Source organism: Cynocephalus volans, chromosome 8, assembly GCF_027409185.1.
Source record: "Cynocephalus volans isolate mCynVol1 chromosome 8, mCynVol1.pri, whole genome shotgun sequence".
Taxonomy (NCBI): Eukaryota; Metazoa; Chordata; class Mammalia; order Dermoptera; family Cynocephalidae; genus Cynocephalus; species Cynocephalus volans.
Window position 1 is genome coordinate 20,979,729 of NC_084467.1, and position 143,818 is coordinate 21,123,546.

A 143,818-nucleotide genomic window follows, 5' to 3' on the forward strand; every position below is an offset into this window, starting at 1 on the left:
GTAGAGGCTTTAGGCTGTTCGATATATAGGACCATGTCATCTGCAAACAGGGACAGTTTGACTTCATATTTTCCAATCTGGATTCCCTTTTTTTCCTTCTCTTCTCTGATTGCTCTGGCTAGTACTTCCAACACTATGTTGAATAGGAGTGGTGAGAGTGGGCATCCTTGTCTAGTTCCTGTTCTTAAAGGAAAAGCTTTCAGCTTTTCCCCATTCAGGATGATATTGGCAGTGGGTTTATCATATATGGCTTTAATTATGTTGAGATACTTTCCATCTATACCTAACTTAGAGAGGGTCTTTGTCATGAATGAGTGTTGAGTTTTATCAAATGCTTTTTCATCATCTATAGAGATGATCATATGGTGCTTGTGTTTGATTTTATTAATATGGTGTATCACATTTATTGATTTGCATATGTTGAACCAACCTTGCATCCCTGGGATGAATCCCACTTGATCGTGGTGAATAATTTTATGTATGTGTTGCTGTACTCTGTTTGCTAGTATTTTAGTGAGGATTTTTGCATCTATATTCATCAAGGATATCGGCCTGTAGTTTTCTTTTTGGTTATATCTTTACCTGGTTTTGGTATCAGGATGATGTTTGCTTCATAGAATGAGTTTGGGAGATTTGCATCTGTTTCAATCTTTTGGAATAGTTTGTAAAGAATCAGTGTAAATTCCTCTTTGAATGTTTAGTAAAATTCTGCTGTGAATCCATCTGGTCCTGGGCTTTTCTTTGTTGGGAGCCTTCTGATAACAGCTTCAATCTCCTTTATTGTTATTGGTCTGTTCAGATTTTCTACATCTTCATGGCTCAGTTTTGGGAACTTGTGTGTGTCCAGAAATTTATTCATTTCCTCCAGATTTTCAAATTTGTTGGCGTATAGTTGTTTATAGTAGTCTCGCATGATTCCTTGTATTTCAGATGAATCAGTTGTAGTATCACCTTTTCATTTCTAATTTTTGTTATTTGAATCTTCTCTCTTCTTTTTTTTGTTAGCCATGCTAATGGTTTGTCAATTTTATTTAGGATTTGGCAATGATTTCTTAGATATGACACCAAAAGCACAAGCAACAAAATAAAAAAATAGATAAATTAGACTTTATAAAAGTTGAAAACTTTGGGGCATCAAAGGACACTATTAACAGAGTAAAAAGGAAACCCACAGAATGGGAGAAAATATTTGTAAATCGTGTATCTGATAAGGGATTAATATTCAAAATATATAAAGAACTCCTACAACTCAATGACAAAAAAAACCAAAACAACCCAATTAAAAAATTTGCAAAGGACTTCAACTGATTTTTCTCCAAAGAAGATATACAGATGGCCAATAAGATACATGAAAGATGCTCAACATCACTAATTATTAGGGAGGTGCAAATGGAAACCACAATGAAATATCATTTCACATCCACTAGGATGGCTATAATAAAAAAGACAGGTAATAAGTGTTGGTCAGGTTATAGAGAATTGGAACCTTAATATAGTGCTACTGGGAATGTAAAATGATGTGGTGTTTCACTTACTTTTATTTATTTATTTATTTGGCAGCTGGCTGGTACAGGGAACCAAACCCTTGACCTTGGTGTTACAAGGTTGTGTGCTCTAGCCAACTGAGATAACCAGCCAGCCCAATGCAGTGTTTTATTTTTATTTTTTTGTCTTTTTCGTGACCGGCACTCAGCCAGTGAGTGCACTGGCCATTCCTATATAGGATCCGAACCCGCGGCGGGAGCATCGCCGCGCTCCCAGCGCCACACTCTCCCGAGTGCACCACGGGCTCGGCCCCAATGCAGTGTTTTAGAAAACTGTTTGGTGGTTCCTCAAAAACTGAACATAGAATTGTCATATGATCCAGCAATTCCACTTCTGGATATATTGCACCCAAAATAATTGAAAGCAGAGCCTTGAGATATTTGTGTACAATTTCATATCAGTATTATTCATGACAGCCAAAAGGTGGAAGCAACTCGTGTCCATCAACAGATGGATGGATAAACAAAATTTGTATATACATAACATGAAATATCATTCAGTCTTAAAAAGGAATGCAATTCTGATATATGTTACAATGTGATGAACCTTGAAAGCATTATGCTAAGTGAAATAAGCCATATGCAAAAGTTCAAATATTATATGATTCCACTTATATGAGGTACCTAGAATACTCAAATTCATAGAGACAAAAGGCAGAATAGTGGTTACCAGGGACTGGGAGTAAGGGGGGTGGGGAGTTATTGTTTAATAGGCATGGAGTTTCACTTTGGGATGAAAAAAAAGTTCTGGAGATGGGTAGTGGTGATGGTTACACAACAATGTGAATGTATTTTAATGCCACTGAACTGTGCATTTAAAATGATTAAAATGTGTGGTGCTGATAACATCAAGGTCAAGGATTCAGATCCTTGTATTGGCCAGCCACAAACAAACAAACAAATAAATAAATAAAGTAATAAAGTAATATGGTGGCAGGTGGGGAAAGCAATTCCCAGAAAATAGAATGCTGGACAGAAAACCTGAAGGGTGACTACTGTATGATATTTTGTTTGTTGTTTTTTTTAAAAAGGTGACTGGTAAGGGGATCTTAACCCCTGACCTGGTGTTGTCAGCCCCACATTCTCCCAAGTGAGCTAACCGGCCATCCCTATATAGGGATCCGAACCCGTGGCCTTGGTGTTATTAGCACCACACTCCCCCAAGTGAGCCATGGGCCGGCCCCTGTATGATATTTTGTAAAGATGCTGCCTTTCCAGCAAAGAACTGCAAGGAAATGTCAGGAGACACTGGATATGGGTGCTATTAGCTACCTTAAGTCATGGTGTACTTGTCACCATTATTCCTTCAATCATTTATTTATTCAATCAACATTTATTAGGCAACTGTAACATATGAAGCACTGTATTATAACAGAATACAAAGACAAATAGGATATGGGTCCTGCATTTGAGAGGCTCATGGTATATTTGGGGAGGTAGAAATATTAAATTACCAATAATAGTAAAAAGATTACTACCACACTAGAAAGATGATGGTGTTTTAAGCTAGGAAGTTGTAGACATAAGAAGTGGATGGATTTCGGCTATATTTTAAAAGTAAAACTGAAAGAACTTGCTGATGGCTGGATATAGGTATCAGAGAAGAGACATCAAAGATGACTCCTAAGTTTTGGACTTAAGCAACTGAATTTTCAGAAGAGCCTTTTACTAAGCTAGAGAAGACTGAGGTAGACAGAAGTTCAAGGGAAAAAAATCAAGAGTTCTATGTTAGATATGTTATGTTTGAGATGCCTAGTAGACATCCCAGTGGATTTGTCATGTGTTTAACATAAGAGTCTGGGAGCTTAGGGAAGAGAGGTGAGATTATAAACTAGGCACTCAACAGCAGATAGCTGATATTTAAAGCTATGGGGCTGGATGGGATCACCTAGAACGAAGTGTGGGTAGAGTAGAACACAGCCAGAGGCAGAGCCAATCTTTGGAAGTTAAGTAGAGGAAGAGCAGATTCAACTAAGATGATTGAGAGTATCCAAAGAGACAAGAGGAAAACTGGAAAAATGAAGGGTTCCAAAAGCTGAAAAAGATTATTTCAAGAAGGGAGTAGTCAACAGTGTTGAATACTGTTGACAGGTTAACAAGTAGATAGAGATATGGCCATTGGATTTGAAAAGATAGAAGTTATAATGACCTGGACAAAGCAGTTTCAGTAGGATGGTGAGGGTGATAACTCAGTTTGAATAGGTTGAAGAGAAAATGGAGATGAGAAGGTAAAGACAGTGAATATAGACAAACTCTTTGAATAGTTTTGTAAGGAAATAGGATAATAATTGGGGGTGCAGATAGGCGGTGGTTCAGGAAAGACTTTATAAATATATTTTTTAATAAAAACAAATTTTTGAATAGATTATATTACAAGGTACAATTTTTTCCTTTTATTTTTTTGGAAGCCAGCCGGTACAGGGATCGAACTCTGAACCTTGGTGTTATCAGCACCACACTTTAACCAACTGAGTTAATGGGCTAGTCCATGGTAAAAAAATTTTAAAGGTAGAAAGGGTATAGTGAAAGTCTCACTCCCACACCTTTCCCCCAACCGCAGTGTTTTCCTCCCTAACTTCAATGTTTCCAGGTTCTTATGAATCCTTTTGTAAATATTTTCTGGATATGCAAACAAATTCTGGCGTGCATGTATATACAAGTGCATATATATGTGTGAGTATATATATTCTTCCATCTTCCCTCCTTTTAAACAAACATATAAATAAATGGCAGCTCACTGTACACAGTTTCTGGCCCTTGCTTTTCTACTTATCAACATGTCTTGGAGATTGTTCCAAGTATGTATACAAAAAGGTCTTCTGATTTCTTTATTTATGGCTGCAATTGTGTTGTTAGATCATAATTTATTTATTCAATCCCCTCCTGATCCCTAATGATGAATATTTAGGTTGTTTTCAATCTTTTGCTATTACAAACAAAGCTGCAATGAATAATTTTGTACATAGGTATTTCATGCATGTGGCAATCTATCTGTAGGATAAAATTACATAGAAGAATTTCCTGAGTCAAAGGGTAAGTACATTTGTGAATTTGATAGATATGGTACCAAAATGCTTCTATATAATTTGTATCAATATCTCTTCCTCTTATAAACTAGGTAGTCAATGACAGATAGATGGTACTAAAGTTATGGGGCTGGGCTGGCCAGTTGGCTTAGTTGATTAGAATGCTGCCTTATAATACCGAATTCAAGGGTTGGGATCCCTGTCCAGGCCAGCTGCCAAAAAAAAAATAAAAGAAAAGTACACCAAGAGGCTGTTTCTTACCTATCAGATTGGCAAAGATAAAAAATCTGATAACATGCTATATGTAGGAACAGATATTCTCGTCATATCCAGACCAATAGCTTTATTTTATTTTTTGTACCCTTGTACTAACTGGCCAGCCTTATTTGCCTTTTGTAAGGTTATGTCTTTATTTTTAGCATCTTGGTGTACTTTTAATTTTCATTTCTTTTAGTTGAGTAAGATTGAATATATTCTCAAAAGTTTTTTTTTTTTTTTAAAGATGACCGGTAAGGGGATCTTAACCCTTGATTTGGTGTTGTCAGCACCACGCTCAGCCAGTGAGCGAACCGACCATCCCTATATGGGACCCGAACCCGTGGCCTTGGTGTTATCAGCACCACACTCTCCTGAGTGAGCCACGGGCCGGCCCCAATTCTCAAAAGTTTTAAAGTTGTTTTTATTTCTTTTTTCTTTTCTTTTTTTTTGCAGCTAGCTGGTATGGGGATGAGATTATTTCTCTTTTTTTTTTTAATTGTCCCTTTGTTCATTTTTCTAATGGGTTGTTGGCCATTTCCTTATTGTTTTAGGAGCTCTTTTTTTTTTTTTTTTGTAGGAGCTCTTAATATATTAAGCACATTATACCTCCATGATAATGAGTTACAAATATGCCTTTTCACTTCCTTAATGATGATTTTTTCCTGCAGAAAATTTTAATTTTTATGTAGTTGAGTTCATACAAGTTTTCTGTCATACTTAAAAAACTATCTCCACTCCAGAGTTGTTTTTTTTTTTTTTTTTTTTTTTAAATTTCCCAGAAGGGTTTTTTAAATATAGTGAAGGAGAAACTAGAGCATGCTTGCATGTTTTCAATAGAAAGGGAGAGGGACTGACCGGTTAGCTCATTTGGTTACAGTGCCAACCTTGTAACACCAAGGTCAAGGGTTTGGAACCCCATATGGGCCAGCCACCAAAAAAAAAAAAAAAAAAAAATAGAAAGGAGGAAGTTGATGCTGAGAGAGTCAGGAAATTTTTAGGAGCAAAGTCCATGATTAGGCTAGAGGGGATGGGAAAGTAGATTGGTAGAACTGGTGGTGAGAGGATGAGAAAGTTTCTATCTGATTGCCTATATTTGCACACATGGCCATTTATGAGTATTACTGTAATAATGTACAGTCAAGGAATTTTGCTCTTGGCTTTACTCTTCCATGTATCACAAATCATCCAAATCATGTGTTATCACTTGGACTCTCTGTGCACTTTGAATGGCATTCTCTCTCAAGAGAACCCTTCTACTTGCAGAATCGGTACCTAGAATCTTTGGACTTGCTAGTTCAGTATAAATGGGGATTGGAATCTATGGATCTGCATATCTTCTGGAATGTGTATTTCCTGTGTTCTCCACCCGCCAAAATGGAGCAAGAGTTGGACCAGAAGATGCTACTTTCCTTCCTCTGATTTATTGTCTCCCTTGTTAGGGCCTCTATTTCAATTTGGTTTGGTCAAGAGGCATTATTAATGGGCTTTATTTTATTTATTTATTTATTTATTTAATTATTATTATTATTTTTTAAAGATGACTGGTAAGGGGATCTTAACCCTTAACTTGGTGTTGTCAGCACCACGCTCACCCAGTGAGCAACCGGCCATCCCTATATGGAATCCGAACCTGTGGCCTTGGTGTTATCAGCACCACACTCTCCCGAGTGAGCCACGGGGCCGGCCCAATGGGCTTTATTTTAAATTCAAGTATAACTGTTGATACCATGACAAAGCAAAGAATCCCCCAAAAAGTAATATTTAGTGAGATGGAATAACTGTTTTTTTTCTTGACATAGCATAACTTTAAAACTTGAATTAGTGCTATAGGAAGTCCATCTTTAGTCATTCCACTAATTGATCACCTCTCTTAATTTATCACTCAGTAAGCATCTATTGATCACCCTTTGTCATGGGAACTTGCAAATATTGGAATACAAAGGTGTTAAGAGAAGGTCTTGCCCTCAAGAAGCTCACAGACTGCCAGGTATTATTTGGTGTGATAAATACTACAATGAAGGCACATAAATGTATTAATCCTATGCGAGAGATGATTTGAGAAAAGACACCATTATACATTTTAGGGATACAAAATGTTGGTAGCAAATCACTCTTGGGTATAAGATTCTTTATTTTGTCTACTAGATATTTACTAAAATATATTTGAATGCCTCCTGACTATTGGGAGTTGTGCTTGATGAAAAATTAGGTGTGGACTCTGTCCCAATGAAAGGGATAGACAGACATTTAAAAATAAGAAATAGATATTTTAAATGCTAAGAAGAAAATAACAAGGTGTTCTGAAAGACTACAAAGAATTTAGATGAAGGAAAGCCACTTAGCATGTTGTATTCTATATAACAAATTACTTCCAAAGTGTAGCAGCTTACAGCAATACTAAACATTCATTATCTCTTATAAGTTTCTGTGCGTCAAGAGTTCAGGGGTGTTCAAATAGTGTGGCTTAGAGCCTCTAATGAGTTTATAGTCAGACTGTTGATTGGTACTGCAGTAATCTAAAAGCTTAACTGAGGAAAGAAGATCCAGTTCTAGGATAAGTCACTCACAAGCCTGTTGGCAGGAGGACTCACTTCTTTGCACCATGGATCTTTCCATAGGTTTGCTTGATATAGGTTTTCAAGACATAGCAGCTAGTTTCCCCTAGACAGAGTGGTCCAAGAAAGAGCAAGACAGAAACCACAATGTCTTTTATGATGCCTGTGAACGTTAATTCTAGGTGTCAGCTTGGTTAGATGAAGGAATGCTGATAAACCTGGTAAAGCTATCTTTTTAGGTGTGTCTGCGAGGGTGTTTCCAGCAGAGATTATTATGAGAGTCTGAGTGCCCTGGGTGGGAAAGACCCACCCTCAGTGCGAGTGGGAACCATCCAATCCTCTGGGGGTCTGGAGAGAACAAAAGACAGAGGAAAGAGGTGAAGTTCTCTCTTGATCTGCTGGAGCTGTGATACACTCTTCTGTCCTGTCCGTGGACATAAAAGCTTGAGACTCTTCAGCTTTTGGGTTCCAGAACTTACACCAAGGACACCATCAGCTTCCCTGGTTTTCAGACCTTTGGACTTGAACTGAGCCACGCTACCGGCATCCAGTTTATAGACGGCCTATCGTGTGACTTTTCTTCATAGTCACGTGAGCTAATTCCCCTAATAAATCCCTCTCATATAATTATAACGTATCCTATTGATTCTGTCTCTCTGGAGAACCCTGACTAATACAATGCCTCAGATGTCATATGCCATTATTTCCACAATATCCTATCAGTTACATAGATTATCCCCACTCGTTGTGGGAAGGGACATGAATACCAGGAGGTAAAGACCATTAGGGACCATCTTGGAGGCTGGTTACCACACGGTATATGAATCTTCAAAAACAAGCTTGCTGAAGTCAAACTTTTCAAAAGAGCCCAAAGCAGCCATTTTATAAACAGCATCTGATTGTGTTACTAGAGGAAGTTCATTTTCAATTGCCTATTAGTGGAGGATTTGTATAATTCTGTTTTCTGCTTAAATAGGACCCCTGTCGCTTCCTACCTTTCTTCCCCACTTCCAGAAATGATTATAGAGTAGTTATTAGAATCTCAGCTTTGCTCATTTCAGAGAGATGTAAAAACAGAATACCTGCCCTCAAAGTGCTCACAGTCTGGAGAAGGTAAACTTGCAGAACAAATATGATATTAGGGGCTAAATAATAAGGTTAGAGAAGAAATATCTAAGTAGAGCAGGGGTCAGCAAGCCATGAGTCATGGGGGAAATTTAGCCTATTGCCTATTTTGTAAATACAGCTTGGTTGCAGTACAGCCACTCCTGTTTGTCTGTTGTCTATGGTTGTTTTTGCACAACAGTGGAGTTCAATCATTGGGACAGAGACCGTATATAGCACTCTCATCGCTCTTGGCTGTAAAGTCTGAAATAGTTACTCTCTGGTTCTTTACAGAAAATATTTGCTGACCCAGGTTTAAAGGAATTAGAGACTGCTTCCCAAAGAGATGATATTTGAGATAAGACATGGAGGAGCCATAGGAACATTTCTGGTAGAGGGAGCAGCATAAGAAAAGGTATGAAAGGGGACCGGACTGTGGCTCACTTGGGAGAGTGTAGTGCTGATAACACCAAGGCCACAGGTTCGGATCCCTATATAGGGATGGCTGGTTAGCTCACTTGGGAGAGTGTGGTGCTGACAACACCAAGGGTTAAGATCCCCTTGCTGGTCATCTTTAAAAAAAAAAAAAGAAAAAGAAAAGGTATGAAGGGATGTCAGTAACATCCTAGAGAGGAGTCATTTATTGGAGCAAAAACTACACTAGGTTAACCCAGTCTCAATCATTGCAGCTTACAACTACAGGAAGTGAAGCAACAAGACACCAACAGGAAAACACAAGACACAACATCAAGATGGCACCACAGCTCACTGCCCACATCTCCACTTCCCCCTCTCACACAAAGACCCAAAGCAAATCTTTGAATGGTGAATTGCTGCCCTTTGTAAACTTTCAATTAACTGAGTTTTGACCACAACTGAGTTTGGCTCTAACTTTGAAGGGGTGGAGGGTCTGAAGAAAGGAGAACCCCTCAAATCCCAACCCTGTGTATCACGAGGAAGATGAGCTGTTTTACATCTTCTAGGTAAAAAGGTAACAAGTGTATAGAAGTCCAAGTAACAGATAAAACTGCAAATCTGAAAATCTGAGAGAAGGAAAAAAAGTGATTTAAAAATAACCCAGGATAGACTTAGCCAGAGAATCATGGAATAGTATAGCTAACCAGGTAGAAGCAGTTTGGGCAATAGCTATTGACATATACATATAATTAATTAGAGCATAAAACCAACCTATGACAGAACCAGAAAATGGAAGAAAGAATATGAATTGAGACAAACCAGAATTGGTGTTTGTCTTGATTAAAGGGAAAAAGGAAGAAAACCCAAAGAATTAAAGACTTTAAAAAGCTGCCATAAATATTAAATAAGAACTCAGAAAAGTGCGATTCTCACTTTCATTTTCTCCTTAGGGACTATGTTACTGACTAACAGAATTTGTGATGGCTCCTCTGATTCAAGCCATCTCATACAAAAGACCCTTGTACCTTTTAAGCCAGGTAGACCCATCTACGTATCTTCCAACATAGATGTTTGAGAGAACTGTCTAAGACTTCTTCTTATTGAACTATTCACGTCCTTGTTCTCACCGAAGTCTCAGCTCCATATTCCATCAACCCAGTATTTGCCTTTGTACTTTGGATGGGAGTGTTCATATATTTGATGGCCTAATATTTGGCCATTTGGCTTTCATCAAGTGACCTTAGATCTGCTCTTATGGAACCCAACCCTGGCCTTTAAACCATCTGGCCTTTGGCCCCCGCTGGGCTAATCCAAGTCATTCCCACCCCCTTGCTTGGGGGGACATTCTAGCAGCTGGGAAGAATCACTTCCACTTTGTCTTCTAATGATATTGCTGATTACAGACACAGCTGGTTGGTTACATTTATTACAACTACATCCATGGTCAAGTTGACTACAATTACCAGAATACATGTTGAATACCCTCTTATTACATCGCAGCAATACTATAATGAAGGCAACTTGACTTAATGATAAGAATACAGACTTTGACAATAGCTCTCTAGGTCTGGGTACCAGAAGGAGGGAGGTGGGCAGAAGTGGGGAGATGAGCATCCCCTCTTCTATACTCCTCATTTGTCCAGGGGCACCCAGATCTGCTATTCCTCCTTTCCTTCAACATGCAGGCACTCTCAGGGCCTCCTGCCCATTCCTGTCTGGCTGCCACCACTTCAGAGCAACCTGGGTCAGATTTACCTGAGACTAAGCTTTGACCATGCAATTGAAGCGAAATCCCTAACAGAGAGCAAAGCAACCCCATAAAAGGAACTTAAGTCCCTGATTGGGTGAACAGAGCTACCTGCTGTCCAGGACTGCTCCCTTCCAGATTGTTATGTGAGAAATAAACTTGTGTTTTCTATTTTAAAAAGTTAAAATCAGGCTGGCCAGTAAGCTCAGTTGGTTAGGCGTGGTGTTATAACACAAAGGTCAAGGGTTTGGATCCCTGTACTGGCCAGCCACCAAAAAAAAAAAGAAATCCAGATTTTGGATTCAGAGTATGATTTGAATCTCAGCTCCCGTACCTAATATTCCCGTGTCTCTGGTTAAGTTATTTAATGTCTATTAGTCTGAGTTTTCCACAACTCTAAAGTAGGGTTGTTACATACTTTGTAGCACTATTGTATGTATAGGAAAGAAAATATGTACACCTGGCATACAATGAACATTCAAGTTTTATTTGTAGTTGTTACATTTTTAAAAATTGGATACATTGATTTTAACTTAAAACTCCAACTCCACTGGCCTTTTTCCCATCAGAAAAACGAAAGTGAACGAAAACATTGCATTTGGAAGGCTGTCTATAATCTATAAAACCTTTCAATCTTACCAGGTTTCTAAATTATTTAGGTTTTCTTTATGCCGTATTGGAAGGACTAATGGTTTGAAATTGGAAATCAGGAAGAACTAAAAAGAATAGTTTAGAAACAAAAGAGAACTTTGACGGGAAAGAATCATATCTGGCTGAATTGTGTTAGCAGAAAAGTACTATGGTAACCTTAGTTTTTTACAGAAGGTAATTTATCCCGCAATGTAGGGCATCAGTAGGGGAATTGAGAATACTGGAGCAAGTGAAAAGGACCATTGAACTGCCTTTGAAAAGCTAATACTATTTACTTCTAGTAAAGACCGTCAGATTCAAAATCTATTAGCTCCTACTTTACACACAATGCTAATAAATTTGGTTATCTGGTTTCCTAGGACCAGATTAGGAAGAGGACTGCTAAAGACAGGCACCTGGCCTAACAAAGTAAAGGAAAAAACAGAAAGAAAATTACTAGAGGACACAAAAGAACTCAAAACCACACCAGCCTTGGATCATTTTGGGTAGAGCAAGAAGCCTAGCATATTTTAATATTTCCCCAAGAAGCATTATTTTGCAGTCTAGTTCTGAATGCTAATAATGACCCAGAAAACAAGAAGAGGTTAAAGTATATTTGTTACACATTTCGAGAAGGCAGGGATCTGTTTTATTTAAAATAATATTTCAGGGGAGGGGTGGGGGTGGAGAGGAACGGGTAAAGGGACATGAAAATCAACTACAATGTATTTTGAGAAGTAAAATTTAAAAATAATAAAATAAAATAAAATAATATTTCATTAAAGGAATATTTTTAAAATATTTTGTATTTAAAGGGGCTAGTTTCAGTTATTTAGAAAATGAATTCAGGCTTTTTCCCCAAAGGTGTTAGGTAAATGAAACTTTACTAAATTGTAATAGCAAAGTCAGAGTAAATACACACCTGTTTTCATTGACACGTCTTCTAAATGTGTCTTTAGATCTGGTTGGTTGCTTTGACCCCCAAGCAAGAGAGAATAAATAATGCATTTCTCTACAAGCTGACTAACAGTAAAAGTTTAACAAGCTCCCATTGGTATGCCCAGCCCTGTGGAAGACAAAGGAGTAGAAAATAGGAAAGGCATGTAACACTTTGTTCTGAGTTCCCAGAGATTAAGGAATGGTCATACAAAGAAACCCACAATGCAAATTGTTTATTCTGCTAACTAATATTAAACTATATAAATTAACAAAGATTATATATAAAGACAATTTCTAAGCAATGCTTAACATATATAAGCTATAGTTTAAGAATTCAGTAATGTCCTGAAGTCCACTAATGGTATGGTTCTCAGCCTTCATGATACTTCTGTGGCTCTCAAGGAATCATTCAAGGGTGAAAGTAAGATGAAAACAGAAGTTTGTGCAAGGCTACTAGCCAGAACCACCTGAGTATGTCTGCTTTTCTTCCTTGCTATCTTGGATAGCAAGGTATTTCTTGCCTCTTTTACTCAAGGATAGCAGGACTCATCAAGACACGCTGAAGGAATGAGTCAAACACATCACAGGTCTGTTAGGGCTGCAGTCTACCATTATATTCCTTGCCCAGAAGCTAAACCCATGGGTGCTGGAACTCTGCCTGCCTTGTGTACAGCACAGGGCTGGCATGTGGTAGTATTCAAACCTTTTGAATGAATATAATAGAGTGGCAATGAGAGTTTGAGGTGGAATAGATACCTAGAGTGTTAATTTGGAAGGCCCTTACCAGGAATAATGGCATGATGTAGAGTATATGGGCTACTCAGGGAGTACAGGTAGTTAGTACACAATAATCCATAATAGAACTATGTGTCCCAAAATGAATTCACACAAGGTCCCAAACCCAGGCATGAGCATTTATGGAAAGTGTTTTTTGTTACTATGCTAGCTTTTCTTTGGGACGGATGATTTAATTATGTTTCACAATAAAAATTTGGCTTTGAGTTGCTTCATTTATTAAGAAAGAACATCTTGATTTTGGAGGATAGAAAATCTTTTCTTTATTTTGCTATTCAGTAGGGCAGGATGTTTAGACTGACTGTTTTTTACAGAATTAATTTAAGCAAATCCAAATGTCTAAGGACACAACCGTTGTGCCCCCTGGAAGTGGCAAGAGAAAATACGGGTAGAAATGAACAGGGATGGCTGCTTAGGTTCCCTATTCTGTGAAGAATAACATAGGGAAATGAAAGTGAACTTAGGAGAAGAAAAGAAAAGGGAGCTGAAGAAACAGCCAAGAGAATCAGGAAGAGAGATTGTAAAAGCATGCTCTTTAGCTCCATGAGCATTTGCACTTTCTTCTTTCTCTGCCTCTTGGTTGTTTGAGGTACCAGCCATGAGTTCCCACACAGCACACCCTCGACCTCTCCTGGTCACACTCTGTCATGAGTCACAATCTTGATTGCTCTGAAAACAGCAAAGAACAGAGTTCTCAGGGAGGGAGACAGTGACTGATCCAGTGTCCACTACTTCAAGAAATGGGCATAAGGTGGCAGCACTAGTAGTTCCTGCAGGTGTCTTGGAGAGGAAGCTTGGCCAAGGGCCAGCTGCACTTGAGCTGCTAAGTCCCAGGGAGAAGATGAAAAAAGAGAACTCTATTAAAGGCCTTCTTATTAGAGCAGTTAGTAATGGGAGGAGAAAGACTCCTCCTAGGTGGGTAATGGCACTCAGGAGCCCCACTGGGAGGAGTGGGTGATGGGGTCACATTGCTGTCTGGCACCCACACATCTGTTGAAAGAATACTGCCACTTATGCTGTACCAGCCAACCGCTGCCCCCTCCTCCCCTCAAAAAAGAATGCTGCCGCTTGTGAAGGTTAATCCTTCATAGTCTTAATGACTAGTGAACAACACAGATGAACCTTAGAAAGAGTATATGCTAAGTGAAAGAAGCCGATCACATAAGACCATATATTGTGTGATTCCATTTGTATGAAATGTCCAAAATAGGTAAATCTATACAGACAGAAAGTAGATTAATGGTGTCCAGGGCTTGGGGCTGGGGAGAAAGGGGGATGACTGCCTAAGGGTATGGGATTTCTTTTTAGAGTGATGAAATATTTTATAGTTGTGGTGATGGTTGCAGAACTCTGAATATGCTTAAAACCATTGAATTATACACTTTAACGAGTGAATTGTAATTACCTTATATCTCAAAGTTATTATTATTATTATTATTATTTATTATTTTTTTTTTTTAAAGATGCCCGGTAAGGGGATCTCAACCCTTGGCTTGGTGTTGTCAGCACCACGCTCAGCCAGTGAGCAAACCGGCCATCCCTATATAGGATCCGAACCCGTGGCCTCGGTGTTATCAGCACCGCACTCTACCGAGTGAGCCACGGGCCGGCCCTCAAAGTTATTATTTTTAAAAAATGATTGATGAACATTTAGTTAAAAAACAGAGAGGAGAGGTTATAATGTGAGTGCATTCTTACTATACCCTTCCTCCCTGGTCCTATGAATGTGGATGGCTTCAATAGGGGTAAGAAGAGTCCCTCTTCCTGGAATTACCCATCTCTTAAGACCGTGCCTCTCAAACTTTAATTTGCATACATATCACCTGTGGATCTTGTCAAAATGCAGGTTTTGTTTCAAAAGGTCTGAGGTGGGGCCTGAGACTGTGCATTTCTAAGAAGCTCCTAGGTGATGTCTGCGCTGCTAGTCCTGGGATCACACTTTGAAATGAGAGGCTCTAGGAGACCCAAGAATTATATTATTTGATTGGGATCAGTACTATATCAGCCCTGTGATAAAGTTAAATACCTCTTAAACATTTTTATTTTGACCTTCCCATGCTTGCCAGTAGCATAATATATATATATGATGCTTCTAATACTTAATAGTCATATATTTTAAAAATATATTACTTACATTATGGGATTTGTTGTTCATTTTTATTGAAAGCCTCAGGATTTAGAATTTGTAAGAGAGTTGGGTTTGGGTTTTGTTTTGTTTTTTAAATGATGACTGGGAAGGGGATCTTAACCCTTGACTTGGTGTTGTCAGCACCACACTCACTCAGTGAGCTAACCAGCCATCATCCCTATATGGGATCCGAACCCATGGCCTTGGTATTATCAGCACCACACTCTCCCAAGTGAGCCATGGGCTGGACCGAGAGTTAGGTTTGAATACTGTCTCTATTGTTTACCAGTGTTGTGACCTCAGATTACTTAATCTCTCTGAGCCTCAGTTTCTTTACTTATAGAATAGAGATAATACCTATCTTTAAAAAAATAATAACTATCTTAGTGGATTTTTGTGAGTATTGGAGAGTATATGGTACACACATCACAGTTACTTGTCAGATAGCTGCTATTACTGTTGTCAAATTTGTGTGAGATGGGAGATCTACCCCTTTCCTTTTCATGTCTGCATCACTCCATATTTTCTTCTAAATCTCCAAAATCTTTGTTTTGCTTGTATAAGAAATGTTTCCCTAAGATTTTTTCTTCATCCATTAGAGGAAAGCATTGTTGTTTAGAGCTCTAGTAAAATCCATATGGAATATAATTTTTAATACATAGGTGTGTGCTTTCTTTTATTTGGATTGGTTCTGGTATTAAGGGATTCAAAGTAAAAGTTCAGGATATTCAGTAAGGAATTTTAGTCTTCCTGATTTTTAACAGTGAAGCTGAAATAATTTAACAAAAGTGAGCTTTATTTTTGTTGAAAATTCTTTCACACTGAGTTACTTCATGTTGTTTTGGGCCTCCGTTATTTTCCTTTTCCTTTACAGGTACAACAGGCAAGTTCTCCTAAAGCCTGGCCCTCAGGGAAGCCTACAGAGTAAGGCAGTTTGTAAAATCCTGCTTTGGAACTGGTTGCTCCTCAATAACTCCCTATGGAAGAGGGATTCCTTGTAATGTGCTGCTGTACTAACATGACATCACGGGCACAAAGCGTCTTAGGCTGGAGTGAGAACTGCTGCTTCTTTCTTGAGGCACTCTGACCTGGGAGGTTCACAGACTACAGCACTAAGTGAGCCCCCAGGCACCTTGTCCTCTCACATAATACTTGGGCTCTTCTCTTCTGAGTGTTATAGATGCTACCCAGCCTTTTCTTTTCTTTTTGTTTTTATATTCTTTCAAATTTAAGGCTGACTTTATTTCCTTGGTTTTCCTGGTCTCTGGAAGAAAATGTGGCAAATACTAATTGTCACTGGCAAGTTTCTAGCATGCAGCATTAGTGAAACTCCTTTCTTCCTTTTCTTAACCATTTTTTAAAAATACTTTTATAGGGCCAGCCCGTGGCTCACTTGGGAGAGTGTGGTACTGACAACATCAAGTCAAGGGTTAAGATCCCTTTACTGGTCATCTTTAAAAAAAAAAAAAACTTTTATAGATTTAACTTCTTGACAACACCTTTTTATCACTGTGTATTCTGCATTACCCATATGAAGGCCTAAGCAGTATGGTGACTTAAGAGTTTGTTTCTTTAATTGTTTTTTAAATTATAGAAGAGTCTAATGCTGTCAACTGGTAAATATTCAGAATTTAAGATAAATATAACTCTAAGTTTTATAGATACTGTAATCGAAAACTGGCTTTGGAAGTGCCATTTTTAAAAAAACCTCTTTAATAGAGAATTCTGCAGAACACATTTTCAAATTTGAAAAAGAAAATAAGGGGTTTTACATATTCACGCAGCTTTGAATATTTAGGATTTCTTCAGTTCACTCTTCTGCTTTGTATCACCGAGAGCTTAGGTGCTCTAAAAGGCCAAACCTGAGAAATCAACTGCCTGAAAGGGATAGCCACATGGAGTGAGAAAGTTCTGGCTGTTGGTCTGGGACTTCTCAGGCCACTAATTTTGAAACCCACTGATCTAAAGATCAAATTCTAGTCTTTCAGAAGCTAAGATCAAAAGGTTGGAAGACTATATTCTGTTTCCTCATCTAGCACCAGGATTCTGTTGGAGGGTTGCAGTGAAATGGACTCTAAGTCAGGCTTGCTCTTTCCTTTCTCATCTGTCTAGTTAAGGACATTATTTGATTTGATGCATCTTAGCCATTCACTTTGGTGGACAGTTGTTTCTCTTGTTACAAAGATCAAAGACCATTCTAAACCCAGTGAGCTACATAGGTAGAACAAATATCTCATAATTCCACATAGCTGCCTTAGGAGCACTGAGTTTCAAATCATGCAGGAATCCCTGGCATGAGCACTGTTATGTACAGGAGCCTGAGCTTTGAGAGCAGACAGTGTGGCATAAATTGTACATTGTGGACATTTTTATGCCATTTGGTCCGAGTACAATCACTCAATGTGAGAGCAAGCACTAACTGACTCTGATACAAAAAAAAAAAAAAAAAAGAGAGAGAGAAGAAAGAAAGAGGAGAGGGAAGAGCAGGTGGAGAGGAGGCGGAGGAGAACTCTTCTAGCGGAAAAAAAAAGAATAAACTATAAAACTGAGTATAAGAGCAGTGATAATATTAATAATACCTTTGATAATTATGCCAGTGTATTAGTCCATCTTGTGTTGCTATAACAGAAATACCTGAGACTGGGTAATTTATAAAGAAGAGAGGTTTATTTGGCTTACGATTCTGGGACAGCTGCATCTGGCACGGGCCTCAGGCTGTTTCTACTCATGGTGGGGAGTGGCAGGCAGCCGGCGGGTACAAGCAGATTGGTGACGAGAGAAGCAAGAGAGATAGAGAAGGTGCCAGGGTCTTTTAAACAACCAGCTCTCACGGGAACTAATAGAGCAAGAACTCACTCATTAATCCATTCATGAGGGAGAGCATTAATCCATTCATGAGGGATCCGTCTTCATGACTCAATCAGTTTCCAACACTGCCACACTGGGGATCAGATTTCCACATGAGTTTTGGTGGGGACAACACATCCGAACTCTATCAGCCAGTGATCTTAAAGTACTAAAAAAACCCAAAATCCATTATTTTTCTTTGTACTCACCAAAATCTCTTTAAGTTCCCATAGAATGGGAATTGCCATGTCTTCAGTTTTTCCTTATTTTTCTTTTCTCTTTGTTCTTCAGTTTTCTTGGAAAAGAGGGATCTTGATCTAAATGCTAGGAATGTATAAGTAAATTTTGAATGCAAAAGGCCTAAACTGTTTTGGAGGTATGTTTTTCCTTTTAAGTAGACATCAGCCTATAATGTACTTTATTGGAGGTATGAAGGTAGTGTATATGTTTTCAAAACATCACGTTTAAGAGACGAGATGGCCGTTTGACTCATGGGGAACCTCTGCTCTGATACTTCTGAGCATACATAATCCATATGATTAGATTTTGTGAGTCTATTTGAAATCTTGGTCATTACAGTTTATGCATGGATACAGCCATTTGGAAACCTGACTTAGAATGAAAATCTAGGTATTTGTCTCAAATGTTGAGCTAGCTCTCAAACTGTAGGTGTCTTGCTTTGAATATTACATAGGCCATACTCCTTTAACTCTTGTCTTTCCTTTCCTTAGCCCTACTCACCTCCAAGAACACCTCTATAGAGTTTTTATCTCTTTGCAATATTCCATTCCTGTAAATTCCTTCTCCATGTTTTTGCTTTGTTTCATTGAGTTTGGAAAATGGCAGTGTAGAGTATGTTTGGTATAACCTTAATCCTGGCCAGCATCTGTCATCTCTTAAAAAAAAAAGTGTGTGTGTGTGTGTGTGTGTGTGTGTGTGTGAATATTTATATGTGTTATCCGGGTTAAAAATACTGAAGTAAAAATCTTAAATAAAATAGAAAGCAAATGTCCCTTGTTATCTAGGTCCCCTCCATATTTTTATTTATTTATTTTATTATTATTATTTTTGGCTACTGTCCGGTAGAGAGATCAAACCCTGGACCTTGATGTTATCAACACCACACTCTAACCAACTGAGCTAACTGGCCAGCCCCCCTCCATATTTTTAGTTGTTTCAAAAATGCTTCTCCTGTTGTTCCTGTTAAATATTTCTAATATTTTGGTATCACACATCCAAACATGGTGTCAGAGATATGTGTATGCTCATGCATGCGTGTGGTAGAGGTGAAGGGGAGACTCAGTCAGATAGCATAGTGTGCTGTAGTGAGGAACTACTAAATTAATTAGTCTTCAATTAGCAGATCACTGAGGATATGAATCACTACAGGCAGTCAAAAAGTGATGTCAGTGAATGGTTGTGGCTCAGCATGACTGCTCTTGTTTGCTATTGCATTTAGTCTTAGCACTACTGCTATTGCAGGGCTCTCCTATGAATTTTATTGTGGAACTTTGGAAATTTCTACTGCCAAGTAATAGCAATAAATGCAGTTTCTATAGCATTAATAAGAATTTTAGGAGATAGTTAAAGCAAGGAACAATGTACTTAATGAAGTTTATAAATATGGCTTTGCAAAGATCTTTTTATTAGCAATAGTCATACTATTAATTTCTAGTTGAAAGAATAACATGCTCACAAGATTTCTGAGCCTCAGTAGAAGACTGATTTTGGTGGAAATTGGGTCAGAACAACACATCCAACTCAAGAATTGCTAAAGATGATCAGGTGCATAGGGTAATGTTGTTTCATTACAAAAGGTAAAAGTATTCAGGGTAGAGACTGCATGCCCTTGGTCTACAGCATACCTGGTTAAACTCATAAAATGGTTTCTGTCTAACCTCTCTACAATCAGTGACAAATTGTGCTGATAGGTTACCAAAAATCCTCAGTAGCTAATCAGGTCACAGCCTCCTTATCTCTAAGCTTCTTCCTAGAGAATATCTTCTTTTCGAAAGTTTCTTTTTGAGAGTTGGTACCTCAACTCTCCTATGATTCCATCTTGGAAACACTGGCTGCTACTTTATAAGAAACCAGAGGGTAGATGTAGAGTCAACTAGAATCCCTCTTTTTTAGAACAACTTTAGCTGGGCCAAAGGGGCAAACACATTAGCCGTGAACTCCATTTTTTCCTGGACAGAGTGTCCATATTTTTAGGTAGCTGTGATTGATTGGGGAGATAATACTTAAATGAGCTCTTGGACTTTTTTCTGAGGTCAAAATAGACTATTAAAAATGTGTGATCTAAGGGGCCGGCCTGTGGCTCACTCGGGAGAGTGTGGTGCTGATAACACCAAGGTCACTGGTTCGGATCCTGAATAGGGATGGCTGGTTGGCTCACTGGTTGAGTGTGGTGCTGACCACACCAAGTCAAGGGTTGAGATACCCTTACCAATCATCTTAAAAAAAAAAAAAAAAATGTGTGATCTAGTTGGCTGATTAGCTCAGTTGGTTAGAGCACAGTGTTATAACACCAAGGTCAAGGGTTCGGATTCCTGTGCCAGCCGCGCACACACACACAAAAAAACCCCCCACATAAACAAACAAAAATAAATAAATAATTGTAATTTATATCCTGGTCTTGGTGTTTAGGGTAAAAATATTGCCCAATGTTGCATGGTATTGTGTGCTCTTTTCTTTAAGAGTGTAGTTTATGGATGTGCTGTATTAATGAAAACATATTGTAGTGGAGAGGAGTGTGTGTGGGGGGGAGGGTGTTCAGGGCTGTTTTTAAACGGCCTGTTGGATAGGCTTGATGAAGTGTGTTGCGTTATTTACTCTTTTGTCTCCTATTCTCTGTCTCCCACTGCAAGACTAGAAGAGCAACAACAGACTTCTATGCAGGCCTCCAGAAGTCTCTGTGGAGGGGTAGGCCAATAGGAACCAACCTGCTGACCTCTACCCCACAACCCCACTGGTGACTTCTGAATCCCGTTTCAATGTTGTTGAATTTCAGGAAAGAAAGTGATAATATGGAAAAGTGCCAAAACTTGCTGTAATTTTTCCTGGCAGCTTTCCCTTGGTGTCACTGGTAAGTTCTGCATTTCACTGGACTGGAGTACCACACCACTACTACTTCTACAGTAGTCAGTTCCATGCTTGACTTTTAAGTTTGGTCTACTTTTTAAAAAATCTTTGGAAGAAGTCATTTTCTGTAGGGAGACATGGGTTCAAACCCTATTAAATCTAGTCAATATGCTTTCCATTAGGGGCCATTTACTTCCTGTCTTACACCTAATAGATAGATTCCTTTGGATTTTCTTTGCTTCTTCTTTTTTTTTTTTTTTTTTTGTCTTTTTGTGACCGGCCGTACCGCGCTCAGCCAGTGAGCGACCGGCCATTCTTATATAGGATCCGAACCCGCTGCGGGAGCACTGCTGTGCTCCCAGCGCCGCACTCTCCCGAGTGCACCACAGGGTTCGCCCGGATTTTCTTTGATTCTTACATGAAATCAGCCTGGGATGATCATGCTTGAGGGTTCTCTTTTTTTCCCCCTCTTCTTTTTTCTTTTGGAGGATTCTCTTGAGGTGGCTTTGTTGTAGAGAACAGGCAGCACATCTGATTTTTTAGCCACCTATCCTGTTTCACAGGACTGCATGCCTGCCTCCCTCCATTTTGTCTGTGCCTGCCCTGTGTTTTTTCTTCTCTTTACAACTCTCCTCTATAGAACTTATGTTGGAATAAAAGATTCCATTCCAGATCCATTCTAGCACTGCTGTGAGAAACCTACCCATTCTAACTCTTTCCTGTCTCAGTAATATGGCAGTGTAAGAATGCTTTATGCAAGCAACAGCTGAAACTCCACTGAGAATATTTGATTTTCCTTCTCATTTTCTTCTCCATCCTCAACTTTCAAAATTTTTCCTTACAATTGTATTATAGGTGTGAAATTTTCCTAAGTTGGTTTTAAAAAACGAAACAAAAGCAGCTCACATTGGTTTAAAATGGGAAGTCAAGGGCCGGCCTGTGGCTCACTTGGGAGAGTGCGGTGCTGATAACAAGGCCACGGGTTCAGATCCCTATATATAGGGATGGCCAGTTAGTTCATTTGGGAGAGCGTGGTGCTGACAACACCAAGTCAAGGGTTAAGATCCCCTTACCGGTCATCTTTTTTTTTTTTTTTTTTTAAAAGGGAAGTCAAAGATAACAGAGTTTTCCTGTTCCTGGGCAATAGCCTTCTATATTAAGATTGGTGACCTACCTTTCCTTGGTAATATTGTTGGTGCTTATCCTTCCAAATTTAAAGACAACTTAGTGTAATAGGTACCAAGTACAAAATTCTTAAGTTTTTTTTTTTTAATGGACTATGAAGTGGCTATCAAGCTTCTTAGCCAGTAGATTTTTCATATGCTGTTTTTGTATCTGTTGGTGTATACAGATCGTCAGTGAGACTCAGCAGAAATGAGAAATACAAATTCCTGATCTGCCCAATGGTTTTTATAAAACTCCAGTCCTGTTTTTTGTTTGTTTGTTTGTTTCACTTTTTAAATATTAGTAGCTGTTTTCCTCAGTCTTCTCCAAAAAATCGTCAGCAAGCTCACCAGAGAGATTGATGAATGAGGAAGATGTATATATTACAGTGTGAGAGGCTTGGTACCTTTTTCCTCGTGTTAGATTGACCCTGCGTGTTATGTTTTGCTTGAAACCTGCCACAAACTAGACCAGCCTGGACCTTTATTTTATTTTTGATTTTAGTTTTGGGGGAGGTGGTGGTGAGGACAATTCTTATTTCATATTGATACAAAATAAGCTAGCTGACTTATGCCTAAGGCTATTTTTTCATAGCTACTCTTGTGAAAAAAAGTCTTGTTCAAAATCAACATTTCTCAAAATGTGTTCCTTATCATTTTTCTGAAATGTAAGTTCCCTCCAAATTGTTTATTTTAAGACCTTGAGATGAGTGGGAAAAGGATGTAGAAAAGCAGCTGTTGAGCGCCCACCAAGCTTGATGCCTCCTGGTTTGTTACTTTGGGATTCTAGGTCCTTGGCAGGCACAATTTTATCGTGAAGAGCTGTTGAGTGCCATTTAGACTCCATTCCATTTTTTCCATGTCGATCCAGTTCGTATTTTACAGCTCCCGCGTGGGAGCCGGTAACATAATGAATTGCCTTGACTCTCGCTTCAATCCACTTTCCTCGCTTAATATGCAGCCCAAAGTTTTGCAGCTCGCTGTCAGATGGTAGTGCTAGACTTTCACACTGATCCCGAAGCCTCCGCTGGGGCTGTTTCTTAACACGGAGTTACAAACTTTAAGGAACAGACAGTTCCAGACGGAAATCCACGCCAGGCTTTGAACTCTGCTTCTGGCTTCCGTCAACTGACATAGTTGCCCTTTTGCTCAAACTCGCAGCTCCAGTTCGCACTCGAAAGCTCCGCTGGGTGTCTGCTGCTTTGCCGCGGCGGGAATGCGTGGAGGCAGCCACGCGGCGCTCCACCGAGTCTCTGAGCCTTAGTTCAGAACCTAACCAAGCTCTCATTAGCGTCCCTGGGCTGAAAAACCTCTTCCTCCAGAAGGTGTGGGGAAAGGAAGGAGTCCTGAGAAATCAAGCCCGATCTTTTGTTTGTTATTGAGTTTTGCATTTCAGACATTTAGGGGAAGCAAATTGCGAGAGAGGAAGGGCTTTTCCTGCTGCAACGTTTCATTCTCCTAGCAAACCCTCCTAGGCCTCGGTTCCACATTTTGCAGTTGACTGTGTGGATTTTAATAGGTTGTTCCCTTATTCTCGGGCCCAATCCATGCACACTGTGCAGCCGGATAATACGAGAGCACATCCTCTGCCATTTTCAGCCGGTTTGTCCCGGCAGCCTCCCCACCCCCCAAACCCTCTTTGGCTGCCGCAGCTGCTGGGGTTACTGCGCCCCAAAACTCCTCCTGATCCTCCGGGCTCGGAGATCCAGTCCGCGTTTGCTAAGTGCCGTACGGTCGGGAACGGTGATAAGAACTCTCTTGTGAGGGAAGAGAAAGCGAGACTTTAGTCCGGTTTCCATGTCAACGATTCAGTCCATATTTGCCATCAGGCTGTTGGTGGCAGGGGCTCTTTCGAGATGGTAGCGCTGTCCTAGTCCTAGTTCTCTAATCTGCGCCGGGATTCCTGAGCTGCCTGGGTGTGGGGTTAAAACACAGGGGCCGTGGGGTAGAAAACTCCACCGAGGGGAGGACCCACAGCCCCGAGCCGGGGTCTCGTAGCTCGGGCCAGCCACGTGCCCAGCTCCTCCCCTCCCCCCTTCCCGTTCCCATTGCCCCTAGGGAAAGCTGATGGGCCAGTTTCTAAGAAAGTTCCTTCAGCCCTTCAGTCCCTGCCATAGTGGTGTGGGTCTCTAAAGGTAGGAGAGGAAGAGAACCCTAAAAGATTTGAGATTTAAAAAAAAACTGCGAAAGGAAAAATTCCACATTACCTTCTCCAACCCAGGTGGATAGATTTTTGTGCACTTTACCTTATTGCTAGATAAAAAATGGTGACTTTTGAAACAGAATGTGTACCTGTAGAGACAGATTTTGGCACTTTTCGTATTTCCCAGCCATTGAATAAAGGGAATGAGGGCTTTCTTTAGAGACAAATGCAATCAGTCTTTCAGATTTTCACTGGGCTCCAGATTTCTCATTACATCCCAGCTCTGAGGAAATTGGCAGGGTAATTGCATGTAAAAAATTCCTCATTTGTGTGCAGGACTCAGGACTGTTTGCCAGCTCAGAGGCAGTTGATTAAATAGCCAAGCTCCATTTATGAGGCAGCCTATAATTTGGTTCCTAGGACCTAATGCACAGGGAGAATTGTTGCCCCTGAGGACTGTGAGTGAAAAGAGGGCATTAGCCTATACCAGTCAGTTGGATCTTGTCCGTAGGTTCATTTGATTCTTGGGGGGAAGGGGAATAAAGCAGTATTTATTTACTTATTTTTTTAAATCTCACCACTCTTAGATTTAACAAAGATTTTGCTTTTCTAGTGTTGGCTGCTCTAAGTTTTCTAGTGGGTAAAAATGAGTTCAGGCTTTTGGAATTATTCAGTCACCAGTGATATGGCCAGAACTGCAGGGGCCTGCAGAATCTAGAAGTTCTGAGATAATGATTCTGTGGCCATAAGTCTCCACTTATAAAATCTGAGGGGGAAAGAGGCTCTGGTGTCTAGGGACACTGGCCTGGGCCTTTCCCAAGGCAGCTTTGAGCTTGGTGAGGAGCAGGAATCCCCTCTGGCTTTTGTAGCCTGTCATGTCACAGCATTCCAAGTCAGCCTGAGGAAGAAAAGACTGCTCCTGGGATTTGGTGAGGCCTGCAGATGAGGGCAACACTGGAGTTTTCTATGTATTCCTTGATTTTCAGGTGAACCTGGCCTTATACCCAACTTCAGCACATTTGGGGTCTCTTAGAATGTAATGGTAAACTTTAAAGAATCTTTACACTGCAGACAGAAAATCTGAGTAGCATCCATTTTCTAAATGACCTGTTAGAATGTGCCTTTCTCTCCCTTTAAAGAGAAAATGGTTTCCATTTTCTGCATCCCTCTTCTGCAGTAGTTTGTTTGAACGCTCAGGTTCCTCCAGTCTCTGGAGTCTCTTCTGTGGGCTGTTTACAGTCTTATAAGGTACTGTCGTTGAACACAGGGACCATTGGTCATTGTGAGCTAAGTTATCTTAGGAAATGATAATGGGGCTTGGGTTCTCCTGCTAGAAGACTGTCTATGCCCCCAGCTTCAGTGGCCAACATTTTAAGTCAGTGGTGAGATGATCAGCTTTGACTTCAACCCCATTCTGGTATTCGGATTCCAATGTTGGATTTTCTCATAACTTGCCCCGCCCACCCCCCTTTTAAGGATAAGTAGCAGAAGGCAGCTTTGGGGATTCCACTCATTGTAAAGCCACCTTCCTCTGCCCTCTGACTTTAAGTGACCGGGACAGTCTCCCCCCCTTTCAATTCTGTGAAATGGGTATAATCCCGACGTCATGCCCCCCAGGGCCTTGTCAGGACCGGCTAATGAGGGCAGGGGAGTGGGAAAACGGATAGTCTGAACAATGATCAGTCATCCTTTGGGCTTGCAAAGGGGCTTAAAAGCAGGGCTCACTCAGCTGGGTCTGTAGGGCAGGTTTGCAGAAAGCTTTGAAGAAGAAAAGTACTGTAGAGGTGCTAAGTAGCAGCCAAGATACCAGGCCTGCTGCCAGGGGGTTAGGCCTGGGTCGAGGCGGCCGCGGTCTCGGGCTCAAGCCAATTTTGCAGCCGCGGGTAAAGATCACGCTGCCCGCTCCCCCCGGTGCGGCCGGGAGGGGACAGACCGGGATAGGAACGCCGGGATAGGAACGCGGGGAGAGAGGCGGCAAAGACTCCAGACAGGCGCGAGCTCCAGGCCGGGTTTTCCCCGAAGCCTTCGGCGGCGGCGCTGCCGAGCGAAAGCGGCTGAGGGCCTGCCACCGCCGCGGCGCGTTTTCTCCCCTCCTCCTTTGTGAGGGGAAGGGAGCGAGTCCGTTCCACGGCCTGCGCCCGCTCCGTGCTCCACTCCGGGTTTGCCAGGCGACCGCGACGGCGCTGGGTAAAATGGCAGTGCTGAGCCTCGTGTCGGAGTGAGGGGGACTCGGAGGAGAGTGGGGTGCTCTCGCCGCTCAGTCCGGCCGTCCGCTTACTCGCCCGCCCGCTGCCGCGCAGCAGCCTCGGCCCGAGCCGCGGCCGGGGAGGGGAGGGAGGGCGTCGGACCCGCGCTCTGACTCTGCCTCCCGACGCCCCGGCTGCTGCCGCGCGCCCTCCAGCCCGCCCGTCCCGGGTCCCCCTCCCCCAGCTCCCTCCCTCTCTCCCTCCCCGCCCCCTCCCCCTCGCCTCCCTCCCTCCCTCCCTCCTCCTTTCTCCGGCAGCAGAAAGCGGAGAGTCACAGCGGGGCCAGGCCCTGGGGAGCGAAGCCTCCACCGCCCCCCTCATTCCCAGGCAAGGGCTTGGGGGGAATGAGCCGGGAGAGCCAGGTCCCGAGCCTACAGAGCCGGGAGCAGCTGAGCCGCCGGCGCCTCGGCCGCCGCCGCCTCCTCCTCCTCCGCCGCCGCCAGCCCGGAGCCTGAGCCGGCGGGGCGGGGGGGAGAGGAGCAAGCGAGCGAGCGCAGCAGCGGAGCCCCGCGAGGCCCGCCCGGGCGGGTGGGGAGGGCAGCCCGGGGGACTCGGCCCCGGGGCGGGGTGGGAGGGGGGGAGAAGACGAAGACAGGGCCGGGTCTCTCCGCGGACGAGACTGCGGGGATCATGGCCGCGCAGGTCGCCCCCGCCGCCGCCAGCAGCCTGGGCAATCCGCCGCCGCCGCCCTCGGAGCTGAAGAAAGCCGAGCAGCAGCAGCGGGAGGAGGCGGGGGGCGAGGCGGCGGCGGTAGCGGCCGAGCGCGGGGAAATGAAGGCAGCCGCCGGGCAGGAAAGCGACGGTCCCGCTGTGGGGCCGCCGCAGCCGCTGGGAAAGGAGCTGCAGGATGGGGCCGAGAGCAATGGGGGTGGCGGCGGCGGCGGAGCCGGCGGCGGGCCCGGCGCGGAGCCGGACCTGAAGAACTCGAACGGGAACGCGGGCCCTAGGCCCGCCCTGAACAATAACCTCACGGAGCCGCCCGGCGGCGGCGGTGGCGGCAGCAGCGATGGGGTGGGGGCGCCTCCTCACTCAGCCGCGGCCGCCTTGCCGCCCCCCGCCTACGGTTTCGGGCAACCCTACGGCCGGAGCCCGTCTGCCGTCGCCGCGGCGGCGGCCGCCGTCTTCCACCAACAACATGGCGGACAACAAAGCCCTGGCCTGGCAGCGCTGCAGAGCGGCGGCGGCGGGGGCCTGGAGCCCTACACGGGGCCCCAGCAGAACTCGCACGACCACGGCTTCCCCAACCACCAGTACAACTCCTACTACCCCAACCGCAGCGCCTACCCCCCTCCCCCCCAGGCCTACGCGCTGAGCTCCCCGAGAGGTGGCACTCCGGGCTCCGGCGCGGCGGTGGCCGCCGGCTCCAAGCCGCCTCCCTCCTCCAGCGCCTCCGCCTCCTCGTCGTCTTCGTCCTTCGCTCAGCAGCGCTTCGGGGCCATGGGGGGAGGCGGCCCCTCAGCGGCCGGCGGGGGAACCCCCCAGCCTACCGCCACCCCCACCCTCAACCAACTGCTCACGTCGCCCAGCTCGGCCCGGGGCTACCAGGGCTACCCCGGGGGCGACTACGGCGGCGGGCCCCAGGACGGCGGTGCCGGCAAGGGCCCGGCGGACATGGCCTCACAGTGTTGGGGGGCTGCGGCGGCGGCAGCGGCGGCAGCGGCCGCCTCGGGAGGGGCCCAACAAAGGAGCCACCACGCGCCCATGAGCCCCGGGAGCAGCGGCGGCGGGGGGCAGCCTCTCGCCCGGACCCCTCAGGTACACAGCTAAGTGGGGAGGGGGCTGGGGCGAGCGTGGTCTGGGGGGTGGCGGCGGCTGCGGGGAGCAGTCCATAGCCATGGGCTCCCCTTGGTCCCGGGCCCCCGTTGCTGGGGAGCTGCCATTGTCTGACTCTTCTCTCTTAAAATGGCTGCCTGTCTGCCTTCTTCTCCTTCCCTCCTTCACCCTTTGTGTGGGGCTTTCCCAGAGGTGTCTACTTCTCTTCTCCCTCTCCTCTGGCCCCTTCGAACTTTGGGAGTCTTCAGGGGGGTGTGGGGCAGAGTGTGCGGGGAAGGGCCTGGCCTCGGATGAAGGGGTACTGGGGGCTCAGATTAGGGGTGTAGGCAATGGTAGGAGCCCGGGAGTTGAGTGATCATTTCTTTGCTCACCTGCCGCTCCTCTCTGTCCCTCCTGCCCTCCTCTAGGCTGTTCCTCCATTAGGGCTTTCAAGGAGGGGCCCCTCGGGCTCGGGGGGACCTCGAGGGAGGGCAGGGGCCTGCTTGGGGCCAGCTAGAGGCCGGTTGCGGTCCACCTAGAGCGGCCCGGGCCATCTTCTGTCTAAGTCTCCGCCGGCCCGGTGGCCTGGGCTTCTCCCTGGAAGTGCTGGTAAACAGCTGAGTGATTGGAGTAGTAAGTGCAGATTGCTTTGGTTTGGGATTTGAATTATGGAGGTAAAATCCTTCTGTCAAAGCCAGGAGACAGTTGGTCTTAGGTTGACATCCTATCTGTGATCTGATTGGCTCCTCATCTCCTGCTCTTGGCCATTTATAATTGCCTCTGATGTAATGGTACAACAATCCTGATGAGCTCATAAACTTTTACACTCTGCTTTTCTGCCAGTGATAACCCAAACCATCGCTGCCACTATCTGCTTTTTATTCCAGAGCTGAAATTGGCTGTGACCTTGAGGAGGGAGATTTAAGCAGCAGTACTGTATCAGCAGGAGCAGGGCCCCAGACAGGCTGCACTTGTTACATTGTACCCGAAACAAAAGAAGAGGCAATGGCATTTTGCTTGTACCTTGGATTTATTTTGCTTGTTATGTTTTATGCAGACTGAAATAGATTCTGTGTTGTCAGAACAGTAGCTGAGTTTTTCTCTACAATGGGTTTGCTGTTGTTTTGGTTTTGTGACTTTCCTGATGGTATAAATGACTTCTTTGATTGCTCTGAAGATACATTTGTCTTGAGTAATTTTGATACTGTTTGCTTTGCAGAATTGAAATTATTTTACTGGGCTTTTTATTGAGTGGCAAAAGTGGGATCTTGGTGGGGGGGGGAAGAAAACTTTATTTTTTTCCACTGACAACTTTCTGAGAGAATTTCATATAGGTTAAAGTTTTCTGTTTTAAGGAAGGCTGGCCTTATTTATTTTTTGTTTACATGTTGAATCTTGTTAACACTCCTTTTGTTAATTCAGCTTTGGTATAGCAGCTCAATTTAAAGGGAAGTTGATGTCCTTCATGATCTTGAGAGGGACTTTCCCTTTTCTCTTCAAGGCTGGGTTTGTTGAAATTTATCCTTGTTCCTGGAATATCAAGAAGGCTAGTTTATTTCATTATCAATCATTGTGGAGCTTTGAAATAGACATTGGCTAGTTTTTTTCTTTGCATTTTAAGGTGTGTTCCTTTTTTTTTTCTGTCTACCCAGATATGACCTACAGTTACGCTTAAGATTTGTTTAGAAATTACAACTTATAGGTACCTTTTTATACATTCTGTTTTATTTTTATTTTGCTTTTCTTCCCTCTTTATTCTGCTCTGTCTTCAAAGCTTTGGTCAGTAATATTGGGTATTCGATGGAGTCATTTATCTTTTCAAAGAGGGGGACGCTCCCTTCGTACCCTCGCCCCTCCAGCAGTTGTACCTTTGTGCTAGGAGATTTTGTACACAGTGATGGACTAATTAGCTATAATCCCTCCCCATCCTAGAACACTTTTCTGCTCTTGCATTGAGCTGGGAATTTTGAAAATAGCTTTGTTAGGTGGTGGGCTTAGAGCTCTGTGCCTTGATTCCACATCTGCCATGATGTTCTTTCTACATCTGGGCAAGAAATAGGGGGATGTTGAATTGTTTTTTTAGGTTTGGAGGATAAGTCTTGTCTTAGAAGACAGAGCATCCTCCTGTCTCTGGGGCATTCTGTAATCTCTACCTTTTCCCCCTCATTCCCTTAGTTTTGTTTTGTTTAGTTTTGTTTTGGTTGAAAAATTTACTTTTCTTGAACAACTGTTAGAGGAAATAATTTGGGGTAAGTCAAGGCTTATTTAAAAGCAAAATTGATTTGACTTCTGCTAACTTGGGGATATTTAGGCAAACTTTTTTTTTTTAAATTAACTTTTGCACTACTGTGCTATTTTTTAGTTATTCAGTAATTGGGCACTTTCTGTGTGCTAGGTACTATTATGCTCTGTTCTTGGGTGAATGATAGGAAAATAGATACAGTCCCTGTTCAGAAGCCTGTCTGTGCTGCCTTTGGATGAATTTTCTGATCTCTTTTACTATCACCAGACCCAGCACTCTACAAAACAGATTCCTATTCAATTTCAGTTCTGTTGCTTACTTCCCGGAGACCCAGGGAGTGGGCTGGTGACATTCACTTGTGGAAAGGACAGTGCAACTTCCAGTTTTGTGGGCTGCTTCAGGTATGTGGCAGTTGTCTAGATCAGGGTTGTAGGTGGATAGACTTTGTTCTGAATTCATCTTTACTACTTGAGGATAAACCTCTTGTCAGACCATGGTGCCTACTCTTAGCATTTTCCAATAATAGGGTCTTGCTCTGCCGCTTTCTTTCCCTAACCTAGTCTTAAATGAAGAGTATTTTGTGGAGACTAAGATGGGAATGTTCTCATTTGACTTTGCTTTTATGAAATATTAGGTAAATGTGAGTATTATGGCTGTGTATTTTCACAGGAGCTAGAAAGATCCCAACAGACAAACTTTTCCTTTATCTCTTTACATTTATTTTTTATTTTTTTGTTTTTATTTTTTTAAGCATGACCGGTAAGGGGAATCTTAACCCTTGACTTGGTGTTGTCAGCACCACGCTCAGCCAGTGAGCGAACGCCATCCCTATATAGGATCCGAACCTGTGGCCTTGGTGTTAGCAGTACCGCACTTTCCTGAGTGAGCCAAGGGCCAGCCCCTCCTTTATCTCTTTTCAGAAGTAGTATTGTGTTTCTAGGTGTTGAATCCTGGTACTGATGAAATAGTTTTAGGTTACCTATGCACTTGAACTAGACATAAGGCTTTATTTTTTATTTATTTATTTTTTAAAAGATGACCGGTAAGGGGATCTTAACCCTTGACTTGGTGTTGTCAGCACCATGCTCACCCAGTGAGCTAACCGGCCATCCCTATATGGGATCCGAACCCATGGCCTTGGTGTTATCAGCACCACACTCTCCTGAGTGAGCCACGGGCCGGCCCAGACGTAAGGCTTTTTACTTGGGATGTTTTTAGCAGTAATACCTTGAGAGTACTATCAGTTTATCAGTGTAAAAAGTGAACACAATAAGTAGTCCAGGATCAAGTTGGATTTGATTATAGAAGTTTGGCTGTTAGTTTTTGCTATGGAAAGATCAAGTTATATTTCTGACTCCTGGGAAATAGATACAGGAGTCCTGGATTTATTATGGGAATGCGTACTGGGAGAAATTCTGGGCTGGCTGAAATACAGGACTCTTGGAGCTTTCTCAAGTAGGAGGGACCAGGAAAACCACACTGAAATGGCACTTTGGTTGTAGGGGCTTTTCAGTTGTTTAGGTCATGGGAATTGGGATAGTGGTGTGAAAAGAAAGAAAGTAGCCAGAACCAAGGTTGCCTTCTTGTGTATTGGACCCTGTGAGGACTTTTAGGTTCCTTCCTTTGTGTGTAGTACAGAGTAACCATGACAAGCAGCACTTGCTGTAAACAAGATGTCTTGTATTTTGCATTAAACATTCGTATGTTGGATTGACTCCTTAGGGTGTGATGTCTACAGTAGGCCTTTCGCAAAGGTTAGTGAACTTTTAAAAAATGTGGGAATAGGCTAACAAAGTAATGTGCAGGGCTCTTTCCTATTCCCACTCCCCAAAAGGTTGCATTGACTGTCTTCAAATCTCAGAATTCTAGAAGCAACTGAAGCATGCAAGCACAGTTAAAATATGGTATTCAAAATAAATTGGCACTGAATATTTCTTTATTGCCAGTGAGCTGTGATACCTGGGGCTCTGAAATGGAATCCTGATTCCCCTGGCTTTTATCTCTGGGTTTTTCCTTGTTTATATTGGTTATTATCATAACTGATGCATTTCCACATGCAGCTCTGTAGTAAGCTGTGTGACTTTGGGCAAGTCATTTGCTTTCTGTTTTTCATTTTCTCATCAGTAAAATGAAGTTCGTGGACTGCATGACCTTCTCACTCTGATGCCACACATCTGTCTGTGTTTCCATAGCTGGCTTGTTATGAGAGCAGCTTCTTCCTGTACATTTATCAGTAGGGGTCTTGGGACCATTTTTCCTCCCCTGGGCTTACGGAACTTGAGGCTGTTTTCTGTTGAGGATTCACAGAAACATGCTCTGAACAGTTGGGTGCCATGGTGGTCTTTGGACCTCTATAGAAAAAGCTCTACCAGACTGTTGCCTTGAAACTGTTAATCTGTTTGTCATTAGTCATTCTACCTGGCTGGGGGTTTTAAAACACTAAACAGTAATTGAAAAATTAGGCAGACATCATTAAAGCAAGATTTGAAAAATATTGCTTCAAGATCCCTCAGAGGCTTTATACTCAGGTGGGATGGGGAGTGGATATTCCTAAATTCAATGTCAGGGCTGGCCAGTTAGCCTAGTTGGTTAGAGCACAGTGTTACAATGCCAAAGTCAAGGGTTCTGATCCCCCTACTGGCCAGCTGCCAGAAAAAACACAAAACAAAAAATAAATTCAACATTAACTCTCTACTACTTTTGGGGGTGGGGTAGGGAGGTGGGGAGAGGTAGCATTAAGCTCTCCGGACTCCTCTGATGTTTGGGTAGGGATAGGTCTGGTTTGGCCAATTGGTTGTAATTCGAGTGGCTGGACTTGCCCTTTAAGTTTTGCAGAGAGAGGAGCAAAAGTTCCTGAGAGTGGAACAGGAAAAGCTAAGTATTTCAGGGTCAATTTCATAGGCGTATTTGTCTTTTCATGCCGTGGTTTTAAAAACTATATGGTGTGGTTTGCACATGGTCCTGGAAATGCTGTTCTTTTTCTTCTCCATCACACCTGAATTTCTATTCTTTCTCCTCCCTGGCTTAGTATTTAAGTGTAATTTAAGCATATTAGAGATGTGCTAGAAGAAAGCTTCCCTTTATAAAAGAGGAGAAAAGGTAGAGGGAAAGGTGTTTGGTAATTCTCTGCTTGACACAGCATCATCTTGGTCTCTGAAGGAACCAAATGTTTCAGAGCTTTGTGTAAATACTTGCTGAGCTGTCAATATGTACCCAGGAGGTTTCTGTAGTAAGATGTAAACAGCTCTATAGAATGTTTGACAGGCAAATTAATAAACAATTTTCAAGCAAAGATAATGTTAGTCCCCTCATGTGGTAGAATAAAATAACATTGGTGAAAAAGACCCGGGATATGGAAGATGTTATTGCTAGGGGGCAGGGAGTATGGAGACAAGGAGAGGTATCCTAAAGATTTGAAGTGGGAAGATGCTGCTCTGGCAAGGAAGACTCCTTGGCCCTGGCTCTGTGCTAAGTTCAGGGCACAGTAGAGCCCTGTTAAAAATCAATTGCAGTTTCATAGTGAAAATAAACAAGTTTGGAAAGAAGGTCCTAAGTTTCATTAGTAAGGTAAGTGTGCTCCAAAAGCTTGGCTTATGAGACTGAATTTTAAAGCCTTGTTCCTTCAGAAAGGTTTTATAGTTTGGTTAGATATTTTTTTGGGTTGGGTTTGCATTTTTGGAATACCAGAAAGGAAAAAAGGTACTGCAACTTCAGTGTCATCCTCAGCCTCTATTCTTCTGTGACTGTCAGGATTATAAACCCACTATGCAAGGACTAGGGGTTTTTTTTTTGTTTTTTTTAAGAGATGACCGGTAAGGGGATCTTAACCCTTGGCTTGGTGTTGTCAGCACCACGCTCAACCAGTGAGCTAACCGGCCATCCCTATATAGGATCCAAACCTGTGGCCTTGGTGTTATCAGTACCGCACTCTCTCGAGTGAGCCATGGGCCGGCCCAGGACTAGGTTTTTTTTAATGTACTTTTTACTGGACTTGTTGCGTGCATCACTTACATATATTAAAATTAATGCCCCCTGATTTCTTAGGTCAGTACAAAGTCCAAATGTTTGGGGACTCACTAAATCCTGTGAAGGGTTACGTGGATAGATTTCAGTCTTTATTTTTGAAATTGCCATTTTAGGATTAAGGACATTTCTAGGTTCCTTCAGTGAAATATTCTTTTTATGGAAGAAGAAGAATCTGTGAATATTTTAGCTCTCTGCCTGTGGTACTTTACTTTGGTAGCCTTGTGAAATGACCTTCTCAAAATCACTTTTTAAACTAAATCCACTGATTCTAATGCCAGTTTTTTCACAAGCAGTGTTTAGACAAGAGTCCTGGAAATGCCTTTATGACTTAACTGCTTATGTAGTAGCAGGGAATATGAGTGTAATTATGGCCCTGACCATAATTTTTAGGTTCAGTCAGCTTAAAAAGGCTATCAGCTTGTTTTAAGACAAAATACAAGAACTTGGGTTGATACTGACTTTGATTGCCCAGTATTAACTATCCAGGCCTTTCCCAGTGTGGTGGTGGTGGTGAGGACACTAGAACTTCAGACTTGTTACTGAGAGCATCATTTCTATGTCAGGAAGATCTGGAGATTTCACTGGGGATGGGAAATAGCCCTATGTAATCATACCAACTGGGTACTAGGAAAGGATTTAAAAGGTTGAGGCAATATCTGCTTCAGAGGAGTTTAGTTTTCTGGGGAAGCATGCTTATGTGCAAACATCCGGAGAAGTTGCAAAGCAAGGTTTCATAAATGGATATAGATCAAGTTGAATATATGGGCTGAAGGAATTTGAGAATAAGGAGCAATCAGAGTTGGGCAAGGTTAACCTGGGACAGCTTTTCAGAGGCAGTGATTTATGAAGCTAAATGTTCAAGAAGGGGAAAGTTAAAATATTAATTTGCCTTTTAAAATGCTACTATTCTGAATTCCATGGGATTTATAGAATCCAAATTACACATCTATCCTCAGACCTATAGTTAATCTAGTGACTGAAAATTTGGACTCTAACCATAAAGTTCCCTGAAAAAGAGTGGTTCCAGTAGTTAGGTAGGGCCTTTGGTACAACCTAAGTTTCTGGCCAGTTCAGGAGCTCTTTTGTGGTAATTTTGGGTTTGGAATGTCGTATCACCTTCAGAGTTGTGTGCCCTGAACAGCTCTGCAGTGACAGTGGCTTAACTTTGGTTGGTGGCCTGGACTTTTTCTTTCTTGGCAGAGTTAGTTGACCTTTCTTAGACAAAGCAAGAGTCATGAAGTACCTGTCGGAACTCTTATGCTGGTGTTATTTTAAAAGAGCTGAGCAGTGTGCTCAAGCTGAGTTGCTTGGATTTGACCTTATGTTGAGGGTTGATAGGTTGGGTTAAGTCTGCACATATGAAGTTTGCACATCTGTTCACAGAAATGGCCTTTAATATTGTTTTTGGTTAGGTTGGCTGTGGCCAAGAAGCTTATAGATGCTACAAACACATGTTTATTCCTTATGGAGCCTCTGAAATAGAGTGATTTTGGTTTCTCTTTACTTGCTAGTCCATGTTTGGTTGGGTCTGGCACTTGTCAAGGGCCATCAGTGGATTCTTAACAGCTGAAGATACATGGGGCATCCAGTGCTAGGCTATTTACAGTGCTAACACCTGGAAGAGAAGGATGGGTTACACTGCTCCTGTATAGAAGTATGAAGTCTTGAATATAGATTCTAGTTTAAAAATAGCTCTTCCAAGTTGTTTTTTTACCTTGCCATTTTGGCATTTTGCAAAAATAAATTTTCGATAACTCAGAATTGGGCACAGTAGTTCATCTGCCATGGACAGCAGGTGTTAAGGGCCCTGAAATGAACTCCTTACTCAATCCCAGGTTTTTGAGGAATCCAAGTTAGGGTGAACATTGACTTAACCACCTTGAGTGGTGTTCACTGAAATTGCCCACCCCCATTAAAATGGATCAAATTAGTTTTTTACTTTTTTGTTTTTTTTGAAATTAGTTTTTATTGAACGTGAAGGGACATCTGAGTGAACTTCTGTTATTGTTAGTCACTTGTGCATAACTGGAAGATTGTCTTGGTACAGGCTGAGTCTTTATTTCTCAGTGGCTTCTGCATTTTCTAAGGGTGGACTGGAATGGGAAGAAGTTTAATGCCAAGAATGCATTCCAGCATGCTGCAGAGTAGGAAATTTGATCCCTAAAATGTTGACTTAGTGTTCGTTATGGTACATATTAGAAATCACCCAGTAATCCAGGACAGATTTTTGTCGCCCTCCAGGAAGTTATGTTGATATTAAATACTAAGGGGTTTTGGGTACCAGGCTATGTGATCTGCAGTCCCAGAGTGCTGCTTGAATTGCCACCCATATAAAGAGGAAATGTGTCATGTGCCTTTTTTCTCTCTCTTTTGCATTTGGGATTCCTTATGGCTTTGTTGCTTCTGTGTTCCTAAGTCTGCACTGTTGGATATTAGACTTCCTCCTCCCTTGGCACTGGCACATTGATGATTTTCCATGGCTCATCACTAGCAGCCAAGATTTTTGTATGCTTTTCCCTCTTAAACTTGTTAGCTTTTAGCTTGCTTGTTTATAGGCATCTCTTAAAAAGAAACTCCCCTTTCTCACAAGATCTAGCACCAGTATGACAGCAGCAGGGGAGTTTAGGGGTCGGCGTAATATCTATCATTTTAAAACCTATTTGCTGCGTGCTTGGTGTTTTTATTTTGCTTCCTATTTTCCTTAAGGTCACAGCTTGCTTGCTGGGCATGAGTGCCTTTGGGCCCAGCTGTTTACTTTCATCTGACTCAAGCCTGGTGTACTTTGACTTTAAGAAGAGTGCGACCCACGTGGTAGAGGATTAAAGGCTACATCATGCTGGGTGCTTCCTTTTGGAGGAAACAGATGTGTCTTCAGGCTCTTCTTGTCCAGTGATTACCCCTCTTTCTGGGGTAGACATTATGGCTTTCTGTTGTCTTTAGAGAACAAGTCACCTGTGCAGAAATGCTGGGAATTAGTTGTGGTGTATTACTGTGTCTTCTCTGGCAAATACAGATGGTTTCTCTCTTGCCCTTTGAATAATATTCTGTTTGAGTTCTAAAGCAGTGGAGTTCACAGGTTGGTCCAGCATCAGTTCAAGAATGTGAAACTTGGTAATTCAGGTTTGGATAACCTCCTTTTTATTTCCAGATTTCTAACTTTTTACTTGTTTAAGCATCTGGGCTGCCAAAGACAACTATATTATAAAGGATTTGAAGAACAATTCTGTAGGTAGTCTGTCCACAATGTTGTCCAGGGCCAGGGTTCCTCACAAGGGTCCTGACTTTAAAATGATGGCATGCTGGGGGTGAATATTAATGATATGCATTTGAGCACTTACTACGTGCTAAGCACTATACTTGGTCCTCTCCTCGAATTTCCTCATTTAATCTTCAAAACTATGAGGTAGGTTCTGGTATTACTTCTGCTGCTTTATGTATAAGGACATAGAATAAGAATAAGAAATTTGCCCTATGGAAAATAGCTAGTAAAAGGTAGAGCTGGGATTTGAATCAAGGTTGACTCAAATACCAGCTCTACCTTTTACTAGCTATTTAAGCCTTTAGTTACAATTTCACATTGTGCCTAGATCTTGGTCCTCTTTAACCCTTCCATTTAGGGTCTCATAATTCTGGGTTTCTGATGTATGGCCATGGCAGTTGGTTTATAGCAGCCTTGTGATCCCAATGGTGAGAACTGGCAGTATTTGGTCTTCAGGCCCCCTCCTGCTCTAGAGGAGGGTTGGAGGTGGGATTCAGACTCTAATATAGAGTTCCTTCACTTTGAGCTAAGGGAGAGAAATTTTTATGAAAGTATTATTATAGAAATTATTATGGGGCCGGTCTGTGGCTCACTTGGGAGAGTGTGGTGCTGATAACACCAAGGCCATGTGTTCGAATCCCTATATATAGGGATGGCCAGTTAGCTCAGTTGGGAGAGTGTCGTGCTGACAACACCAAGTCAAGGATTAAGATCCCCTTGCCAGTCATCTTTTTCTTAAAAAAAAAAAAAAAAAAGAAAGAAAGAAAGAAATTATTATGAAAGTGTTTGCAGAGTAATTTTACTTTCCAGAAACTTGGAGCACTGGCTGGAGAGGCAGGGATTATTGTCTTAATTTGCCACTAGGGGAAAGTGGACACGTAAGGTTAAGTGCCATATACAAAATTTCATAGCAGAGTCAACTCTAAAACCTAGGTTTAAAGTTCCCTTAGGCTGTGTGACTTTAGGCAAGTTCCTTAACTCCTCTGAATTTATATCCTTAATTATATAGTGAGGAAAAATATTTACCTCGCAACCTATAGTAAATATCAAATAAGATATGTGAAAGTGCTATTAGCTTATCAAATAAAATTACAACATGATTCCTGGTTGGTAGAGGCCCCTCTTGAGAGGGGGATAGAATTGGATAGTTAACAACGTGTTGGTCTTTAGAATTAAAAACTGTCCCATAGTTCTTAGCTACGTCTGAGTCATATTAATGCTTTTTCTTTAAGAACACACACACACACACACACACACACACACACACACACACACACACACACACACACTCTCTCTCTCTCTCTCTCTCTCTCTCTCTCTCTCTCTCTCACTCTCTCTCTCTCAGAAAAACCCCCAATTTTATTAAACACCCATTCTAGTTTGAAAGCGTATTAGTGCAGTGCGTCTCAGTGTGGTCCCAGCCACCAGCATCAACATTACCTGGGCCTTTTTTGGAAATGAAAATCCTTGGCCCAGACCTACTGAATCCAAAGCTCTGGCAATATGTTTTAACAAGTCCTCCAGCCATTCTGATGCATGCCCAAGTTTGAGAACTACTAAATTTCTGCATTTATGCTAACTGGGCTGCAAAGTATATCCGAATTACCTGAGGGGCTTCTAAATTAAACCGTAAATTGATGTTTTAGATATTATGTGACTCTTCTATGATGACAGTGTTACTGCTTGGAGAAAAGTTTAAATATGCTTGGTGTTGAGGGATATATTAATCTGCTTGGGGTGCTGTAACAAAATACCATAGACTGGGTGGCTTAAACAACAGATATTTATTTCTCACAATTCTGGAAGATGAGAAGTCCAAGATCAAGGTGCCGGGCAGATTTGGTTCTTGGTGAGGGCCCTCTTCCTGGCTTGTAGACAGTGGTCTTCTGTCTTATTGTGTGCTCACACGCCAACGCCCCACCCCTCTTATAAGAAGAGCAAGAGACAAGAGGGCTGTCTCTTGCTCTTCTTTTAAGGGCACTAATCCCATCATGGGGGCCCACCCTCATGACCTAATCTAAACCTAATTACCTCTCAGAGGTCTTACTTCCTGATACCATCCCATCTGGGGTTTTCATTTCAACATATGAATTTTGGGGGTATACAGACATTCAGCCTGTAACAGGGGAGAAGAAAGAAAATACTTTTGAGGTAGCTCTTCTACTGTGCAATGATGATAAATTCTAGTGACCAAATAATCTGTTTATTTAAAGGACTTGGGGCTCCTTGCCTTCCATTTCTTTTTCTCTTAATTCTTTGGTGAGATGGCATAAGGATAGACTTGGGAGTTTGACAAAGGTGGGGATGATTATCTTAGGATGGTGACTACGGTGATCTCTGAAACATGACCAATTCAGTAAACTTTGCCTGAGAAAGTAATTCCTGAAAATGTCAGTTTAAGGCCAGTCTTGGAGCACTAATTAAATGCCATGATTTCCCTTCTGTGTCTGATGGCCAACTTATCTGTGAACAGGGCCTTTGGTCATCTGGTGATCTCTCAGTAGGCCATCCTTAATGATCTATCTCCCTCCCTCATCTCCTTCTCCCTGGTGGCCAGCCTGAGTTTTGCTGTAAATTATTTTCCTTGTGTCTCTTTTGATGGTCTAGCAAGTAAACTCTAAGTAGATTCTTGACAAATCACCCCGTCTCTGGAGTGGATGAGGCCTTTCTGAGGAGTGGATATTAGAGCCAAGACGTGTTTCCAGTTGTATGACTTTGTAAAGATTGTGCTTGACACAGAAATGGAAGTTACGGAAATGGTCACGTAATAAACATTAATAGTTCAAAGACCAAATGGAGAATCAGTTTCTGAAAATCTGATGTGGTTTCTCTATCCTTCCCATTAAAAACAAGTATCTGACTACCAGGCCTCTTCCCTCCTGCCTGAGAACTGTAGCTGTGATCACTGTGACATGGCTGCAATGAAGGCAGTAGTTTCCAAGAGGCAGTGTGCTTGACAGTTTGATCTGTGGTTTAATATTTGTACGAAGAGATGAATACTATAGTAGGGAGTCATGAGTGTGTGTGTGTTAAACTTACTACCATTCCTCTGCCTTTTAGGTTTATTTTCTCTGTTGTATTTTCCCCCTTTTCTATTCTTTCCTTTGGTATCAAACTGTGCTAACGGAATGCAAAGCACATGGACACCCCAGTAACTTTACCACACTGGAGCTGGTAAAATGTCTTTAAAAGGATTAGAGATGCAGTTTATACCGCTTTCAGATCAATATCATTTCAGTGAAAATTCCTAGTATCTGTTGGAAAGGCCTGGCTAACTAGAGCCAGGAAGTGCCTATGTCTATTTAACTAATAAACAGAACTTCCTAAATGGTCTCTACCTCTTCTTGTTTCCCACTTTATTGCCTTTGGTTTGAGGCAGATTCTTAGCCTTCCTTAATCTGGTTTTGGGGTTCTTTTGGCCCAGGACAGATTTGTAACATTTTTATTTTTCTTTCCAGTTTGTGATTTGAGTCCTCTGCTTTCCTAGTGCAGCTTTGAATTGGCTTCTTTAAAGCCCCAACATAAAACCTCAAGTGACCAATATGTGGTCTCATTATGGTATTTTGGGTTAAAATAAAATAAAATTGAGATAGCTGTGCTTACCCACCCAGACATATTTACCAAAGGGAAGTTCTATGTGCCTTGAATGAGACAATCGCAAAAGAGTCTGTGAGCCAGAGTAGACTGGGGAGGGGGGTGAAGAAAAAGAGGACGGTTAATTGTTGGTTACATTTGCATAGCTTAGTATGCCAAGTATCCACTCCAATTTGGTTATACTGGCCAGAGATAGTAAGTAAGCTATCTGAAAAGACAGCTGATAACTTTAGTCTGGTCCCATGTATTTTGATATAAATCATGAAGCCAGGGTCTCCTGTATACATTTATCTGGACAATGGTGCAGAAGAGGTTGGTAGCAAAATACTTTTGGAACCTCGAAAAGAGCTGTAGAATTTACAGGACTCTGGTTTTCCATTCAAGGAATTGCTGAGGATTAAAACAAGGATTTGGAAGCACTGATAATAAGGTTGGCTGTGCTGTGAGCCATTCTTTAACTTATTTAATTGTGCCAGTTATAGTGCAGAGTGGATTTAGGGAGACCTAATGGAAGATTGGTATTTTGAGGAAGTAGTCCAAGACAGCTGTAGGAATTAATGAAATACAGTGGCGTTGTTGCTGCCTCTTGGTGTCTGTCAAAGTACAGTACTTGATTAAATTAATGTAGAAGCATGATGACAAACCAAATTGTTGACTGCATGTAAATTAAGTTCTTACAGCTCAGTGATGTGTCACAGATATCTTTTTTAGTGTAGAAGGAAAGACTTTGGCAAGATGTAGAACTGTTTATTAGAGAAATTTAGGCTCTTTTTGTATAACCCATGCAAAATTAGACCGTGTTTGGAGTTACAGATAAAAAAACTATGGAAATGAGAGCTTTTGAAAGAGAAAGCAAATGAGGCCTTGAAGTTTTGTGGCTAGGGACAGTTTTTGTCTTTACTTTTTTCATTTGTTTTCATTATTATTGTTTTATTTTACTTTTGGTATAGGGATCTGAACCCAGGACCTTGGGGTTATCAGAACCATGTTCTTTTTTTTTTTTTTTTTTTTGCTGTTTTTTTGTGACCGGCACTCAGCCAGTGAGTGCACTGGTCATTCCTATATAGGATCTGAACCCGCGGCGGGAGCGTCGCTACGCTCCCAGCGCAGCACTCTACCGAGTGCGCCACGGGCTCGGCCCTTCAGAACCATGTTCTAATCAAGTAAACTAACCGTAGCCTTTTTGTTTGTTTTTGAGCACTTATCTGCTAATCAGTTTAATATGGAAGAGGGAGGGGAATTTTAGAAACTAGATCAGAGGAGCTAGGTGTGCAATTCAGAACCGTGTTGTCTTTACTGAAAAGTTGGAATGTACGCTCCTGGGTGAAGCTGTGTTTGTAAGGGTACATGATGCTATGTATTCCTTAAAGTGTCACTTAATGATAAGTAATGACAAGTAGGGCAGAAAACATCAAAAGAACTGCCCCACTGAGGCTTGTGGTCCATCCGTGTGGAAACCCTAGTAACTTTACCACACCTGAGGTGGTAAAAATGTCTTTTAGAGGACTGGAGATGCAGTTTATACCACTTCTAGATCAATATCATTTCAACATCATCCATGCCAAGATCCTTTCCCTAGTAGAAGCACCAGAGGATGGTTTGTGGGAGGAAGTACCTTCTTCTGGTGTCACCTCACGTGGGTAACAAGATCTGTACACTATTAAGTTTTTAATTTTTGAGCATGTACTGCGATGCAGTACACCAACCTGTCGTCTTTGCTTGCATATCATCAAGATTTCCTAGACTTTGATCATATTCTCTGTTTCTCAAGGATTTTCAGGATAAAACTTTTTTTAAGCTCACATGGTTGTCCAGTCCTGTTGCTGAAATGTCTAATTTGAAGCATAAAATAGCTGGGGACTTGCCAATGTAAGAAGTTTTATGGCAAAACCTATTTTGAAAAACCTGTAACTACCATATGCTAGTTGCTTACATTAATGCGACAAATAGCATATTGAGCTTCTACAATGTATCAGGTAGTGTGTTGTGACCATAGGATTCATAATTCTTGCCTCCATGGAGTACTTTCTAGTGGGGAAGAAATGTGTAAGCAGATAATCACAAATAACTATATAATCACAATTGTGATAAATGCATTGAAGGAAAAGTGCCACTTTTGGTAAATTATCTTCTATTTGGTGAGGAGAGGGAGTGACTGGCCTGTAGGGGGCTATGTAAAAATGTTTTTCATTTATGCTCACCTTGGCTAGTGGGTTGCTTTGTACTGCTCTGCTCTTAGGATGGATACTGGTCTGTTCTGATTCCCTTTTCCTTTGATGCTTGGGGGTCAAGTTTTACAGGAAATTATCTATCTTAGGTGTAATGGGCTAGAATCCATTCTTTCTCAGCAAGGCTTCTCTTTGTGTGGAGCTGCATTGCAGGACATTTGGCATCCTGCTCCCCAGGTAATAAATACTAGTAGCAGTTACAGAGTCTCTGTGACAACTAAAAAAGGCACTTTTATACATTTATATCCAAACATTTATCAGTGGTTGGTATTGCTGTGGTTGAAAACTGTTGACTGTACTGGTCAGGATTCTTGGAAGAAGCTATTGAGCAAATTTCTCAGGGAGAACAGACTGAAATTAGGTGGTGCTTGTGACTTGGTCTGGCCAACTCTTTTGGTGTCTGACTTCTGTGTTCATGTTTTTTAAGTAGGTGTTTTGAAACTGCTTTCAACCCTATTCTGCTTTTTCTCCAATTGAAAGCGGAGAGAGGAAAGTAATGTTCTGTTGTGTGTGTACTTTACCGGTTGGCACTTTGACAAGCATTTTATACTTACTATTTGAACCATCTCTTATCCTTTTTAAAGTTTTTAATCCCTGTTTTGCAGATGGTTCTGGTGCCAAGGGATGAAGTGACTTGCTCAAAGTGGTGTCAAACCTGTACTTTTTCTTTTTTAAAAAGTATAACCTTAATTTATTTGATTACTAGTTAACCTCTAGTTGATCACTTCAGACTTTTGGTCTTCAGTGTATAGAACTCAACTTTAATTGTTCTGGTTTCTAAGCTTTACTGCCAGAAATTTGGGACTTGAGTAGGATGATAGCTAACATTCTGGGTGCTAGGGAATACAGCAATGAATTATATTCACCCCCTAGAGATTATATTCTAGTCTAGGATACAGAGATTAAATAAGATACAAGTAAGATATAAGTAAAGGATATAGAAATTAAACAAGGTGTAAGTAAGATATAAGTAAACTGTACTGTATGCTAGTGATGTGTGCTCAGAAGAAAAAGTTAATCAGGGACCAAGTATAGAAGTGTGCAGGATTAAAATTTTAGATGGGTTCACCCGAAAGGCTACGGTGAAGTGATATTTAACATGAAAGAGTGACTTATTCTAATATCTGGGAGAAGACATAGTATTCCAGGTAGAAGAATAGATGAACACAAAGGCTCTGAGGGTGGAGAATGTCTAGCTGATTTGAGGAACAAGTAGTTTGTTGAACATATTAATTCATTTCATTCAACCCTGAGGGTGCTGCTACTGTTATCTCTATTTTGTTGATGAGGAAACAAAGAAGTTGAAGGCACTGCAGGGACGGAACTCTTAAACCACTGCCTAGGCCTCGCCATGTATATCCAAAGCATTTCCTCTCAGTATGGATGGAGGTAGGAATTGGAAGGCCTCTAGAGTTTTACCATCTCTATTACAGTCCCCTTTCCTTTTGTTACTTTAAAGTAGGAAAATTCATTTTGCACACAAATCTCGATCTTCCTGGAACTTATATATAGGGAAGGATACACACAGTAAATGAGAGAAATAAGTAAAGCATATTGTATGTTAGAGATACATGCTCAGGTGAACAAGAAAATTAGGGACTGGGGGCCGGCCCGTGGCTCACTCGGGAGAGTGCGGTGCTGATAACACCAAGGCCCCGGGTTCGGATCCCATATACGGATGGCCGGTTCGCTCACTGTCTGAGCGTGGTGCTCACAACACCAAGTCAAGGGTTAAGATCCCCTTACCAGTCATCTTTAAAAAAAAAAAAAAAAAAAGAAAATTAGGGACTGGGTATAGGAATTTGGGAAAGCTTGGCTTTGAAATTGCTGCTTATTTGGCAATCTGGGAATCTGAGGCACATTCCTGGTTTTCCTCTATTGGCCAGGCACTACCTTCTTCAGACCATTTTCTGGCTAAGGAAATGGAATGTGCGTCTGAGTTCTAGAGTCACTCTGTGCCAGAGATGCCAGGAGTTTTGGAGGGAGGCCATATAGTCCAAATTCTCCCACACTGGACATGAGAATCTCCTGAGATTAAAAATACAGATTCCTGGCCCCATCCCAGATCAGCTGATGCAGAATCTGGTGGGCAGGATTGGACTGAGTAGCTGAGGAGGCTGAGGTATAACCTGGTTAATTGCATTGCCTGCTCCCCATGGCAGTGTGTGCGAGAACTGGGATTGGAACCCAGGTATTCTGCCTCTCAGTTTAGTACTCTTTCCAGAAGGTTTTACTTCTACCTTACTGTTGAAATAAAAAGTTGTAAAGAAGGGAATGTTTAATTTTATCAGATGGCATTTCGGTTCCTGTTTAATCATCTTCCTGGGGCCTTACTATTTTTATAATCCTGAGTTTTAAGCAGTGTCCGAAGAGGAATTCTGTCCAAAGAAATTGCTTGGTTTCCTTGGAGGCTTTTGTAATTAGCTGAAAATAGGGAGTAATTGATTAGCTAAGTTTGGTCTTACAAAAAAGTAATCTTTATCATTTTAGGAAGAGCATTTTCTCTGAAAAAAAAATGGCTAATGAAAGCACTGTGGATGAAGAGGGCTTTATCATTTGTTGGGGAATTCATTAGTTTGGTGCTCTAGCTGCTTTATTTGAAGGGCTCTTTTTGGAGCCAAAGAAGAAACAAAGAAATACCAGCCACCTGGTTGTGGTTTTTCTGGCATACCTCTTTTAGGTGGACAGCTGTGAGGTAGTTATTAAGGTTGGCTCTCATAATCTCTTTGAGTTTTGCTGGATGATTCAATGACTTTTGGTCTCCTTTTTCTAACCTTAATGAGTTTTCTCTGATCTTCTGGTCTGGAAGGCTAGAGCATGATATAGCCTAAATATCTTTGAACCAGAGAGAGCAAGCAAGTCCTTTTGTCTTGTTCTGTGTCACTTTTGAGATACACAGTATAGGTTGGAAAGTCCTGAGTCTCATGTCTGGTTGCAGCCTCTTCTGGGGGTTTGATCATGCTGGTGCTTCAGGTGATATCTTTGAAATGGGCTCTTAGTCTGTTAAGGGGAAAATGCCCTGATCTTCTAGAGTGGGTGAACAGAACTTTTCATTAACCTTGGGAAATTTTTATTCAACTTGGAAACTTATGGAAGAATTTTGTAAAGACTTTTTTTGGGTGGTAGTTGCAAACCTAGTTGTTGGTGATTTCCCTGTCACCAAAGGTAGATGACCAGTTTGTTTAGAATTTGAATGAACTAGAACTAGAATGAAGTAGTTGTTTTCTATCTCTTATGAAGTAGAAAACCGGGGTGTGTTTCCGTTCCCAGGTTATGAATGAAGAAGAATCCTAGGCTGAGTAGGTTTGATTGGGTGGAGGGTTGGGTGTTGCTATAATCTGATCAGATATTTATTTTCTTTTCATCAATTTAGCTTCAGGAAATCTTTAATGATGTCTCTGGTGAACCCAAATAGGTTAGGACTCTCTTATCGGCCTAAGTCACACAAGCAGTCATGTTTTCCCACTATTTGAAAGTAAAAACAAAGGTAATCTCCTTATTTTAGAATGCAGAGTCTGGGGGTAGAACTAAAACAAGTACGTTTCTAGACAGTTTCTCCTCAGTTGGGGGAGGGTCCTTGCAGTCTTCAGGCCATGAAGTGCTGGAGGAGTGAAAAAAGACAGGATAAGGGGGCATTAGATAGGAGGGAACAATGAGAATGATTTATGCTGGTCAACTCATGTGTACCAGGGTACAAAGGGTGGTTCTTTTTGTAGAAGTCTACTCTGTGTTAAGATCTTAACCCTAAGATCTAAGTGAGCCACGTGGAGCTGGCAGGAAGCCGAAAGCTTGTTGTTTGGGAGAGGCCTTAACTTTTATACTTGTCCCTGCCTGGAATGCTTCTTAACAGGGGAGGGTCCCATACAGGAACTGGATCAACAGCTGCCGCCTGTCCCTGGCATTACAGGAAGCGGAGGCCGGGTGCCTTTGTATAGGAGCTCTGCAGCCAGACAATAGTTTGTGCTGGCGGGGCCATGTGGTGAGTCACGTGACCTGGGGCTGTTTTCTGCCGGGGTCCTTACCCATCTGTTCTCTCCGCTCTTTCTGGGTTATCAGGCGCCAGTCCAAGTCCTCCCAGGCAGCCAGCTTCATGGCCAGAGATTACGAGCACTAACCTTCCTGGCAGGGGCGGTGTGGCTTCGAGTTTATGCAGATTAGCCATGTGTTTCTCACTTCAAGGCGTTCCACAGGAAAAGCCTTTTCCTGTGTTTGGCTCTCAGTGGGCGGTTCCCAGCTTACTGTACTGGGACTCAGCAAGCAGCAGGCATGCACGAGAGGGATCACAGTACACTGGCCCCCCTCTCCCATTCCACCTCCAATGCTACGTCACCACAACACAACCACTTGCGCTCTCATACTGTTGGTGTCATTCATTCGGTGCCAAGATTGCTTTAAAAAATTCCCTTGGCCCCAGTTCAAACAGGAGTACAGCTGGGATGTGTTAGATTTTAGGCAGTCTGCCCTCAATTTGAGATGAGTTATAAATAGCAGTGCCGACTTCCTTAACTACCGCTCTCTGAGGTAAAATGCAGGTTAATTACTGTGGGAATCAATTAGGGGGGTTCTTTTGGTTAAAGAGCCAGAGATGCATTTTTTTATTGTTATTATTAAAAGTCATACAACAAATCTGGCCAGGAATAAATTGAAAGCACAAAGAGTAAGAAATTATATTTAAATGTCCAGAATCCAAGGTTATGGCTCTAGGTTTATACTGGCCCCAACTAGTTGGCATTTAGGGTGACAGAACAAGTGGTGGTCAAGATTTTTTCTGATGGATGCTTTTTCAGCAGCCCCTGGCCCATCCCTCTCTACCCTTATTCTTGCTAGTCCTTGGCACTGTTGGGCACTGAATCTGGCTCCTTTAGGGTTGCTGCCTGGTCACTTCCTTTCTGTATTGGGACTGGGGCTTTCCTCAGTTAGACTTTCAAGAAAATTATGAAGTTTCTCTTTTCTGGTGCCACGACCATGTGGTGTGGTGCATTTTGGTGAATGGTGTCTCTCTCTGCTTGGATGTTTTGAATCCTTGGCCCCATCTTCTCTGTTCTCTTCTCAACCAGTCATGGTCAGATGGAGAATTTGCAGCTATGTTTAATCTGGGAGTTGCAGCACGCTGGTTACTTTTGGTTATGTGACACTTAGCCCAGGTCCATCTTAAAGTTCAGTCTGTTATATCTCAGCAACCTCTGGGGGTCACTTTGGCTTTCTTTGGTGCAATAAGAAGATGTAGGGCCAGCCCGTGGCTCACTCGGGAGAGTGCGGTGCTGATAACATCAAGGCCATGGGTTTGGATCCCATATAGGGATGGCCTGTTAGCTCACTGGGTGAGCGTGGTGCTGACAACACCAAGTCAAGGGTTAAGATCCCCTTACCGGTCATTTAAAAAAAATTTTTTTTTTTTAAAGTTGTAAGGGATTATAATAGCTGACTGGTTTGGAGGGGCTTGTAATTCCATTTTCTTGGAGCAGGGAAACTATGCAAGTGGTTTGTCTGCAAGCTGTTCTGAATATAGAAGTGTACTTCAAAAAGTTTGTGGAAAAATGGAATTGAACGATAGTACAAATCTTTCCATGAACCTTTTGAAGTACCCTCATATTCAGAAGGATAAGCCTGCTAGGCATCCTTTTTTTTTTTTTTAAGATGACTGGTAAGGGTATCTTAACCCTTGACTTGGTGTTGTCAGCACCACGCTCAGCCAGTGAGCGAACCGGCCATCTGTATATGGGATCCGAACCTGGGGCCTTGGTGTTATCAGCACCGCACTCTCCCGAGTGAGCCACAGGCCGGCCCTGCTAGGCATCCTTGCCTTTGCCCCTAAACTGCATCTTTTAATGCATTTCATTTGGCAAGCAGTTTATAACATGGCCAATGATCTGGAAGGAGATAAGTGGTGGATAGAGATGAGGAGTTTTCTTATGGCTCTTTTCCCCTTTTTTATTTTTATTTTTTATGAACGTGGGAGTGTATACCAGCAGGCCTGACTTCCCTGATCAAGGGGCAGCATTTTTCTCTCAATTATGTGTCTCTCTATGGCAGAGCCTCTGCTTTTGAAGTGTAATCACAGTAATCTACTCCTGTGGTTTCCCATTGAAAGGATTTCCTCTCTCTTTCCCAGAGTGGAATCTCTGGCTCTTTGCAGCTAGAGTTTGGTGTTTCCCATCCCGTGCCTTGTGCCTGCAGACTGCTGATACTGGCTTTTTTATCTTGCATGTAGTAGGGATTTTTCTGGCCTGAAATTGCTACTTTCCAATAAAATTGATTAATGAAGATTTAAGGTAGCTTCTCTGTTATGAGAGATTGGAAGATGGCATTTCATCTATAACTGCAAATCACAAATCTTTCACAATGCCTTTAAATGTCAGGAGTCCCTACCCACCTCTCCTGATATGAGCAGATGTTTAATTTTGACATGAGACCAGAGTAATCTGATTGTTTGAACTGAATATATATTAGTTTGCTAAATAAGCTGCATATTTTGTTATAAGCCTTTGGTGAGGTGAAGGAGTCAAAAATCCGGTGATCAGAAAAAGGAAGTATCTTAATTTTATTTTTAGAATAAGAATTTATTTGACTGGCATTTATTTTTGGTCTGCAAAGATTTCCTAAAGTTGAGATGGGAGATTCCTTGAACCCTGTATAGCCTCCATGTAAATAGAGCACAGGCCCCCTGGTGTGAGAGAGGAGAATATGATTTGCCTTTAGCCTTTTGTTTTTAAGCAGTGTGTTTGGGGATACCTTTGCAGTTTTGAAATCTCCCTGGTATGGGGTGGCACGTATGGATATTCTCAAAGTGTGCTTGTTCTCCCTTGGCTGTTCTAATCCTCCCCTCTTCTCTTTTAGTTCAATCCTAATTTTTTCTGCCCTCAGAATCATAATCTATCTTAGGGTGTCTTAGGTTTAGGGTGTGCCCCTGGCCTTACATCTGGATGGTTTGATTTGGGCTTCCTCTCCATAGAATTCCCCACCCACTTCTTGCAGTTGGGCAGCATTGTACATTGAACAGTTACTGAGCCCTAGCTCTGTACTTGGGTATTTGGGAGTATTTTGAAGATAAAATACCTGATCTCTGGCTTCCCAGAACTCAGTCTTGAGAGATGCAATCAGTTAGTTGAAATAGTTAGCTACAACGAAGTGTTAAGCCTTATGATGCTGACTGAATTTATAGTAGGACACTTAGAAATGTGAGAGATCAAAGTGTGCTGAACATGTGGGAAGTGGCTTCACGTTGAAAGGTTGAGTTTCTGCAGAAGCTATTGTGGACAGGAGGGCAGAGCAGGGTGCCATTGCATAGAGCTGGGCATGTATAATTGTAGGGAACCTTGGAGTAAGACTGAAAAAATGTGGAGAATGGATCATACACACTGCAGAGGGCTTTAGAGCCACGTGGAAATACTATTTCTGTATTGATAATTACTACCATTTATTGGGCATTTAAATACCACTGAGTTTAGTGTTATGTGCATTTCAGATGAAGAACTGATATGTTCAAAGTCAGGCAGTGAGAAGCTTAGGATTTAAACCCAAGTCTATCAAATTACTACACTTTATGTTCTTTCCATGTGATAATACTTTACAGGATTTAGTAGGTAGGACATTTAGAGCTATTATTGAGCAGGGAATGATGAAAGTGATTTGGGAACATTGTTCTAGAACTGCGCCATCCAGTATGATAGCCACTAGCCACATGTGGTTATGTGAATTTAAATTAATTAAAAGTAAATAAAAATAAAAATTCAGTTCCTCAGTCATATTTCAAGCACTTAATAGTCACATATCACAGAAAATTTTATTGGACATTGTTTTTCTAGGTCACTGGTTCTTAGCTAATAGTATACATCTGAATCATTCAAGGATCTTGAGGAGGCGGGGGGCCCACGGGGAGGAGCCCAAGCCCTTTCAGACCCACTAAATTAGAATCTCTAGGAAAAGGCTCAGGCAGTTGTGAAGCTTTGCAGAAAATCCCAATCTGCAATCCCTGGTTAATGGCTTCTGCTCTAGAAGCTCCGTAGTAACCATGGTAATCCCCCAGTGTTGTGGGGAGACCTAGGCTGACAGAGATACCCAGAGCAGGCTGGTCTCTCTGTTTAGCAAATGGAGTCTCTTTACTTGGGGGCCACATGGATAGCAGCTGCAGTCTGGGATGAGATGAGGATCCTCAGTGTGATATGTGGCATAATGTGGCCATGTAAACCCCTAAAGTCTTTACAAGAGATAATGGTGATATTTTGGCTCCATTGCCAGGTATACTGGGGAAGACTTCATGACATTTATGACTCACTAGTCCAATTGTTGTTACATTTGAACTTCCTAAATAGTCCTGAAAGAATCCATCTAGCTCTACAATTATGATTGGGAACATTTTTGGAACTTCTGTTATAGATGCAGGACTTGGGGAGAAGTTTGTTTAGATAGAATTGCTGGAAACAGCCTTTTAATAACATTGACATGTTGTGGTGGTTTGGGACACAGTTTTACTGTGATTCTCTCCGATTTAGAAACTTGGGAGAATATTCTTCTCACTATTACTCTGTTAGCTGAGATTTCAGCTGTAGCCTAAGAAAGAACTCTACTGCTGTTTTTTTTTTTTTTTTTCTTGACATTTAGAACAACAGCTTCTGTGGCTTATTGCCTTATCTCTTTTCCTTCATGACAGCTCTTTTAGAAAAAAAAAAAAAGGGACATATACAGAGAACCAGTTGTTTGGATGCCCTCTCCCTTACTTTGAAGGTTTTGTTGTTATTGTTTAAGGTCTTACACAGCTTAAATTATAGAATAATTTATTAATTCTAGAATAACAAAACTGGAAGAGACCCTAGGGATAACCTAGACCAGTGATTCTTAAAGTGTGGTCCCTGGACCATTAGCATCAGCATCACCTGGGAACTTGTACAAATGGATATCCTAGGCCCCACCCTGAACCTACTGAATCAGAAACTCAGTGGGTCCTAAAAAGTGATTTTGATGCATGCTAAAATTTGAGAACCACTAAATTCCTTCATTTGAGAGTTAATGATATTCAAGCCCAGAGTATTGATATTTATCCCACCTCCAATTTAAGTAAGATTCAGTTTTCAAGTTTTATATCAGGCCCAACTTCGGTATATCTAAGAGGTGCCTAGAAGAACTCTCCCCTCCCTTCTAAACCACCGGTAGATATAGGTAGGTTATCTCCGGCAAGGGAAGGTGTGCTGGCATTCTGTCCTATGTAGTTCCAGTAGAATAAAGGCATGTCAAAAAGTGAATGAGGTGTTTGAGCCTGTTGCTCCACAAAGAGCTGGAAGGAAAACTGTGAAGAGGGAAAAGTTCTATTTTCCTTATATTCTCAAACTCCTGAATATTAAAGGAGATGAACTTTTTAGGTGAGATGCACAGGCTCTGAATTCAAAGTTACTGTTTCCCCAACGACTATAACTTAGCCTCATTGCTCATTTGGAAGAAAGCATAAAATTAACTGCTTGTGCCCTAGTGCAAACAAGCTACAGATGTGCATAAAAAAGTTTCACTGTTGGAAGATTAGAAACATCTGGATTCTTATATATTTGAATTCCCAGCTATAGTATTGAAGCATTAGTTTTGGTGTTATTGAACAAGGTCAATAGCAGTGCATTGCAACACCATCCTCTCCCAACTGAAGGGCCTGTATTAATTGTCCCACACCTGGCCTGATCCTTGGATCTCAAATAGTACCACATGTACAAAGTAGTTTTTAGCTTACAAGATGCCTTCACAAATAGGTGGTATTTTCATTTTATGTATGACAAAAGCAAGATGTTCTAAGGAGGATTAAATGACTTACTCAAGGGTTACTAGATTTGCCCCATTACTTTTTCATAGTAACTGGTATCCTATGTGGTGTACAGACTCAAAAGACCTGTATACTTAGGTTGTGTGTTCATATTGGCCAGAGGCCATCAAAGCTTCAGGTTAATGAAATGCTCTTTATTTTTTAGCCATCCAGTCCAATGGATCAGATGGGCAAGATGAGACCTCAGCCATATGGCGGGACTAACCCATACTCGCAACAACAGGGACCTCCATCAGGACCACAGCAAGGACATGGGTACCCAGGGCAGCCATATGGGTCCCAGACCCCACAGCGGTACCCGATGACCATGCAGGGCCGGACGCAGAGTGCTATGGGCAGCCTCTCTTATGCACAGCAGGTAGATGGTGACTCTGATTACCTTGGCCCTCATAGCTGTTCAGGATTTGGTCTTTGAGCTATAGATTCAGAACGTATCCTTGGCTTCCAAGCCTCTTGACAAGAGCATAGGCTAGCTGGCTCAGTTAGTTACAATGTGCTACTTTCAAGTCCAAGGTTGTGGTTACCATCCCATGTGCCACAGGCTATACATGTCTGTCTTTTTCTCTTGACCTGGCTGGCCTGCTTGTACCCACTGAGTGGTGATCTCTGAAGGAACGGGCATGAAGGAAGGTAGTGGCTGAACACCTTTCTACTGCTGCTACTAAGAAAACCATTCATACCATGTGCCCTTCATGTTCCTGAAGGCCTTCAGCATGTCAGCTGTCTGGTTCAAAATGAATGTTTAGGAGGGACTGGGGTAGAAGATAAAGAGAAGATTGAACAGTAAAGATGCTAATAATGCTGTTACAAATGTTGATTTCCCCTCATTTCCTTTTGTCTGGCCATCCAGACCTTTTTTTTTTTTTTTTTTTTTTTTAATGCATTTGGCCAGTATAGGGATCCAAATTCTTGACCTTGGTGTTACCAGGACCACACTCTAACTGAGCTAAATGGCCAGCCCTCGAAACCATTATCCTTTTATTGTTATTTTTTTGTATCGACAAATTATTCTACCATTTATATTTGAGTGCTGCTCATACTGAAAATGATGAGAGATAGAATATAAAATCCAACTCTACTTTTTTATGATTTTAAAGCAGAGTATGCCCTTAAATATAGAAAATAGGATACTGTCACTTTTCTTTTTCAATGTGAAAATAGGGAGAGATGGAGCAGGTTTTTCTTTTTTTTGTCTACTTACTGTATATATCCCCACTGCCTAAAATAGTGCCTGGTGCAAGTAAGCCCTCAAATATTTTTTGAATGAAGACTAAATGAAAGAGACAACCAAAGTAGCTCAGCGATTTGCACACTATCTGGATTAGACACACTGTCTGGATTAGACTCTAGGTTTTCAGTTGCCTAAGCTAGGCAGCTAGCTATTGACTATTTGTTGTGATTAGGGTACAGATTCCTAACACTTACAAAAACAGTCTAAGCCATGATAAAAGGAGTAGACTCATTGGTGGAAACAGCTGCTCTTGAACTCATGTAAATTTCCCTAAATATTAAATAGTATAAATTTTCAGTGGATGAATGCAATCCATATGTAAACAAACCAACTAATAACCCAGCTTGGCCATCCTTCTTGTGTTAGTTTAAACAGGGATGGTAGAAAAGCCCTGAGCCTTCTAAGTGTGAGGCTTGACTGGCCTGCGTTCTATACCCAACCTCAGGGCATAGCTTCTGACAGAATATCTCACCTTTCTTCATACAGGAGAGTCAGTGCTAAAAGTGTCTTTTCCTTTCCTGCAGATTCCTCCTTATGGACAACAAGGCCCCAGTGGGTATGGTCAGCAGGGCCAGACTCCGTATTACAACCAGCAAAGTCCTCATCCCCAGCAGCAGCAGCCACCCTACTCCCAGCAACCTCCCTCCCAGACCCCTCATGCCCAACCATCATATCAGCAGCAGCCACAGTCTCAGCCACCACAGCTCCAGTCCTCTCAGCCTCCATACTCCCAGCAGCCATCTCAGCCTCCACATCAGCAGTCCCCAACTCCATACCCCTCCCAGCAATCCACGACACAGCAGCATCCCCAGAGCCAGCCCCCCTACTCACAGCCACAGGCACAGTCTCCCTACCAGCAGCAGCAACCTCAGCAGCCAGCATCCTCGACGCTCTCCCAGCAGGCTGCGTATCCTCAGCCCCAGTCTCAGCAGTCCCAGCAAACTGCCTATTCCCAGCAGCGCTTCCCTCCACCACAGGTAAGATGCCCCTGCCTCTTACCCTTCCCTGTGTACGACTGCAGACAGCTGAGGGTTGGTGTCTGAGAACTTTGCCATACAAATTGGTTCTCTAATATGCACTTAAAAACCAATTAAACTCTGGGTAAACATGCTAACTGGATTGATTGAACTAATAAAGGCATAACCTTCTTAAATGTGTAAGGACCTGTAGCTCTCCTTACTGATGAAGAAATAGGGCAATGGAAAGTTGCATAGATAAGAAATTAAAGATAATAGGTCTGATTTTTTTTTTAAATCAACATATTAGAACTTGAGCATCCAAGTGAGTTTGGTCATTTTTCAAAACAGTCACTTTGGGAGACTGTACTGTACATTCATTCCAAGTGCCATTCCGTTCTGCTGTTGCTCAAAATATTTTGGATCCCTTCATTTGAAATTTCCATCAGAACTGATGTCACATTCTTTATGGTGTTTGGTGAACAAGATGTAGGTAATGAAGCCTAAAAATAACAATTTGGGCTTCATTCTTTATTTTAGAGCCAAAAGAGGAGAAGTGACTGAGTGATGACAGGTCCACTAAAGGTTTTGTGCATTGATGGCATTATTGGAGTAAATAACTCATCCCAAAGCAATGTCTTTGAAGGAAGCGATACTCATTTTAATGCAGAGGTTCTGGCATGAGTTCTTTGTTGTTTTTCTTTTCTTTTTTTTGGTCGCTGGCAGGTACGGGGATCTGAACCTGTGATCTTGGTATTATAAGGCTTTGCTGTAAAACTGGCTGGCCTGTTGTTTTTAAAATTAATTGGTCTCATTCCTTGATAGGTATAACTTGTAGTTAGCCAAACCTTAGCATTTAACTCCAAGAAACAGCTCTCTGTGGGTGGTGATAAAAGGGCGACAGTTCCATCAGAAAGGGTCAACTGTTCATATTTCCTGTCTTAAGAGCCGCAGCTTGGATTTTTCTGCCTTCAGGTAATATTGTTTGCAATTGGGCTTTCTCTCGCACCCAGCTTCCCCATGTGAGAGAGTCCCATAGCTCTTTTACCATGAAGTAAGCATGCATGGTTTATCATTATCAGGCCTTTACAGCTTTTATTTTTCTTGTTTTAGGAGCTATCTCAAGATTCTTTTGGGTCTCAGGCATCCTCAGCCCCCTCAATGACCTCCAGTAAGGGAGGGCAAGAAGATATGAACCTGAGCCTTCAGTCAAGACCCTCCAGCTTGCCTGTGAGTATTTCTTCCACTCTCTAAGAGGTGATAGGCCAGAGAGGAAACCAAAAAAAACCAGTTTCTGGTTGGATGTTTTTGTGCTATTGATCTAAATGAACGCTATTCCTTGAATTCAGGTTCACAATTCTGAATGGGTTATAGACTGACCTTGTAGGAATAGATGCGCCTTATAGAATGTCTGTTTTGTCTACTTGCCCAGGGAATAGGTTTGTGATCTGTTTAGAGTTTTTTTGGGTTTTTTTTTTTTTTTTTTTTTTTAATTCCTGGGTTCTTAGGCATGTACCCACATCAGGGGCAGGGAAGGTGTAGATGTTAGAAGTACTGTCTGCTGTCCATCAAAGTAGAGAAAAGTCTCAGTTTCTTGACCTTATTCTCGGAGGCTGAATTTTCAAGTTTTTGGCTTAGTGTTTAGGAAGGAGGATCTAAGGTACATTCAACATGCATCATCACATTGAGCATGGGTTGAATAAAAGCGGTTTTTTTGGTAGTGTTTTTTTGTGAATAGGTGCTTTTGTTTAATAGAGCGCTTGGTGCCCAGGTTCTTGATTATGCAATCAGGTGCTTATGTGTGGAATGGACTGACCATATCCTGAGAAAGGCAGTATAGTCTGGTGATTAAGATGTTGGGCTCTTGAGCCAGAGTTCCTGGGTCTGCGTTTTTATTCTCCCACTAATTCTGTAGCGTGGGGTAAGTCACCTCTCTGAGCCTTAGTTTTCACACCTATAAAATGATCCTAGAGGTACCCACTTCATGGGATGGTGATTAACATTAAATAGGTTAATAGAGAGAGAGTGTGCTGGTGGATTGTAGGCAGTCCATAAATAAATGTCAGCCATTATAATCATCATCTCAGAGGGCATAGAGACCTGTGCTTGATGTCTGAAAGGCAGTTAACACCAATTGTTTAATTGTAGGCAGGTTCTGGGAACATTTACCCTTAGTCTTAGCTCTGCCACTACATGTAGGCAGGTCACTCAGCCTCTGAAAGTTAATCTGCTAGGCACAGAAATAAAATAGGCTATTCTGAAATCTAGTAAGAAAATCCTGGTTCAGTTAGGAAATGGAAATGTAGCCACGCATGCCCAGATAATAGTCTTTCGAAATTTTTACTCTGTGTGTCTCTTCGGTTATTCTGACTTGGGAGAAAATGTTTTTTCTGGATCTTTAAGGAATAGGTGGAAGGCAAAAATAAAGCATCCTATGGCTTCCCCTGAAGATCTCTGAGACATAAACTTAATAGGGCAAGATCTTCAGAGTCACTCAGTACCTGGTGTTCAGGCTTCCAAGGCCAGGATGAAGAGCCACTGTCAGATGAGACTTCTGAGACTGACTTTCTTAACTGAGGAATTGGGGAGGAAGGAAATGTCTGAATAAAGTAATCATTCTTTGTTCCCTTAGTGTCTGTTGCAATCCTTCTCTGCATCCTGAGCTTCACTGGAATGTGCTTTTTAACCTGATTCAGTCAGAAATATGTAACCACTCCCTCATTATCTATGGTCTGTGGCTAAATCTGGGAGAGGTGCTATTGTGGCAAGAACACAGATCAGTGGTTTTCTGTCAGTGCTGTTAAGTTGCTCCCCTTCAAAAATTTTCTGCTTCCCTCTGGTGACCTTCCATAGAATGGTATTTGGTATTTTTTGATTCTGAGGAAGCTTGTATACAAACACGCTGCAGGTCTTCTAAGGGTTGGGAATCCAAGAGTTTTTGATTTGACATACTGAAGTGAAAGTGTTGGCAGCCTTTTGGGACCAGAGGGAGAGTTGTTCTTGGGAAGCCTATCACAAGGAACATTCCCAAGTTCAGGTTTCTTCCAAATGGGTTTTGTGGTAGAAGCTCCACATTGGAGGTGAGTTGGCTGGGTTATTGGCATCTTATTTTTTGAATTGCTTTTTATCCTTCTGTTACTTGGAGCAAGAAACAAAAAGTGGTTATTTCTTGAAATTTTGGTTTAATGCCAGATTTGCCTAGCCAGGCTAGGTAAACAGTCACATCTGAAGAAATGAGAAGTTGGATTCCTTACAGGGGCCTTTCTTAACCAGTTGTGTTAAAGGAGTCTCTAGGTTTGCCAATACATTCCTTCACTGAACAAATGTTTGTGAGGGGCTTATTTGTGTTTGACATCAGGGCACATGCTAGGCTGACTGGAGAGCAGCCCCTCCAGTTTTATGGCGCCCTCTTCACTCATTCACCTTACCTGCTTGGACCAAAAGGCATTATGATTGCAACCTTTGATTATTATAAAAATTACATTTTAAGGAGTTTTTGCTCAGCTGTTAATACCAGACCATTTAGCCATTATCCTGGTCATGTTATCTCTGTATTTAAAACCTCTTATTTTTTCATTAATCTTAGAATAAAATTCAAAATCCTTAGTATTACTCAGGCATCAGAAAGACAGATTACTGTTCCCTCGCATGGCCCCTCCCCAACCCTACTTCCTGATTTAGAAGGTCTGGAGTGGGGCCTGAGAATGTGCATTTCTGATAAGTTCCTTGATGATTCTGATGCTGCTAGACCAGGGATAGCACTTTCAGAACCTTTACTTCGTTCTTTTCCCCCCCCTTTCTGCCTTGGTCTTGGCTTTCTCAGTTTCTGTAAGGCCCCATATGCTTTTTCTGCTTTTAGACCTTTGCACATACTTCCCTTTGCCTCATACATTTATCCCTAACTCCTGTTCATCTTTCAGACTACATATTAAAGATCATTTCCTCAGAAAACTCCTTCCTAATCAAGCTTCAAGACTCAGCTTAAATAACTTTTTTTGTGACTTCACTGACTAAAGGCAGTTTTTATTTTACTTTAAAAACAGAACAAAAAAACCAGAAAACCTGCAATACTTAAGACATACAAAAAAGGTATAAAGATCAATTCAGTGCCTGAATACCCATCTTCAGAAACCAAACCTTGCTGACACAGGTAAAAGCCTCACATAGCCCTGTGGGATCACTTTTCTCTCCCTTTACCCAGAGAAGCACTGTATTTGAGAATCCTGTATTTGAGGTTTCTTTGCTCCATGTTGACAGAGCATTTTGCTGATACCTCTGCTTGATTAAATGGTAAGCTCCTAGAAGGCATGCACTGTGTTACTGATCTCTGTGCCTCTATCACCTATCATGTGATACCCAAGACCAGTAGTCGTCTATTGTGGCTACATGTTAGAACTACCTGGGGGAGGGCCGAGCCCGTGGCGCACTCGGGAGAGTGCGGCGCTGGGAGCGCGGCAACGCTCCCGCCGCGGGTTCGGATCCTATATAGGAATGACCGGTGCACTCCCTGGCTGAGTGCCGGTCACAAAAAAAGACAAAAAAAAAAAAAAAAAAAAAAAAAGAACTACCTGGGGGAGAGAATTATCTTTACGTCATTTTGTTTTTTATGTGTGTGTTTTGTTTTGGTGGCTGGCTGGTACTGGGATCTGAACCCTTGACTTTGGTGTTATCAGCACTGTAGCTCTAACCAAGTGAGCTAATTGGCCAGTGTCCCCCCCCACTCCTCTGTTTTGTTTTGTTTTTTTTTTGGACGGCCGGCTGGTACAGAGATTGAACCCTGGACCTTGGTGTTATCAGCACCAGAGAATTTTAAAAAACCAGTGCCTGGGTTTCCCATAGTTCAGTTTGTTTGATGTCTGGTGGGGCTTGGGCATTGGTATGGTTAGAAACTGTCCCAGGTGATTCTGATTTGCAGCCCAGGTAGGGAGCTACTCCATGTCAGGTTCCTTTGCTATAGTAGGTTCTTAGCACCTATACTTCTTGCTAATGCTTATCTCAATATAACTTAACCTACTTATTTAATCCAACCTCAGTGAGGGCTGACTTGCTGTCTTGCTTACCATCATAGTGCCTGGCATCTAGTAGGCTCCAACTCATTGAACAAATGAACTTGAGCAGTGTCCATTATGTTACTCATCCAGGAAGTGTACATGAGTACTTCAAAAAGTTCATGGAAATATAGAATTAAAAGATAATACGAATCTTTCCACGAACTTTTTGAAGTACTCAGATATGATTGACAGGGGGCAGCTTGACCATATTACCAGATTGTTGTCTCCACTGCTAGGGCAAGGCATTTATCATACACTGTTATGGGAATGACCAAACTCCATTTTAGAAGATGGATTAATTTATTCGTGCTTACTGACAGTGGCTGTACAAAGAAGTGAGGTTAAGGTTTACCATCTAATAAAATATCTACCACTTTATGTTAAGAAAGTTCTTGTAAGATGGGCAAGCAAATCTCTAGGCGTTTCAGGATCTTTAATTTCTGAATTTTGGGGCAAAATCTTTAAGGGACTCATTTGAAAATTGGTATGACTTTTTATTATAGTCATTTTTGAGAATGACTTGGAGTTGGGTCTTTTATTTATTTTATTTATTTATTTTTTTTAAAAGATGACCGGTAAGGGGATCTTACCCCTTGACTTGGTGTTGTCTGTACCATGCTCTCCCAATAACCGGCCATCCCTATGTGGGATCCGAACCCGTGGCCTTGGTATTATTATCAGCACCACACTCTCCTGAGTGAGCCACAGGCCAGTCCAGAGTTGGGTCTTTTAAAAGCTTCTGTTAAAATGATTCATCCAAGTGTATGTGGTTTCCCTAGAATAATGGATGCTTCCCTAATTTTTCCTGATGCAGGCAAATTTGTAAATTTTTCATTTTGGTCTTGAAACTGTACCTGGGATGGAGTGATGGAAAATGGATATAGGATTAAAAGCCCTGATCTGGAGAGGTGTGCTAGTGCTCTTCAAGCTTTAGCGTGTCTTAAGAATCACATTGACATTAATTAAAATACAGGTTACTAAGTTCTACCTGAGAGATTCTTTTTTTTTTTTTTTTTTTTTTTTTAAGATGACCAGTAAGGGGATCTTAACCCTTGGCTTGGTATTGTCAGCAACACGCTCAGCCAGTGAGCCAACTGGCTATCCCTATATAGGATCTGAACCCGTGGCCTTGGTGTTAGCACTGCACTCACCCGAATGAGCCACAGGCCAGCCCCTACCTGAGAGATTCTGATTCAGTAGGTGTGGGGCGGGACCCAAGAATTTGCATTTCTAATAAGCTCTTAGGTGGTACTGATGCTGCCAGTTCAGAAGACCACAACTGGAACAACACTGAGCTAGTGTTGAAAAGGGAAGAGTAAAATTTACTAGACTAGGAAGCCATAGTGGTAACTTGAATAGTAGTGGTGACTTACACTGTAGTTTGACTCCTGATGATCTGGAGAGCAGGCTTTGGATTGAAAAGGTGGAAAGGAAAAGAGACTTGTAAGAGACAAGACTGTCTTGCAGCTGTGGCCTCTGTGCAATTTATTCCTGGGCTAGGGCAGCCCTTGCACTGCCAGTGCCACCCTGGGTCCTCCTCTGCTCTGTGGTGCTCCTCACTGGATCCCTTCCGTTAGTAGGGCCATACTCAGTTGGCCACCAGATTATAGTCTGCCTCAGAAATGGCTTTTGAATCTGGTTTCCCCTGTCCTGCCCCACTACCTTTTTTTCGGGTCCCTGTTATCTTTCACCTGGTGTCTTGCCATAGACTCCTGACTGTTCTGTTTCTTTTCCTCCCCTTTTTCTTCCAACCCTGGCTCAGTTACATTACTGCTTTAAAACCTGTGACTGTCTGGCTTGGACTTACAGGCTTAAGTCCAAGCATGATATACACATTCCTTTGTGATCTAGAGGATGAGGATATTTAAAAAAAAAAAAAAAAATATATATATATATATATATATATACATATATATATATATATATATGTAGGTAAGTTCTCTGTCCCTGGAGTAAAACTTGGCACACTTTTTACTATGTGTGTTATGTAGACAGCAAATTAGGCATTAGACAAGGGTTGGACTTGGATAACTTCTGAGGTCATTTGAACTCTTAGGTCCGTGATTCTGAATATGACATGACTAGTATACTCAAAGATTCTCCTGTTTCATTAGTAAAATACATAGACATGACACAGAAGAATGTGTTCCTGAATTTTATAATGAGTGCAATCAGCGTTTGGTGAAGTCAGTGAACCATTTATGTTTAAATAATTGAGGGAAGACATCATGTAAGAAATTCAGTGTGAGCTAGATGTAGATGTATTTGAGTGGTTGGAAAGGAAAAGTCCAGCTTAAGCAGAGGCCAAGTGGGGATGGGGACGGGGTGCAGTATAGATAATATTTGGGGGCTGGTCAGGCTTCGTAGGACAGAAGCTAGATCACAGGGATTGCGGCCCTGGTGGGCTGAGTGAGCCATTTGGATCTGATTTTACAAATCTGCAGATATGTAATTAGGGCAATAACATGATAAAATTAATGTTTTACAAGAATGATTCATTGGTGTGTAGAATGATTTGAAAAGGGAAGAATCTGAATGCAAGGGAATAAGTTAAATTGTTGAAATAATTCCAGCAAGAAGAGTGGAGTTCTACCCCTTCTATCTCATTTGCATAGCCATCTAGTCCCACATGTGAGACATGCAGGAAAGAATCTAGAAATGAGAATAAGTAGATTTTAGTAGGTAGAAGATTTAAGGATCTTGATTGGCAGGGGAGAAGGGGAGAAGAGAGAGCAATCTCATTAGCAAATAAAAAGGCTAATAGGGAAAACTCATTTTTGAGAAGTTAAGTTCCATTTTTATTTTGTGGAATATAGTGAGATGTCAAAAAAAAACAAATATAAGAAACAGAAACTTGGGTAAGAACTTAGTCTGGATAAGAGTTTGAGAGTCAGCAGTGTAGTAGTTAATAGTTATTGAATGAAGTAGGTCTCCCAGGCTGTGGGTATGGAGAGAGGAGCCAGGTGGAGCCCTGGACAGTGCCTACAGTCATCAGGTAAAAGCAGCTGAGTTAGAGAGAGATCAGAGGAAAGGACAAGGATCGTGTAATATTTCTGGAAGACAAGGGAGGAGGGAAGATGTTCCACATCAAATTTATATTTCAAGGAAAACATGCAGTCGGATTTGTCATGAAGCATTTTATTAGGATCCTTTTTACGTAAGAAAAGGACCTGATTTCTGAGGGCTTGAGAAGGAAATGAACAAAGGAAAGGTAAAGAGCACTCTTGAAAGGGACTGAAAAGGAGAGGTGGCCGAATCAGTCCAAATTCCTCAGCTTCCTCTCAAGACCTGCATGTGTGTAAGGCAGATAGAAGGGGGAAGAGTAAAGATATTGGCAGAATATTAGAAGGGTATATACAGGCACATCTTTCTGGATTTGTGAGAAAAAGGAATCAAGGCACCAACTGGGTTAGTTTATAAGGATCACTATATACTCTTAAGTCTTAGAGGCCACTGTTGAAAAACTGGAGCATACTTGTTTCCTCTGGTTAGGTAGGAGTAAGTGTTATTGATGCTGGGAGTGGTGTGGAGAACAGGATTAGGATTTTTAATGTCTATTAAGTTATCGATAGATATTCTTTCATCTCTTGGGTTTACAAGCCATTCTTTAAATTTCACTCGGCTGGCTGGTTGGCTTAGTCAGTTAGAGCACAGCCTTTTAACTCCAAAGTCAAGGGTTCAGATCCCCATACCAGCCAGCCACCAAAAAAAAATCTAAATAGCACTCATGTTTTACTTCTGTGATGTTCTCAGACTCTGTTCTCAGAAATTCTTGGATCTGGAAAGAGGAAATGGGAGGGAGCTATGCTGTTTCTACAGAATCCAAATCTTAGAGTGCAGGAGTAAGACCAGGAAAGGAGCTGCAGTCAACACCAGACATCCTGGAAGGGCAGGAATTGAAATGTACTGAGTACCCACTCATGTTTTACATACACAAAAAACAAGGGTCAGAATCAGAATTTGAATCTAACTCTGATATTTCAGATGAAATATTTCCTCTAGTATCCCAGCCAGTAGAGGAAAGGCATGGATGATCTGATCTCTTCATTTTTAGACAAAAGCTTCAACTCTTTGCCATTTAACATTTATTAGACTTGTCCTAAAGGAAGGAATATAAATGGATTTCCTTTTTTTTTTTCTTTCTATTTCTCTTTTGTTTCCCAAGATTTCTCTGTGATGGAGGCACAAATGAGTTATGAAAAGGATGGTGGATGGGGGAAGGGAGGATGGCCAAACTTACAGGACTGGCTTGGAGGAACCAGCCACCTAGGGAGTCACCTCAGACAGCGAAACGTTGACTGGAGTTTGGTTCTTCGGTTCCCCTGTGTTGGATGGGAGCAAGTTCTGTTCTGTGCCTTTCTTCTTAGAATACAGTATCTTGGTTAATGATAACTTCAATTAGGTCTTTGCTACTCAAAATGTGGTCCACTGTCCAGCTGCACTGAGCTTGCTAGAAATGCAGATTCTCAAGCTCCGGCCCAGATCTATTGGATCTAACTCTGTTAACAAGATCCCCAAGTGATTCATATGTGTAATGGTTTAGAAGCATGGAGTTATACCTTAAGGGAGAAAAATTTTTTAATGAAATATCAAGCTGGGAACTTTGGAATGACCATGTGTAGTAAAATTTATATAATCTCTGAGTGTAGGATACCACCACAAATTGTTTTGTGAGTGCTTTTGGGATCCTGGCTCCCTATGCCGATAGTCCAGAACCCAGAGTGGAGCCATCCACAGCTCCCAGCATACCTCTGCAGTCTCATTTCTGGCCCCTCAGCTGTACCTTAAGCTTCTCACAACTCCCTATCCTCCCTGCTATTGTTCTTTTGCTTAAGATGTTTCTCTCTCTCTTTCTCATGCCCAGCAAACTTCTTCTTTGGCTTTAAAACCCAGCTAAAATATCTTCTCTGGGACTTCCCTTTTTTTTTTTTTTTTTTTTTTGTCCTTTTCGTGACCGGCACTCAGCCAGTGAGTGCACCGGCCAGTCCTATATAGGATCCGAACCTGCGGCGGGAGCGTCGCAGCGCTCCCAGCGCCGCACTCTACCAAGTGCGCCACGGGCTCGGCCCTGGGACTTCCCATTTTGTTCATGTTGTCATAACATTATGCTAAGTACCTCTGCTTGAGCACTCAGGCCGGGATCTGATACCTGTCATGTTCCCAGCATGGACAGATATTCAGTAAACCTTTGTTAAATACCCCTTAGGTTCTTGCTACCAGCTGAGCTTGGGGGCCAGTTTTTTGTTGTCTAGGTTTATTGGGAGGAGTGACAGAAATCCTCTGAATACTTAAAAAATTGAAATGTTTGAAGGTTATCTTTAACTGTTTCTGTTTCCTTTTGTCTATTTCATGGTAGAAGGAGGGAGGGCTAACAGTTCTTGCCTAGGTTTTTGACAGTTTATTTTCAAAGGGATAACAGAAATGCTACTGGCAGTTTTAGTAACCAGAGAAGCTAGACCATTCTGAGTTTGGTGACCTGTTTTCTTTATAGCTGACTGTGTGTCTGTGCTTGCTTTCCTTGAATTGTAGTCCAGGTGCTCTCACAAAGTCTCAAAAAGGAAATCTCCACCCGCTCTGTCATATCTGCCCAGGCTGCTCAGAGCAGTGTGTACCCTGTGCATGTAGCCTTCCCTTCTCTAGAACGCTGGTTCTCTGACAGAGCTAGCCAATCCGCTTCTCTATCTCAGTCACACTGTTCCAGCCCTGATACTGCCTGGTGCGTACTGGAGCTGTGCTGCTTGCAGCAAATTACTGTATGCTTGTTCCTGGGCCCATTTCCTGTTTCTATTCTAGTCACTGGTGGCTCAGCTCTGCTTCCTGCCTGTGTGTCTCACACAGATTCCTCTTGCTGGAACCTATTGTTTTCTTAGGAACAACCATAGTCTGAAAAGCAGCTGAGCCTTACCTCTTAGTATGGTGGCTCCTGGAGTCAGTCAGTCCTGCAGAAGTCCTACAGAAGACCCCACCAAGCACATCACTTGAATTTGACCTTGTTTTTCAGTTTGTCCTCAGCTCTGCTACAGGAATCTGTAGACCAGAAATTAGTATAAGAAGATGAGGTGACGGGCCGGCCTGTGTCTCACTCGGGAGAGAGTGGTGCTGAGAACACCAAGGCCGCGGGTTCGGATCCTATATAAGGATGGCCGGTTGGCTCACTGGGTGAGCGTGGTGCTGACAACACCAAGCCAAGGGTTGAGATCCCCTTACCGGTCATCTTTTAAAAAAAAAAAAAAAAAAAAAGGTGAAGATGAGGTGAGGGGCTGGCCTGTGGCTCACTTGGGAGAGTGTGGTGCTGATAACACCAAGGCCACGGGTTCAGATCCCTATATAGGGATGGCCGGTTGGCTCACTTGGGAGAGCGTGGTGCTGACAACACCAAGTCAAGGGTTAAGATCCCCTTACCTGTCATCTTTATTTTTTTTAAAAAAAGATGATGATGAGGTAGACTAAACTTGTCCTCACTCATTAGCCACCTAAGGGTGTCAGGACTGATATTCCCTGGTTCTTTTGCAACTAGAGCTTATAAACATTTTTCCTACTGCTGAGTAGAACACTTGGTACCCCATCTAGCCCACACTTCCCTGAAGCCCAGATGATATTTATTTTGGGTTGGGCAGGTAATGCCATCCTCAGCAGAATAACAGCCTGCAGAGAATATAGGAATGGAAAAGAAAGCATCTGCTGACTCAACCTTCCATCCTGTGTGAGCAATTTAACCCCCCCTCCCCCCACCACACCAGAGCTTAGGGTGGGAGGGAAAAAGTACAGGGAGGTTGTAAAAAGAGAAAAGTGAAGGAAGTTGTCCTGGACAAATGTATTTAAAGGCCTAAGGCTCTCCCTTCTTGCTCATTTTCCCCCAGAAATGCACTAACTTAGCCGAGAATATCCTTTGTGAATAAACCTGTTCTCCCTTTTTCACAACTACTCTTTTTGGGATCACCCGATGCTGAGTTGGATAGAGTGTTTCTGTGCTGAACCCTAGGCCTAGGTATATTTAATAGAGAAGGATTTAATATAGGGAATTTGGGCTTGCAAAATTGTTGGAAGGATTGAGGGAGCATGCTCTAGGATTGGCTTCCAGGAACCCAAATTTGACCTAGACTTGAACCACCAGAGGAACTCCTACCTCTGAGCCACTGTCGGATTGATTGCTCTCAAGTCACACCCCTAAATCTGTGATCCAGGGATCAATCAGTAAGCTGGAATCAAGAAGCAGCAGCTGCTGCTACCAGAACTAACAACCAGTTAAGTGGAGGATGGAACCAAAATGCTCCTGCAGAAGCAAGTGAAAGAGACAGAAATATTGTCTCTGCCATACTTTGATATAGTCTCATGAGGTGGCTTCTAATTAGCAGAACTTGAATTGTACCCAAAACCTATCTGCAAGGGATTCTTGGAAATTTAGTTTTTAGCTCTTTAACCCCTACAATTAGGAAAAGAGTAGAATGGAGACATCATGAGCCAGTCTAACAGAATATTCACTACACTAACACCACTCCCCTTTCTCCCCTCACATTCCTCACTTTAACAAAAGAGGAACCTACAGCCCAGAAAGGATAAGGGACTTGCCAAAGTCATTTAATAAATGAGAACATTGTGTTTCCTGACTTCCAGTCCAGTGCTTTTACTATTAGGACCAACTCCTACAAAGGATCAGCAAATAGATCCTTTAAGAGAAAGAAGAATATCAAATTCAGAAAATAAACTTTGCCTTCCATATTCTTTTCTCTTTGGAGAAAGGGAAGAAGGAGGTATGGAGGGATGTGAGGTTGAAATTTCTAGGCAGTTAGTGATATTTTATTTTCTGAATTCTGTTCTACTCTCTAGGAGGATGCAGGAAGCGTTTACCCCAAAAGGAAGAATCCTCAAAAACTAGAATCTCCTGAAATTTTTGAGTCAACATATGGATGAACTTAGTTGCCTTAATGACAATGGCTTACCTCTGCCCATTCCCTCTTTTCTTTTCTCTCCTTTTGGTGCTTTAAAAAACTTTTGAAGAACTGACTGGGAGATTACCCTAATGAAGCACATGCCCTGGCTTCAGTTGTCCTTCTGCAAAAAAGACCAACCGAAATCAGAAAACCAGCCACCAGATGTGTGGTTACCAAGTTGTTTCTTGTCTATCATTGGGGGAATTGGGCATTTTGAAGAGGAAATAAGCCAAGTCCACCTAGAGATGCTATCTTTATTTTTTATTATTATTATTTTTTAATATTTTATTTTTATTTATTTATTTTATTTTATTTTATTTTATTTTATTTTATTTTATTTTATTTTATTTTTGTCTTTTTCGTGACCGGCACTCAGCCAGTGAGTGCACCGGCCATTCCTATATAGGATCCGAACCCGCGGCGGGAGCATCGCTGCGCTCCCAGCCCCGCGCTCTCCCGAGTGCGCTGCGGGGTCGGCCTAGAGATGCTATCTTTATAGAAACCACTAGGGCCCCCTAAACCCAGGTGAGAATCTGCTCCTTCAAATTTAACACAGAGGGGAGGATCCATAGGTGTGGAGCTATGTTAACATACCTGATAAATCAGGTATAGAATTAGTTCTGTTGTCTTTTCCTTGTGTTTCTATGACATTTGGTGTTCTACCTGAAACCTGTGATCAATCTAGTATGTGTTCTAGTGCTCTTGCTTTGGGGATCAGTGGTTGGTCTCTTGATCCATCCACTTTCATAGCCTGAACCTGTTCCATCCTCCCCATCTGGTATCATCATGGAATTGGCTGGTATTGTGACATAATCTCTGCCTTGAGGCAGAGCTCACCTCCAGGCTGCTAGCTTCCTTCCCATTTGACCTTTCCCAAGGAAACTATGAAGTCATGCCTTGTTGAAGGTGGAAACTGGGAGTTGAAGACTGGAGCTTGAGAGTCAGCGAACCTGTCCCTTAAGGCCAGCCTTGGTGTGAGAGGAATATTGAATATTGTTTACTGAGATGGGTGAATGTACTTTCCTGACATTTGGGAAAGTTAGGAGAGAAACTAAGTTTCAAATTAAAGGGATCAGTATTCAGAGGAACCATTATCAAGAATATTGGTTCCTCTCCTCAACCCCCCAATCCTCTATTTCTAGAGCTTGACTATGGCTCCCCTATGTTCTAAGTTGTTCTTTTGGTTTTAAAGGCCTTTGGGGTTGATGGCTATCTTTTCTGGTTTAAAATTCAGTGTCTATTCCCCCCTCTCAGATCTGTTTGTTCCACACCCTCCCCCCAAATATTTGGATTTTGTCTAGATCAGCAAGCCATGGTAGGGAAAGCCACTGGTGAGTATAAATTTAGAACTTTTAACTGCAGAACCAAGGAGTCCATCCAACCTCCTAGTTCTAAGTCATATTCAGCACTGTGCCAACTTTGCCCTCCCTAATTGTCCTCACTTACTTTCTGGTTGCTATAATTCTGAGGGACAGCCAGGCTTGCTGTAGAAAGGACAGCCAGATGATGTGGAAGCCTAAGGCAACGCTCCCTCCCTGTTACACTTCTCATACCCAGAACTCTGCTTGCTTTCCTGTCACTCCTCCTTTTCCTACCCTTGCTCAAGTTCTAGGATTATAGCTGATGATCTTCATCATGGAACAAGCTCTATGTGGTTGGCTCTTCTAACGGGAAATGCTTGACTTAGAGAAAGTAGGGGGGTTCTAACTTCTTTGCCTTCTGTAGTACAGTGCTCTTGTTTCCTGCTTGGATTAGAACAGCCCTATTCCATAAATATACAGTTCTTAGCTGCTCTAACTCAGGCCCAGCTCTGACCCAGTTTCATTTTTTTCAGATATGAGTCTGTTAACTAGTGACCCTCAAAACACTCTTTTCATTTTTGGCCAAGAGAGGTGGTTACTGACTGGGTAAGACATTTTCCTCTGGCCCAATGAGAAGCCTTTGGGGGTCAGGGTGCGTATGCAGAGAGGCTGGTCAGGTGGGTAACGTGGTATTACATAGGCCCCGGGACTGTGACAAACTGGAGAGAAGAGTTTCAACCAGTTAGGGCCACAAGGGAGTTCCAGGACCTCCTATTTTTTTTTAGAAGTTGGAAGCCTGGATTATTTAAAATCTCCTGGGTTTTAGATGGGTATATATTAGGGTATTGGGCAATGAATTGAAATATTCTCTGAGGCCCGTGGGTCTGTCCCTGCAGCTTATTGTGGACTGCACCATGAGCTTTGGCTCCTTCTCTCTCGTATTCACTTCCTTGGAGCTGGTGCCTAGAATTTCTCTGGGGTGAGGGACAGCTGTGGGGACCATCATCTCATCTATTATCCATTGCTAACTCTCATTGTGTTTGGTGTCTGCTTTACTGGTTTGGGGAGGGTGGAACATTGGGAGATGTTGAGCAGAAGCACTCGATGTGATTAAACCTCCAGCCAGGCAGATCTGTGGGAGCAGAATATCGACCCCTGGAAAATCAATGACTGCTGCAGTGGCAGAGCTGCCGTTTGCAGGGGCTCCCACCGCAGGAATGCAAGCAACCCAGCAGTCTTTTTTCTCCTCTCTTTTCACTTCAGCAATGCCCTCAGCCTTCACCCAGAGGGTCAGACCTACCTCAAGAGATATTTTCTAAGGTGGGTTAGTACAGCATGTTCTTGTATTTTTGCAATTAGATTGAAATTTCTCCAGTGACACAGAGCCCTGCCTCCCAACAGCCTCCTTTCCAGACATTCTTTCCCTGTACTGCTGCAGTTCTAGCAACAGCTCTTACCCAAGTTGCCAAGGCCCATTCAGAGTTGTACTTCTCAGTTTCAGACAGGAGAGTCAGTTCCCTTGATGCCAGCATCCCAGAATCCCTCCCTCAGTGTGGAGGTCTAGAGTTCAGGTACTGAGGTAGGGTGGGGGGATGGAGAGTTAAGGGAAAGAGAGAGGACTAATAGATATTGGATTTTAAAAGATTGCCTTTGAGTGGATTATTCATTGAGCTACATTTGTCAAGAATCTTGTCCTCTGTGTGCCTGTCATTTTTCTGGTCACTAATAGCTTGTTCCTGCTCTGGTCCCACAGGCTGGTGGAAGAAAAGGGCAGACACAGCACAATGCCATCAGTCCTGTAACACTGAGTCTAGAGGAGCCTCGGAGGAACTCTGGGCCTTGTGTATAGGGTGAGGGTGGGGGGCCAGGGAAGTTGTCTTGTGGCCTTGGTTTAAAGTAAATGGCTTAACAGAATGGCTAGCAGATCTCTGCTTTGAGTGTAGAGGCTTCTGGTTCCAACACTGCCCCCACAAAGCTGTCTTGTCTTTGAAATTCCCAAGGCTAAAAAACAATTTTAGTCTATAGTTGTTGCATCTTCAAGCAATTGGTTCACCCACCCAATTCTACTTTTTAATGGCTGGGAAATCAGCCAACCTGATATGTGTTAAAGAAGAGCTGTTGCCCCATTGTTGGAACACATCTCTGGCCAGGGGGTTGAAGCGTGCTTGGCTTCTACCTACAGAAAGGAGCCTTTCCATCTTGTAACTTGGGGAATGGGGCCCCTAAAAAAGATCCAGTTGTCCTGCAGTTTGGAAGGGTGGCTGCAGGGCTGGGTGCGGAGGAAAGTATGAGGGTTTGAAATCACCTGAGATGAGGCCATCTAGAGGCCAGGAATATCTTAACTTGTCTCTGAGCCACACCCTTGGGCTTGATGATAAAACGAGGACACATTCGTTTGAATAGCCGGCAGAGACCAGAATCCTACTTTCATGAAACTTAACTTTGATATTAAGTCACCCTTTCCCTACCCACCTACCCCCTCATATATTAAGTACCCTTCTGAAAACCCAGGGGTGAGAAAAAGTACTATGCCCTTTAGCAAAGAAAAAGTAGGTTTAAGTTAAGAGGGTTATAGGTGAAAGGGCTGATTTGAAATAAACCATGAAAGTTATAAGAAGTGTGGCTAGGTAAGAGGGGGAACACATAGCATCATAGACTTGTAGAGTTGGATTATCTAGTATCAGTCTTTCCTTCTATAAAGGAGCTAAGTGAGGCCTAGTGAGGTTAGCTTGTTCAGTCACACAGCTAATCACCCAGCATGTCTGGAGACAGGTAATTGCATTCCCTTAATTGGAGCATGGAACCCAGCCTTTGATAGTGTCAAGCTTCCACCTTATGGAAAGAGTGCAGAATAATGTGGATTTGAACCCCAGTTCAGTTTCATAGCTCTCAGTCCTTGCTCAAGTCATTTAAACTTCTGAGTCTACTGCTGCTTTAAGATGGGGGCGATACCTGCCTACATCAAAAGATGATGGTGAAAGTTAAATGTGAGTCATCCACTCACTTTAGGGTTGAACACATGGTAGTCACATACTCAAGTCAATTCTGCTTCTTTACAAGAGGGAGATATATAAAGGGACTTGCTTTTTATTAACTATTTTTCAACATCCTTTGGATTTGGAGACTTGGTCTCCCAGAACTTTCTTTATAAATTCTGACACATATTCAAGGAATTTCTTCTTGGTGGTGGGACCTCTGAAAAGCATTCTGGAGACAAGAAGAGTCTAACCCTTCTCTGCTGTATATTCCCTCCCTACCAGGCAGCCAGAAGGTACCAGGAAGAAGGAACCATTATCCCCAGAACAATAGCCTATTGTAGAAAAAGAGAAGAGGGAGTTTGGAGGGAGGGTCTCATCCTATGTAGTGGTTTCTAGGATACAAACCAAGTTTTTGAAAACTTGGTGGGGCAAGTAGGAAATAGAGTTCTCTGAACCTTTTCTGGAGCAGTTTCTGTTATTCCAAAAAGTAAGCATAGTCCAGACAGGGTTGCTTGGTCCTAAACTAAAAGGATGGTGCCAACCTCTGTATCTTTTCTTCCCCTTCCTTACCACCTGCTTAGACACTGACCTGGAAGTATCACCAGGAGTAAGAGGCAGCTTGTTCTCTGTGTTGATTCATTCTTGGCATTTCAGCCAACACCAGCTAGCCTGCTCTCTAGGCATTTATAACAGTTAATCTGTTGGACTGAGACTACTCCTTGGAACATCAGTGCAATGCTGTACTTCTGGAGTCCCTACCAGCCAGGGGTGGGTCAGATTGCCCTTTCTTACATTTATAGCAAACACTAAAGAGGAGAAAATAAAAAAAGAGGACTTATGACTGAAACTTTATTGTACCGAAAAAATTTTTTTCTTTTTCTTTTTCTTTTTTGGTGGATGGCTAGTATAGAGATCTATGAAAATTTTTTAGGAGTGTTGAATAGAGGTAGCTTAAGGGAAGTTTCATGAAAAAACCAAGTCTCCCAAAAACTTATTTGCCTTAAGTAATTAATTTTGTCTTAGTCCTTTTCCCTTAGAGTTTTAAAGCTGTTGCCTCCTTTCCTATCTTATGCCTTCCTTCAGGGGTATGTTTCCTAGTTTCTTCTGTTCTTCAAGGCATGGCAGCAGCCTCCTGCCATGGCTCTGTATCCGTTAGCCTAGGCTTGGGGGGTCGAGGGGGAGGCGGGAAACCTGGCAATTTGCTAGTGTATATTTAGTTATTTCAGGCTATGCATTTGGACTTTTTTTTTTTTTAATTCAGGAATTGTCATTTAAGTGGATATGGCTAGGGGCCGGCCCGTGGCTCACTTGGGAGTGTGTGGTGTTGATAACATCAAGGCCACGGGTTCAGATCCCTATATAGGGATGGCCAGTTTGCTCACTTGGGAGAGTGTGGTGCTGACAACACCAAGTCAAGGGTTAAGATCCTGTTACCCGGCCATCTTTTAAAAAGAGAGAAAAAAAAAAAAGTGGATATGGCTGAGTTGCAAGGTTCCCATCACACACACACAGACACAGAAACACACACACACAGACACACACACACACACCACTTACACCCCTCCAAGCATGTGTGTAGGATTTACCTGCTTGTCTTGATCGGTGGTTTATCTGCCAGTAATGAGCACAACTTGGCAAAAGCTCTTCACAACTAAATAGATGCAAAACCTCTATCTGGCGGTTCCTCAAGGATTCAACCAAATTTATGGAAAACCCTGAGTCTGAGCATTGCTATGAACCCATTTTTTAGACTTGCCTATTGATGTTATTTAATCTGCTCAGCAAAATGAACTGATGTCATCCTCGTGCAGCTCTATTGGGAGATCATTTAAACCCCCTTCCTCTACCCCTGATCTGGTATCTTCCTTCTTGAAAATATACTTAATCAGGCAGCCAATTCATGTTAGAACTTGTGTCTTTCTGTGAGCACCAGCACACCCTTCCCCCACAGCCTTCCCAAATGAGGTATGGACTGTGTGATTTCAGGCATGGTTTTGTTGTGGTGTGAAGAGAAGGTGTTAGCTGCTGCGCTGTTTGTCAGCAGAGCCTGACAAACCCATGCTGGCACTCACTGGGCCTGGGCAACCAATCACAGCTGGACCAGTTATCGTCATGGAGTCCCTGTGGGCTTCCTCTATCAGGTCACATCCCAAAATAACATTGGGCAGTATTTCAAGTGAAGAAATGAAGGCTTTCGGGGCTGTAGCCAGCCTGGAGTGTGAGATTCTCTGTGAAATAGTTGGACCTGCTCCAGCGCTTTTGATCTGCATGGTAGATGAGCAGTAAAATGCATGAAACACATTGGAAACACGTGAGGAAATTCTCCTGGCCCGCTGCTTCCTTGGAACTGGCAGGGCACTGACTGGGCTGATCTTCACCTTCCATCTCTCAGCAGGATTATACTTGGAGGAAAGCAAACCCAGGAAAAGAGATCTTTCCACTAAAGGGGCAATGCTACAATTCTTTCAGAAGTCCTCCCAGAAGATATGAGTTAGGTGGGACCTCAGGAGAGCTGAGAACCTGAGAGTCCTGAAATGCCAAAGGTGGCCCACATCAGGGAGAATATGTCCTTGGATTGATTGAACTTTTTATTTATGTTAAGTGTGTTGTGGAAAACTCAACTTGCTGGGCACGTTGAGGTCTGACTCAACAACTAGACATCCAGCTTTTTGTGGAACAAAAGACCTGAAAAACTGGCTTTTTGTAGGGTAGAAAACAGAGGTGTGTCCTGTGTAGTAAAAGGACATGGAGTTTAGAGCAATATCTATTCATGTAGATGGAGGGAGGGAGACTTCTTTTGGAGACTTCTGCCCTTACCACTTCCTCCCATTCCCCAATAAAAATATTACTGTGATTAGCCACAGGACTGATGAGTATATCTTACATCTTATACTGCTTGTATGTCATTATATCTCTCATTCCACAGTCTTCCTTCTGGTCTTTTGGCCCTGACCATATAGAGCTAGTAGGTTTTCATGCATATGCCCCAGGGGTATCACAAACTCAGATTTGTCTAGCCCTCTTGTTTATAAGTCAGAAAACTGAAGCCCTGCTGTTTCCAGCTTGCCCCAAGTCACAATTGATAAGTACCAAAAGCTGGGCCTTGATTTCCTAATTCAAGGGCATGGTGCTTTTTCCCCAGTTCATATAGCATAATGGAGGGGAGGGGCAAGAGGAGAGAGAAATAGAGAAAGAGAATAGTCTTTTGGGTCCAGAAGACTTGGGTTCAAAATCTAGTTTCTGTCACTTACTTGCTAGATGACTTTGAGTATATAACCCAATCTCTTTGGGCATCAGCTTCCTCATCTTCAAAACAGTAGTGGTAAAAAACAAAAACAAAAAAATAACTTGTGGGTTGACTCAGTTGGTTAGAGGGCAGCCTTATAACACCAAGGTCAAGGGTTTGGATCCTCATACTGGCCAACTGCCCTCCCACCCCACCCCCAAAACCTTTCGATTCCCTCAGCAGAGAATAGGGAAGGTGGAAGGCTTCCAGCTGATTTAAAAAAAAAAAAAATTATTAACTACAACCAAGAATTGTAGAAAATTAAGTAACTCCAAAGTGCCTGGCACATAGTAGATGCTCAAATGTTAGCTATGCTAGCTGTTGTTAATATTAATAGTAGATGATTTGCCCCTTCCTATTCTAATATTCTAGTTAAAATTATTTTAAACCAGCTACCCCCATGCTGACCAGTTGCCATCTGATGAAAGTGACAGTTTGAGAGGTTGGCCGCAAACCAACTAAATCAGAGAGATAAGAAGATTGATGCTGCTTCCTTCCCCAGTATTATTCTGTGCCCAGGCATCCCAGCCCATGTGGGGCTGCTGTTGACAGTGGTTTATTTAGCACTTTTTCTCCAAGGAGCTCAGAACACTTTACCAAAACTAACAGCTCTCTTCAGAGTGCCTCTGTGAAGGAAGCCACCTCTCCAGCCACAGATGCCTCCAAGGTCCTGAGAACCCAGCCCCAAGATCTGCAACGGTTTTCTTTAGGCTCCTGGAATCCCTCAGCTGGAGTAGGGATTGGATTCACCAGGATCTATGGTGAGCCTTGTTTCTTAACAGAAGTGGGGCTGAAGGAACCTCTTCAGTCCCTGCCCTGAGTCTGTAGCAGTGGTTGGTGGTTTTCAGTTTTGTTTTTTCCCTCACTCAATTCTTTTTTTCTTTTTTGGTGGCTGGCCAGTGTCCAGTATGGGGATCTGAACCTTTGACCTTGGTGTTATAACACCATGCTCTAACCAACTGAGCTAATCGACCAGCCCTCCCTCAATAATTTAGTAGGTCTTTGAAGATACACCAAATTGAACAAGGCAGTAGAAAGACAGCCAAGAGGGATTTTGGCTTTATTTATATTATCTGAAGTGTTTTACCTGGAAGGTGTTTATGTTTTACTTATATAAGTAAAGACAAAAATGTTCAAAATAAAACACTTAATTTTTCAAACCCATTTGAACAGAGCCAAGTTCTTGTCTTATGGATGAACCCTTGATTCTCATCCTATTCCAAAATACACTTATTTATTTTTCCTGTAAACAAGTAGCTCATTACCAGAAGCTGGCAGTTTGATAAGAAATGGAGACTATGGAAAGGAGTGCATGAGGAGCCTACTGGTCCCTAAAACAGAGCATTGGGCTGTGGGTTTTGTTACAGACTATAGGGTCTAACAAGCGTCTTTTTGTTTGTTTGGGGTTTTTTTGGCGGCTGGCTAGTACAGGGATTGAACCCTGGATCTTGGTGTTATCAGCACCACACTCTAACCAACTGAGCTAACCGGCCAGCCCACTGACGAGTGCCTTTTGAGGCCTTTTCTGACCTACACAGTTGCGCTGCCTCTTTGAGTTTGTTCTCGTTGGCTTAGAGGACAGGTATCCTTGGTTTAACTTAGCCCTCAAAACGGGGATGGAATCCATCTCCCGGGATGAACCCAGGGCTCTCAAAGTACTAAAGCAACTTTAACTGGAGTTACTTCAATCCTTTGAGAGGGAAGAGATTCTTTGGTGCCACATAGAGGCTGGCCTCTTCAGTTTTATTCTATGCTGGAACTAATTCTGACTGCGTTTTGTTTGTTTGGTTTGGTTGTTTTGGCTGCTGACCGGCGTGGGGATCTGAATCCTTTAACCTTGGTGCTACAGAGTGGTGCTCTAACCAACTGAGCTAACCAGCCAGCCCTCTAATTGTATTTTTAAAGTATGCTATGGTATACCAGGTCTACTTATTAACAAGAAAGGTAGCATTTTCTGACTCCTCAGCTAACATTGAGAGCTGAATGCAGACACAAATACACACCTACCTATCTACCTTGCATTTGGAGCAAACTTTGTTCCCATAGAACTCAGCAGAAATGCTCCCAGCCTAGCAAAGTAGCCAAATGATTTGTGGAAGGTCCAACTAGTCTAGATATTAGAGAGAGAGCCTAAGATGTGCCCTCTCCAATGAGATCATCAGACTCCAGGGCCGGAGTCACTTTGAACTGATCTTTCCAAGGTGAGGTTGTTTATGTGAATAGGGATAGACTCAAATCAGATCTTCTTCTTCAGGTGTGTTTCTTTAAGAGAATTATTTTCTTAACTATTTAAGTATCAGGATTTTCTTTCTTTCTTCAGAGTACAGTTAGTTCCTAGCCTGAAGTTGGTATTGGTAGACAATGAACATGAGGTAGGAGGTGGAGGGGGGGTATGTTTCTGGGAGTGAGTGTTTTTCATATTGAGCTTCTTATTGCTAATCTTGGAGTTTACAGACCTAGAGTAAACTCTTCACTGATTAATTCAAGATAAGCAAAGCCCCCATTGTTTATCCTTTTTTTTTTAAAGATGACCGGTAAGGGGTTCTTAACCCTTGACTTGGTGTTGTCAGCACCACACTCAGCCAGTGAGCGAACCGGCCATCCGTATATGGGATCTGAACCCGGGGCCTTGGTGTTATCAGCACCGCACTCTCCCGAGTGAGCCACGGGCCGGCCCTCCATTGTTTATCCTTATTGTACACCAGGTGTTAGGGGTATAGTCCCAGACCTTCTTGGCAGTTAAGAAATTGTCTTTTCTCCGCAATGTATCACTTTTCACCTCCTACCCCTTTTGTTGCACAGTATGGTGACTTGGAGTGAGTGAGTCCTTGGTAAATGGAGGTTATAGTAATTTGAGGGAGGGGGATCTATAAATGTTGCCCAAACTTGTTAACTCTTGTAGCTTCTGGTGCCATCCTGGCAGCATTTTATAAAGTTTCCTCATTGAAAAAGAACTCAAGTCTCACTGAAATAGCTGCTTTCTTGGGGCAAGGGGGGCACAGCTGGCCAGTTTGGGGATCTGAACCCTTAATTTTGGTGTTATCAACACTGCTCTAACCAACAGCCAGCTCTGAAATAGCCATTTCTTATAACTATAGAAGTTAGGGCTGGGGATACTTACCTGGCAGGGGAGATACCATGATCACGAAGTTAGGGCTGGGAAAGATAAAAGTACTAGATCTACTTCTGAGGGGATAAAACCAGGGTTAGCAAACTACAATTTGTGTGCCACCTGCCTGCTTTTATAAATAAAGTTTTATTGGAACATAGCCACTCCTATTTGTTTATATATTGTCTGTGACTACTTTTGCACTATAATGGCAGAGTTTAGTAGTTTATTCAAAGACGACCTGGACCACAAAGCCCAAAATATGTTTTACCTGGCCCCTAACAGAGTTTGCCATATGTAAACTGTAGTATCATGACTAAGTAATATGTATAGTGTATTAGTTCTTGGATATTTAAGGAAAATGCTAAGCATGTAGTAGGATTGTTGAAAGGAAAGTCTTTCTGCCTAATATTACCAATCCATGTTCTCTTGTTTGTTTCAGGATCTGTCTGGTTCAATAGACGATCTCCCCATGGGGACAGAAGGAGCTCTGAGCCCTGGAGTGAGCACATCAGGGATTTCCAGCAGCCAAGGAGAGCAGAGTAATCCAGCTCAGTCTCCTTTCTCTCCTCATACCTCTCCTCACCTGCCTGGCATCCGAGGCCCCTCCCCGTCCCCTGTTGGCTCTCCCGCCAGTGTTGCTCAGTCTCGCTCAGGACCACTCTCGCCTGCTGCAGTGCCAGGTACCCTCAAGTGCTGGGCTTTGGGGGAGTGGGGAAAGTAACTGACCCCAGTGATATTAGGGATCCCCAGCCTTCTGTTGGCAAAGAGCATCTCTGGCTCATGTCTGCAGTTTTCCCTTAGCATTTGGAGAAGGAAGATAGGAACCACTTGGTAGAATCTCTCTGTATATGTGATACTAAGGGGTGCTTGGCTTCTTCATGAGCCATTTCCAGCTCTGAATTGACCTCCCTGCTAGAATTTCCAAAAGGAGCCATGATTTGCTTATTTCTTTTTCTGTCCGGAGCAGGCAACCAGATGCCACCTCGGCCACCCAGTGGCCAGTCAGACAGCATCATGCATCCTTCCATGAACCAATCAAGCATTGCCCAAGATCGAGGTGAGAGCCTGGGCTTTGGGGGCAGGGATGGAGGGCTTAAGGCAGACACTTGAGGACTTTATACAATAGCTTGTGGAGAACTGTATGACCATGAAGCTAAGGACAATCTCAGCAGCAAATTGTGAAATTAGAGTGGGCAATCTCCATTTAGTAGAAACAGTTGGCATATCCTGGTTAATGGCTTGGGTCACTTTGGAGGTGCCTGTAAGGGCACATGACTATATAGCAGATCAGATAGATACTCCATGCCAGTAGCTGCTAAGAAAATATAGATGGTGAAGTCCCAGGATAAGGGAAGAGAGCATTTGTTTCCATTGTACCAAGTTAATAACTGTGTGGACACTACCCACAAATAGGTTATATGCAGAGGACCCCTCAGATGCCCCAGTATACTTCCCCCCAGCCCGGCTCGGCCTTATCTCCACGTCAGCCTTCTGGAGGACAGATGCACACAGGCATGGGATCCTACCAGCAGAACTCCATGGGGAGCTATGGTCCCCAGGGGGGTCAGTATGGCCCACAAGGTGAGTATTTTACCTAGTTAGGGGTAGACAGAAGTGAGGGGAGAAAGTAATTCCTTGTCTGGTATACTGCCATCTGTGTTTAAAAGAGTAGGACTGTTTTTTTGCCTTAAACCTACCCATCCCAGACCCTGAAGTAGGGCGGGGCAGGTTTCATCTTGTCTCCACTTACTGTGTCACCGTGAGAAAGTCTGAACTTCCCGGAGCCTCTGTTTCATCTATAAAATGGAATAAGGTGTTTAACCCATGACTGAGAACAGACCTTTAATAAATGGTAGCTGTTGGTTATTACAATTATTGTTTTTTAGTGAATAAGTCCTAATAGGATAGATCTTTGCTCAAAATCAGCCCTAGGCAGATGTAAAACTGAATATCTTGCATAGAGCATGGGATAGAAAGTAAGATGAGTATGTAGAAAGGAAAGAATTCTTCTGGGAGTTGAAGGACCTGGAAAGTAGCAGAGCCAGCTTGCTCTGTGTTGTCTTTAAGATGAGGAGACAACTGAGGCCTGCCTTTACATGCTCCTAGCCTCCCCTTTACTTTTCTTTCCCATGGGGGTAAGGCTACCATGAAGTTGGTCTCTTTCCTGACCAAAATATTAAACGATTTCCATTGTTTGGAGTTTTAGAGTTGAGAGATATTAGTGAGTCACTAACCAAATCTCTGTCTTCTCTTCCTCCCCTCCCAGGAGGCTACCCCAGACAGCCAAACTATAATGCCTTGCCCAATGCCAACTACCCCAGTGCAGGCATGGCTGGAAGCATGAACCCCATGGGTGCTGGAGGTCAAATGCATGGGCAGCCTGGCATCCCACCTTATGGCACACTCCCTCCAGGGAGAATGAGTCACGCCTCCATGGGTAACCGGCCTTATGGCCCTAACATGGCCAATATGCCACCTCAGGTTGGGTCAGGGATGTGCCCCCCACCAGGGGGCATGAACCGGAAAACTCAAGAAACTGCCGTCGCCATGCATGTTGCTGCCAACTCTATCCAAAACAGGTAAGGCCTGGGAAGTAAATGGTGTCTCAGTGCAAGGAAATCCATAGTAGAGCCATTCAGATCATTGAATTGAGATGCTTTTGGACCTAAACCAGAAATATATACATTCAAGGGTACTTCAAAAAGTTCATGGAAAAATAGAATTAAAAGATAATACGAATCTTTCCATTAACTTTTGAAGTACCGTCGTACATATGTGTATGTGATTGGTAAATATACATTTTATTGAGAGTTCTTTAGAAGTCGTACATATGTGTATGTAATTGGTAAATATACATTTTATTGAGAGTTCTTTAGAAAACTAGATTTTCGGGGCCGGCCCATGGCTCATTTGGGAGAGTGTGGTGCTGCTAACACCAAGGCCACGGGTTCAGATCCCTATATAGGGCTAGCCAGTTAGCTCACTTGGAGAGTGTGGTGCTAATACCACCAAGTCAAGGGTGAAGATCCCCTTACCTGTCATCTTTTTAAAAAAGAAAAAAGAAAAGAAAACTAGATTTTCTTACTGATAAAAACACCAAAAGTGTTCTTAAGTATCGTAGATTGGTATCACATTTCACATGACCAAATAGCATATATAAAGAACTTTATAAAAGACAGTTATTTTGATTAGTAAAGTAAGTCTTCAGAGTAGGTGATTTAACTTCTGTCAATCTACTTTTTTGGTTTCCAAAAGTATTCTTAATGACACATACGATTTGGATCTGTAGTATGAGAAATAGAGCATGGTAGGGTTGCAGTTTGCTGTTTCTCCTACTGTTCTATGTGGTCCTGTGTGTTTAATTCTGATTCTAAAGTACAGAAGCCTCATGTGATTAGGTGTAATGACTTAAATTCATTTATTCTTCCTTGACCACTGACTTCAGTGAATATGACTTCACTTTTATTCAAGGCTCCATTTCTATGCACCCCATTGTTAGTGCTACCGTTCTTAGAGTGAATCTTACTGAGATGTTGATGAACCAAGGTAGAATAGGGTCATTGATTATATAGAGGTAGATTTGGTAGAACTTAAGAATGATGGAAGTACAAAGTGTGCATTAGGCCCATCAAGAAAGAATGCAAAGTCACCTCCAGGTGCTGTGCTAGGTCCAGTCTGGTTAGGTTTGGCTTGACGTAGAGTGGTAAAATTAAACATTTCATCTAGGCCTTTTGCCATAGAGAAGGCCCTTAAATGGAAATAGAACTTGGCTTTGGAGGTGGCTTAGAAGAAGGCGGTACTTACAAGACACAGTAGGGCTCTGTTCTTCAAGGACTGTACCCCTTAAAATTAAGCTATTTGCTGTATAGAGCTGAACCCTCCTAGAAACTTTTGTGGGTAGTAGAAGATAAGAATATCTAGGTGTTGCTTAGTTCTGGTTTTGGTGACCTGCAGACTTTTTCTTTTTAAGCCTAACTAGATGGTCATACAACCCCATTTAGCACAAGTCCAATCTGAAAGTTTAATCAATGTCTCTAACCCTTGTCTCTCACTTTCCATTTTCTTCCTCAGGCCACCAGGCTACCCCAATATGAATCAAGGGGGCATGATGGGAACTGGGCCTCCCTATGGACAAGGGATTAATAGTATGGCTGGCATGATCAACCCTCAGGGACCCCCGTATCCCATGGGTGGAACCATGGCTAACAATTCAGCAGGTAAGTCCGAGTCATTGCTCATCTCACAGTTTCTTCAAGAGTTATCTTCATGTCACAGCTAAACCTATGGACTTGAGATTTTTTTTTCTCTTTTATAGGGATGGCAGCCAGCCCAGAGATGATGGGCCTTGGGGATGTCAAGTTAACTCCAGCCACCAAAATGAACAACAAAGCAGATGGAACACCCAAGACAGAATCCAAATCCAAGGTAACAGTTTTTGTCTTGACTCCTTTCAACTTTGTCCTACCCTTTTCAATGATAGGAAGGGAAAAGGAGAATGACACACTTCCAGCCTTTATTGGCACTGACTAGATAGTCTCTGAAAAAGCTGCTGTTGCCTCTCTTTATCATGAAAGGTCCCAGAATAACAGCTCATTGAATTAGGTTTGAGTTAGCCTAAGAGATCCTGATGTAAATAACATAATATTCTCATAGCTACAGGTTGTGGAGGAAATGCCAGACCCTGCAGTGTGGAATTCTCTATATTGTTTGGCTGGTGCGTTCTGTGAAACTCTGCTTCCTGTAACTCGAGTATTGATAGGTGGTGTGTATCACAGAAAACTAGTTGTTCTTCCTGGATCTTACTCATAGCAGCAGGAGTGGTTGGTGCTTGTGTTCTGTACAGGGGGAGAAGAGGCAGATGGGGCTTAGGTCTTTGGCCTCTCTGTAGGTTGGTCCTGGGTGTTCTGTTAGGCAGTGTGGCAGCGTTGGGACCTGTTCAGCATTAGGGTCGTTTGAAACATCTCTGTCCTTGGCCATCTACTTTCCCAATCTGTTTAAGCAGGGAAAATAAAAATTGTAGCTGCTCCCTCCTGTGGATCTTCACCTCTGGCTCCCAACCCTTTTGGCCATACTTGTATCTTGGACACTATAATATCCAAAGCCTTTTAATCAGGTGGGAGATCCTCCTTGATCCACCCTGAGAGGAGGAAGAGTTTCTTTTTACTTTAGTCTACCCATGGTTTTAAGATCATGTTTTGAGTTTCTTGAGTTCTCTGAAACAGTATGTAAGTTGTGTGGGGTAGTAGTGGCTTTGATGTCAAGTGAACAGGAGTTTGACACTCAGCCCTGCCCCTTAAAATCTGTAAGATCTTAGGCATTGCCTCTTTGTGCCTTTTCCTAATCTTTAAAAGTGGGTATAATTTTTATTCTCTTTTTGGGCTTTGCAAAAAAAAAAGAAAAGGGAAAAATGGTGCTAATTTATAATAACTAATATGTAAAGGCATCTAGCATAGCTCCCAATACATAACATACAGTGTTAGCTTCTTTCCTTTGTAGGAAGAAGGTCTAGCTCCCTTTTGGCCCTTCAACCTTGTGAAGGCAGGGCAGGTGTTAGTGACCACCTCACAGTATGAAGCTTTACTGCTGCACTAATCAAGAGACTTCTGAGACCCTTAGCATAGGCTTTGAATCTGACTCATTCCTGTGAATTTTGACCTGCCCCTTCCAGAAATCCAGTTCTTCTACTACAACCAATGAGAAGATCACCAAGTTGTATGAGCTTGGTGGTGAGCCTGAGAGGAAGATGTGGGTGGACCGTTATCTGGCCTTCACAGAAGAGAAAGCCATGGGAATGACAAATCTGCCTGCTGTGGGTAGGAAACCTCTGGACCTCTATCGCCTCTATGTGTCTGTGAAGGAGATTGGTGGATTGACTCAGGTGAGTGCCTGACACCTGGCTTCCCCTGGGATTTCAACCAACCCCCATCTCTAGGTACTCATTGGCTTCATATGATACCATGCATTCCTCAAGGACATCACCCTCTCCCGTTCCTCAAGTCACATACTGACAGACCAGGGAGCACAGGTCTTCCAGAAGATAAGGCAAAGGCAGGAAGCTGAGACCTCCCTGGTTGTATGGGGTATTAGTATTAAGTTTATTGTGTATCTAGGGTCCTACTGAGGTGCAACCACAGGGAAAGTCTGTGGGCATTCTAATTCCGTGGGAGGCAGTTTGGCATAGTAGCAAGGGCAGGGTTTGGAGAGATGGGCCTGGTTTGGAGAGATGGACCTGGTTTTGAGTCCTGTCTTAGCCACTTATAACCTATATGACCTAAATCAAGGTGTATAACCACTCTGAGCCTTAATTTTCTTATTTGTTAAGTATATAAGGGCCCTGTGTACCCTACTCTATCCTGCTAGACTGTCAAAAGTTAGAAGTAATAAACAAAGCTTTCAGAAATGTTTCTGCTGCATAAATTGGTCTGGAAGATGGTACAGGGGCAGCTAGAGTAGTTGTTGACCCTCTCATTCCAGGAAGCTTCTCAGTGGAGATAGGATTTCAGGAGCTGCTTAATAGAAATAGTTTATGAAGGAAGACGTGGTGGGAAATTATGTGTTTAGTTACCTTGTATGGGAGACGTAAGTGAATGGATTAATCCTTGCTGAAAACCTCTGCACTGGATGCCCTGCAGAACCTTGCCCCTACCCTGATATCTTACAGTTTTGTTTTAGACTCAGCCCAGGAGACAAACAGGTGAAGCAACACTGACAGCACACTGTGCCTTGTAGACTTTCCTCCTGTGTGTGTTCTGTAGTCACCAGACCCAGAAGCCTGCTATTGGATCAGAGTTTGTGGCTGAGTTCAGGAGGAGGTGTGGCTGGGAGGGACTTACTGCAAACCTTCTAAATCAGAAGAGGAAAACAGCTGTCACCAGCAGAAAAGAAAGTGATTGGAATAAAGCCAACCAACAGTCAGTTATGAATTCTTTCTCCCTTCAGGGTTTATTCCCCTCCCCCACAAAGGAAAACAAAACAAAACAAGGCACGTGCATACTGCCACATAACTGGCGTGGGAAGCAAAGCCACAGAAGGCTTCTGAAGTGACCCTGGGCTTATTCCTGCCACTGAGTTCTCATAGTCAGGCCTCTCCTGCCTATAGGGAAAGGGGCATTGGGTTAGGTTTGGCTTACTTCTGATTTAGTAGGCTTCTGGATTCACTGAACCTTAGGATGAGGGACAGAGGGAATCCGAAAGCCTAGGCCTGTCTTCCTGTTTGCAAAAGAAAGCAAACCTTTTAGATGCTGTGATATAATTGAACTCTGAAGACAGTGAGAATTCAGAGGAGAAATAGTGCAATTATAAGTTAGTTTGTGAAGTCTCCAAGAAGACAAAAGATGAGTCCCTAGCTTTTCTAAATGATTCATAGGGTGGAGGTGGAGGGAAAGATCATTCCAGTAGACTGGCCCAAATGGCATGCAAATGGGAGAGAGTCTGGTATATACCCCACCAAGGCCATCTCCAACCTTAACGACTCAGCTCAGGTGTTACCTGCTCTATGAAGTATTCCTGGTCACCTCCCTCCATCTAGATTGTCCCCTTCTGTGCTTCCTGAAGCTCCTGTCTCTCATATCACAGGTACCAGATCAACAGGTAGCACAACCTGTTGAACTTCCTTTATGGTTTGTGACTAGAAAGCCAGTGTTCCCAGCCTTTGTGGGGTCTTATCAATATACTGGATGAATAAGTATAAGAATACATGAAGAAGGAGACCTGCCTGGCTACATCAGGAAAACTAATTGTAGGGAGCATTTGGGGAATGGTCTTGGGCAATGTACCCTGAAGTTGAGGAAAGGAGGCAGAACTATACTGTAGGCTGGCTGTTGGGGAGGTACAGAAACATTCATAAGGCCTTGAACATCTGGACCATCAGGACAGTAACTGGAGAGGGAAAGGTTCCAGCAGTTACAAGTAACTGAGCTTCAAGGAGCAGTAGCACAGGAATGTCAAATTTGCAAAGAGCCCCATGCTGAGATAAAAAAAAAATCAGATATGGAAGTTCCCAGTTTGACAAAATAAGCAGGGTGGTCATTGCTATCATCATAGGGGTCTCCATTTTATAAAATGTTTTTATTAGTGCATTTAAAGTAGGATTTGGTGGCTGGCTGGTTAGGTCAGTTGGTTAGAGCATGGTGTTGTAACACCAAGGTCAAGGGTTCAGATCCTTTTACTGGCCAGCTGCCAAAAAAAATAGAATTTGTATCTGAATGTGATTTGCACACCACTTTTCAACAGTATGCTTATGTAAAACAAAGAAAGATTCTGAATTCTGTTCTAGTAGTGATGTGACATTTGCCCTATTTTGAATAAGCACTGTCTGATAGCTGCAGTAGAGCGTGCTGAGGGTAGAACAAAGCCAGCCATAGATTTTAACATTTGTCATGGACTATCCACCAAATGGGATTAACTTTTGCAGTTAACTAAGAACTGTTATTCCAGTTGATGGAGTTTGGGGATTGGGGGCAGAAAGGCCAGGTGGAAGATGTACCCCGACTCTTCTGGTTGGTTGTACAGGTCAACAAGAACAAAAAATGGCGGGAACTTGCGACCAACCTTAATGTGGGAACATCAAGCAGTGCTGCCAGCTCCTTGAAAAAGCAGTATATCCAGTGTCTCTATGCCTTTGAGTGCAAGATTGAACGGGGAGAAGACCCTCCCCCAGACATCTTTGCAGCTGCTGATTCCAAGAAGTCCCAGCCCAAGATCCAGCCTCCCTCTCCTGGTAAGGATGGGGTTAGCAGCCCCACCAAGACTGAGGACCTGTTGCCCTGGATCCTTGTACAATGGTATCTGACTTCAGGGTAGCAGAAGAGATGCCAGGGGTGTGTTCACTGCCTTGCCCTACCACTGGGTTTAACAAGTTGGCAGACTAAAAAAGGGGGCAGTGGCAACTTCTTAAGTTTTTATTTTCGTTGTGCACCTGGCATCTTGCCAAATGTTTGTAAACTAGAGAATGGGAGGAGCACCAGATGAATAGGGGAAAATTGACAAAGAGCAGTGAGGTAGGGCTATCTGGGAGATTCGGCCCACTGATGTCAGCACCTTAGAATGCAGCTCAGACTAGAGCTCTGAATTCCCCAAGGAGCTGAGATGGTAATGGGGGTGGGGGGAGATATGAATGGAACTGTCTGATGGGAGTGCCTCTGCCCACCCTCTTTTCTGAGAGAAGCTGGGGCCTAAGCAAGCATGGGGAGGGAAGAAGGCCAGGGCTCCTGGAAGGTGGGTGTAAACACATGTGCCCTGATGTTGACCTCTGAAGATGTAATGAGTGCCTGAGATGACTCATCAGCTGGGGAGGCCTCAGCAGTGGGATATCTGCTGCTGGGAATGGTAACTAATAGAAACATTAATTATTGGTAGTTCTGTGCTCACCAGCTTAGGGGAACGTTTGAACCTGAGGGATGACACTCTGCTGAGAAATGAGCTCCTAGGCTCCTAAAATGTGCCATCATAGGTTTGGGGCAAGATGGACCCAGGACTTGGGGGGCTCTGGGAGCTTGTATGCCAGCGTTGCAGGGTTTCATAGGTTAGACAGGTTTCATAGGTAAACAGTAGTAAGAGAAGCCGACAGTGACTCAAGGAATCATCTGCATGGTGATGTCGTGGACATGTCACTCCTCTTCTCTAAATGTAAAACAAAAGCAAAGAGCAACAGAACCCTCAAATTCCCTTCTCTATGACCTGGCCTTATAGATTCCCTGCTGAAAAGGGTGATCAAGACTTTAGGAAAATCTTTTTCAAAGAAGTTCTGGGACATTTGTGTCTTTTTGTGAGAGTTAAACACTTTTCCTGCCAAGCAAACTGTTCACCCTGCACTTCTTCCATAGCGGGATCAGGATCTATGCAGGGGCCACAAACTCCACAATCAACCAGCAGTTCCATGGCAGAAGGAGGAGACCTAAAGCCACCGACTCCAGCATCCACACCACACAGTCAGATCCCCCCTTTGCCAGGCATGAGGTAAGGCCAGGAGCATGGGCATGTGGTTTGGGGGATATTGAGGACAAGTGCATGGGAATGCCTTTGTAGCCCAAGGGCACCTTTGTAGCCCAATGGTCCCTGCTTCTGCCTACCCAGCTAGTGACTCCTATGTGTCCTGCGTTATATTGGAGGAATTTGTCTGGGGTTTAATTTGTTTTCCTCACTCTGGAGCAGGAGCAATTCAGTTGGGATACAGGATGCCTTTCCTGATGGAAGTGACCCCACATTCCAGAAGCGGAATTCCATGACTCCAAATCCTGGGTACCAGCCCAGTATGAATACCTCTGACATGATGGGGCGCATGTCTTACGAGCCAAATAAGGATCCTTATGGCAGCATGAGGAAAGGTAACCAATTTTTCTTGACCTTGTGTCTTGAAGACAGGTCCAGGGAAGTAGGGGATATCTTGAGAGTGGCTGAGGGTTCTTGTTGAGCCATCTTCTGAGATAAGGCATTTCCTGACTTACCCACCTGACCTAATCACCCCTCTTCATTTCTACCTCCTTTCTTTTCTCCCTCTCCCTGGCTTTTACCTTGTCATCCCTTAACAAGTGCATGCTTTTTGCTGGTTGGGACCTCCTTAGATCTCTGTTCTGAACCTGTCAGGAAAGTAGAACAAACCTGAGTGCTGGAGAGGGTCTGGGTCTTTGGAGCAAGAAAGGTACATGTTGCTAGGCCTGCTGACCTACCAGTTTGCTCACTGCCCTTTCCTTTCTGCACTCAGCTCCAGGGAGTGATCCCTTCATGTCCTCAGGGCAGGGCCCCAATGGCGGGATGGGTGACCCCTACAGCCGTGCTGCCGGCCCTGGGCTAGGAAATGTGGCAATGGGACCACGACAGCACTATCCCTATGGAGGTCCTTATGACAGAGTGAGGTAAGCATGGCTGCTACTCCTGTCCCACCCCCTAGTACCTCACAGCTAGTGGGCTCAATCCAATTTTCTAATTTTGTTTAGGACGGAGCCTGGAATAGGGCCTGAGGGAAACATGGGCACTGGGGCCCCACAGCCAAATCTCATGCCTTCCAACCCAGACTCGGGGATGTATTCTCCTAGCCGCTATCCCCCGCAGCAGCAGCAGCAGCAGCAGCAACGGTGCGTAAAGCCTGGTCTCAGTGCCTCTGTGGCTCAGGTCTTGCCATTTCCCACCCTGATCCTCTGTTTCTCTCCTTTCTGCAGACATGATTCCTATGGCAATCAGTTTTCCACTCAAGGCACCCCTTCCAGCAGTCCATTCCCCAGCCAGCAGACCACAATGTATCAGCAGCAGCAGCAGGTGAGGAGGGTAGCTGAGAGTGAACTTCACACAGGTTCCCCTTGAAAGCCAATTAGTAAACTAACACGATCTGTTGAAATCCAGAAAGCTCGCTTTAGATACTTTGGTGTTTTTCTCTCACCCAGTTCTGCCTGAAGAGCTAAGTCCTCAATCTCTTTCTTCCCTGTGTAGAGTCCAGTGGGTCTCTCTAGTTCTCCAAAAGGGCTAGAACAGACTTTATTTTGATTTTTGAGGTTTTCTACATTTTTGTACTTCGAGCTAGGGAGAGCCACAGAGGAAGACAAAATGGTGGTTGGTTTCAGAAACAACTTCAAAAGATAATTTGTAAAAGTGATTCCATTGTTCTCTTGGACTCTATGTCCTCTCTTCTAGAGGGGCAGAAGTAAACCAAGCATCTGGTTGTAGCCATCTTGGCATCTGGGGGTTTTGTGTTCTTGGGTGCAGAATATTGATTTCCCCTCTGCTTGTCCCTGTTTTAGAATTACAAGCGGCCAATGGATGGCACATACGGTCCTCCTGCCAAGCGACATGAAGGGGAGATGTACAATGTGCCATATAGCACTGGGCAGGGGCAGCCTCAGCAGCAGCAGTTGCCCCCAGCCCAGCCCCAGCCTGCCAGCCAGCAACAAGCTGCCCAGCCTTCCCCTCAGCAAGATGTATACAACCAGTATGGCAATGCCTATCCTGCCACTGCCACCGCTGCTACTGAGCGCCGACCAGCAGGCGGCCCCCAGAATCAATTTCCATTCCAGTTTGGCCGAGACCGTGTCTCTGCTGCCCCTGGCTCCAATGCCCAGCAGAACATACCACCGCAAATGATGGGCGGCCCCATACAGGCATCAGCTGAGGTTGCTCAGCAAGGCACCATGTGGCAGGGGCGTAATGACATGACCTATAATTATGCCAACAGGCAGAGCACGGGCTCAGCCCCCCAGGGCCCCGCCTATCATGGCGTGAACCGAACAGATGAAATGCTGCACACGGATCAGAGGGCCAACCACGAAGGCCCATGGCCTTCCCATGGCACACGCCAGCCCTCATATGGCCCCTCAGCCCCCGTGCCCCCCATGACAAGGCCCCCTCCATCTAACTACCAGCCACCACCAAGCATGCAGAATCACATTCCTCAGGTATCCAGCCCCGCTCCCCTGCCCCGGCCAATGGAGAACCGCACCTCTCCTAGCAAGTCTCCATTCCTGCACTCTGGGATGAAAATGCAGAAGGCAGGTCCCCCTGTACCTGCCTCGCATATAGCACCTGCCCCTGTGCAGCCCCCCATGATTCGGCGGGATATCACCTTCCCACCTGGCTCTGTTGAAGCCACACAGCCTGTGTTGAAACAGAGGAGGCGGCTCACAATGAAAGACATTGGTAAGGAGACCTCCCTGATGGGGTTGCTTAATCTGCCCTTTTCCTTCTTGTCCGTTCTTTGCATCCTAATATTCTGGGTGAGGTTAAATCTGGTCCAGTGTTAGCTAAAATAGAGCCAAAAATCTTTGGGTAAGGAAGAAATAAGCTGATTTCAGATTTTCTTTCAAAGTGTTGCCATGCTCTGATGTCCTAGACAGTTTAGAAGCCATGAGGGGCAGATGTGTGTCATATCCCAGATAGGAAGATCCACCTTGTTTTATCTTCAACAAAGTATCCTGACTGATGGGGAATCGCTGGGGTTGCCACCAGCCAATCTGGGCTTGGTGGATGGATGACATGGAGGTTTATTTCAGGAACCCCAGAGGCATGGCGGGTAATGATGTCCCTCAAGTCTGGGCTCCTGGCAGAGAGCACATGGGCATTAGACACCATTAACATCCTGCTGTATGATGACAACAGCATCATGACCTTCAACCTTAGTCAGGTGAGTACAGGTGCCTGGGGAAGATTGCAAGGGCCTGGGATCTTCCTGATGTAGATATTGTTAAGTAACAGGGAATGAAGCCATCCCCGGCTAACATGGTCTTCTCTCTCTCGGATATCTTCCATGCCAGTACTTTGCTTCCCTTGCCACTAGGCATGGCCCCAGGATATTGAGAGCAATAATAATTTGTGTAAGGTATATTGTTGATACCTTAACACAGGATTGACTTCAAAGGGAATTAGAGAGAAACTTATTGTATTGGTTAAAAAAAAAAAAGCAGATGCTGTTAATGTCAATGAGAACACCAAATTTTCTAGACCACCAAGAAGAACCTGTGGTCTTTTTATCAGTAAGCATGGGCTGGCCAGTTAGCTCAGTTTGTTAGACCACAGCCTTATAACACCAAGTCATGGGTTCAGATCCCCATCCTGGCCAGCTGCCCACCCCTGCCCCCAAAACAACAAAAACACTATCAGTGAGCAAAGCAGTCTCTTTGTTTTTCCCTTTTCTCTTTTTTACTTCTTCCACTGTGAATAGAAGAGGTTTTTGTTGATCCCAGTTTCCTTAGGAGTAGAATGGATGGGGTTTATTTTCTTTAGATTTTTTAAATGATGTTCTTGCAAAGTTGATTCTCCAGACCCACCCTCCACAGTATATGCACTTTGAATTTTGCCAGTAGCTGGGAAGAGTTTCTGCTGTACCATCCTACTCTTTTGTTTTGTTTTGTTTCATTTTGTTTTGTTTTGGTGGCTGGCTGGTATGGGGATACAAACCCTTGACTTTGGCTAGTCTTTCTTTTGATCATCCTTAGTACCTATCTACCCGTCTATCAAGGAGCTGGCTGGGGGGCATTGTTATTAATAGTTACAATTTATTGTGTTCTTATTTTGTGCCAGGTCCTTAATATTTTATTACATGTCATCCTCACAACAGCCCTCAGACAAGAGATGTGGCCATTTAGCCATGAGAAAAGTAAATAGGCTCAGAGTCTTTTTCTTGCTCAGGTTCACACAGTTGTCAGTGGAATCTTTATGATTCCAAAGCCTGGCTTTATTTCCATTGCTAAATATTGCTTCCCATGAGAAAGGAAAGAAACAAGGGCTGGTCCCTGGCTCACTTGGGAGAGTGTGGTGCTGATAATACCAAGGCCACGGGTTCGGATCCCATGTAGGGATGGCCAGTTAGCTCACGTGGAGAGCCTGGTGCTGACAACACCAAGTCAAGGGTTAAGATCCCCTTACTGGTCATCTTTTTTAAAAAAAAGAGAAAGGAAAGGAACAAATTTCGATTGAGCAATTTCCATATGCCAAGCATTTGACATATTCCATGTAGAACTTAGAATAACCTTGTAAAATTTAGGAATTTTTGTCATTTCATACAGCTAGTTCCTGGAAAAACCAGATTTCAAATCTAGATCTTTCTAACTGTTAAGCCCTTTTTTTTCCCATTCTGCTATACTATTCAGCCAAAGATTAATGTGACTGAAGATTAGTGGTTTTTTTTCTAGAGGTAATTAAATGGTCTATATAGGATCTAAGCTGGAATTTGGGTCTCCTTAGCACCAGCTTGGACCAATGTTTGAAGAGCCAAAGCCTTGTCTTACTTATTATGCTTCAAGATTCACGGAGGTCCATCCTCCTGGAATGTTGGAGTTTTGAGAAGCGAGTAGATGAACATCTTTCTACACTGCATTCCCTTCTCTTAGCTCATGTTGTAAAGAGTCATCCCTCCATGCCTACTAGGCTTGGGCTCCACTTGGCAATGGGATGTACAGTGTCCTAAGAGAGATAACAGCAATGACTACTGGGTAGGAAACCAGCCTGGTGAAGAAAAGCAGAAGATTGGTTGGAAAGAAGAGGGTGAGAGATGGGTGGCAGTGGCAAGTAAGGTGCAAAGCTGTTGACGAGTGTTTCCATACTGCTGGAGGCAGGCATACATAAAGGTAGGTTGGGCAGAAGGAAGAACTTTGTGTAAGATAAACTTGCTCTGTGGAGAGGCTTTGGCAAAGGAGCTACTGTGCCTCTCCAGAGTAATACAGATATCTGAACCTACAAAGAGGTGAGGTAGATTAGATAGAAGGCCATGGGAGGTCTCTCAAGTTAAGGATTCTCTTCTTAGGCCACTTTTCTCCCTTAATTTATTTCCTGTTCTTTCCTTTTTAGCTCCCAGGGTTGCTAGAACTCCTTGTGGAATATTTCCGGCGATGCCTGATTGAAATCTTTGGCATTTTAAAGGAGTATGAGGTGGGTGACCCAGGACAGAGAACACTATTGGACCCTGGGAGATTCAGCAAGGTGTCTAGTCCGGCCCACATGGAGGGGGAAGAAGAAGAAGAACTTCTAGGTCCTAAACTAGAGGAGGAAGAAGAGGAGGAAGTAGTTGAAAATGATGAGGAGATGGCCTTTTCGGGCAAGGACAAGCCAGCTTCAGAGAATAGTGAGGAGAAGCTGATCAGTAAGTTTGACAAGCTTCCAGTGAAGATCGTGCAGAAGAATGACCCATTTGTGGTGGACTGCTCAGATAAGCTTGGGCGTGTGCAGGAGTTTGACAGTGGCCTCCTGCACTGGCGGATTGGCGGGGGGGATACCACTGAGCATATCCAGACCCACTTTGAAAGCAAGACAGAGCTGCTGCCTTCCCGGCCTCATGCACCCTGCCTACCAGCCCTCCGGAAACATGTAACAACAGCAGAGAGTGTGCCAGGGACAACAGAACAGGAGGGGCCTCCACCTGATGGCCCTCCAGAAAAACGGATCACAGCCACTATGGATGACATGTTGTCCACCCGGTCTAGCACGTTGACTGAGGAGGGAGCTAAGAGTGTGGAGGCCACCAAGGAGAGCAGCAAGTTTCCATTTGGCATTAGCCCAGCACAGAGCCACCGGAACATCAAGATCCTAGAGGATGAACCCCACAGTAAGGATGAGACCCCACTGTGTACCCTTCTGGACTGGCAGGATTCCCTTGCCAAACGCTGCGTCTGTGTTTCCAATACCATCCGAAGCCTGTCATTTGTGCCAGGCAATGACTTTGAGATGTCCAAACACCCAGGACTGCTGCTGATCCTGGGCAAGCTGATCCTGCTGCACCACAAGCACCCAGAACGGAAGCAGGCACCACTAACTTATGAGAAAGAGGAGGAACAGGACCAAGGGGTGAGCTGCAACAAAGTGGAGTGGTGGTGGGACTGCTTGGAGATGCTCCGGGAAAACACCTTGGTCACACTCGCCAACATCTCGGGGCAGTTGGACCTTTCCCCATACCCTGAGAGCATTTGCCTGCCTGTCCTGGACGGACTCCTACACTGGGCAGTTTGCCCATCAGCTGAAGCCCAGGACCCTTTCTCCACCCTGGGCCCCAACGCCGTCCTCTCCCCCCAGAGATTGGTCTTGGAAACCCTCAGCAAACTCAGCATCCAGGACAACAATGTGGACCTGATCCTAGCCACACCCCCTTTCAGCCGCCTGGAGAAGTTGTATAGCACCATGGTGCGCTTCCTCAGTGACCGAAAGAACCCAGTGTGCCGGGAGATGGCTGTGGTACTGCTGGCCAACCTAGCACAAGGGGACAGCCTGGCAGCCCGTGCCATCGCAGTGCAGAAGGGCAGCATCGGCAACCTCCTGGGCTTCCTAGAGGACAGCCTTGCTGCAACGCAGTTCCAACAGAGCCAGGCCAGCCTCCTCCACATGCAGAACCCGCCCTTTGAGCCAACTAGTGTGGACATGATGCGGCGGGCTGCCCGTGCGCTGCTTGCCCTGGCCAAGGTGGATGAGAACCACTCGGAGTTCACTCTTTATGAGTCTCGGCTGTTGGACATCTCGGTATCACCGTTGATGAACTCATTGGTTTCACAAGTCATTTGTGATGTACTGTTTTTGATTGGCCAGTCATGACAGCCGTGGGACACCTCCCCCTCCCCGTGTGTGTGTGCGTGTGTGGAGAACTTAGAAACTGACTGTTGCCCTTTATTTATGCAAAACCACCTCAGAATCCAGTTTACCCTGTGCTGTCCAGCTTCTCCCTTGGGGAAAAAGTCTCCTGTTTCTCTTTCCTCCCTCCTCCCCCCAACCTCACACCTTTCTGTTCCTTGTCCTTACCTTACTCCCCTCAGGACCCTACCCTATTTGAAAAGACAAAGCTCTGCCTACATAGAAGACTTTTTTATTTTAACCAAAGTTACTGTTGTTTACAGTGAGTTTGGGGAAAAAAATAAAAATGGCTCTCCCGGTCCTTGCATCAACGGGACGCCACATTTCATAACTGTTTTTAATGGTAAAAAAAAAAAAAAAAAAAAAGGAAAAAAATACAAAAAAATCTGAAGGACGAAAAGGTGACTGCTGAACTGTGTGTGGTTTATTGTTGTACATTCACGATCTTGCAGGAGCCAAGAAGTTCGCAGTTGTGAACAGACTCTGTTCACTGGAGAGGCCTGTGCAGTAGAGTGTAGACCCTTTCATGTACTGTACTGTACACCTGATACTGTAAACATACTGTAATAATAATGTCTCAACATGGAAACAAGAGAAATCGCTGGGTCAGCAGCAAGCTGTAGTTTTTAAAAATGTTTTTAGTTAAACGTTGAGGAGAAAAAAAAAGGCTTTTCCCCCAAAGTATCATGTGTGAACCTACAACACCCTGACCTCTTTCTCTCCTCCTTGATTGTATGAATAACCCTGAGATCACCTCTTAGAACTGGTTTTAACCTTTAGCTGCAGCGGCTATGCTGCCACGTGTGTATATATATGACGTTGTACATTGCACATACCCTTGGATCCCCACAGTTTGGTCCCCTTCCCGGCTACCCCTTTATAGTATGACGAGTTAACAAGTTGGTGACCTGCACAAAGCGAGACACAGCTATTTAATCTCTTGCCAGACATTGCCCCTCTTGGCGCGATGCTGTACAGGTCTCTGTAAAAAGTCCTTGCTGTCTCAGCAGCCAATCAACTTATAGTTTTTTTTTTTTTTTCTGGGTTTTTGTTTTGTTTTCTTTCTAATCGAGGTGTGAAAAAAGTTCTAGGTTCAGTTGAAGTTCCTGATGAAGAAACACAATTGAGATTTTTTCAGTGATAAAATCTGCATATTTGTATTTCAACAATGTAGCTAAAACTTGATGTAAATTCCTCTTTTTTTTCCTTTTTTGGCTTAATGAATATCATTTATTCAGTATGAAATCTTTATACTATATGTTCCACGTGTTAAGAATAAATGTACATTAAATCTTGGTAAGACTTTTGTGAGGCTTTTTATTTTCAAACTATTTAAAAGCTTGACTTTGTGGGGAAGGTGGGATTTTTGCAAACCTCCCTTAGTGTGCTCACTCTTCTAAATAGTGGCATCCTGGACCCTGTCATTTCTTTACCCTATTCTACTTTCACCTCCACAGTGTAAATCTAAGTTTAAGGAAGCTCTGAAATGATTTAGACTGCAAGAGGAAGTTCTGAGCATAGAAAGCATGTTAGTCTCTTAAAATAAAATGGGTTGAAATAACAAAGGAACTGATGACAGTCTAGAAAAAAAACTTTTGGCAATAGTTGGCAAAGGGAGGATCTCTGTTTTCCTAGAAACTTATAAAAGACAACCATTTATCTGAAGGCAGTCTCCAAATTAACTGCTTATATCTCCAGACTGGCTCTTTCCCCTGACTCCAGACTACACCATTCAGCTGCTTTCTTGACATCTCTGCTTGGAACTTTAATTTGTACATGCATAAGCTGAAATGCACTGTCTTCCCTCTAGAAACCTCCCGTAGTTTTCTCCGTAATGGCAACTCCATCCTTCCATCACTTAGCTCCCCCAAAATCCTTGACTCTTTTCATTTCCACATCAATTCAGCACTCTTCAGAAAATAATCTTCAATCCAGCCCCTACCACTGTAGCTCAAGACACTATCATATATATCTCCGGGGTTCTTGAAATCACCTCCAAACTGGCCTCCCTGCTTATGCTTTGCCTGGTTAAACCCATTCTCAACATAGCAACCAAAATGATCCCTTTAAAACCTAGGTCAGATCAAACTCCTTCAGTACTTCTCACTGTAAGTAAAAGTCCAGACCCTTAAAATGGCCTGTGAGATCCTCAGTTATCTTGCTTGCTACCTTTCCTCCACCATCTTTCTTCCCTATTGTTCACTCCACTACACAGCGCTGTTTCCACCTTGGGGCCTTGGTACTTTCTTTTCCCTCTGTCCAGGATACTGACCAGATATCTGCATGGCTCAAATCCTCATCTCCAGGTCTTTATTCAAGTATCATATGAGTGAGGCTTTCCCTGGCCACCTTATTTAATGTAGCAATCTCTGCTCCCCTGCTTTCCCTTCACTGCCTTGTTTTTCTTTTTCCTTTTTTTTTTTTTTTAAGATGACTGGTAAGCGGATCTTAACCCTTGACTTGGTGTTGTCAGCACCACTCTCCTGAGTGACCTAACAGGACATCCCTATATAGGGATCCAAACCCTTGGCCTTAGTGTTATCAGCACCACACTCTCCCAAGTGAGCAACCGGCCAGCCCTTCTGCCTTGTTTTTCTTACAGCACTTGTTACCATCTGACGTACTGTATATTGTACTTACCCGTTATCTTCCACTGGAATGTAAGCTGTCTGAGGGCAGGGAGGATTTGTTTCTTTCTACATTCCTGTCCTAATGCACAGCCTGGCACATAGTACCTACTTAATAAGTAGTTGAATGAAATCACAGATGTCTGCTAGATGCAGTTGCTTTTATGAGGTTAATATGACAATATATACCTTCTCTGTTTCTCCCCTTAGGGAAACAATGGAGAAAACCTCAAGTTCAGGTTTCTCAGGAGAAATCAGAAGCAGTAACAAAATGCTATTATTATGGACACTTAGAAGTGACACTTGTTTTCTATTGAGCACCTACTTGTATGCTGGACATAGTACAGCAGAAATAGTCTTACAACAGCCCTGTACCTGTGAGGTCAGTATTCTAGCTCTCATTTTATAGTTGGGGAAAGAAGCTGAGAAAAGCGAAAGCCTTGTCTAAGTTCGTACACCAAGCAAGGTCTGCCTGACTCCAAGGCCCATGCTGTTCCCAATATACCACACCGAACCTTCTTTCTGGATGGGGGATTACCAGGAGTAACTGGATCTAACTATGGAGCTCAGCAAGCAAGATTTGTTTTTATTGTATTTAGCATGAGGTAAAATGGTCCCAAGAACTTCAGTCAAGTATTCATCAAACTAAGTGTGGCTGTTATATTTAGGTCAGGGATCGGAAACAATAATTAGTATTTTTGTGTGTGTGTGTGACCAGTAAGGGGATCGTAACCCGTGGCTTGTTGTCATCCGCACCGCGCTCAGCCAGTGAGCGCACCGGCCCTCCCTATATAGGATCCGAACCTGTGGCTTCGGCGCTCCCAGCGCCGCACTCTCCCAAGTGAGCCACGGGTTTGGCCCAGTATTTCTTTATTGAGAGAAAAACCTTTGTCAACCAAGATGCCTTCCTGGGACTCTTCTTGAAAATAAGTGGGAAATTTTTTATATTTACATTTTGGTAAGCAACATTGCTAATGACTATTTTTGCTCTGGGTCTCTTGAGCTCCATTTTTAGTTTAGAAAGTGCATTTCTGAGCTGTGTGTGGAGCATTACCTAGGAGTTCAGTTTCCTGGGTTCCTTTCATCTGCCCTCCTGCAATGCAGGGGGGAACCTCGCCTGGTCTCCAGTTTCTGACTGGAGTTACCAGGGCCAAGAGAACTGCTAGCCACTGAGCTGTGAGTAATTTGCTTTTGAGAAGTAAATAGAATCTTGCCAGTAGAGAACCCAGGGGTGTGGCCAGTAGTCATTTTCCCAGGCTCCTCCCTCCCCACCCCCAAATGACCTTAACCTTCTTTCATAGCTGGAAAGCAGCCAAGTACAGCCTAAACAATACTCTCAACCTCATTGGCTCTTTTTGCCTTGCAGCCACTGCCACTGCCAAGTGGCTAAGCCTTTCCCACTAGGCCTGTCAGTGGGGTCAAGGTTTTCTAACCACTGAAAGGCAAACACTGAAGGAAAGGTGAAGAATATCTAGTGTTCATGGGCTTTAAAGGATCAGTGTTTGGCTCCCATGATTGGAGATAGGGTGGGGTCTTTGTCCTGGAGTAGATGGGCATCTTCAAGTGCACCAGCAGAGGACAAAAAAGATGCTTTAGATAAATGTCCAAGACCTGATTGGTGTTACCCCCCATGTCAGGATGGATGTAAATGTCACCCAGCATCCTTGGAAACTACCAATGAATGCCCTTCTATCCATGGCAAAAATAAGTAGTGGAAAGTTCTGGTAAGGCATAGCTGTCTGTCATCATGGGCATTATCCCTGCCTGTTTACAGTTGATAGTGACAGGAATCAAAGGCCAGTGTGGTATTTTTTTTTTTTTTTTTTTTTTAAGATGACCGGTAAGGGGATCTTAACCCTTGACTTGGTGTTGTCAGCACCACGCTCACCCAGTGAGCCAACCGGCCATCCCTATATAGGGATCCGAACCCGTGGCCTTGGTGTTATCAGCATCACACTCTCCCGAGTGAGCCACGGGCCGGCCCCTGGTGTGGTCATTTTTGCCCCACAATGGCATAGCCTCAGAGCCAACATTCCAGATCAGGGTCAGCTACTCCGATCCCATAGGATTGGGGCCATGGAAAGTTTAGTGTCTGGAAACTGAGCTACTGAGAGTAGATATAACGGGCTGTCCCTCCACCCAGCCTGGGGCCAAGGCCATCTCCAGATGTGGAGGCAGGAGCAATGCAAGGCAGGTACAGAGAGAAATGAATTTTCAGATTGCTCCAGGGAGGTAAGTGTTCCATGAGAACTACCTAATTTCATTCTCTACACCTTCAGTGGGAAAGAGAAGTGTTTTTTGTTTAGGAAGTTTACAGCCCATGTTTATTGAGTACTTTATTCCACACACTATGAATCCTGTGAGGTAGATATTATCATCATCTCCATGAAGGCAAGGACTGTGTCTGTTTTGTTCAGTGTTACATCCTCATGCCCTTTCACAGGGTAGGCATTCCTATATTGTTGAATACATCAAAGCAGGTAAGATAGTGGAGGCTGGCCCCTATGAGGATCCTTGGTGTTACAAGGCTAAGCTCTAACCAACTGAGCTAGCCAGCCAGCCCAAGATAAGAATTTGGTAGAGGAAAGAGAAAGTAGGAACTGTTAAAACAGTGTAGGGTCAGGCCGAGCCCGTGGCGCACTCGGGAGAGTGCGGCGCTGGGAGCGTGGCGACGCTCCCGCCGCGGGTTCGGATCCTATATAGGAATGGCCGGTGCACTCACTGGCTGAGTGCTGGTCACGAAAAAGACAAAAAAAAATAATAATAATAATAACAGTGTAGGGTGGTAGAAAGAACCAGCCTGGGAGGTTGGAGACCTGAGTTCAAGTTCCATCTCTGCCACTAGGTATGTGACTTTAGGCCAGTCATTTCCTCTTTGTGAGCCTTAGTTCCTGCATCTATTAAATATAGGCATCAGATTAAACAAATGATATATCCATCAGATCTTTAATGAAGATACACAACGTATATGTAAGGTACTGTTCTAAGCACCAGGAATATGAGGGTACTTCAGAATGTTCGTGGAGAAATACAATTAAAAGGTAACATAGGCCTGGCCAGTTAGCTCAGTTGGTTAGAGCGCCGTGTTATAACACTAACGTTAAGGGTTCAGGTCCCTGTACCAGCCGGCTGCAAAAAAAAAAAAAAAGAACGTTTCCATGAACTTTTTGAAGTACCCTCATACAATGGTGAACAAAGTCTTTGCTCTTCTCTTATATTCAGAAGCTTACTTTCTAGAAGAGAGAAAAAGACAATGAAATGAATAAAATTCATGGACAGGACAAGTAGATGATGTTAAGTGCTAGGAAGAAAATAGAATAGAGTGATGGGATAGTACAGGTTGATATTTGTGGCTGAGAAGTCAGGGAAAGCCTCTCTGAGGCAATGACATCTCTGCTGAGGCCTGAATATAGTGGACTAGCCAAACGGTGGTCTCATGCAGGAGAAATAGCAAGAGCAGAGCCGGGCAAGTTCAACGAACAGAAATGATGTAACCTCAATTCTAGGATGCTAGAAATAGTGATGTATTGCTTGCATTGTTTAAGTCAGGGGTTTGTCTTATGAAATTGTTTCCTGGTGGTGTGTGATATTTGCTTCTTAATTGAAGTGGCTGGGAGGCGTAGTCTTTCTGGAGCCCTGGGATATGGCTCTATCTCGTTTGCTTTCCACAGTTCTGATAGCTCAGCCGGCTCCTTGTGTTGATGCAGGCTCCATTTTAGCTGCAGACTCTAAAAGCAGACTGGAGAGAGCTGCCTCCTTCACTACTCACTCACAGCCTCAGAGCCCCAGAATCCCCTCCCGGCCCACCCAGCCTTCTTCTAATCTGACAAGCCAGGGAGCCAGGGCTTTGAAAGCACAAGATTCAGCTTCCTTGTTTTCCTGTCGGAGCAGTAGCCAGAAAATGAAACAGGAAACAGAGCGGAAGAGGAGGGGGTTGGGTAGCAGAGAAGGAAAGGAAGGAGAAATTGCAGGAAAGTAGAGCTGAAGATCTGGACAAAGTTCTGCCTCTACAGCATGATAGATGAGCTGTTAAAAAACATTTTAACTTGTCACAAGAGACCCCTGGCCTTTTTACAAATGGACTTTTGAGGGAATTTGGTGTGGACAGAGGGCACCCTGAGAATGCATGTCTTTTTCCCTTGTGAGTTCACAGAGCAAGAACACTTCATTTCTCAGTTTTGTCTTTAGAGCGCTGCTTGGAGCCTCACCGGAGTTCTAGAGATTCAAGTCACAGCCTTAGGCCCCAATCACAAGTGTGCCCCGAGGCTTTGCCATCTTACTCACAGGCCTCAAAAGCTGAGAACTAGTGAGCGTCACTGAAAAAGCTGGGGGAAGAGCCTTCTAAACTCAATTTTTTCCCCTTCTCCCAACCCACAACGACTAAATGTGATTTGTATTTTATCCACCTCGCACGCAACAAATATCTAAGGGCAGTTTAGGTCTTGGGGCCTGAAATGAGTTATGAAGAACCGAAAGATACAGCCCCTGGCCCCCGCAGAAGTGATGTGGGTTAGTTTTCTTTGAGCGGAGAGATAGCAAGCATCTCTTTGTTCCCACCCCATAAGTAGCTGTTGTAGAAGATAAACCCCTCCCTCGGCCCGGGCTGCGGCCAGAGGCTAACCCAGACCCTAGCTCCGTTTGCAGGGCAGATAACTGAAACCACAGAAGGCTTTGGAATCCTGAGAAACAAGAAATCCACCAACGGAGAAGGATTTATTATCTGTTTCCTTTGAGGAGGGTGCAAAGTTGTTCTAACAGTTTCCGTTGTGGGGGTACCAACTGGCCGCTCCTCCCTAACAGACGCTTTTGTGGAATTGGCTTCATTTTCCTTTTTCGACCCCACTTCCTACCAGAGAAACTGTTTGAGTGACGGGGGAGAAAAGAGTCCTGGGGGGTGTTCTCTGAGGTTTCCTTCACCATCCTCATGAGTCACCTAACATGGGGCTGAGGGATGAAGTAGGACAGAAGATCCCTGGGAGGCGGAGGAGGGGAAAGTCGGGGAGATCCCCCACTTTCTTCACAGCCGGCACGCAGGGTGCCGCTGCCGGCCACAGAAACCCCAAGAAAGCTTTCCTTTGACTATTCAGAGAACATCTATTGTATGCCAGGCGCTGTACTGAGCTGTTGTTGCTTGTCAGCAGGGAAAGCGCAGCTCCGGCTTCTGTGAAGAGGCCGCGGGGCAGCCCCCAACTACGAGAGCCTCGGCCCACATCGGGAATGCAGGGAACGTTCTGGGGATGGGACTGGGCAAGAGCACCGGCTCTGAGACGGTAGGTCCGCCGCCCTAATAGAAGGCGGTGGAGGGGGCGTGGAGGAGGGCGAAGTGTGAGAGAGAACTCCTCAGGTGTCACCAAGGAGGGAAGGCGCTACAAGGAGAGGCGCGGAGCTGCCGTCCCCGCCCAGCTCGCCTGCCCGGAGTCAACATGGCCGCGGCGGGGGGAGGAGGGGCGGCTCCGAGTCCGGGCAGGAGTGGGGCGGGGCCGCCGTCGACAGAGACAGCGCGCAGGCGTATGCCGCTCGGGACCCGGATGGAGGTGCTGCGGTTCGGGCCCCGCGGGGGAGGTCGGGACGGGCGGGCGCTGGGGACCCGGCGTCAGCTTGGGAGCCCTGGAGTTCTAGGGGGAGGGAAGCTGTCAAACGGAGGCCTAGAGGAATGAGGTGGAGGCCTCCGAGAATCGGAGAGCTCCGCCCCTCCGCCATAGCGGCCTCCGGCGCCGCCTCTTCCTTTACAGCCTCCCGCCCTCGCCTGCTTCCGGCCCTGTGGCCTGGCTGTGCTCCGCCGCCTCCCTCGGGAGTAGCCCCTGGGTCGTGCACTCTGTGGGGTGAGGGTAGATACACGGTCCCCGGTAGGGACTGTGTCCGAAAGGAGGACGCTAGTACGGGCTTCGGAGCCGGCCAGGCTGGCAGAGAGCAGCCCATGGGTCGGGACGGCCTACAAGGTCTTTGGCCCCGAGGACCCTGGGTCAGAGCGGCTTCTCCACCCCACAGAGGGTGTTAGTCTTACCCAGCGTCGAGGGCTTCAGTTCAGCAGGATGTCCCAAGTTCTCAGGGCCCACCTACCCTAAGCATACCCAGCAAAAGCCTGCTGTACCACTGGAGGAAATATTAGGTTAGGCGCTGGGTGACCTGGGTTACATGTAATCCTGGCTCGGAAAGAGTGCATATACCCTTTGGCCAGGGATGAGGGCTGGTACCGTGAGGTTTCAGAAGCAAAAAAAACCCCAAGACACTCTCTTTAAGTAGCCTTGGGTGTGTCACTTGACCCTAGTGAGCCTCAGTTTCCATATTCATAAAATGGCGATGGTAATTATACTAGCCTCACAGGGTCTAATGAGATCCCTGGGGCCTGTTTATCTCACGGGAAAATCAGAGTGAAACTGGTTGATCTGTAAATGTCCTCCCAGTTAAGAGAGCCTGTGATTCGGCAAAGGGGTTGTTGGGAAGTGAGGTTAGCAATTAGCTGAGAGGGAGAACTGACTGGCTCTATTTTATTTTTATTTGGTTTACCTGTAAACTAAGTGTGGGCTTCAAATCTCCTGTGGTCGCTGGGGCTAAGCTTGACTCTGGAGAGAGGAAAGGAAGAATGCAACCTGGTCAAGAAGCAGAGGTGGGTTAAATGCTTTTCTTTTCCCAACTTGCATTTGGGTGGGAAGTCAAGGAAGGGAAAAAGTGAATTGACCCTCAGAGAAGGAGCAGGCGTGTGATGTTGGGTGTGCCTGTTTCTGTGATTTCTCTCGGTTCAGCGAGTCAGATGTTTGGAAATGTAGGTAGATTCACAAAGTACCGCTGCTCTCTGGGGTTTTCAGCTCTCCTTTGAACTGAATTTTCATGAGCAAACCGGTGTGGAGTTAGTGGCTCCTCCCTTCCTGCAGGCCTCCTGTTGATGGTGTAAGCAGCAGGCGCCCCCTGGTGCAAAGGAACCAGTACTGTTGCTATTGGCCAGCCTTGTTTCCTTTCTGTGGAAATTTTTCTTGTGGTTTCTGTGACTTTGTTGTCTTGCTGTTAACATGAGATATTGTAGGAGGAATAGTGGGAGCAATGATTTTATATCTAGAGTCAGTGAACTGGTGATGCTGAATCCTATCCCTACCACTTCCAGTCATTCAGAACACAGGTTTAAGATCTCTGTTTGCATGCTGGGCCCTGGGAACATAGTTGCCCCTGCCCTCACAAGTGAGTTAAATAAACAATAGCAATAAAGACGACAAGACAGAGGGCAATGAGAGCATATTATGAGAGCATAACACATAGTCTGGTGAAGATCAGAGAAGAATTCCAGAAACAGGTGATACCTAAAGGTTTGGTAGGTATTATATAAAAGAAGAAAGGAAAGCTTTCCAGCCCTCCTTGTTAAATTTCTCAGTTTAATTTTTTTTTTTTTTCTTTTAGGCATAGCTCTTCACTCCAAATCGATGAGCTGCCTTTGATGCTCTTGCCCTCCTTTCTTATTTCCCAGGCTGGCGTTTGAAAGTTCTGTAGGAGCCAATACTACTTCTTTTAGCCCAAAGAATTGTAGAAAATGCCTTAAAGTGCATTCTTTGCCTCAGAATGGCTTCGCAATTGTTTATACATTGCTGCCATTCCAACAAAGAGATGGGAAATAAGTTTTCTCCATCCCTAGTAGTCGACCCTGTATTCACTCTGTTTGTTTTAGCAGTGCGAGCTGGCTCAAGTCCTGCTGAGTGGTGGTTTTCTTTTCCTTCTCCACTTAATTTAACAGACCAGCTGAATACACATCAGAGAGCTAAGCTGAAGTGTGTAGTCATTATGGTCTTTGAGTACAGTTCAATGCCCCACTTTTGGGACTCTGGTTTGGGACCTAGTTTATTATTCTGGGCAAGAGAAAAAGGGCACACACCAAATAATAGCAACCACAACATGGATTTGTGTAGTACTTCACAGTTTAGTCCATTTCACCATCATGACAATTTTGTGAGATAGGAAAAAAAAAGATAGTTAGACCCCCCCCCCCCCCCAGGTTTCCTAACTCCTGAGCTAGTAGTCTTTTCAAATGATCCCATTTTATACATAAGGAACTGAGGCTCAGAAGGACTAAATGAGAGCTTATAAGTGACAGAGTCAGGAACTTGAACCCAGGTCTTTAGTTCCTGCATAGGAGCTCTCAACAGGCTTTTAAAGATTTTCAGTGAGCTTGTCTTTTCAGCTTCATGCTTATCTGTGTGTAACTTTTTCAACAGGAATACTCATACAGTGCCTCAGAGTGACACCCAGTTGTTCCATCTGCCTTCAAGATGCTTTTCTCTCACTGGGAAAGTTAGGTGGTTAAGTTTGCCATAGTAATGCTGAATGGAGAGATTCCTATGAAGAATGTTTTCAATAATTTGCTTTCAGTTCATATGTGACCTCTTCTTCCTTGGGTTTTGGAGTTTAGAAGACTGAGGGAACTTGGTCCTGGTAGCAACACCCCTGAATTTCTGGTGGTGAGAGAATGTGGCCCCTGGACCCATCCCGGAAAGAGGTGCTGAGGTTTGCGATCAGCTGCCGTGTCCTGACTCTGATGCTGCAGGTCAGTCTCTGATTTTTTTTGTCCTGAATGTGCCATGGGTACATGACTGGGCTAAACACTAACAGTAGTCCCCATCTCCATTTCATTTCCCAAGTGTGCCCCTCCATGTGGTTGGAAACATAGACTTAATAGCTGAAAAGTAGACAGGAATCTTAGAAACAGTTAACTGAGCCCTTGTTTTACACATGAAGCAGCAGAGGTCCAGAAAGGTTAAATGACTTCCATAAAGCCACATAGCAAGATAGAGAAGGGCCAGAGTTAGACCCCTCCCAGGTTTCCTAACTCCTGAGCTAGTGGTCTTTTTCAACAGACAGTTATATTCTGTAACCAGAGATGCTTTTAGGGTTTGATAGTTCAGAGGATTGCCCTGGGTCCCTTTATCAGGAGATTGAGCACTGTGTCAGTTGAGTGGGAGAGAGGTGGCACTATGCAAGTCCTGAGACCATTAGTATATTCATTAATCAGTAACAGCTGCTCCCCCCCCCCCCCCGCCCCGTATCTCCCCTGGCTGCCTCACCCACACAACCCTCAATGCATTTGCCCTTTTGCAACTCAATTTATGCATATTTTAATCAGATTTCACATATATATGAATTAATTGGTGCCTGGCATGTTACCTGGTGCTTAGTAGGTCTTCAGTATATGTTCATAAATGAATGAATGTTGTTGAATGTATGTCAACACCCTAGCAATGTTCTGTTAACATAATTGTGATAAAAATCACAAGCACCATTCTGAGGTTCATGGCTGGTTTCTTTGTGGAAACCTCCTTTATAGAAGGCTTTGCTGGGTTCCAGGTTTAGTTGAAAGTGTCTTCAACTTGGAGGCCAGTGTTGTCATCTGTGACTGTCACTCCTGTCCCATTTGTTTTTACTGTTTGAAGTGGCCTAATAAGGAAACTGACCAAAAGGGGAAGAACCTTAAAAATAAGGTTATGATTCTGTTGCCAGACTGGGAAGAGCCAATGATGGCTCTGAACCAGCATTAGCTGAATTATTGGCAGAACCAAAGGAGCAGTACTGCAAATCAGCATTTGGGATAGGGAACCAAGACACCTGGGTTCTAATTCAGATGGTGATTTTGGAAACACTATGTTTCCTCTAAGTAGTTCATTCAGCTACCAAAATTTTCTTTTTTCGGGGGTGGGGAGAGGGCAGCTGGCTGTTACAGGGATCGAACCCTGGACCTTGGTGTTATCCGCACCATGCTCTAACCAACTGAGTAACCAGCCTGCCCCAACTACCAAAATTTCATTAAGTACCTATTATGTTTCAAGAACTGTGCTAGGTACTGAGTGTAAAAAGTCATGGTCTCTTTTCCCTTAAGTAGCTGACAATCTAATGGGGCAAAAATACATTTAATCGTGGGGCCGGCTCGTGGCTCACTCGGGAGAGTGCGGTGCTGATAACACCAAGGCTACGGGTTCAGATCCCTATATAGAGATGGCCGGTTAGCTCACTTGGGAGAGCTTGGTGCTGACAACACCAAGCCAAGAGTTAAGATCCCCTTACCAGTCATCTTTATATATAAAAAAAAATAATAATACATTTAATCGTAAATGGTATTTTATTATTCTTCCCTCACCCCCTCCCTCCTTTCAGCTTTAAAGCTCATACCATCAGATTATATCTCTATTTACCCTTCATTGTTGCTGTTATCTCTGTTAATGACAGCTATTCCTTGAATGTTTAGCTTCTGGTTCAATGTCACTCTTTCCAGCACTTACTACTGTTGATTTATTGGTGGTTTCAATATTCATGAAGATGCTATATCCAGTGCCTTGGTCTCTCATTTCCTTGTCCTGTTTCCTTTTAATGATCTTTTCTTCATCACTCTCATAGACATACCATATACCCCCAACCCCTGCCAAATCTCAGATTTAAGGATCCCATTTTCTAACCATTATCTCCTATCTTTCCAGTTCACTCCCTCTAGTACACCAGCTCTAACGATTCTTTTACCCCTCAGCATTTATAACCCATGGATCCTACTACTGCAGTTTCACTGTCCCTCACCCACCTCATGGCTTCAACTCCCCTTCTTACCTAGCTAAGATTCCATGGTCCATCATGATAATTTCTTCGTGGGCGTGGGTAGGCACTCAGCTCTCTTGCTGCCCTCTGGACTCTTGACCTTGATGTTACCAGCACCACGCTCTAACTATTCCTGCTGTTGCCGAGAGAAAAACACATAACTGTACTAACTAGTCTTTTTTTTTTAAAATCAAGATCAGTAACGCAAGTGAGTCCTCAGTGCTACCTGGCAATCTTAGTGTACAAGGATACTCCAAAAGGTTCATAGAAAATTTGTGTTATCTTTTAATTCTATTTTTCCATCAACTTATTTATTTATTTATTTATTATTTTAATTTTTCTTAAAAAGATGACTGGTAAGGGGATCTTAACCTTTGACTTGGTGTTGTCAGCACCACGCTCTCCCAAGTGAGCTAACCAGCCATCCCTATATAGGGATCTGAACCCATGGCCTTGGTGTTATCAGCACCACACTCTCCCAAGTGAGCCACGGGTCGGCCCCAGTGCACAGCCTATTTTGAGAACCAGAGTTATAAGGGACTTATTTTACACATTTTCCTCTTTCCTCAAATCTAACATCTTTTTCCCAATATTCACTCTGTTTTGGGTTTTTTTGTTTGTTTGTTTTGGTGGCTGACCAGTAAGGGGATCTAAACCCTTGACTTGTTGTTTGTTTTTTGTTTTGTTTTTGGCAGCTGACCAGTACAGGCATCATACTTTAGACTTTGGTGTTATCAGGTCTGTTCTCTAACCAACTGAGCTAACTGGCCAGCCTTCCCCAATACTCTGAATTGATAACTTGTTTTCCTGAATGAAAACTCAGAAAAATAGAAGAAACCTTCCACATACTCCCACCACATCCATCAGTCTACCTACATCTTCACCTTTGTACCTTCACTACTGAAGATTGGATGAACTGTCTGTCCTCTTTGCTAAGTCTAGCTCCCGCCTGGGTGGCAGATTCCATCCACTTTTGCCTGCCCAGCAATTCTCCCCTCTCTTGCCTGCATACTCAGTGGCTTCCTTTTTACTAGATTATTCTCACTGGCGTACAAATACTATCTCCCACCTTAAAAAAAAAAAAAAAAAAACCCACAAAATTTCTCTTGACCCCACATTGTCATTTACCTACTACCTCATTTCTCTACTCCCCTTTACAGCAAAACTGCTCAAAATTATCATCTGTATGTATGCTCTATCTATAATTTCTCCTTTCCCATTCTCTATTTTCTTTTCTTTCTTTCTTTCTTTTTTTTTTTTTTGGCTGCTGTCCAGTATGGGGATCTGGTCCCATTCTCTGTTAAACCCAGTCTAAGTAGGCTTCTCTCTCTCCCACTCCATTGAAATAGCTCTTGTCAGAGTCACCAGTAACCTTCACATTGCTAAAGCCAGTGATCAGTTTTCAGTCCCCATTTTATTTGATCTATCAGCAGCTTTTTTTTTTTTTTTTTTTTTTAAAGATGGTCGGTAAGGGGATCTCAACCCTTGGCTTGGTGTTGTCAGCACGACACTCTCCCAAGTGAGCCAACCGGCCATCCCTATATAGGGATCCGAACCTGTGGCCTTGGTGTTATCAGCACCACACTCTCCCAAGTGAGCCACGGACCAGCCGCAAATTTATGTCTTTAGCCCGGATCTTTCTTCTTCTTTTTTTTCAAAGATGACTGGTAAGGGAATCTTTACCCTTGACTTGATGTTGTCAGCACCACGCTCTTCCAAGTGAGCTAACGGGCCATCCCTATATAGGGATTCGAACCCATGGCCTTGGTGTTAAAAGCACCACACTCTCCCAAGTGAGCCACGGGCCAGCCCTCCTGATCTTTCTTCTGATCCACAGAGTCATATATCTCTCTGCCTAGTTGACTTGTACGCTAGAGTTTCCAAGTCAAACTTAACTAGCCCAAAACTGAACTCCTCATCCCCCGCAACAAGTCTGTTCTTCCTCATTTTATTAAATGATAATTCTTTTCTTCCAGTTACTCAACCAAAGTCCTGGTTCTCCTTACTCCACAGGCCCTCTTCAATGCTGTCATCCCAGATCACCATGCCGAAGCCTTCTCTCCTCCTCGCCTGGCTCCCTCGGGCTCTATGGACCAGTTTGTGGAATGTCTTCTGGGTGGCTTGTCTCGTTGGGATGCTGAACACTTCCTGTTCATTGCCGAGCATGGCTACCTGTATGAGCATAACTTTGCCTTCTTCCCTGGTTTCCCCTTGGCCCTGCTGGTGGGGACTGAACTGTTGAGACCCTTGCGGGGGTTACTAAGCCTACGGAGTTGCCTGCTAATTTCAGTAGCATCACTCAATTCCTTGTTCTTCGTACTGGCTGCAGTCGCACTTCATGACCTGGGCTGTATGGTTTTGCACTGTCCCCGCCAAGCCTTTTATGCAGCACTGCTCTTCTGCCTCAGCCCCGCCAATGTCTTCCTGGCAGCTGGTTACTCAGAAGCTTTGTTTGCCCTTCTGACATTCAGCGCCATGGGGCAGCTGGAGAGGGGCCGAGGCTGGACTAGTGGACTCCTCTTTGCCCTTGCCACAGGTGTACGCTCTAATGGGCTGGTCAACATTGGCTTCCTCATGCATTCTCAGTGCCGAGGCTTTTTCTCTTCTCTTATGGTGATGAATCCCCTGAGACAGATCTTTAAGCTGATGGCCTCTCTGTTCTTGTCAGTGCTCACACTTGGCCTTCCCTTTGCCCTCTTTCAGTATTATGCCTATAGCCAATTCTGTCTTCCAGGCTCAGCCCACCCCATTCCTGAGCCCTTGGTGCAGTTAGCTGTGGACAAGGGCTACCGAATCACAGAGGGGAATGAGCCATCTTGGTGCTCCTGGGACCTTCCCCTAATATACAACTATATCCAGGATGTCTACTGGAATGTTGGCTTTTTGAGATACTATGAGTTCAGACAGGTGCCCAATTTTCTGCTGGCTGCACCAGTGGCTATATTGGTTGCCTGGGCAACTTGGACATATGTGACCGCCCACCCTTGGCTCTGCCTTACACTTGGGCTGCGAAGGAGCAAGGACAATAAGACTCTAGAGAAGCCCAATACTGGATTCCTCAGTCCTCAGGTATTTGTGTACCTGGTCCATGCTGCAGTGCTTCTGCTGTTTGGAGGTCTGTGCATGCATGTTCAGGTGAGGTGGATTTGTGGCTGGGATAAGGATGTGAATATGGGCAAAACTCCTTGGCCAAGGACAGGAAAGACAGCTAACGTCCTATTTAAGTGACCCATACCTAATTCATTCCACAACTAATTTGGGTTTTTTCTTTATGGCAGACCCTGGGTCCAACCTCTGAGAATGGAACATGAGTAAGATAAAATTGCTGCCCTCATGGGTCTCATGGTATAAATAGGGAGATAAGATGTTTAACAGATAAAGTTATAATACAGTGGGATGGAAGAGGGGTTGCTATTTTGGGATAAAAAAAAAAACTCAGATTAAGTATTGTGGAAGTGAAGAGGAAGAAGTGGCTAACTCACTGGAGGAGTTGAGAAAGGCCTCATATTTAAGCTGGGTCCTGAAGAATAAGAAGGAATTTTCCATAAAAGAACAGAGGAGGAACATTTTAGGCAAATGGAAGGGCATGTGCAAAGATGTGGAGGTTATGAAAGGACCTGATTTGACTGAGATTTAGGAATAAGTACAGGGGATATCTCTGGTTTCTTCTAATATACAGTAATACCAATGTTGGCTTCTTGAATGGTGACTTTTGGAGGAGCCCAATTTTCAGAGGAGACATCTTGTCCACTGTTTGGGATGGTGGTGGTGATAGAGAGGGACAGGAAGAGTTTGACCTTATGTCTGTTCTGTTCTTCTTGGCTGTGGCCCCACCCTGAGGAAATCTGTTTGTCTCCATGCTGACCTCTCCTTAGCAGTTTCTGCCTCTTAGAAGTGCAGATTAGCTGTTCGTGAAGCTCTCTGAACTGTGTGGATAAGAAGCACAGGGGAAATAGAAAGTAGCATTCCATGTTTGTAGCTGGATTAGCTAGCAGAGTGAGTGCCAGCAAAGCTTAGGGTTTCCAGGTTAGATGAGGGAGAGCACTTGGAGACTTGTCTCTGAACTCCTCTTGGAGGGAGAATGTTGAGCCGTAGGATCCCCTGCCCCTTTCCTTCTGCTTTGCTATCCCTATGGGATAAAGCACCCACCTCAGGTTCCCAAGCCCGGAGTCACAGCCCAGAGTTTAGAGTCCAGGTTCTGGGGTAAAATTAAGACCCATAAAATTTTAGTATTAAATTATTGTGGTAATTAGTCTGTAGCTATGTGTATTTGTAATATGGAGATTGCCTGGCTGGTGTTGCACACATCTTTATAAGGCAGATCCTGTGCTCTGCTTAATATCTTTTCCAGTGTAATACATTTCTAGTCATGATGCCATAGTTTACCCAGCAGCAGAGAAGCCCCCATGTTGGTCCAATATGAATCAGTGACATTCCAGCAAATGTGTGGCTTTTCCCCCTCTTATGATTTCTAGGTCCTCACCAGGTTTTTGGGCTCCTCCACTCCTATTGTGTACTGGTTTCCAGCTCACTTGCTTCAAGATCAAGAGCCGCTGTTGAGATCCCTAGAGACTGTGCCTTGGAAGCCTCTTGCAGGGGACTCCCCAGCAGGACAAAAGGTCCCCAGAAATTCTATCGTGGGACTTCTGTACAACTGGAAAACCTGTTCTACAATCACACGATACATTTTAGGCTACTTCTTGGCTTACTGGCTCTTGGGACTAATCCTACATTGCAACTTCCTGCCTTGGACATGACCTGGAATCTCAAGGGACAGGCTGGAAGCCAACTTAATCCAGGAGATTGAAAGCAAAAATACACACTGGGACTGCCTGCACTGCCCTGAGATCATTACGCTGTCTCTTTGAAGGCTGGTGGAATGGGTGAAGTGTGAGCCACTAGAGCCTCTTCTGATCCTACCTAGGCCATATTTTAGAGTAGTGAAGATTATCTTGTTCCAAGTCTAAGTACACCTGGATCTGTCGAGTCAACCAACATAGCAGAGACAGTCTTAAACCTACCACTGACCCACACGTAAAATGTAAATTATTTAAATGTAAATTTCATCAAAGGCTCTAGCACAGGATGGTGCAGGCCTGAACAGCGTAGTGGCAGTAGTAAAGTGGGGACCATCTTTTCTAAATAGGACATTGTTTCCAATGATTTTTTTCATGATACGTACATTTATTTATATGAGAATACAAAGATATGCAAATTAAACAACTTTCAGCTATACATGCAATTAATTACCTTTTTAAAAAATAATACAAATCACTGGGGCTGGCCCGTGGCTCACTCGGGAGAGTGTGGTGCTGATACTACCAAGGCCACGGGTTCAGATCCCATATAGGGATGGCCGGTTAGCTCACATGGAGAGTGTGGTGCTGACAACACCAAGTCAAGGGTTAAGATCCCCTTACCAGTCATCTTTTTAAAAAAACCAAAAAACAAATCACTTGGGGAAAAAAGTCAGTGTAAGGAATATGCAGCAGGAGCCCTGGATTCTAGTCCGTTCAGTAAGACCCCATTTATCAGCTGTGTGACTTTGGGAGCGTTTTCAGAGCCTTAGTTCCCTCCTCTGAAACTAGGGGAAATTATATTATTACTTGGGAGGGAGGTGGTGAACCATATAATCTTTTGTCTCTTTCAGATGTAAAATTTTTTTTTTTTTCCGGTGGCTGGCCGGTATGGGAATCTGAGACCTTGATCAGATCTTAGATCTTAAGAGCTGCCTTAAACAACAAAATTTATGTAGAGGCTTAAACATGAGATTTTAGGAGAAAATATCTCCTGTTCTGTTTTCAGCAATTAGAAGAAATTCCTCTTCCACCCCTGGGTGCAACTCTGAGGAATAATTTAAGTGATCTTTTCTTTGAATGAAGGAAAACAGTGGCACCTGGCAAATAAGGCTGGTTGTCCTGCCTACGTTAACTTGTGACGACTGGTCTTCCTGCTGTGCTCAGGTGCCTGTGCTTGCTTGATTGGTAGACCTGGGTCAGAGGGGCCAATGCGGCAGCATGAGTTGATCAATTGTAGGTAAGTCCAAGGTTGAATGAAATGGTATCTGTCCTGGGCCGAGCCCGTGGCGCACTTGGGAGAGTGCGGCGCTGGGAGCGCGGCGACGCTCCTTCCGCGGGTTCGGATCCTGTATAGGAATGGCCGGTGCACTCACTGGCTGAGTGCTGGTCATGAAAAAGACAAAAAAAAAAAAAAATGGTATCTGTCCTCCTTCCTGCCCCATTTGGTTATGAGCCTGTCACTATTATGGTAGTAAGATCATTGACCCCTGTTGAGTTATTTTTACCCATTCCTTGATCCAGGTAAGAGTTCTGCTCTACATTACCTCCCTTATTTCCAATTTGAACCAAAAATTCCAAGAAGCATAAACTCTTTAAAACACATGGGTAATCATAAGCAGTTTCTGGAGAGCCCTGAGAATTGGAATTTTGACACACTCCCTCTGACCATGACAGAAAGCTAAACTTGCCAGCTGAAGGGAATCTCTTGGCTGAGCCCCAGCACCCTCTGTTGGAGCTTCTGGTCAGCCTGGCCAATAAGCATTTCCCATCCATTGCCACAGCACTAGCACAGCTGAGAGAATTTGGTTCAGAGTCAAATGCTTCTGAAAATGTACACACAGATTGGGGCAGCCCTCTGCCTTCTGCCAAGACACCGAGTGCCCTTCTTGGCAAAAGATGATCACCCCTGCCCTAGTGTCCCTCCAGTTGGCAGAGACTGCTCCTTCTTTCCTCGCCAACAGCTGCAAATCCAGGGACTTCCACCCTGTCTGCAGGAGGAGTTAGGGTCCTGTTTCAGCTCTTTATTGCTGAGGTAGAAGCGTGAGGTTCTTTGCTCTCAGGTTCTCTTCTCTGCCTCCTTTTGGGGGACAATCAGGATTGATTGTTCCCCTACTGGAAGAGGGGACTCAAACCCCACAGGGTCGGTGTGATTTCACTGCTCTGGCAGTCTCAGCTTAGCCTTCACACTAGATCTCATCACCCCAGAAACAAGTGATTTCAAGGCCCAGAAACCCTCTATCTCGAGGACCCAGCTAGGTGGATGCACCTGGTGCAGCCTGGAAAAGGACATAGTTTTCTCTCTGACCTTAGGAGGATTTAGTTGCTGTTCTTTAAGGATCTAAGGAATGGAATTTTATGGCCGGCAGCTGTCCTTTTACCATCCTATTAACAGTCTTTGATAGTCTGGGAGAGGAACATGAAGGGCCCAAAGCAGGAAGCTTCCTGTTTACCCTGAGGTATAACAATGCTGCAGCTGGGTTGGGCATCTACAATTTCAGAGAAAAGTCATTTCCGTCTAAGACCCTGCTAAAACAGAAACCAGACACTTCATGTACCTAGGAGTAGATGCTTTTTTGTTCTAATGAAGGTGGGAGGAGAGGGAGTGTTTGACATGTCTTTACCAGTCCCCCTGGGGAAAAAAACTTTTTTTCTTGAACAGGCCCTCTCACCATCTAAAAATATAGTACATGCAGGCTCAAGGGATTTGAAATTATTGCAGCAACTGTTTATTAATACCTATTCTAGGGGAATAAAGATGGCAGCTATGCCTCCTGTCTTCAAATAACTAATAGAATTGCTAGCAGATACACAGAAACATTAAACAAGGTAGAAAGGGATAAGTTCTGGGGAGTGAAAGGACACTTAAACTTGCTCTGTCTCTCTACTTGAACTTTTTATGATGAAGGTGAATTGAAGTCTTATTTGTGCACTTAGAATAAGGTAAGTACAGAGCAAGTGTTTTGTTAATTCAAACAAGGTAGAGATCCCTTCCAGCTTAGGATACCTGGAAAGACTTCGAGGAGAAATGGCAGTTGAGGTGGACTTTTTTTTTTTTTTTTTTTAAAGATGACCAGTAAGGGGATCTTAACCCCTGGCTTGGTGTTGTCAGCACCATGCTCAGCCAGTGAGCGAACCGACCATCCCTATATAGGATCCGAACCCATGGCCTTGGTGTTATCAGCACCGCACTCCTCGAGTGAGCCACAGGGCGGCCCTTTGAAGTGGACATTGAAAGATAGGTAGGACTTGAAAGTTAAGGGTAGAAAATGAGCATAGCAGGCAGGAAATGGAACAGGACTGGGAGAGCTCAGGTTGAGCAGAGTTGAGGTGTTATTATTGAGATCTAGGCTTTGATCAGCCCCAAGCCCAGCTCTACTGTGTACTAGCTGTGCAAGCTAGAGCCAGATACTGAATCTCTAAGCCTCAGTTTACTCATCTATAAAACAGTCATAGATATGAATAATACTATCTCATAGGGTAGTTGTGGGAATTAAATGTTACCACATGAAAAGTGTTTAGAATAGTCATAGCAAAGGAATAGCTGCATTTTGGACATGTTGAGTTTACAATGCCAGCAGCAAATTCATGTACCAGGAAGTATGGAACTGGAGACAAGGAGAGGGGTCAGGGAGCCATCCACACAGACATAATTATTTCAGCCATGATATTGGATGGGATTATTAAAAAGGGAGAGTGGGGAGAGAGAAGAGGGAGAGGCTGTAAGACTTTGGGCAAATGACTCAACCTCTCTAAACCTGTTGTCTCATCTGTAAAATGGGGGTGATAACATGTCCCACATAGAGTGGTTATGAGGATAAAGCACTTAGCACAGTGCCTGGCATATAGTAAGAAACTCACGAATGATAGCTATTCGATTATGACTTTGATTATCATTATCATTCAAGTACCAGAAACATATAGTATTGGGGGAAAAGAGAGTTTCAAAAAGAAAGCGATTGCCAGGGTCATATGCTGTTAATGTTAAGGAAAAGATGAGAAAAGCTATTGAATTTAGGGATAAGGGATATTATTGAAGGTAAGCTAACTGCTATGATAACTCCCAAAACTTGGGCTGGCCAATTAGCTCAGCTGGTTAGAGCATAGCCTTATAACACCAAGGTCATGGGTTTGGACCCCCTAACCAGCCAGCTGCCAAAAACAGATAACCCCCAAAACACAGTGGCTTAATAAAAGTTCCTTTTTTCTTTATATTGTAGTCCAGTGCAGGTTTGGGGAAGGAGGCCATTTCTACCCAATCATTTGGTGACCCAGTTTTTCCATTTTGCGACTGCCCTTTGGCTCCTTGGAGTCCTCTACTTTCAGAAAGGTGTAATGGACCAGCCTGGAAGAAATTCACATCACTTTCACTTACATCCCACTGGCTAGAACTCAGTCACATTACCACATCTCACTGCAAGAGAGGTGGGAAGTGGGGTTGCCAGGTAAAATACAGCCTGCCCCGTTAAATTTTTTTTTTTTAATGGCTGGCCTGTTCCACACTCTTGACCCTGGTGTTCATAAACACTGAGCTCTAACCGACTTAGCTAACTGGTCAGCCTTCCAGTTAAACTTGATTTTCAGATAATGATTTTTCAGTATAATTATTCTCTAAATATTTCATAGGACATATATACTAAGGAATTTTTCTTTATCTGAAATTCAAATGTAAGTGGGCACTGGGCATCCCATACTTTTGTTGCTAAATCTGGCAGCCCTACTGAGAAGTGAAGTCTGGCTGTAAGTTCAGGAAGGAGAGAACACATACTTGTATGTCACAGTCTGCCTTTCCAAGCCAAATACCTGATTCTCCTCACAGGATACTCTCACTCCAAATTCCATATAGTCACAATATTCAGCCCAAAGTCATTCAGCTTCAGCTATGGTTTCCTATGGTGACTAATAGACTAAAAAACCAAGTTATCTGCACTCCACAAACCCATCCAATACACATTGGTAGAGTAAGAAAAGGATAACCTCAATATTCAGAAAAGGAAAGCATGGAAGAGGTACAACAGTCACTGGTTCAAAGCGGTTCTGAATTCTCACTGTCAGGCACATTGAAACCTCCTCTAGGGCTGGGGGAAGTTCCCTGATTAGACCCTGATTTCATTTCAGGAGGGACTCCTTTGTCCGTTGTTCTCCATGGCTCTTGGATGTGCCCTCTGAGAAGTTCTTCCTTGTTGAGATCCTTCCTGGCCACATTTGAGATGGGTTTTATGGGGTATGACCTTGGAGAATGCTCAGCTTTCACTGTCTACTTCCTGCTGGTGAAAGCATGGAAGCCTAAAAGTTATTTTAAGTCTCAACCAGTCAAAGGCTTTGTGTGTATTAAAGTATACATAATGAAATTTACCGTTTTAACCATTTTTTTTTTTTTAAAGATGACCGGTAAGGGGATCTTAACCCTTGACTTGGTGTTGTCAGCACCACACTCAGCCAGTGAGCGAACCGGCCATCCGTATATGGGATCCAAACCTGGGGCCTTGGTGTTATCAGCACCGCACTCTACCGAGTGAGCCACAGGCCGGCCCCATGTTTTAACCATTTTTAATTGCAGTCAAATATATATAACATAAAATTTACCATTTTAACTGTTTTTAAGTGTACAGTTCTGTGGGATTAAATACATTCACATTGGGTTTTTTTTGGCAGATCATATGATAATTCTGTGTTTAGTTTTTTGAGGAACTGCCATATTTTCCACAGCAGCTGTACCATTTTACATTCCCACCAGCAATGCACAAAGTTTCCGATTTTTTTAATTTTACTAATATTATTTTTACATTCTATGATGTTGTTGTGGAGTGGTTGTGAGGGAGAGGGAGAGGGGAAGGGAAAGAAATGTGATGGAAGAAGGAAGAATGAAGGAGGAGGGGCGGGATTGAGGCCTGTGGCGTCCCCCACATTCCCACAGGGGAGACCAGGGGGCTTCCAGTGGTGGCTTGGTCATTGGTGGGCTGGGTGCAGATGTCAGGGGGTGTGGCAAAAGCCCTCACCCCCCGCTTGGGAACCCAGGGCCCTTCTTGCTATGGCTTGGTGGTCATCACTGGGCTGGTTGTGGGTGTTGGGGGTGTGTGGCCAAGGCCCTCAGCCGCCCACTGCCCCAGCTCAGGAGAACCCAGGGCATTTCCTGCAGTGGCTTGATGGTCATTGCTGGGCTAGTTGTGCATGTCAAGAGGGCATGGCAGAGACCCTCAGCCTCCCACGGCCCGGGCTCAGGAGAGCCAGGGGTACTTCCTGTGGTGGCTCAGTAGTTGCCGCTGGGCTGGCTGCGGGTGGGGGGGACATGGCTGAGTCCTGAGGCCCCCCACCACCCCAGCTTGGGAGAGCCCCAGGTGCTTCTTGTGGCGGCTGAGTGGTCATTGCTGGGGTGGTTGGTCTTGGGGGTGTGTGGCTGAGGCCCAAGGCCCCGACCCTTGGGACTGGTTGTGGATGTCCCAGGGCATGGCTGAGGCCCCTGGCCCTTCCCACTTTCTGGCTTGGTAGCCCAGGGGACTTCCAGTCCTTCTAGGTGTTATAGGTGTTCTTTGGTAAAATGAGACCTTTACAAGGTTAATATCAAACGTTGTTTCTGGTTGTGGGTACTTTGTTTTTTCTTTCAGTTCTGTTGGATTACTTGCTGTTCCCTTCATTTAAACTCTGGGCTGGAACTAATTTGTTGTCCTTTGCTTACTTCTAAAATGGGGGAATTTCCTGTGGGGACCAGTACTTGAGCTCTGTGGTTGAGCTAAATTGCTGCTTTGCTGCTGATTCCCTAGGGAAGGCTTTTTGTGCAGCTCAGGTTTTTTTTTTTTTTTTAAAGATGACCGGTAAGGGGATCTTAACCCTTGGCTTGGTGTTGTTAACACCGCGTTCAGCCAGTGAGTGAACCGGCCATCTCTATATATGGGATCTAAACCCGTGGCCTTGGTGTTATCAGCACCACACTCTCCCGAGTGAGCCACGGGCCGGCCCCCAGCTCAGATTTTAATGGTTGACTTTATAGGAACTTCAGGGTCTAGAGAAATCCGGTGCACCTGGGTTGTGTAGAAACTCTGGTCTGGGCCTGAGTCTTTTCATCAAATTGCATCCCATGCAATTCTATATTCCTGACCAGTCTCCTCTGAGTGGTCCATCACTAATTGGGGGGCAGATCAGCTGTCCTTGATGTGCCCCAGTGTTCCCCTGGTGGGCCCATCTCCCCCACCACCCGTGCTCCTAACACTTCCCATGGGACGGCTGTGCACTGGTCCCTTGCAGTGACTCACCGGCCTCTGAGTGGCTCCTTTTTTTCAGTCGTTGTGGCTCTTATGTGGGTCCATGGGAACCCTGTTAGTGGTCTTGCCAAGGCCCTCTTCTCTCCTGCTGCTTCCAAACAATTTCATCCGAAGGGCACAGCTGCAGCTTTTGCCAGCTCCTGCTCTGAGTGCTCAGCAGCTCCAGCCTGGAAGCAGCCAGGATTTGAAACAAAGCGGTTTTTTCTTTCTCTCATTGTGGCTTCTCCCACCTTCATGCTCTCCATAGGTCTCTCCTCTTCCCCTGAGCTCTAGCGGCCCCAGCTTGCCTGTCGTTGCTTTCTAGTTGTAAATTGGTTGATTTGTGGGAGAGAGTGACACTGGGGACCGTGTATTCTGCCATCTTGAATGGAAGTCCCTCCAATTTCTTAATATCCTCACCAACACTTGTTATTTTCTGTTTTCTCATTGTTGTTGTTTTTAATAGTAGACACCCTAGTGGGTGTGAAGTAATATCTCATTTTTGTTTTGGTTTGCATTTTCTTGTTGATTAGTGGTGTTGAGTATCATGTCATATGCTGATTGGCCATTTGTATATCTTCAGAGAAATATATATTCAGGGCCAGCCCGTGGCTTGCTCATTCGGGAGAGTGTGGTGCTGATAACACCAAGGCCATGGGTTCGGATCCCATATAGGGATGTCCGGTTAGCTCGCTGGCTGAGCGTGGTGCTGACAACACCAAGTCAAGGGTTAAGATCCCCTTACCGGTCATCTTTTAAAAAAGAAAAAAAAGTTTTTTAGTTTTGATGAAGTTCGATTTATATACATTTATATGCTCCTTGTTGATTTACAGTGGGGTTATATACAAATAAACCCATTTTTAGTTGAAAGTATCCTAGGTTGAGAATGCACTTAATATACCTAACCTACTGAACATCATAGCTTAGGCTAGCCTACCTTTAATGTGCTCAGCTTAGAACACTTACATTAGTGTAAAGTTGGGCAAAATCATCTAACACAAAGCCTATTTTATAATGAAGTGTTGAATATCTCTTGTAAGTTATTGAATACTGCACTGAAAGTGAAAAACAGAATAGTTATATGGGTACTAGAAGTATGGTTTCTACTGCATGCATACCATTTTCAAACCATTGTAAAGTTGAAAATGGTAAATTGAACTATTATAAATTGGGGGACTGACTGTACTTTTGTTGCCTGTGCTTTTGGTGTAATATCCAAGAAATCATTGCCAAATCCAGTGTCATTAAGTTCCTCCCCTATGTTTTCTTCTATGAGTTTTATAGTTTTAGCTCTTATATTTAGGTCTTTGATCCATTTGGGGTTAATTTTTGTTTATAGTATAAGGAAAGTGTCCAACTTTAATCTTTTACATGTGGATACCCAGTTTTCTCAGCACCATTTGTTGAAAAGACTCTCCTTTTCCCATTGAATGGTCTTGGCATTCTTGTTGAAAATCATTTGACCAGGCTGGCTGGTTAGCTCAGTTGGTTAGAGCATGGTGTTACAACACCAAGGTCAAGGGTTCAGATCCCCTGACTGGTCAGCTGCCAAAAAAAGAAAAAAATCATTTGACCATATATGTGAGGGTTTATTTCCGAGCTGTCAATTTTATTCTATTGGTCTATATATCTGTTTTTATGCCAGTACCACACTGTTTTGATTACTATAACTTTTTAGTAAATTTTGAAATCAGAAAGTCTGAGACCTACAACTTCGTTCTTCTCGTTCAAAATTGTTTTGACTATTTGGGTTCCCTTGAGGTTCCATATGCATATATATATGGAGAGAGAGAGAGAGAGATTTTAAGGAATTAGTTCACATGATTATGGAGGCTGGCAAATCCAAAATCTGTAGGGTAGGCCAGCAGCTGGAGTCCCATGGAAGAGTTGATGTTGCAGTTTAAGAGGGAAGGCAGTCTGCCTGCAGAATTCCTTTTTGGAGGAGGAAGTCTTTTTTCAATTAAGGCTTTCACTGATTGGATGAGGTCCACTCATATTATGGATGACAAGCTGCTTTCCTCAGAGTCTACTAATTTAAGTGTTAATCTCATCTAAAAAATACCTTCACAGAAACATCTTAAATGTTTGACCAAATATCTGGGTACCAAATATCTGGCCTAGCCAAGGTGACATGTAAAATTAATCATCACAGTAGGTTTTTGGTCTCTTTGCTTCTAGACAGATCCTTCTGACACACAAGTCTCTCCTAGATATAATTCCCAAGCTGATTCTTTGCTTTGTCACCCCTTTGTCTTAGCCTCAACATGGTAGTAGCCATGTGACATAAGTAAGAAAGCCACACTCTTAACCTGACATTTGCTTTAGAGATGATCACATCTTTCAACTCATGAAGACCTTTTCAATCTTACCTTGTACTATTTGTTGTCCAGAAGTGGTCAGCTTTTCCAGCCCTGAAAGGCCCATGATCTCTGGACTTTCTCTATTTCCTTTCCATCTCTGATTGAAAACCAGCTATTTTTCACCTAAGCTCACCTCTTTCCTGAAATACTTTACAGAGATGCTTATGCTGGTTATTAAGTTATTGTCTCTCAGCCCCAAACCCACCCTTTTATTCTGTACTCTGAGATATTGGAGCTGGGACTCTGAAAAATCAATCACATTTCTGCTTTGTCAGTGGGCTCTATATTTGACTCTGCCACTAAGGGCCACCAGAGGGAGATAGTGGGGCCACAGAAGGAAGAAGGTACTCCCTTCTGGTGGCTTCCTATTCCTGTGAAGAATAGCAAAACTCCTTCACCCTGGCAGCAGCAGTGCCTTCCTGCAGCAGCAGTGCCTTCCTGCAGCAGCAGCTGAATCCACTTTGCTGTTTTTTCCAACTATTATAGAATTAGCTCCATCCTGTCCCACTCAGAGACACTAGCACCAGCTGGATAGTATCTCTTCCCCAGATGTCTGGGTTGCTCCTCCAAGCTCAGAGACACTAGATACCAACACCAGACTTAGAGGTCTGAGTTTCAGCTCTGCAGGGCCCGTCCTGTAAGTGTCTAAGTTTAAGTAATTCTAAATTCTTCCCTTTGTTATCCTAGCCCTAGGAGTTATAGATGCTTCCTGCTTTCTGTTGTTGCCTCCCAGATATCTGAGTTTTCTTTTTACCTCTACAGTTATCTGGTTAATAACTTTATACCTAGTTAATCATTTTAACCATTCTTTATATTAAATTCTGTCAATGACAGGTGTGATTTATATCTCATTAACTGGACCCTGACTGGTACAGAAATTAGTAATAGGAATGGTCCTGGGAAATAAACCCCAAAAGATGAGATTAGGGAATTGTTTGTGTTGTGTCATTGGGTTTAAATGTGCTGAGCTCCTTGCAAATGAGAAATGTGATGTTACTAATCCATGGATACTGTGGCATTGTAGTTAAATTATCACCTGTGGTTGTTTGTGATGAAGCGCCAACTAAAGCAAGTGCCTTGGGGGGCCCATAGGGATTGCTGCACTTGACAGTCATGGCAGTGATAATGACTCTAGACACTGTGGTATGGGACAGATTCTTCTGAATGCATCACAGAGTCCTTGAAGAAAGAAATGGAAAGCTTAGCTCTTTATGGGCCCAGCACGCTTCCGCTGCGCAACTCTGCTAGCCCTAAGCTCAGCTCTTTAAATTCTCAGCTCAAGTCATGGTCAGAGAACTGTAGAGCTTCCATAAAAGCCATAAAAAAAAAAAAAGAAAATCTCTTATTTCTTATAGCTACCAGACTGATTTGCTACAAACAAAACACAAAAATTGTGCATGTTGCGGAATTACATTAGTTAAATTCATAGTCTATGTCTTTCCTGCAATTGGGAAGGAGTAGAACCCTGAAACTTGGAATGAAGACATCTGATTTGACTCAGACAACGCTAAAAATCTTAGATTCCCATTTCTCTCTGAACTTCCCTTGCCAATGGAAACATCTTGTCTGCTTGTGTCTGAGGAGAACAGCCTTCCTTTGCTTGAAAACCCTGCCTCTCCTAGGCAGAAGATGTGCCTTGCAAAGACATGCCATTCTCCTCAAGATCCACTGTAGGGAAAGTGAAGGAAAATGGTCAGGGTGCCTCAGATATTCAGAATCTTCCTGAGCATTTGATGTAACTATGCACATGCGCCCAGGTGTTCCTTGGTTATTGTCTAATGTAATTGTGCATGTGCACCCAGGTGTCCTGGGTTATGGACTTTAGTATAAAGGATGAGTGGCTCTGATCCATAGGACACCCCACCCCTGGCGATGCCCTGGGCGGGGGGGGGGGGCATGGGGAGGCTGCTACTGCTGCTGGAGGCTGTTGCTGCAAGCTGTTGCTGCCAGAGCCTCTGGGATGCTCCTAGAGGCCACCGCCGCTTCTGCTTCTGCTGCTACTGCTGAGGACTGAGCTCATGTCATCTGCTGATGGCTTCTGGGATCTTTCCCAATTACCTAGTGTGGACCTGCATGTGAAGGGTCTATGACCCAGCCTGGCATGTGAGGGATCTGGTGACCCAGCCTGACATGTGGGGGGTCTGGTGACCCAGTTTGTACAACAGGTTTGAAGGGTCTATGAGCCCTAGCCCTGACAATACAAATGGAAAACTTTAGTATAACTAAAATAATGAAACATTTTGGCTTTATTTATGAGTTGCTGTAACCATACAATTGGCCATAGTTATATGGCCCTAACTAGACATCCATCCAAACCACTCCTTCTTGCCATTAGACCCATAACTAGGATCAAATCTCAGCATTCTTTTTTTTTGGGGGGGAGGGGTGCTGCTGGCTGGTACAGGGATCTGAACCCCCAACCCTCGTGTTTTAACACCATGCTCTAACCAACTGATCTAACCAGCCAGCCTAAGCATTCTCCAAGAGGGCAAATACAAAATCTGATTCAGAAGGAAATAACATTCACCAAAATAATTGCAAGATTTTGCTGACATAGACAGCACATCTAGGGAATACATGTGGGAGTGAATTCTTAGAGTGTTAGGATGGAATATAACACTGGACTGAGCCAACTTTATTGATGTGTATGCACTTGTCAGAGATTCTGAATGTAAAGTGTTACCTCATGCAGCGAAAAGTGGCTCAAATGGTTTACTTGATTGGTTGACTGAAAATCTGAGGTAATGGTACCTATGTTTAATGAGGTTGAGATGTGAGAAATTCACTGGAATGATATAAAGGACAAAATACAAACGACTAGAGAGAGAGGAATGTTGTAATAGATTTATCATATGTGACCTGGATACCCTTTGTGTCCCCCAAGAGGTCCCAGAGGACACTCCATTCACTACCTCGAGAAATACATTGGTAAGGGATGCATCTGCATTCTTGAAAAGCTCTGTGTAGGCGGCTCTCCTCTGTAATTCAGGAATGGAGGTTGGAGATTCTGCCACTGAGATGGGCTTCCTAATTTCAGTGGAGATGATAGGATCTTGGAGGAGCAGAGGCCAAGTAGTAGTGCTTAACTGACGAAGACGAGGTGGGTACATTTGCCATCAAGAGCAACAGAATCTTTGTGGTTTAGAAGTCTAGTGGCCAAACCTATGACTTGAGTCACCACAATAGAGAGTCCCAATCTTTTATCCAGTTTCCATACCTAAGTCAGTTAAAAGACCAAGAGCCCTTTGATTGAAAGAAAGGCCAAGTCCTTTTATGATTGGATCCTGCAACATTGCCAAAATATATATGGTAAATTTTCCCTCAAATTTTCCTCAGACACCTGTAACCATTTATTAGAGCAACTGTACAATAGGGAAATGAAAATACCCAGAACTTTAGGGGATTATTAGACATTGGCTCTAAACCGATGCTAATTCCTCTGGACCCAAAATGCCACTGTGGCCTACCAATCAAAGTAGGGGCGTTGGTGGCCTCTCGGGACACACTGTAGTTTTTTCCCCACTTCCTGTATATATAAATGGAATGACATATTTAACAACTAACATGGGTCAGTTTGCTCTCTGACATATACAGTAAGGGCCACTATGGCAGGAAGGGCCAAGTGGATGCCCCCAGAACTTCCCATCTCTATGAGGATAGCAACCAGAAGTAAACTGCATAGCTGGATGTTATGGACTGAATTGTGTCTCCCCAAAATTCATATGTTGAAGCCTTAGCCCTCCAATGTGACCATATCTGGAGATAAGTCCTTAAAGGAGGTAATTAAGGTTAAATGAGACCATAAGGATGGTACCCTAACCCAATAGGATTGGGGTCCTTATAAGAAAAGAAAGAAACACCAGGGGTGTGTGTGCACAGAAAAAAGACAATGTGAGAACACAGTGAGAAGGCAGACATCTGCGGTCCAGAGAGAGGCCTTACAAGAAACCAATCCTGCATGATCTTGAACTTCTAGCCTCCAGAATTGTGAGAAAATAAATTCCTTTTTTGTGTGTGTTTTTGTATCTTTTATTTTTATTGAATCAAAATTGATTATACATATTTTGGGGATTCAACATTGAGATATGTTGATCAAATCAGTATTATGAGTATATATATTGTTGCAAATCGTAATTACTCTTTATGCCCCTTGTCCAATCCCTCCCCTACCCCCTTTCCCCTGCCCCTTCCCCCTCTAATCGCCCTAGATTTCTTCTCTCCCTCTGAAAGAATAATGGTTACTCTGTTGATTTGCTGCCCAAATGATCTGTCCAATGCTGAGAGGTATGATCAGGTCCCCCAATACTAGCATAGAGCAGATGCTTCTTCTGTCACTCTGAAATGGGCTCTGTGGAGAGAGACATCCTCCTCCTTTATCTCTGCTGGTGACTCTCCTTGTGTCAATGCACTCCAGTGGCTGGCGGACCATCTGCGTGGTGGTTGTGGCGTCTAGCTGCCTTCGTGGCGGCCATGGATATTGTGGTGGCTGTGGTGGGCCACCCACATGGTGGAGATGTTTTTGGAATGCTCCTTGATGCTGGCAGTGTGCCTGGTTGTGGAGGGTGTCTGATCCGCAGCTCTATGCGCCGGGTCCCCAAGTGGTTCCCGAGGTGCTGGCACGGTGTGCCTGGTTGTGGGAGGGGGTCCGGTCCCCTTCTCCATGCCCCAGATCCCCAGGCAGACCCCGAGGCACTGGTGTGGTGTGCCTGGTTGTGGGAGGGGGGGGGACTCGGTCCCCTTTTCCATGCCCCAGGATGCCAGGCAGCCCCAAGGTGCTGGCGCAGTGTGCCTGGTTATGGGAGGGGGATCTGGTCCCCTTCTCCATGCCCCGGATCCCCTGGCAGGCCCCAAGGTGCTGGCACTCTGAGCCTGGTTGTGGGAGGGGGGTCCAGTCCACTTTTCCATGCCCTAGGAACCTGGGCAGGCCCCAAGGCACTGACACAGTGAGCCTGGTTATGGGAGGGGTGTCCAGTCCCCTTCTTCATGTCCCAGGTCCCTGGGTGGGCCCTGAGGTGCTGGTGTGGTATGCCTGGTGTGGGAGGGGGGTCTGGTCTCATTCTTTATGCCTTGGGCCCCCAAGCAGGGCCCTGAGGCACTGTCACAATGTGCCTGGTTGTGGGAAGGGGGTCCAGTCCCCAGCTGCTAGCCCTGGGTCCCCAGGCAGGCCCCTAGGCACTGGTGGTGTGCCTGGATGTGGGAGTGGAGTCTGGTCCTAGGCGCCAATCCTCAGGTTCCTGGGGGGCCCCCCAAGGTGCTGGTGGTGTGAGTGGTTGTGGGCAGGGGTCCTGCCCCTGGATTCATGCCTCATGTCCCCTGGTGGGCCCCAAGTCACTGGTGGTGTGCCTGGGCCAGAACCAATTTTTTGTCCTTTGCTTACTTCTAGCTTGGGGGAACTTCCTGTGGGAACCAGTACTTGAGCTGTGTGGTTGAGCTACATTGCTGCTTTGCTGTTGTTTCCCTAGGGAAGGCTTTTTGTGCAGCTCAGGGTTTAATGGTTGACCTTATAGGTACTTCTAGCTCTCCAGATACTCCATGCACCTGGGTTGTGTAGAAACTCTGATCTGGGCCTGAGTCTTTTCATCAAACTGCACCCCATGCAATTCTGCATTACTGACCAGTCTCCTCTGAGTGATCCTGTGCTGATTGCGGGGTGGATCAGCTGTCCTTGCTGTGTCCCAGTGTTCTCCTGGTGGGTCTGTTTCCCCCACTGCCCGTGCTCCAAACATGTGGGACCGGCCCTTCACCAGTCTCTTGTGTTGACTCACCGGCCTCTGAATGGCTCCCCTTTTCAGCTGTTATGGCTCCTCACTCCTGCGTGGGACCACGGGAGCCCTATTAGTTGTCTTGCTGTCCTGGGGGCCACCAAGGTCCTCTTCTCCCCTGCCACATCCAAGTAACTCCCTCTAAAGGGCACAGCTGTGGCCTCTGCTGGCTCCTGCTCCATGTGCTCATCAGCTTGAGCCTTAAAGTGGCCATAGCCAGAAATGCTCGGAGCAGTTTTTTCTTTCTCTCATCGTGGTTTCTCCCACCCTCATGAGTTCCGTAGGTCTGTCCTCCTCTTCACCTGAGCTCCAGCAGCCCCAGCTTGGCTGATGTTACATTTTTATAGTTGTAAATTCATTGATTTGTGGGAGAGAGTGACGCTTGGGACCGTCTATTCCTCCATCTTGACCGGAACTCCCAAGAAAATAAATTTCTGTTGGTCAAGCCACCCAGTCTGTGGTATTCTGTTATGGCAACTCTAGGTGACTAATATGTTGAGGGAGTTGCCAATATTAATGTCACCATCAGAGACTTGAAAGATGCTAAGGCAATGCACCCTATCACTTTCCTATTTAACTCATGTTTGGCCTGTAAATAAGGCAACTGGATTTTGGAGAATGACTATGAATTATCATAAATTTAATCAAATAATTATTCCAATTACATCTGCTGTTCCTGTTGTAGTAGAGCTCCTGGCATTTTCTATTAAGCTATTGACCTGGGAAATGATTTTTTTCCTCTATATAATTTGTAAGAAACACCAGAAGCAGTTTGCTTTTACCTAATAGGGCCCAAAGTACACATGCACAGTCTTGCCTCAGGGCTGCATCAATATTTCAATTCTCTGTCATATTGTAGTCCACAGAAATCTTGATCATCTTGACATTGCAAATAACACATCACTACATTGACAACATTATGGTGATTTGGTCTGACAGGCTGGAAATAGCAAGTACTTTAGATGCCTAGTAAAACATGAGAAATAAAGGGTGGAAGATAAACATCATCAAAATTCATGGGTCTGCTACTTCAGAGAAGTTTCTGAGGGCCCAAAATTCTGTAAATCCAGACTGCAGTACAAGCTGCTCTTCATTTGGACCTTATAAACCGTCAGATTCAATGATACTCAAAGTGTTTTGTCAAATAGGAATATTGTATGGGACCTCTGGCAAGCACCAATAGGTGAATCAGAGCACATACCTCTAGGATTTTAGAATAAATACATGCCCTTTTCTGCAGATAACTTTTCTTTTTGTTTGATTCCGGGTGCCGGTAAAGGTTGAAAACCTAAGCATGGGATATTAAGTAACCATGTGACCAAAGTTTCTCCTGAGGTCACAGGTGATATCTCTCACACCAGGCCGTAGTGTTGAGCATGCGCAGCAGCAATCTATCTTCAGGTGGAAACGATATGTAAGAAATGAGGTTCAAGCAAGTCTGGAAGACAGGTAAATTGCATGAGCAGGTAATTTTCCTTTGACCCCAGCTCCTGATGCACTCCCTCCTCATGGGGAGTTCCTCATGACATGACTGAGGAGGAGAAAACTACAGCCTGGTTTACAGATTGTTCTGCATGATATGCTGGCACCGCATGAAAGTGGATGGCTGAAGCATTACAGTGCCACTCAAGACAGTGGCTCCAAAGGACAGTGGTGTACTCTCAAGATTCCAATCTTCAGAAATGAAGGTTTGAATCACCCTACCTGGTAAAGAACTCTAAGCAGCTGAGGTAGTGGCAGAGGGCAAAGGAAATATGGAATGAATAGAAAGTAGAAAAATAAAGTTACAGGGCTGGCCAGTTAGCTCAGTTGGTTAGTGTGGTGTTATAACATGAAGGTCAAGGTTTGGAACCCCATACCAGCCAGCTGCCAAAAAAAAAGTTATAAATAACAACTATGGCCTTGTGACCAGTTACAAAAATGAGAACTGTTAAAGTAATACATATTTTCTTCTATTTGTTATGTGTATGTACAATTACAAATCATACACATATATAATTTGTAATTATACACATATATAAATATGTACAAATGTGTGTATAATTTTCCTCTCCTACGTCTTATTTTATGCAAATTTTATTTTAATATTTATTTTTTTAAAAGATGACCGGTAAGGGGATCTTAACCCTTGACTTGGTGTTGTCAGCACCACGCTCTCCCAAGTGAGCGAACCAGCCATCCCTATACAGGATCCAAACCCGTGGCCTTGGTGTTATCAGCACCACACTCTCCCAAGTGGGCCACGGGCTGGCCCCTGTGTGCAAATTTTATTCAAAGTTAACTTTACAATTCAGTTTTCAGGTAACAGAATTTTCAGATAGGAAATGTGACTGATTTTAAAGAGTTATTAATATAGCCCAGAGATAGATACAATGACTGTTGGGATTTTGCATGTCTTTATTTTGGGGAATGGGTGAGTATGTATTTGTAGAAAAGATAGTTGTACCTTGTTAAGTGGCAGAATAGAGTTAGTTGTGTGTAATTCAGCAATATGGAGGCAAGTACATATGGATGTTGAGTAGCCAGAGAAGTGGACTATGCCTGTTATCGGGTTGTCTCTTAGCTCTAAAGAAGCCTGTCTGTACTCAGCTTTGATACTGGAGATGGGACTCTGCACACTATACTTCTGCTTTGTCAGCTGGATCTATTTTGGCTCTGCCAATGGTAGGGGGTGGGGGTAGTGGTCCTAGGGGGAGACTGCAGAGTTAAGAGGGAAGACAAGATTTGTTCCTCCCTGTTACTTTTTTTTTTTTTTGGCATCTGGCTGGTATGGGGATCCAAACCTTTGACCTTGGTGTTACCAGCACCACACTCTAACCAAGTGAGCTAACTGGCCAGCTCTACCTCCTGTTACTTTTAGCTCCTGTGAGAGTGAACCCAACAACGCTCCTTTACCCTGGATCTATGGAGGCCTTCCTGTAGTAGCAGCTGAATTTAGTTTGCTGGTATTTCCAATCGCAGAACCAACTTTATTATGCTCTACCTCTAAGTCACTGGCATCAGCCAGCTGGCATCTCTTCCTCAGAGGTCAGAGTTTTTAACTCCATAGGGCCCTCGCTCTAAGCTTCTAAGTTGTAATACGTAAAACTACATGACTACGCTAGTTGTGTTGAGGCAATAGCTACGCTAATTGTATGGCTAGGCATTTCATAACTAGTTTCCATTTGTCTTGTCAGGGCTAGGGCTCAGACCCTTCAAACCGAAGGTACAGGCTGGGTCATCAGACCCCTCACATACTAGGCTGGGTTGCCAGACCCCTGACACACAGGTCCACGCTAGGTAATTGGGAAAGATCCTGGGAGCCCTTGGCAGACGACACGAGCTCAGTCCTCAGCAGTAGCAGCTTACACCAACAGCTTTCAGCAGCAGTGGGGACCTCCCTGTGCCCCCCCCAGGGGCATCCCGGGGGTGGGGAACGCTATGGATCAGAGCCACTCATCCTTTATTCTTAAGTCCATAACCCAGGACACCTGGGTGCACATGCACAATTAAATTAGACAATAACCAAGGAACACCTGGGGGCATGTGACTATTTACATCAAATGCTTGGCAAGATTCTGAACATCTGAGGGGCCCTGACCATTTTCCTTTACTTTCCCTACATAATAACTCCAACCTCTTTTCTTTGTTCCCTCAGCCCTAGTGTGGGTAGCTGTTTCCTACGGTTACTACCTCTGTGATACCTTACCCTTTCAGCTCCTTAGTTAATTTTTAATCTAGGTTAACAATCCTTTATTTCTTCCACAGCCAAAGCAAAAAGGGAGGAAGCTCACAATGTGGTTCATTCCAGGGGGCAGGGGACTCATCAAATCTAGAGCCTTTGGCACCAAGGACATGGCTAGGCAGCCTTTGGCATGTGTACCAATTAGTGATCCTTCAAGTCACTGTTGTTGGTTTCCTACCCCTCCCCATTGTGTTTTTTGTTTTTGTTTTTGTTTAAAACCTCTTGGGCAATAAGTTTATTGTATTTATCTGAAAAACTCTCATACAAAATTGTTTGGTTTAGCACTCAGCAGGCTGCTCCTGAGCTCTGAGAAAGCTTGCCTTCTTTTGAGCTACCTGATCTTTCTAAAAATATGGAATGCTTCATGAATTTGGGTATCATCCTCATCAAGGGCCATGCTAATCTTTTTTTTTTTTATTTATTGAATCATAATTGATTATACATATTTTTGGGATTCAATGTTGACATATGTTGATCAAATCAATATTACTAGTCTGTATATTGTTACAAATTGTGCTTATTATTTATGGCCCTTGTCTAGTCTCTCCCCATCCCCCTCTCCCTCCCTCCTCCCACTACTGATAACCCTAGATTTCTTCTCTCCCTCTGAAAGAGTAATGGTTTCTCTGTTAATTTGTTGCCTAGATGATATGTCCAATGCTGAAAGGTGTGTTCAGGTCCCCCAATATTATCATAGAGCAGATGCTTCTTCTGTCACTCTAGAATGGTCTTTGTGGAGAGAGACATCCTATTCTTTTCTTTGATCTATGCTGGTGACTTTCCTTGTGTCACTGCACTCCAGTGGCTGGTGGACCATCTGCATGGTGGTTGTGATGACTAGCCACTTTCACAGCAGTCGTGGTTACTGTGGTGGCTGTGGTGGGCCATCCACATGGAGGTGATGTTTTTGGCATGCTCCTTGGTGCTGGTGGTGTGCCTGGTTGTGGGAGGGAGTCTGGTACCCTGGCTCCATGCCCTGGGTGCTCAGGCAGGTTCTGAGGTGCTGGAGGTGTGCCTGGTTGTGGGCAGGGGGGGATCCAGTCCCCTGCTTGATGCCCTGGGCTCCTGGGCAGGGCCCTGTGGTGCTGGCAGTATGCCTAGTCTGATCTTCTCTGTATCATTCCAATTTTAGTATATGTGCTGCCAAAGCAAGCACCATGTGTATTTCGACTTCCTTTCTTTTTTTTTTTTTTTTTAAAAAAAAGGTGACCGGTAAGGGGATCTTAACCCTTGATTTGGTGTTGTCAGCACCACACTCACCCAGTGAGCTAACTGGCCATACCTATATGGGATCTGAACCCATGGCCTTGATGTTATCAAAACCACACTCTCCCAAGTGAGCCATGGGCCGGCCCTTGACTTCCTTTCTTACTATCTCCTATCCTAGTCTCCAGCTCTCTGTTTTCCTATACATTTCCATAGGTTTTACAGTATCCCCAGTGTGATGGATAGACCTTAAGGTGACACCCCAATGATTCCTGCCTCCTAATATTCACTCCTTTGTGTGATAGCTTCCTCTTGAGTGCAAGTGGGACCAGTGACTTGCTTCTAAGCATAGAATATGGCAAAGGTGATGGAATGTCACTCCTATCACATATATAATAAGTTATATAAAACTGTCTTAGCAAACTGGAGCTAGAGACTCTCCTCGTCAGCTTCACAAAGCGAGCAGCCATGTTGGAAAAGACTACATGGCAAGTGTGAGGAAAATGGAGTTGGTTTAGTCAGGCCTTCTCGCCTCATATCTGGCTGGGTATGATTCAGCACATCCTTTGTAAACAAGTTACATAGAGTAGGCACACACACGCGCGCCTGTGTACCCTTTGACTCATTGTCGCTATTGTATACTTTGGTATGGAAGGCAGTGGCTCTGGGCAGAGCTCGTGTCTGAAGAATAAAGCATGTCCACTTTGCTGGCAGCTATTCAGTATTTCTTTTGCTTACCTGACTCCAGACCTGCACAGGATGGGGTAGAAGGGTCTGTGATCCAGCCTGACAATTGGCGTAGTCCACAGGATTCTGAGCAGGTAAGGGAGCCACTAGCCCCTCGGGAGGGGGAGGAAATGTGGCTACCCATGAGTATGAGGTACCTGGCAGCTGCTTTCCTGTTGACTGCAGTCTGGCTGTTGTTCACTATACTACAAGTCAACATGGACCAGGCACTCCTTGAAGCAGCACGGCTTCAAGATTTGCAGCAGAAAAAGCAGACTTACTGGAAGTGCGGGTACTTGTTCTGGAGGCTGAAGTACAACAACAGGTCACTCTTGCTTCCGGCACTGGGGACAATGACGAACTCAATGGGGAGTTGGGGGAGACTGTGCATCCCCTGGCATGACCTGTTGTGCATTAGAAACTGAAGCATGAACAGCCCATAGGACAAGCTGGGCAACCAGCAGGCAATCCACAAGTGACCCAATTTACTACTTATGTCCCCAACACTCAAGCTGAGTTAGTGGACCTGGGAAAACAGTTTTGCCAGAAACAGAGCAAACCCCTAGCTGCTTGGCTTTTGTGGCTGTGGGACCTAGGGGTGGATGGCATGATATGCTCTGGTGAGGAGATGGAAAAGTTGGCCTCCATCACCATACATCTGTTCTTGCGCAGCAGTTATAGTATAGCTGCAGATATGCACTGGAACATAACCACTCCTTGATGGAATGCATGAATGCAACTGTCTGGACTGTATAGACGAATGCTGGAGAACTGCCCGAAACTGTGAGTAGGTGGCAAATGTATGCCAAGCTGGTTCAAGTAATTTGGGAGCTGGGGATGTGACAGTCCATGTTTAATGTGAACACCCATGGCCCAGATGATGAATGCTTTATAGGCAGCATGAAGGATGAAGTGCTGCAAAATGCTCCATTGACATCCTTCAGATCGCTGGTGGCTATATTGGCCCAAAACATTGGTCGTCCCATACATGAAGTGATGACCATGATGGCCAATCTGGGTGGAGGAGAGGAGACAGACAAAAGAGGTCCAAAAGATGGTGAAGACTAAATCCCCTGAGGCTGCTCGGAGAAGAGGCAGGTGTCGCTGTGGTCCTCTGCATCTGGGCCACCGCCGTGCTCTTCGGCCTTGTTAGTACGATAGAAGTCCTGACTAAGTCCAGCCGATCCTGCCCAGGCTCCTCTTCCCCTCCCCTACATCCACCCACAAGCGACCCCAGAGCACTTATAAGAAGTGGTGGAGGAGGAGAGTGGAGGCGACCACAGACATAAATGCTACCAGCCTTCTCTCTGCTCTCTCTGCTTCCACCATCTTGCAATGTGAGACCTCTAGGTCACTGTCACCACCATCAGATGGACTTTGGACTTCCCAGCCTCAGAAACTCTGGCCGATACAGTGATGCAACCCTGGACCTTGGTGTTAGGGATCAGTGAGACAGAACTTCCGGTCAAGATGGCGGAATAGACAGTCCCTAGCATCAGTCTCTCCCACAAATCAACCGATTTACAACTATAAGAACACAACATCAAGTGCATACAGAATGGGGAGACATCCAGCAGGGGAGGCGGAGGCTCCACAGAAACCACACACCCTGTGGGGCTACCACCACACGATCCAGCAGGTAGGCTTCACTGCCACTACCCAGCTCCATTCCCAGCCTGGCCCAGTGCGCGCGGAGCAGGGAGATATCCAGCAGGGGAGGCGGAAACTCTGTAGAGACCACACACTCTGTGGGGGGGCCGCCGCCACATGATCCAGCAGCAGGTAGGCTTCACCTCTGCCACCTGGCTCCATCCCAAGCCCAGCCCAGCACACATGGGGCAGGGAGACGTCCAGCAGGGGAAGGGGAAGCTCCGCAGAGACCACACGCTCTGCGGTGCCTCTGCATATCCCAGCAGCCCATCCCAGTGTGCACGGAAAAGGGAGACATCCAGCAGGGGAGGTAGAAGCTCGGCAGAGACCACACACACTGCGGTACTGCCCCGTGACCCAGCAGCCTGGCAGAGTCCAAGCTGACCAGAGAGGTGGCTCCCTGGAGAGGCCCAAGACACAAGGCAACCACACATGCCAGGGACGAGTGGCCAACTGAGCAGTCACTGAGGTAGCCATACCAAATTGGCAACCCTAGCAACATCTTAGTCAGACAATAGTGTCAAACCTGAGGACCGTGAAACTCCCTGCCACAATGAATAAACATCAAAGAAAAGATACCAGAAATACGAAAAATCAAGAAAGTACACCACCAAAGGGTAATAACTCTCAAGCTCTAGCTCCTATAGAACAAGAAGCCCTTGAAATGTCTCACAAGGAATTTTGAGTGATAATTCTAAGGAAACTGAATGAGGTACAAGAAAACTCAGCTAGACAACATGATGAAACAAGGAAAAGTATACAGGACCTGAAAGAAGAAATGTACAAGGAAATCAATGCTCTGGAAAAAAATGTAGCATAACTTGCTGAACTGAAGAGGTGATTCAGTGAAATAAAAAACACAACACAGAGTTTTACCAGCAGGCTTGCGGAAGTTTCAGAGAGAACCTCTGAACTTGAAGATGGGCTGTTTGAAATAACACAGGCAGACAAAAAAAAAAAAAAAAAAAAAAAAGAAAGAAAGAAAGAAAGAAAGAAAAAAGAATCAAAGGCATTGAAGAAAATCTGAGAGAGATATCAGACAACCTTAAGCTCTCAAATATCTGAGTCATGGGTATTCCAGAAGGGGAGGAAAAAGGAGAGTGCATTGAAAACATATTAAACAAAATAGTGACAGAAAACTTCCCAGGTATAGGAAAAATCACAGATCTTCAGATCCAGGAAGCTCAATGATCTCCAAAGAATTCAACCCAAAAAGGTCTTCTCCAAGACATGTTATAGTCACATTGGCAAAACTCAAAGACAAAGAGAGAATCTTAAAAGCTGCAAGAAAGAAGCATCAAATCACCTATAAGGGAGCCCCAATCAGACTAACATCAGACTTTTCATCACAAACCCTAAAAGCCAGAAAGGAATGGGATGATATGTTCAAAATACTAAAAGACAGAGATTGACAGCCAAGAATACTGTACCCAGCAAGGCTATCCTTCCGAAATGAAGGGCAAATAGTATATTTCTCAAACAAACAAAAACTGCGGGAGTTCACCATCACACGACCACCCTTACAAGAAATTCTCAAGGGAGTACTGGGTTTGGTTCCTGAAAAATAACTACCACTGCCATAAAAACCCAAGAAAAATCAAAACCCACTAGTATAATAAAAATGGCAATCATGAAGAGTAAACAAACAAACCAAAAGGCTATCTACAACCCAAGGAACCAATAAACACAGAAAACAAACAGTAAATCAGAAAGCAAGGAATAAAAGACACCTAAGACAACCAAACAATAATCAATAAAATGCTAGGAATAAATCAACACTTTTCAATAACAACTCAATGTAAAAGGCTTAAATTCCCCAATCAAAAGACACAGACTGGCTGACTGGATTAAAAAGGAGGACCCAACTATATGCGGCCTTCAAGAGACCCACCTCATCCATAAAGACTCACATAGACTAAGAGTGAAAGAATGGAAAAAGATTTACCATGCAAACAGAAAAGAAAAACGAGCTGGAATAGCTATTCTTATATCTGACAAAGTAGACTTTAAACTAAAAACCATAAAAAGAGACAATGAGGGACACTACATAATGATAAAAGGATTGATCCATCAAGAAGACGTAACAATCATAAATATATACGCACCCAATGTTGGAGCAGCCAGATTTATAAAACAAACTCTAATAGACCTAAAGAAGAAAATAGACACTAATACCATAATAGCAGGGGACCTGAACACCCCACTGTCAATATTGGACAGATCATCTAGGCAAAGAATCAGCAGAGAAACACAAGATCTAAACAATACTCTAGACCAATTGGACTTGGCAGATATCTACAGAACATTCCATCCAAAAACCTCAGAATATTCATTCTTCTCATCAGCACATGGATCATTCTCCAGGATAGATCACATATTAGGTCACAAATCAAGTCGCAACAAATTCAAAAAAATTGGAATTATCCCATGTATTTTCTCAGACCAAAATGGATTAAAACTAGAAATCAATAACAAATGAAATTCTGGAAACTATAAAAACATATGGAAATTAAACAGCATTCTACTTAATGACATATGGGTCCAAGAAGAAATCAAGCAGGAAATCAAAAAACTTATTGAAACTAATGAAAATAATGATACATCATACCAAAACCTGTGGGATACTGCAAAAGCAGTACTAAGGGGGAAATTTATTGCATTAAATGCTCACCTCAGAAGAATGGAAAGATGGCAAGTGAACAACTTAACACTTCACCTTAAAAAACTAGAAAAACAAGAACAATCCACACCTAAAGTCAGCAGACGGAAAGAAATCATTAAGATCAGAGCAGAACTTAATGAAACTGAAACCCAAAAAACAATACAAAAGATCAATGAATCAAAAAGCTGGTTTTTTGAAAAGGTAAATAAAATTGACAAACCATTAGCATGGCTAACAAAAATAAAGAAGAAGAAGATTCAAATAACAAAAATTAGAAATGAAAAAGGTGATACTACAACTGATTCATCTGAAATACAAGGAATCATGCGAGACTACTATAAACAACTATATGCCAACAAATTTGAAAATCTGGAAGAAATGGATAAATTTCTGGACACACTCAAGCTTCCAAAACTGAGCCATTAAAGACGTAGAAAATCTGAACAGACCAATAACAATAAAGGAGATTGAAGCTGTTATCAGAAGGCTCCCAACAACGAAAAGCCCAGGACCAGATGGATTCACAGCAGAATTTTACTAAACATTCAAAGAGGAATTGACACTGATTCTTTACAAACTATTCCAAAAGATTGAAACAGATGCTAATCTCCCAAACTCATTCTATGAAGCAAACATCATCCTGATACCAAAACCAGGTAAAGAAAACTACAGGCTGATATCCTTGATGAATATAGATGCAAAAATCCTCACTAAAATACTAGCAAACAGAATACAGCAACACATACGTAAAATTATTCACCACGATCAAGTGGGATTCATCCCAGGGATGCAAGGTTGGTTCAACATACGCAAATCAATAAATGTGATACACCATATTAATAAAATCAAACACAAGGACCATATGATCATCTCTATAGATGATGAAAAAGCATTTGATAAAATTCAACATTCATTCATGACAAAGACCCTCTATAAGTTATGTATAGATGGAAAGTATCTCAACATAATTAAAGCCATATATGATAAACCCACTGCCAATATCATCCTGAATGGGGAAAAGCTGAAAGCTTTTCCTTTAAGAACAGGAACTAGACAAGGATGCCCACTCTCACCACTCCTATTCAACATAGTGTTGGAAGTACTAGCCAGAGCAATCAGAGAAGAGAAAGAAATAAAGGGCATCCAGATTGGAAAAGATGAAGTCAAACTGTTCCTGTTTGCAGATGACATGATCCTATATATCGAACAGCCTAAAGCCTCTACAGAAAAACTCTTGGAGTTGATAAATGATTTCAGCAAAGTAGCAGGATACAAAATCAACACACAAAAATCAGTGGCATTTTTATTATCCAATAGTGAACATGCAGAAAGGGAAATCAAGAAAGCTTGCCCATTTACAATAGCCACCAAAAAAATAAAATACATAGGAATTGAGTTAACCAAGGATGTGAAAAACCTCTATAATGAGAACTACAAACCACGGCTGAGAGAAATTAGAGAGGATACAAGAAGATGGAAAGATATCCCATGCTCTTGGATTGGAAGAATCAACATAGTGAAAATGTCCATACTACCCAAAGTGATATACAAATTCAATGCAATCCCCATCAAAATTCCAATGACATTTTTCTCAGAAATGGAAAGAACTATCCAGACATTTATATGGAATAATAAAAGACCACGTGTAGCCAAAGCAATGCTGAGCAAAAAAAATAAAGCTGGAGGCATAACACTACCCGACTTTAAGCTATACTATAAAGCTATAATAACCAAAACAGTATGGTACTGGCATAAAAACAGACACCCCGATCAATGGAATAGAATAGAGAATCCAGAAATCAACCCACACACTTACTGCCATCTGATCTTTGACAAAGGCACCAAGCCTATTCACTGGGGAAGGGACTGCCTCTTCAGCAAATGATGCTGGGATAACTGGATATCCATATGCAGGAGAATGAAACTAGACCCATACCTCTCACCATATACTAAAATCAACTCAAAATGAATTAAGGATTTAAATATACACCCTGAAACAATAAAACTTCTTAAAGAAAACATAGGAGAAACACTTCAGGAAATAGGACTGGACACAGACTTCATGAATACGACCCCCAAAGCACGGGCAACCAAAGGAAAAATAAACAAATGGGATTATATCAAACTAAAGAGCTTCTGCACAGCAAAAGAAACAATTAACAGAGTTAAAAGACAACCAACAGAGTGGGAGAAAATATTTGCAAAATATCCATCTGACAAAGGATTAATATCCAGAATATATAAGGAACTCAAACAACTTTACAAGAAAAAAACAAGCAACCCAATTAAAAAATGGGCAAAAGAGCTAAGTAGGCATTTCTCTAAGGAAGATATACAAATGGCCAACAGACATATGAAAAAATGCTCAACATCACTCAGCATCCGGCAAATGCAAATCTAAACTACACTGAGATACCATCTCACCCCAGTTAGGATGGCTAAAATCCAAAAGACTCTGAACGATAAATGCTGGCGAGGTTGCAGAGAAAAAGGAACTCTCATACATTGTTGGTGGGACTGCAAAATGGTGCAGCCTCTATGGAAAATGGTATGGAGGTTCCTCAAACAATTGCAGATAGATCTACCATATGACCCAGCTATCCCACTGCTGGGAATATATCCAGAGGAATGGAAATCATCAAGTCGAAGGTATACCTGTTCCACAATGTTCATCGCAGCACTCTTTACAATAGCCAAGAGTTGGAACCAGCCCAAAGGTCCATCATCGGATGAGTGGATACAGAAACTGCTATATCTACACAATGGAATACTAGTCAGCTATAAAAAAGAATGAAATACTGCCATTTGCAATGACATGGATGGACCTAGAGAGAATTATATTAAGTGAAACAAGTCCGGCACAGAAAGAGAAATTTCACATGTTCTCACTTATTGGTGAGAGCTAAAAATAAATAAATAAATTCACACACACACACAAAAAGAATGCGGGGGGGGGGGGGAGAAGACATAACAATTGCAATTCCTTGAAGTTGATACGACAAGTGAACAGAAAGGACATTGTTGGGAGGGAGGGGGGAGAGGGCGGAGGTTTCAGTAATGGGCCACAATAATCAACCACATATGTATATCGACAAAATAAAATAAAATAAAAAAAGAAGACTAAATCCCCATCCCCAAGAAATGCTCGGGATTTTACCCTGAAGGGACCAAGCAACACCAGCCATATACAGAGGTGGTTTTTGACTTGCTTACGGCAGGAGTTGATAGGGAAAAAATTGACCAGCAACCAAATGCAGTCTTGTTTGCCTTGTGGCAACAATTGCACCCCAAACAGCATTTCACTAAACATCCAGAAACAGGTGGCAAGGTATGTCCGATGAATTTAAAAGATTTTTTGGTTACTTCTGTGGAAGTGGATGGACTGTTTTCTTTTGGCTAGGGACCAGGCCAATGCACTCATCTTTTTGGGGCAGATGAGGACCAGAGGCTTCATGCTGAACTGGTAATACATTAGTCTGAGACAAATGTACAGCGTGTGTTAGCATTGGTGGATACCGGCGCAGACTGAAGCTTGATACATGGCAACCCAAATAAATTTCTAGGGGCCACAGTGAATGTTGATGGTTATGGAGGACATTCTATTACAGTCAAAGCTGTGTCTTTGCTGCTGAGAATTGGACGATTGCCCCCTCATGTATATACTGTGTGTGTATCTCCTGTATCTGAATACATCTTGGGTATAGATGTGCTTTATGGGTTACACCTGCAAACAATGGTTGGAGAATTCTAGCTGCAGATACGGACAGTAAAGCCTGTGCTGTGGGGATATGTCAAGCATGATCCACAGGTGTTACCCAAGCCAAGGCATGTGGTCAATGTGAAACAGTATCACTTGCCAGGAGGACGTGCGGAGATAGGTGCCATTATATTGGAACTAGAAAAGTTCAGCATCATTCTTCACACACACAGTTCCTTTAACACCCCAATATGCCAGTGAAAAAACCTGATGGCACCTGGAGGGTGACTGTGCACTATCGACAACTGAACAAAGTACTGCCTCCTTTGCACACAGCTGTGCCTTCGGTTCATGTCACCTCTCCCCCAGGATGATGGAGATGCAAAGGATTACTCAAA

General features: G+C 43.6%; 2 protein-coding genes and 1 pseudogene across 6 annotated transcripts; 2 read left to right on the plus strand and 1 right to left on the minus strand.

Annotated features, from left to right (window-relative positions):
• Window positions 1-27,221: 27,221 nt before the first annotated feature.
• Window positions 27,222-97,620, plus strand: ARID1A (AT-rich interaction domain 1A). Of its 2 annotated transcripts, none has more exons than XM_063104472.1 (20): window positions 27,222-28,381; window positions 53,675-53,887; window positions 55,285-55,737; window positions 56,830-56,946; window positions 79,815-80,055; window positions 80,343-80,432; window positions 80,789-80,956; window positions 81,642-81,954; window positions 83,447-83,592; window positions 83,691-83,800; window positions 85,044-85,253; window positions 87,887-88,094; window positions 89,200-89,332; window positions 89,525-89,700; window positions 90,078-90,228; window positions 90,310-90,447; window positions 90,532-90,628; window positions 91,108-91,999; window positions 92,353-92,483; window positions 94,646-97,620. In XM_063104472.1, the coding sequence occupies exons 1-20, from the start codon at window positions 27,257-27,259 to the stop codon at window positions 96,374-96,376; spliced, it is 6,843 nt and encodes a 2,280-aa protein (XP_062960542.1). In that variant the 5' UTR covers window positions 27,222-27,256; the 3' UTR covers window positions 96,377-97,620. The 2 variants fall into 2 exon arrangements, with proteins under 2 accessions (XP_062960542.1, XP_062960543.1); XM_063104473.1 differs by having other exon boundaries at window positions 89,528-89,700.
• A 6,518-nt stretch (window positions 97,621-104,138) lies between these two features.
• On the plus strand, window positions 104,139-114,822 carry PIGV (phosphatidylinositol glycan anchor biosynthesis class V). 4 transcript variants are annotated; one of them, XM_063105104.1, is made up of 5 exons: window positions 104,139-104,309; window positions 105,559-105,646; window positions 107,432-107,566; window positions 111,613-112,734; window positions 114,075-114,822. In XM_063105104.1, the coding sequence occupies exons 3-5, from the start codon at window positions 107,489-107,491 to the stop codon at window positions 114,354-114,356; spliced, it is 1,482 nt and encodes a 493-aa protein (XP_062961174.1). In that variant the 5' UTR covers window positions 104,139-104,309; window positions 105,559-105,646; window positions 107,432-107,488; the 3' UTR covers window positions 114,357-114,822. The 4 variants fall into 4 exon arrangements, with proteins under 4 accessions (XP_062961174.1, XP_062961172.1, XP_062961175.1 ...); XM_063105102.1 differs by lacking the exon at window positions 104,139-104,309 and adding an exon at window positions 104,516-104,573; XM_063105105.1 differs by lacking the exon at window positions 104,139-104,309 and adding an exon at window positions 104,565-104,601.
• A 19,003-nt stretch (window positions 114,823-133,825) lies between these two features.
• Window positions 133,826-133,920, minus strand: LOC134385343 (U6 spliceosomal RNA; annotated as a pseudogene).
• Window positions 133,921-143,818: the final 9,898 nt, after the last annotated feature.

Coding starts and splice junctions, on each gene's coding strand:
- ARID1A (XM_063104472.1), top strand. CDS start 27,257: ATGGCCGCGCAGGTCGCCCCCGCCGCCGCCAGCAGCCTGGGCAATCCG. Junction 56,947..79,814: donor CAAGACCCTCCAGCTTGCCT/GTGAGTATTTCT, acceptor TGTTTGTTTCAG/GATCTGTCTGGTTCAATAGA. Junction 83,593..83,690: donor CATGGCTAACAATTCAGCAG/GTAAGTCCGAGT, acceptor TCTCTTTTATAG/GGATGGCAGCCAGCCCAGAG.
- PIGV (XM_063105104.1), top strand. CDS start 107,489: ATGTGGCCCCTGGACCCATCCCGGAAAGAGGTGCTGAGGTTTGCGATC. Junction 107,567..111,612: donor TCCTGACTCTGATGCTGCAG/GTCAGTCTCTGA, acceptor CTTACTCCACAG/GCCCTCTTCAATGCTGTCAT. Junction 112,735..114,074: donor GTCTGTGCATGCATGTTCAG/GTGAGGTGGATT, acceptor TATGATTTCTAG/GTCCTCACCAGGTTTTTGGG.